This window comes from Rattus rattus, chromosome 7, assembly GCF_011064425.1.
Source record: "Rattus rattus isolate New Zealand chromosome 7, Rrattus_CSIRO_v1, whole genome shotgun sequence".
In the NCBI taxonomy this organism is placed as follows: Eukaryota; Metazoa; Chordata; class Mammalia; order Rodentia; family Muridae; genus Rattus; species Rattus rattus.
In genome coordinates this window covers 44,739,342-44,859,067 of record NC_046160.1, presented here as the reverse complement: position 1 = coordinate 44,859,067, position 119,726 = coordinate 44,739,342, and the positions used below count along the sequence as shown (strand labels likewise).

Here is a 119,726-nt window from a genome sequence, read left to right as displayed (position 1 = left end):
TAAAGCAGTGCTGGATGCACCAGGTAACTGTTGTGAAGCACCCCTAGTAAAAACAGTCCTTAGTTTTTAAAAATCTCATTTTCTCCTCACTTATGCTTATACTAGTTTTCAACCCTCATTGTCTCATTTGTTTTCAGACATCAGAATTACAGGATTACAATAAAAGTGCCACAGTTGAGGTATCACACACGGGCAGGATCTTCCTATAGGAGAGGCAAACTTCCTAAGATGTTATGTGTCCTAAGCATATCTTGTTTCCATTCTAAGTAGTAGGCACTGTCCATCCTGTTGCATTTAAAGTTATATTCTTTTGCTGCCTTAAAAATTCTTAGTTTGCCTTCCTTCATATTTAAAAGCCATGCCCCCTTTTACTTCTAAAACCTTAATTTTTTTTAAATCATAGAAAAAAAAATAGATAAAAAGTTAAGGTCCCCACCCCCAGCTATCATGGTGGTCAGTTTCTCCTGATGAGTAGTTAACATTTAGCTTTAGTTATGACTCTTTAACAACTAAATAGGCTTCGTTGTGGAGGGTGGTTCTGATGTTTTGATTGGGAATATTCCTGTGAATGCTGACGGTCCTGTTTCCAAGTTGGTTCTTGATAGGTCAATAAAGATGGCAGTGGCCAGTGGCTGGGAGGAAGAGGCGGGGCTTCCAGGTTCCCGCAGGCAGGCTACGAGATACAGGAGGAAGAAAGGGTATTTGCCATGCTTCAAAGGGAGAGAGTCTAACCAGTTTTTCCAATTTTCCTACCTCTCCCTACCCTGTTAGAGAATTCCTCATTGCCCCTATTCAACAAGAAGAAGCCATGGAGAATCGTTGGTCCAATTCCCTAGGTTTGGGTGTCTGGTAATGGTTATTTTAAAAATTTTAGATAAGTTGTTATTTTAAAGGGTAATTTGGAAATGGTCATAATTTTGAACAGGGAGAGAATAGATGAGATAGATTACTAAATTTTATTCTTGAACAAAACACGTTGTAGCCCTACTCTTACATTGATAAAAAAAATCTTTATAATTGATAAAAAATTAAAGTTATAATTTCTTAAAATTGGTACAGGAACTATATATTGTTATAGAATTAAGCTTTTCATTAGTATAAATCTGTATGTTGATACAAAATTTAAAATTAATATTGTTACTCTTGCAACTCATTTAAGAATACTAGGCTTTGATTCAGTCCGTAGTTGCTTTACAAACTGCTTAAGATGATTAACACAAGGGCCAGATAACAAACTCATGGTTATGTTAGACTTGATTTAATTATAATAAAGTGTTTTCAGGCTAGTCAATAGAAATGGCCAAGAGTAATCAAGGTTTAACAGTTCAGAGATACTTTACTTAGTCTTCAAAAACACCAGAAATCCACAGAATGTGACATTTAATGTTCTTTTGATCATGAGACATGTCTGGTCCTGACAACTTCCCTGTTTCTCTTCAAAGAAGAATTGAGCATCTTTGCCTCCAGGCAAGGTTGCTGATTGTGGCAAGGTAGCCAATGGACAGAAGTTGCTTATATCATCTATAGACAATATACTGTCCAAAAAGGTCAAACAGGTGGGATAGTTGACGACTAAGCTCTGCCAAGACAGGGTAAGCTAGTACTATGTATTTCCTGCTTCACGAAAGGTCTGCCATGAAATGGTTCTGGGCCAGAAGGCTGAAGGCAGATGCTCCAATGTTATAAGGAATTAGGAGTAGTCCAGGTAGTCAGCTATCTCTACTTGAGATAGTTACATAGTTTTGGAAGCTATGTTTGATTCTTCCTATATACTCAGGCAGTATTTAATTCTCAGATTTCTGACGGGATTGAGAGTAGTTATAGTCATAATCAAACTCAAGTTGTTTAACATTGACAGGTTATAGATTGGAAGACATGGTTTTCAGATGGCGTTACAGGCAAAAAACTAAACATAATTCAGGGATAGAATTATAACTCTAAGGAATGATGATACTTTATCTAATTGACAAAAAGGACGGACTAGATATTAATTGTTTATCATACTTCATAATTTACATGATTGTTATGATTTTGTTCAATTTATGTCTGAGAAGAGTTTTAATTGGACAGAAAAGGTGAGGTATTGGCATTCGTTCTGATGCTATGATCGGGAATCTGCCTGTGGACATTGAGGAACCTGTTCCCCAATTGGTTCTTGATTGATCAATAAAGATGCCAGTGGCCAATGGCTAGGCAGAAGAGGTGGGTAGGAAAGCTAGGAAACACAGGAGGATGTAAAGTATTTGCCATGCTTTGGAGGGAGAGAGAGAGCCATCAGCCATGCGAGATCTTGGGTGGAGTGGCCATTGGCTGCTTCCCTAATTGGGCCTTGAGTAGCTGGCAGGAGATTAGAACACAACTAAGCTGAGGGCAGATTTAAGGTGCTGAGTAAGGAGAAGGTAACTGGGCAACTAAAATTGAGGGCAGATTTAATGTTAAGCAAGGAGTAAAGAGAAGGGCACACTAGCTGTGGGAGGCTTAGAAGAGCTCAGCCACTGAGCTGTAAGGCCGGTTAAAAATCAACTAATGTGTACGTGTCTTTCATCTATGAATCCAAGGAACCAGGGCTATGGCTGGTAGCATAGGCTGCCCAGAGCTTAAAGCAAGGTAGTAGAGACTGCATACAACACTCCATGACAGAAAACACACTAATCCCTGCTAAATGTATTTCATAAGCTATATTCACTAACTTTATACTTACCTATTGTGGTACATGAAGGTTCATTTATTGAAATATTTACTCACTAGACAGTATTAAGCTCATGAGTTGCACAGACTTCAGAGTCTACCAAGCATAAGTATTAAATTATGTACCAGGTCAGATGTGTGTCAGAATCCTGTGGGAAAACCAGTTAGCATACCTGGGTAGGTTGTAACTTACAGTAATGGCATTCAAAGAACAGCATTTGAGTTAAGATTTTAAGTAGGTGGAAGTCATGCTGAATGGGAGCAGAGTTTTTACAAACTGCACTGTCAAGTAAAGGACTTCATGTGGGATTTTGCTTGGCTTATTTTAGTAATAGATGAGAGAATGAATGAAGATGAGGTTCAGGGCAGGATAGACTCAGAACATTTGGCTAGCATTCACAAACTCATACTGTTTGGCCTCCAAGACTTGACAAGAAATTCAAAAAAGTTAATAGCAATAAGGACCTTATACAAGTGACAAGAAAAGCCCTTGTGGCCTTCCAGATAGAGGAGGATGAAATGACCTGCCTTTTGTGAAAGGATTCGTTATTCTGGCTGTATGGTAAAAAAGACTAGTGAAGCAAAGATTGGAGCAGAAACCAGCCGGTGTTTTAGTAATTTTACTAGTGATGGTGGTAGCATTGCAGGTATTACCTGGGTAACAGGAGGACTGTTTATGTGTGTACGTGTGTGTGTGTGTGTGTGTGTGTGTGTGTGTGTGTGTGTGTGTGTACAAAGAAATAAATACCCATAGTGTTAGATGTGGGTACATAAAGAGTTTATAAAGTAGATATGGCCCGTTGTATTTAGCGACTTACCTTCTAAATCTTTGATTTTTAAGTATTTGTTTTCAATACTCAATGGTCTTAAAAGTATTCCACCCTTAGAAATGAATGACCAGGAATGGAGAGATGGCTCAGTTAAAAGATCATGGGCCGCTCTTCCAGATAACTCAGGTCTGGTTCCATAACCCCATTCCCAAGGGGTCTGATGCCCTCTTCTGGCCTCCGTGTGCACCAGGTGCACAGATAGACATGCAGCCAAAACACTCATGTGTGTAAATATTTTTAAAAAACAAATTACCAGATTATAAACACAAAATTACAAAACAACATAATTTCACACTGGCTTTGCAGGCTGTGTTTAGTTGTGTATAGTGCTTAATTAGTAACCGTGCTTAATTAGTAACCATGGAGCAAACGTCATGTACCCATACTATTTCTGAGTTAGGGCCTACCTGTAGTCAGTTTTCAGACATTTTAATTTCTTTGGTGGGGTAATGTTTCCCAAAAATGTAAAGTGTATAGACTGTTAGATTGTCTGGTGATTTTTGCAACTGTATTGCTTGCCCTCTTGGACTGCAGTTTGCTTTCCTAAATGTGAAGCTCAGCTGTGGTGAGAGGAGGGTAGCACACCCATGCACTCCCAGTACTTGGGATATGGGGCAAGAAAATCAAGAGATGGAGGTCATCCTCAGCCACACAGTTCCAGGTCAGCCGAGAATGCAAGAATCCTCATCTCAGAAACCTGCAAGTAAATAAACAGAACAGGGCTGGAGCTCAGCCCCTGGCCCCAAGGATCTTCACTGTATAAGGTTATTTTGAGAATTAAAGGATTCAATGTCATATAGGTTCTAGTCAGGATTTCCTGGCAGATTTTTGTTTTGTTTTCTCTGGAGCTTGAAGAATAGAGTCTTCATTCACAGAGGAGAAAAGATGAAAAATCAAATGTGCAGGGAAGTTTCAACTTGATGAAATCCATGGAGATGCTAAAAAGGGAGTTCTCCCTTTCTCTGTTCGTGCTTTGTAGAGTCAGGCTCCAGCTCAAAATGTTTGTAAACGAAACGATATGCTGTCAGGAACACTGTTTACCAAAGCTAATTGTCAGGGGTGAGAGAGCTGTGCTAATTTCAGTGTTGGCTCTGAAGCAGACAAGTGGAGGAACAGGTGAATTTCTATACCTCAAAGGATTCCTGCCTTAGAGGAGAGAAGGAACAATTAACAATGAGTTCTGTGGGACAGTTGAGATGGTGAGGTTAGCTGTGTTATGATACAGGCACCAGGACTGGGCAACTCTATCTGCCCCTTGTGATTTCTGTGGCAGGAATACAGGGGGCGCCATTGCCTGGATGATAGTACTGTTTGATAGGAATTTGAAGCTTTTGTACAACTCCACTTAAATCAGCTCCTAGGAAAGCAAATGCTTTTATCCTGAAGTTGACAGGCACACGCATCCTAAACTAGTGTCTGTGTCCCATAAGGTGATCATGCCTCTAAAGCCTAACCCAAGAGGTACTATTTCTCTTGTTTCTTTGGGAAAGTCACTATTTAAATAACTTTATTTGGCATTTCTGTACTTTGACTTATGTCCAACAGACAAGCCTTCCTGGACCATCCCAGGAGAGGATGGACCCGTACTTTGACAATAAGTGTTCAGAGGCCAGTCTAGAACAACGGCACAGCTCTCTCATTCAGAGTACCTTGGTGTTTAATTGAGGGCCCTGAGTTGTGTGGTGCTGAGGTTTAATTTCCAAGTGTCACTAATATTAGTAAGTATAGATTTGCCATATGAACGAGTCCCTCTAATGGACCCAAGGAAGCTAGATTTCACTCTCCAGAAAAAAAGTCAATGACTCTTCCTGCCCTGTGAGCTACATACATCATGGCTTTTCCTACCACTCCTCTCCCAGTGAGACCAGGGAGCAATGGCCATCCGCTCACCTCTCTTTCCTCTTATCTTCTTGCTTTGTCATTTTATAGCCCCCCATTGGCTTATATTGTTTTCATACCAGGAAGGGAAGTAAGGAATTGCCCTTAAGCCATTATATAGTACTGTCACAGTGGCATTAGGGTCAGTGTTTCTCAATCTCGATGGGTGGAAGCCTTAGGAACCAGAGCGATAATCATAAAATCTGTTCAAAGAAGTCCTGGAAGTTCTGCAGGTTTCTCAGAGCAGCGTAGTCACAGCACTCAAAAAGGGATCCACGGCAAGCATGTTTCAGAAAACTAACAAATTTAATAAAATAGCACACACCCGTACAGCTTAATTGTTTAAAATAGAGATATATTAGCATGACCTGTATAAATTAGAGTCAAAGCAGTGGTGTAAATACACCATAAAACATTGAGCATGAAGATAATGACTTGGATAGGAATCTGTCAGTGCTACAAAAAATACATATAAACACAATACTTTTCTACCTTTGACAGTCTACAAGGTAGAAAATTAGGAATATGTACATAATTTCATAACTAGATATGTGAAAAATATACCATACTAGAACAATCTCGTTCCAAAGTTTGAAACATAATTCTGTCAAATAAAAATACCATTCATACAATGTATGAACTTAGCAATAGCTTCCTAGGTATAAAGTTGTTTTGGTTATGACAGAGGAGGATCCTTCCGAATTGTATCTTGATTAGAATTTCGTTTCCACTGGTACCTGGAAGAAAGCAAAGTGATCGCTTTAGACAGTTCGTTACTCGCCTTTCAGGGATTCTTTCCTAGGACCTGGAGCTTGGCGCTTTTGCCTGCACATCTGCACATGAGTCATGCTGGCACCTGTGGGGGTCGGAATAGGACCTCGGATCCTCTAGGACTTGAGTTGCAGATTGTTGTGAGCTGCCAGGACAGTGCTGGGAATTGAACCCTGGTCGTCTGGAAGAGCAACCAGTGCTCTTACTGAGCCATCTTTTCGGCTTAAAGAATCTTCAGTGGCCTTCCACTGCTGCTCGGTTAGCACAGATCCATGTGCTAACTTAATTTGTATGCGTTCCAAAGGCCTGTTTGTAGCTTAAGCAATGTAACGATGCACTATACTACAGCACTGTTTCTTACATTCGTTTTGAGTCACCTTTGTATGTCAGCCAGACATCTTGTATTTATTTATTTATTCATGTATTTATTTATTCACTCACTCATTTATGTGATGGGGAAAGAGGCATGCTGTGGTGTACACATGGAGGTCAGTAGACAACTTGAAAGGGTTACTTCTCTTCTCCCACCATGTGGGTTCCGGCGATCGAACTTACATCACCAGGCTTGACAGCAAGCCGCCAAGCTGTCTCTCCACCTTCACATTCTCTTCTTAACCCCACAGCGGGAGGCCTACAACAACTGTTGTTTTTATTTTCCTCTAAGGAAATCCAGTAGCTGGTGCTAAATTTTTGTTTTTCCAATATGGGAAGCCACGGTATATATCATGATACTTCCTCCATTCTGATGCTACAGCATTTAAACACTTCTTAGGCCTTATCCCTTAGTACTTGGTGACAGCTCTAGAGTTGAACTCTGTGTGTGTGTGTGTGTGTGTGTGTGTGCGTGTGTATCTGAATGGAGGTGGTATCAGTCTTGCTGTCCTCTCAGGTCTCTAACCAGTGCTCTTCCAATCCACCTTTGCCATTGAACCACCCTTTGGTGCAAGGTTAACTGACTCTAGGCCTTGATTTTCATCTACTCTGAATTCCTGCTGGCTGTTATGCCTTTCCTCATTTAAGGGATACCACGGGCCACCTCCTGTACTTGATGATAGTCATTAGCTTCCCCTCGAGCAGTCTTTAACTAAAGGATGGACTGTATACTGCAGTGAGGCAGGACATAGGGTCTGTCTTCAGTTCCTACTTCCAGTTCTGTCACCGCCACTCTGTGTGATCTGACACAAATTCATTAAGTTCTCTGAGCCTGATTAACCACATCCTGATTTGAAATAGCAGATACTACCTTCTTATGTCATCCTAAGGGTTTAAAATAATTTAATGAACCTACCATGTTTGGGCCTACAAAAGAAATCACTTTCCATACTACAGACATCGCCTTAAAAGACTGATTGTTTTAGAAACGAATGTTCTGGAATGATTTGGAATTCTCCAGTTAAATAATTGGCAATCCATTCTAGTGAGAAAGGAAAGGAGTTTACCTTCCATGTCGAGCTAGCTTAGCCTCTGTTCTAGGGACTCCGTGCATCTGTATATCAGAGGGTGCCTACTATTTCCCAGCCTCACTAATTTGCTAATCTGCTGGTGGACAGATGGACAAGATGGTTCCCCTGCCTTGTGGGCCAGAACGTTAGAATAAGACCATGTTTGAAAGTTCTATTTCAACTTTGAAAACTGAAGTGAGTGAATGCTCAAGGGGACACTAATTCGTTATTTTCTACTTTCCTTTTTTCTCCTCTGAGTTTGTTTCATCAAACTTTCCCATGAAATTAGGAAGCATTCCTTCAGTTCCCAAGGATGTGACACAGAGGCTCAAATAGGCACTTGTTTTTCTACAGATGATGGCAGAAAACTTACTACTTAAAATTGTGTTGTATGCATGTCTGCATATACATGCGTGCACAACATTGTGTGCATGTGATTTCTGGTCAACATCAATGAAAGTCAGCTCCTTCCTTCCATCATGAGGAGTTTGGGGAATGAGCTTTTGATGATCAGGTTTGGAAAGAAGCACCTTTACCTGATGAACTAGCTATCTCCAAGCATGTACACACACACACACACACACACACACACACACACACACATTCTCCATGATGTTTAGAAGAAGATAAATCTGGAGACTCATACCTGACATTCCCGATTACGTAATCCTCCATTTGTATTTATGGTAAAGTCAAATTTCCTTTCTTTTTCCTGAGAAGCAGAGTGGAAATAGTGATCAGGGCTCAATGTTCAAATTTAGAGGGAAAAACTTGAGTGTATATAATTGGCTACAGCTGTGAATGTCATTAAAGCATCTGTACCTGGCTGGAATTGAACTTTGAAGTGCTGTAGTCCTTCTTCATCCAAATATGCAAAATAGCATCATGGATTGTTAAGAAAAATATTGAGTCTGTGACTTCGTCATCAAAGAATTCACACCGAGCAAGTTTGTCAATGAAATCATCTGGAGAAAAAAAAGACACTGTATAATTTAGAAAAGACACGTGTTTCCTCATGAGACCGCTTATTTGAAAGCCTGTTTGTAGGTGTTTGGTTGACTGTTGGACACTTATGAACCTTTCACACATTTAATGCCCTCATGTGGAAGAGAGGAGGTTCCTGAGAAAACCTCAAGTGGTTCCTAGAAGAAACTTTTATTTAGGCAGGAGTCCACTGAGTTTGCTTCCTTAATGACTGTGAGGCATGTGGCTATTATTAAAATCTTTCGTTCTTCCTAATAGAAAACACTGCTCTAGGCCTGTATGCAGTGTACTGCAGTGTCTGCTGTCAGATCTATTATTAACCAGGGACTTAACTGTAGCCCATTTTCTCAGGCTGCTGGGTTTCTAAATCATCTTAACTTCTCACATTACTTTTCCCATTGTCTTTGAGAAATCACACACAGGCAGGCACTGGCCAACATTTGTGTGCATAGATCATTCAACCAAATATGACCTTATGTCTACTATGTGCAAAGCTCTAGCTAAGGAATAGAAAGGAAAAGAACATTTATACATAACTACTACTGACAGGAAGAGTAAAACAGTGTGGGCAAGGAACAGCCTAGTTTTCCCCCTTTCGTTGTTTTCTTCATTTTAAATGTGACAGCCAGCACACAGTAGGTCCTCACATTGTCTTGGTAAGTTAGTGAACGTATAAGATATGGAAATTCTGACAGCAGGTGAAGACTGTTTCTTCCCAGTGTATGTCAGGAAAAACTACAGAGTAGAAGCATTTTATCGCTCTTGGGCTTTAGAGAGAGAGGAAGAAAAAGAAGGGAAGGGGATGGGGGAGGGTGTGGAAGTTCACAGGGAGCTTTCAACAGACAGGTGACCCAGAAAGAGCATGGGGGGCAGGGAGGAAGGTGACATCAGACTGAAAGACATATCGGGTGGCAGAGGGAGATGGGTATGATCATCTGCAGTTGTAGGGATGGAATGAGGTCCTCCAGTAAATTACAGGTTACGGGGACCAGTGGAGTAGTTATAATAATAAGCAGGTAATTATATGCCCGGAAAGTTGTCAGTTTCTGTGACCTGCATGCCACCCTCCCTAAAATACTCTGTGTTGAAATGCTGTCAAGGTTGACCCCCATGCCTCAATGTTCCCACTCAGCTGTCACAGTCCTGGACTTAGTTTTCTATGATATATGGCTTTCCCGTGCAGCTAAGCTCCATAAAGTCAGGAACTTGTGTCCTTGCCTGAAATAGTTTTTGATGTGTAGAAGGTACTCGGTGAGTCTTCACTGAACTAAATGCATTTCCTAAGAACTCGGCAAGAGACTGGGACCAAGAAGACAAGATCAGTACGGCCAGTCTATACATGGGTGTCAGCTATGAGTTGGGTTGGAGATAGAGTCTGGGGATTCATTAACCCATGGATACATTCGACATGATTATGGCGAGATTAGCTAGGAAGAGTTCATGAAATCGATTTGGTAGATTTTAAGATTGAAGTGGGGGTGGGGGAAGCTGAAAGCCATGCCTGGGAGAGCTGCCAATCAAAGAAACTGTCACTATGAGGAGAGGGGGAGACAGCAAAAGAGCAGGCTCAGAAGTCAAGTAGGGAGAGTTTTAAGGCCAAGCACTCAAGTGAAGCCTCAGATAGAGAGACCTTAAGAGCAGGCCTTTAGTCTTGATAAATTGGCCATCACCCTTGGATACCTTTGGCAAGAAAGGCCTTACAGCAGTGAGAAGCCAAGGCAAGGTTGTTAAGGCTGAAGAATGCTAGTGGAACAAGAGACTGCAAACAATGTTTCCAGCAATCTTAGAGTGAAAAGTCGCTCATTCTTTATAGCTATGAAATTAGGGCCCAAACCATAAAATTAATTTAATTTAATCACTTGTTAACATAACAGCAAAATGTAAGCCTGTGGTTTCTATAGGGATTTTTTATTTGGCTCAACTAGAAATTCAGTTCCCTTCTTTGGGATCACGTGGCATACTTATTCTTTGGACGGACTGTCTAGATTGGCTGTGAGCCTGAGAGGACCATCTGAATGTTAAAAACAGCTAACGGAACCTGGGCTGGGGCTGTCACATGAGGCCCTGGCTCCATCTCCAGCACTGACTGGAAAGAAAACGTTGTTACACCTTTAACCAGGCAAGACGGCACATGCCTGCAATACCAGTGCTTGGCAGGCTGAGGCCAACCTGAGCTACACAGCAAGATACTGTCCTAAAATAATAAGCAAACAAACAAACAATGAACTTACCATCGGTTCCCACAATATATACGTCCACCTTGATCCTAATAAACTCTTGTAAAATCTGTTAGAACAGAAGACACATTCACTTTAGAGTAGGGTTTTCGCTTGTCACAAACATAGACTACCACAGTAGCTTATGAGTGATTCTTTTCTGAAGCACTTGATTATTTGAAACAGTTAATAAGAACACGCTAAAGCTAAAAACAAGACTACACCATAAAAATAGACCCCTGAAGGGGAACACCCCCATAATAAGTTAAATATTCTTGATAAAAGGATAAAAAACTGTTCTTTCCCAAACTCACAAGATCACCCCTGATTATACTTCAACATGGCAGTATGTTGTGTGGAAATGGCTAGAACTTTTCCACTTTCTTGAAATATCCTATGTTTTTTCAAGACAGGGTTTCTTTGTGTAGCAGGGCCCTGGGTGTCTTGGAACTCACATTGTTAACCAGGCTGGTCTCCAGTGCACAGAGACTCACCTGCCTCTGTCTCCAGAGCGCCAGGAATAAAGGTGTGCACCACCTTGCCTGGCTAGAACTTTCTATCCATATAAGAACAACACACAGACTAGTCCATGTGTTATCTATTGTTCCTGTTCGCAGCAGCCGGATGCACCCAGTACCAAGGAGGAAAGACTCAGGTTCCTGTTGTCCAAGCAAAAGTCAAACCTCCAGTGATGAGGTAAGGTGACAAACAGTAAGAAAGGTAGCTCTCAGTCATGACCAGGCATGAATAGGGCATGGAGACCATCATCACCATCAGAAAACACCTCTCCAGGCACTAAAAACTAGTCAGAGTCCATGCTCTTTCTTTTCTACTGCTAAAATTTTTTCAAATGTGTGCATGGTTTTCTTTTTCTTGAGCTAAAATAAAAAACAAAAAAGAGAGAAGAAGCAAGCAGTTGTGTGATGTAAGTTGGAAAGCCAGGCATGGAGGCTCACATCCCTGCGCTCTGGAAGCAGAGGCAGGAGGATTAGGAGTTCAAGGCTAGCCTAGGCTATTCAAGTTCAGTACATCCTGTGCTTCATGAGACCCTGACTCTAAAAGAAAAGCAAGACAAAACAAAACCAGAAAAATCCCAAACAAACCCAGAAACAAACCTACCAAAAAAAAAACAAAAAACAAAAAAAAAAAACAAAAAAAAAAAAAACCAAAAAACAAAAAAAAAACAAAAACAAAAACAAAAACAAAAACCCCTCAAAAACCAAAAACCAAAACCAAATAGAAAAAAAGTTAAAAAGCAAACTAAATTGGTTCCGGTTTTTTTGTGTTCAGTTTATCCATACTCAATGGAGCTCAGCTCAGCTTTACTGAGACGGGTATCCATGAAAACCCAAGAGAAGCAGAGGGCAGGGTAGGAGTTCTTAAATTCCTGTTGAGCCTTCTTACTTCTGGTGTAAATTAGTTGTAGAAGTGAGAGGACACAATGAAAAGGCAGCAGCCACACTTGTCGTTTTAGACCTATTTTTAAGGCACGTGATCTCCACATACTTTCATGTGGCTATGTAGTGTAATTTAATACATCACACTGAATAGCCAAGTGCCTTTCATCAGCTGGGAGAAGACGTCCCAGGCTGCTTGGCTTTCAGGATGTGTAAACGCAATGCCCATACTTTCTGAGAATACTCACGATGCCCGGTTTGAAAAGGACGCGACTGTGTTGAGCCTGAGGCATTTTAAGTGTGGATTCAGCCACATTCTGATTTTGTGTGGTTCTATCCAACACTCCCCACCCCTGTCTGCGTCTCACAAGCTTAACTGAGTCTAAAACTCTAAGAAGTCTGTATTGCTCAGGCTGGGGAGGTAGCTCAGCGGGTAAAGTGCTTGTCAGGTAAGTATGGGGATGTCTGCTTGATCCCCAGAACCCACATAAAAAGTCAGGCTGGGTGGTAGCATGGGTCTCTAGCTCCAGCCCACGCATGCATGGGTGTAAGGGTGTGTGTGTGTGTGTGTGTGTGTGTGTGTCTGTGTGTGTGTGTGTGTGTGTGTGTGTGTGTGTGTGTGTGTGTGTGTGTGTCTGTGTGTGTGTGTGTATGTCTGTGTCTGTGTGTGTATGTCTGTGTGTGTCTGTGTTGTGTGTGTGTCTGTGTGTGTATGTCTGTGTGTGTATGTCTGTGTGTGTGTGTGTGTGTGTGTGTGTGTGTGTGTGTTTGAGACACAGAGGTAGCTGACTCTCCATAGCTCATGGGCCCTAATCAATGAGCTCTAGGTTCAGTGAGAGACCCAGTCAAAACAAAGAAAGCATCAGAAGAAGATACTCAGTGTTGATATCTGGCTGTGTGTGTGGTGGGGGGGGCTGTATGAGGTGTGCATGGTAGGGGTAGTGTTTATGGGCTGTGCATGTGTGTATGATACACATTTGTGTGTGTGTGATGTGTGTGTTTTCTTCCATACATACAATTTGCCATTAGCAACTGATTCATTGATTCCACCAAGGAGACACAAATTACCGTTCTGAGGCCCCTCATTGAGGAGATGTCAAGGAAGGATACTGCTGAAAAATCGAGGATGAGGCTGTGGAGGCTGATTTTGGGGATGGTGATGTTGAGGGGGAGATCGGCGTTCCAGTCTATTTCAAAGGGCAGGTCCGTGGTATTGATCGGCTGATCCAGTTCTTCTATCTGGTTGTTGTCCAATTCTTCATCAGAGTCTTTGAAGCCATCAGAGGTGCATATAAATCCTTTCTGCAGGAGAGAGGTAATAACAGATATCATGATTCTGACTGTGAAAATGTGTGTTGTCATAGAGACGCAGAGTTCCTGTAGCTTGGATTCGAACTTTGGACAGCAACAGGATTTGAAGTGCTTTGCTTCGGATACTCTTCCCAGGACAAAAAAAAAAAAAAAAGTTAAAGTCGATCCTCAAAGATGCCATTCAAAATATGACATTAGGGCTAGCAAGATGGCTCAGCAGGTAAGGGGGCTTGCCACAAGGCCTTATGACCCAAGTTCACTCTCTGCGGCTCACGTGGTAGAAAGAAGGAGAGAACCAACTCCTAAAAGTTGTACTTTGATTTCCATATGTATACACACACGTGCACATGCCCGAACACATGTGAACAAACACGTAAGTAGATTTTATAAATATGACATCAATTAACACATGGACTATCTTTATCTAGCATTTCATTTAAAGTAATGGAACTGTACTGGCTGGTATTGTGTGTCAACTTGACACAAGCTGGAGTTATCACAGAGAAAGGAGCCTCAGTTGAGGAAATGCCTCCATGAGACCCAGCTGTAAGGCATTTTCTCAATTAGTGAGCAAGGGGGGAGGGCTCATTGTGAGTGGTGCCATCCCTGGGCAGGTGGTCCTGGGTTCTATAGGAAAGCAAACTGAGCAAGGCAGGGGGAGCAATCCAGTAAGCAGCATCCCTCCATGGCCTCTGCATCAGTTCCTGCCTCCAGATTCCTGCCCTGACTTCCTTTATTGATGAACAGCAACATAGAAGTGTAAGAAGAATAAAACCTTTTCCTCCCCAACTTGCTTCTAGATCATGATGTTTTGTGCAGTAATAGAAACCCTGACTAAGACAGGAACCAAGGTTTTTGAATTAAGTTTTACTAAATGTTTTTATCCAAAACACATGGAAACGTGGGCAGGAAACTCACAGGTGTCACTTGTATCAGTCCTTGCTTCTGCAGTTTTCGGATTTTCTTCAAAGCTTTATTGCGCTTGCGTAGAATTCGAAGTGGGTTAAAGCCAACCTGAAAATCCAATAGCTTTGTTAGAGGGGAGCTGAGCATCCAGATACTTACAGAATGTGATGATAATGACTAGCTGGGGGACTGAGGGCTCAGGACACAGGAATAATAGAGATAAAACATTTAAAAACAATACCAGCAACAATACTGAGTCAGGGCTTAGCCTGCATGCAATTACCAAAGTTTAAGGATATTCATAGAGTCTAATTTAACCACAAATGACCATCTATAAATAGATTTAAATTTTATTTGTATCTGTGTTTCGACCCACAAAAGCTCCTAAGGGGATTTGATTTTATTAATTTTCTTTTGTTCCATTTTTTAATTGGATAGTTTATGTATTTATATTTCAAATGTCATTCCCTTTCCTGGTTTCCCCCTCTCCCATTTTCCCTCCCCCTGCTTCTATGAGGATGTTCCCCCTCCCACCCACCCACTCCCACCTCAACATCCTACATTGGAGAAGTAAGCCTTCACAGGACCGTTCCTTCTATTGATGCCAGACAATTCCAGCTTCTGCTACATATACAACTGGAGGTATGGGTCACTCCATGTGTACTCTTTTTTTTAAAGATTTATTTATTTATTATATATAAGTACACTGTAGCTGTCTTCAGACACACCAGAAGAGGGCATCAGATCCCATTACAGATGATTGTGAGCAACCATGTGGTTGCTGGGATTTGAGCTCAGCACTCTGGAAGAGCAGCCAGAGCTCTTAACCACTGAGCTATCACTCCAGATCCTAGTTTTTGCTTCTTAACCTTCAATGATTGATCCTTGCCTTCTTTACCCCAATTCGGAAGCACTCGTTGTCACTGATCCATTTATAGCTGCTATCCTGACTGACTCTGGTGATGTGGTCAAACATTAAATGGTTTACTCTTGTTTCTGATGCTGCTACTTCCAAGAACATGTACTAAACCCAGTTAACTAATGCCCGAGTAAATGTTTTTACTTTACAGCAGAATCTAACATATTAATGGATCCTTTTAAGATAGTTTTACCTACTCTAGGGCATGCAGGCTAAACATTGACACAGCTCAGATTCAACATCCAAGAAGTCAGTGAACTTCATGCTAAAGAGGAAACATTTCATTCCCAGACACTCAATTTTTTTTTCTGAAACTTACAGCGTCAATAAGTTTCTGCTTAAAGAAACCAATGTTTGCGAAGTAGATTGGAGACGGACATCTGAAAATTTTCACTCCTTCTGGCTCATAAACCTATAAGACAGAGAAGACGGAAAGATGAGTCTCGCTGCCTTCCTCTGACACCTCTTTAGCAAGTCAAAGACAACAATAGGTCTTTCTTACGTCAGCATAATTTTTTTTATTCTTGTAGATGTTGCTCCTTCCAACATTAGCCAGTGTGCTGCATTTTGGACTGTGGGGGAGAAAACACTGCCCAGTCAGGAAATCATTCTTGCATTTGTTAAGCCCAGCACTGATTTCCCCGTACCCCCAACCCCACCCCTCGCTTACAAAACCTGGCTTGCTTTTCAAAGTTGAAAGGTGGGGGAGTCTTCATCTCATTAGAGGATATGAAGGGCAAACACCTTATCTCTGTGTCCCAGGGCTTTGTACACAGTGACTCCTCCTTACTACACCACAGCCTTGTACAGGTAACCGATAAGGCCATAGCAGTTGAATGCTAAATATAACTGTCATTTGTTAAGGTACGGTCCAAATGTACTCGGACAAGGACGTGGGTTAAAAATAACTTGCCCATGTGACCTTCAGTTTATCTCCGTATCTGATGGATCTTGGCTAAGGACTCCAACTTAGTAAGAACCCAAGGTATGAAAGAGGGACAGAACAAGACCCGTTTCTACACCAGTACGTTCCATTAGTCAAAGAATAACCTTAACTGTGGTAGCAACCTCCGTTGTAGAACCCCTGAATTCCCATTTCTCTTGCAACCACACCATGTATGCCAGCTGGGCTGAGTGACCACATGGTGGTGATATTACCTGACAAATACTTGAAAATCACAAAGGTACTTGAACTGGATGGCTTTAAGAATCAAGAACTACAAGGCTTTATAGAAATTTTTAACCTGGGGTCTTTGAGAAGTTCATAGGTTCAGCACTTTGCTGAAGAGGAAGAGGGAGCCCCCCTCCCCACCAACTACTTAAAAGTCCATCTTCTAGGTGACTCATTCTCCTGTGTAAGGAGTCTAAGGCAATGACATTAAGCCTGCTTAGGATAGAATCACATCCTGCTCATTGGTGAGCAAAGTAGACTTAGAGATGTTTGCTTTGCCTTTGAACCTATATCAGAGCAGGAGGCAGACCAGCAGCAGGTGTCTTCCTTGGACTGGAATGTAATGGTGGAGCATTCTGTTGTCCTTCAAGCCTTTAGATGGGGTGACTTTGAGGGATGGTACATTCATTGGCCAGTCTTTAAAAAAAATTTTTTTTGGATTTACTTATGTTTATATATGTGTATGAGTGTTTCACCTGCATGAATATATGTGTGCTACACACATACCTGTTGCCCAAGGAGGTTAGAAGTTGGCATTGGTTCACCTGGAACTAGAGTTGCACAAGGGCGCTGGGAATCGAGCTAGGTCCACTGCTAGAGTAACAAGTACTCTTCACCACTGAGCCATCCCTCTACCTCATGGTCTTGATAGGTACATATACTATCAAACACACTTCATTTTTCATAGCCACTGGCATTTGTTTCGCTTTTCTAATTGGGTGGGTCAAAGTCTGCGACGTTGTGGTTGTGTGCAGAGCGCACAGTGAACACTTACAATTGGGTCCTGAACACAATAGTTAGGAGCTGGAATGCCACACTTGCTGCCAGGCCTAATCCGAGCCCAAGGACGATGGCAAAGATGAAGGTCATGATCCAAATTAACTGTAAGAAGAGAAAACAGCAATGTACCAGAGTTTAAGGAAGTACAATGTAGGTCCAGAGCTAGAGAAAGCATGAATGTCTAGGGCCAAAGGCAGAGGTTGGAAGTTGTTATCTTGGGCGAGGGAACAAAGTACCTACAAAGACATGTCTCAAAAGGTCAGTTCATTTCTGCTGGCTCCGTGCTGGGCCACAGAAACTCAAGCAAATAGGGCTTGGATACAGCAATGGTAGAATACTGGCCTACATGGTAGACTCTTGGTTCAATCCTCAACGCAGCACTTCAAGGAAAACAAACAAGCAAGCAAAACCCAGCAGATTGACCGGGATAGCCTGTACTAATATTAGCTCTGTAGTATTGATTTAGTTAGTGGCCACCATCTTTATAAAACCTCGAGCATGCTAAAAGTGGGTTTAAAGAGTCACACACAGTGATGTATCAGGAACACGAGCCGGCTGAAGGCAGCTGACTGCTTTATGCTCTTGTGTACCACAGGGTATGCCAACAGGAGATTTTATACTCAGACTTTGACCCTAATTATAAAGTCTGCTTTGCAGGCAGGTTAAGAGCAAGTAGGTGCTTTCACAAAGGAACAGGTGTTTCCAGAAGGAATGTTCAGAATTTACACCCTCTGCTGGTTCTCTGGAAACAAACACATCATTTAACAAAGAGCGGAAACCACATATACCCCAAAATTCAGAGCACTTCTGTGGTATTCAGCATAACCTACAAGGTCTATAACGACTGATGGAAAGAAGGCCTTCACCAGTGTTTTTTGCAGCACTTTCTGCTTTCAAGAACCCATTCATTTAAGTATGTATTTTTATTTTTCATGCTCGTATGCGCTTATGTATGGGTAGGTGTGTGTGTGTGTGTGTGTGTGTGTGTGTGTGTGTGTGTGTGTGTGTGTGCACATGCATGTGCACACCTGTCTATCAGGCTGCCGATGGACACCAGAAGAGCCTAATTCCCTAAGTCTGAGGTACCGAAGGTTGTGAACCACCCAACATGGGTGCTGGGAAGTGAACTCAGTGCTCTTAACCACTGAGCCATCTCTCTCCAGCCTTTTTTACTATTTTGGAAATAGGAGCTCATTACAAACTCAGCTCATTATAAAGTTCAGCTCAGGCTGACCTCAAACTCCTCTTGCCTCAGTCTCCAGAGTGCTGAGACCATAGGCATGCGCCCCTATCGCTCTTAACTGAAACTTCCAGGTAATGATCGGCAGCTTATGTAATGTCAAGACAGGAAATAGACGTAAGGTTGTTGCAAGCAGAGAAGTAGAAGCGAGGTTTCACAGCCATCACAATATACATCTCGCATCAGCGTTAAACAACCGTTCTGATTTTTCATTTCCTCGAAGACGATGGTGTCTACTTACACAGTCGTATTTATCCTTTTTCCACAACCTGCCTATCTCGGCAAACTGCATCAGCATTCCCTTCAAGTTTCCAAGCGCCAGAGCTGCCAGGACAGACTGTGGAAGACAAACAACAGATGTACTTAAGTTAATCAAAGAAGACAAATGGAAGCAAAGGTGAAGGCCACAGATAAGTCCCTTAGCGGGCCTCAACGCGTATCAAAGGACACACCCTTTTCCTGTGTGCAATGCCCGATAGGCCAGGGTTGGGATGGATGTGTTTTCCTGCAGGAGGCTGTTCTATCCCAGCAGCTCTCTGTGCCTGTGCCGTGGATGAGCTGATAACACTTATGGTAGTCTATATCCTGGGATAAAGAGAGGCCTATCTTAAGACCTACGTGTAAGCCCTCGAACAAGTTGTCCCCAAGTAAAGCTAGTTCAACCTGTCCATTTAAACAAAGGCATGGGGGTTGCCCTTTGCAAAAAAAAAATCTTGGAGCCCTTGAGGTCTTAAATCAGCCCCAGAGCTTTGCTGATGATGACTGCCGAGCTGTTTTCTTAGGGATCAGATCAAGGAATTGATTAGCGAAGGCCCAAGGCAGGCTCTGAGAGCATTCAGTCTATATCCGCTCTGTTCCTGGGGCACACTATGGTAAATCTGTATGGGAAGGGCTTAACAGTTGGCCACTGAATGAGTAGATGAGCCAGGGAATTGTATTTCCCAATCTAGGAGTGATCACCCACAGCACGGCCTCTTAAAAACGTCCCCACACTGGCACAGGGGGGGGGTGGATCCCAACCTTCTGGCATGTTTGCTCGCCATTTCTGGTGTTTCCCATGCTGCAGTTAGTCTTATGAAAGCTGTTCCAGTGAACAGAAAACAGGCGAAATAGTGACGATCATATAGGTCAAGAACAATGGCAAGAACCTTTCCTATGTACACGTCAACTGGTTCCGTCCACTCTGAGCGCAGTGTGCGATTTGTGTGCTGAAGACTTCCACACCAAGAAAGCATGGCGACCGAAGGCAACCAAAGAGGGATCTCATTTTCATGTCTTGAACACTGCTTAACTGGCCCAGATATTTTTTAATCTTTATAGTTAACTTTTTTATATTAATATCTACTTGACTGGTGTGATTCACTGTGAGAGTAGAGGTTGCATTTAAGAGAAACACAGTCTTAAGTCACGTTAAAATGGGGGCTGGAGATATGCCTCAGTGGTTAAGAGGCTCTTCCAGAGGACCTGGGTTCGATTTCCAGCACCTACAGAGTGGCTCACTACCATCTCCAGGGGGATCTGGTGCCTTCTTCTGGCCTCCACAGGCATTGCATGTGGTACACAGACATACGCAGGCAAAACTACCCATCCACGTAAAATAAAAAGTAAAAAAAATAAAGAGACAAAGAATGTACAAATGAATGCCATGTAAAAAAGGGATAGAATAGAATAGAATAGAATAGAATAGAATAGAATAGAATAGAATAGAATAACAGAATAAAATTGGTAATGTACCTAAAAGTACTTTTCTATTGTCAATGTCCTGGTTTTGTTACTGTACTGAGTGAGATACAGGTTGTCACCTCTGAGGTAGCTGGGGAAGGTATTCAGAGCTATACAATAGGCTACTACACCACATATGAGTTTAGAAAATACTAAGCTGTCTGGCTAGAGACACTGTACTTTTATTAGGCATTTCCCCCCAGCATTATTCTGCGGGGAAAACAATCTGTAGCAATTTACAATGAAAGACATATGTAGCAGGATACACACAGAACACAGAGAAACCATAGGCAAGGTGTGTGTGTGTGTGTGTGTGTGTGTGTGTGTGTGTGTGTGTGTTGGGGCGTGATTTTAGAATCTGTGGACACTTGGGAAACTTCAAATACTCAGTACTCGCTGACTGTTACTGACTGTTTTGATGTCTTAGGATGAAAAGAAGCAGAGTTATGACTCAGGCAACATGAAGACATCCCACTTTTGTAGAGGGCTTACCCCTGGATTCTCTATAGAGGTCGCTTTGATTAGCATGGAGAGAGAGAGAGAGAGAGAGAGAGAGAGAGAGAGAGAGAGAGAGAGAGAGAGAGAGAGAGAGATATGAGTGACAATGGTTAAACTATACACTTAATTTTTTTCTTTAGTGGTGATATGCTGACCTCTGTCATGGCATTTGTTTTGAAGCTAAGGATTCTGGGGTGTGGAACCCATGGCTTTGGCAGCTAGTGCTCTGTGATACTTGGAGACACAGTCAGCCAATTATGGTTCTTAGAAGTGACCACACCAGGAGTCCTCCTCCCACCTCAGAGTGAGTACACATGTCAGCTATCAATCAACATGGAAGAAGGACCCAGATCGCAAATGATAGATAGATAGTGGTGGGCTGGATCATATCTCTATGTCCCTTGCAGTCAGAAGTATAATGGGATGTTCGGATAATATTAATTATCAATGCAATTAAGTACTCCATGTGCCTTACATCATTTATCGTCACAGCTACTCTGTATGGCTAGTACTTCTTCCTTCCTGTTTTATGTGTGGAGGACTTAAGGTTCGGAGAGGTTGAAGCATTGATGTCAAGTCACACAGATAAAATCGGTAGAGACAGTTGTAGGGCTCTTGACCCATTTGTGTACTGCTTTGAAGTCCTATGAGTACCCTAGAGAGCGAAGTTCTTGTCTTTACTATCGTGTGCCTTTATAGAGGCTCAGTGATTTCCAGGACACTGGGGCTGTTTACAATTATTAAAGGAAACCCAAACAGTTACAGACAGGGAGCTCGAGGGCAAGAGTTCTGTATCTGGCTGTTTACTCCCCTCCTACAAGCCGACAGTGTTGGTTTTGGAATCAAACCAAACTCCTTGGAGCTCAGGGCGTGCTCCCAAGAACAGGTGTGGCGCTGGTAGCACCACTCTCTGCGTTAGATAGAGGCTTGACCTAACCCTTTAAGAAAATCCTCACTTCGGTCAATCTAGGTTGAAGCTACAATGCCAGGGCCCCTCCCTGCTTGAGCATTAATTATGTAGAGTAGATAAAGCAGTTCGGGCATCTACATTCCTGACATTCATAAAAGGCTGCCAGGAGAGGGGAAATCTTCTTGGTCCATACAATATTGACTAAGGAGGGCATCTGAGAGCTTGTTGAGAACTCATTTCCCCCAGCCTTCGGAACTTGAGAGATTTAACGCCGCGAGAAGAGAGATGCTATCCCCTTGGGGAAGATGATTACCTTTTGTAGAGGCTGCAGGAGAAATCCGATGGCAACTATGACTATCAGCACAATGACAGCCGAGAGCAGCCCCGCGACCTGCAAGAAGGAAACAATTCCTATGATGGCTGGTGCTTTCAGCCTGGCTCGGGCTCCTCAGTCGTCAGCACTGTGCTGGCCTTGCGGCAGAGACGCTCGAATACCTACCTGTGTTTTGCCTCCCGTGCTCTCCTGAACCCCTGATCTGGAAAGGGCTGTGCTCCCTGCAAATCCTTTGAAAGCTCCAGTGAATATGTTGCTCACTCCCAAGGCAATTAACTCCTGCGGGAGACAAGGGAGGAAGCTGTGCCTGGAACGGTCTCTTTCAGAAGAAGATTATGTGCGCGGAATACCTAATTCGGCCCAGTTAGGCTTACCTGGTTGCCATCAATGGGATAATCGTATTTGAGGGAATACACGCTAGCAACTGAAAAGGCCACAGCAAAGCCGACAATCGCGATGCCAAAGCAGTCTCCTATGGTGTCTTGGAAAACTTCCACACTGGGGGTAATAGGGGGTTGAAACCTGAAATTGAAAGCAAGCAAAGCTATATGCCACCAACTTGTTCACAAACTTAGGATTATTATTTTATTATTGGGCAACTGGATTGTGTCCTTTTTTTTTTTTAAGTATGGCCTAAGGACTTGATTCTATTGGCGATTCCCCTCTTACTGTCATGAAGTAATGCCCCCTGTATCAATAACCGTTATAATACACCCTAGCTGGAATGGTAAGATAGAGTCGATCTTGCCAGCCCACTGGAAGTGTCATGTGTACTCATATCACCCTTCAGGCAAGCATCTTAGGTTCCAGCCATTGTTATGATGGGTTTCACAGCTTTTACTCTCAGTGCCCTCAATAATTATCCATGACGGAAGGCTCTCGGAGCAAATACAACTCTGGAATAAGAAAGTAAAATCTTCTCATTGACAACTAACTTTTCACTGAAAACACTGATAAGCAGGCTTTGGGCTTTGCCCTGTGCTCTGAAGAACTGCTAGGGTCAACCAGGACCAGAGGAGAGCAGGTTTTAGCATAAGGTGATAAGGGTTTTAGAGATAATGCGCCTCACAGGGGATACTTCGACGTTTATGCTTATAAGCTCAAGAAGTGAGCATATTTGCTAGTTGTATTATAAAAGCTGTCTGTCTCAAACAGCGTCAAGCGACTAAATGTTCAGATCCCGTCAGCATCCGCTTCAGACCTGGTGTTTACTGGAAGTGTGCAATTGGATCCAGTCAACTGTGTCTGAATTGTTGTTTTATCTTTTATGTCTTTGATAATAAATGCCCAGCTGTGCTTTTGGAAAGTGTACTTATTAGTCCATGCAAACTAGAAAGGCGGATTGCAAGTTTGTTTTCAAAAAATGAACCTAACAGCAGAGATACAATTAAAGATTGTATTTTATATCAAAACAACTAGGCACCTATTGTTAGGATAATTTTGCTTTTGCTTTGTCTTCTGAGCATTATAATGTGGTACGACAGAGTTAACTGGCCAAAGACTTCGTTCTTTCCCTGAGCCTGACTTCTCACTTGTCAAATGAGACAATAATACTGTTCTCTTGTCTTCGTAATTATATGGGAAGGCCAGCTAGAATAGTGAGTGTGAACACTGTACATCATGAAATACAGCATGCCTGCTGATTAAGCCTGCAAGACGCCCCTGGAATCTAACACAGCCTCCTCCGTATTGTTCCTTCCCTTGGGCCATGTTATTTACACAGATTTAATGTGCACATGTCATTCCATAACAGTACCTTCCAGTGTGTTATATGCACTGGTAGCAAACTAGCAAGAATTAATAATCATTACCCCGAGTAATAAGTCTATTTGCAGACAACAAACATTTAAAATGCTCACTTGATCACTTAGGGAAAAAATGGAATGATTTAAGACACAGCACATGCCTTGTATCTCCTTTAGGTGCTAAGCCAGCAAGTGGTGATGTTTGGGTTTGAAATAGAAGTTGGGCACGTAACATGCCACATACGGAGACTCATGTACCCTTTCCGGGATCTTTACCAGTTTTCGCTCCTCCCCTATATAACCAAGTGCGTGGAGGTGCAGTTTAGTGAACTTGCCCAAGGACAGGAGGGGATTCTGAAGTCAAGCAACTTCAGGTGCTCAGGAGCTGGGGCACCGAGTACTGTACTTGGCCATGCTGCCTCTCTGGGGAACTCATGGTTAATAAACGAGCTATACCCTTCCCCGCCCCACACACCTGGTGGGGTTAGAGCATGGATGTTTGATATGTTTACTAAACAAGGATTATCCCTCAGCGATCTGAGGTTTATCATTTATTTTCAAAACCTTTCTCCTCTGACAAGATTCTCTTTGATGTCTGCATTTGTTTACATTTCTTGGGGTTTCTGTCTCTAAGACACTGAAGTGACGTACAGTCAATCACTTGAAAATTGCAGGCGAGAAAGAAGAAAGCCAGAGATAGCCTTTCCCAGCCTCGTTCCTCACAGCTTCTTAAAACTGAAAAATGACTGTTTTGATTAAGTGGAACACATGAAGAAATACACATATATGTGTATATTTATATAAATATGTGTGGCTTTAAAAGCCACACATATATTAGCTCTTAAAGGAATTCAGCTACATTAAGAGAGATGCAGATATAGTGACTATGTTTATATAATTTCTCTAAGTATTGAATACGTGTTAAGCCTAGAGAAGGGAAAATCGTCTTTTATTTATTTTAAGAGGAAAGCAGCTTTTTGTGGGAAGGACGTTGAAGCCACCAGTGCTCCCTGTGGTTTGAGGTGGGACAGAGAACACAGCATGAAGCAAGGCTCTCATGTTAGCCGGCCGAACGCACGGAAGAAGCGTTCCGATTCGGCACCCAGCCCTCTAGCTTTGCTCTGAGTGTGATCTGGAGAGAGGGAGAGTGTGCTGTCTGGACTCCTCAGCTGCTGTGCCTTCTGTGTGTCTCTTGGATGTTTGGAACATGGCTCTGGTGACCTCAAACGAAGCACTGCATGTTGTTTATGGTCATTTACTGATCAGGAAATCTGGTTTCAGAAGATGTCTCTTTATAAGGAAGAAATAATTTCTTTTGAATTTTTACTATTTTCCTAATTTTCATTTATTTTTTAAAGGTGTGTGCGTGTGTGTGTGTATGTGTGGTATGTGGTGTGGTGTATGTGTGAGTGCATGTATGTGTGTGTATGTATGAGTGCATGTGTGTGGGGGGTGAGTGTGTGTGTATGTGTGTGGTGTGTGTGTGAGTGAGGGGGTGTGCACATATGAGTGCATGTGTGTGTGCATGTGTGAGCACATGTGTGTATGTGTGTATGAGTGGTGCATGTGTGTGTATGTGAAAGCATGTGTGTGTGAGTGCATGTGTGTGTGTGGTGTGTGTGTGTGAGTGCATGTGTGTGTGTGGTGTGTGTTTGTGTGTGTGGTGTGTGTGGTTGGTGTGTGTGTGGGTGTGTGTGTGTGTGTTTGTGTGTGTGAGTGTGTGTGGGGGGTGGTGTGTGTGTGTGGGGTGGTGTGGGTGTGTGTGGTGTTGGTGTGTGTGTGTGTGGGGTGTGGTGTGTGGGGTGTGGTGTGTGGTGTGTGGTGTGTGGTGTGTGGTGTGGTGTGTGTGGTGTTGTGTGAGTGTGTGGTGTGTGTGTGAGTGTGGGTGTGTGTGTGGGTGTGTGTGTGTGTGTGTGTGTGTGTGTGTGTGTGGTGTGTGTGTGTGTGTGTGTGTGTGTGTGTGTGTGTATGTGTGTGTGTGTGTGTGTGTGTGTGTGTATGTGTGTGTGTGAGTGTGTGAGTGTGTGTACCATCTGAATGCAGATGTCGCTGAGGTCATAGGAGGAAGTCACCCTGGGAGTGGAATTATAGGTGGTTCTGAGCTGTCATGTGGGTGTTGAGAACTGAATTCAGTTCTCTGCAAAGGCAGCAGAGATTTTCACTGCTGAGCCTTCTCTCCAGTCCCAGTTTTCACTGTTCGGAGTCCTCGGTTGCCTGCTTTGTGAGTTTTTCTATAATGAGACTCTAAGTGCCAGGGGTTCAGGCACTCCTTATGATTGTTTGCTGAGAGAGAGGATACAAGGATTTTTCAAGGGGCTTGTGTGGTTCTGGTAACCACAGGCACTTCTTCCCTGAGTGCTCAAAGATGCCAGCATTGACGATATACTTACCCAAGACTCATGTTCCCAACCACGGCCACGCCAAACCTCTGTTCAAAGTTACAGCCATAGGATATGCCTGTTGCAATTACAGTCTGCAGAATTCCAAATTGCCCAGATTAGAATGTGAGGTGCAACTAAGAATGATATAAAACCAAAAACAAAACAAACAAAACAAACAAAATAATAATAGCAACAACAACAAAAAATCCAAACCATTGCCCCAAACCCAAACCCACTAGCTGCCAAACCTAGCTATCTGAATTTGAACACTGAGATCCATTCAGTGGAAGGAGAGAATCAATTCCTGAAAGCTTCTGTCACAATCCCAAATAAATAGATAAATGTAATGAAAAGGTAAAGAATAGCCCAACGTGAGACCCATCCCATGAGCAAGCTCCAATCCCTGACACTCTTAGTGACACTCTGCTATGCTTGCAGACAGGAGCCTTGCCTCACTGCCCTCTGAGAGGCTCCACCAAGCAGCTGACTGAAAGAGATGCAGAGACCCACAGCCAAACATTAAATGGAGCTTGGGGACTCTTATGGAAGAGTTGGAGGAAGCATCGAGGGCACTGAAGGGGATAGAGACTCCACAGGAAGAACAACAGAGTCAACTAACCTGGACCCTTTGGAGCTCTCAGAGACTGAGCCACCAATCAAAAGCATACACAGGCTGAACAGAGGCACATGGGTAGCAGATGGGCGGCTCAGTCTCCATGTGGGTCCGACAATCGGAGTGAGGGCTGTCTCTAAAGCTATTGCCTGTCTGTGGAAACCGTTCCCCACTGGGTTGCCTTGTCTGGCCTCAGGGAGAGAAGATGTGCCTAATCCTACAGAGACTTGATCCACCCTGAGGGGGAGGAGGGATACCTAGGGAGCTCCCACCCTCTCAGAAGAGAAGGGGATGGGGGATGAGGACTCTGTGAGGAGGGATGGGGCAGGACAGCAATTGGGATGTAAAAATCAATCAATTAATGGGAAAAAGGTAAAAAACTAATAATAACTACTACCCTAGACCTACTTACATTTTAAGAAGCCCCAGGACAATTCTGGTTTGCACAAGCATCACAGCTCAAGCTTAAAGAGTCTTTTTCCTTTTTTTTTTTTTAATATAGCTTGGCCGTGGAGGTCTTGCTATTCCCACTTCTGAAAGAATAAACCCAGATAGCAGGGAAGGTAAATCCTGATGAAGGGAAAATCCCGTACTAAATGTTAAACTCAGAAACTGGAGCTAGTGCTCGCCTCACAGCAACCTGGCGTACGGACGACCTTCTCTCCTTGAAACCCTAGATCATGAGTGAAATTCTTCTGATGACAATCATTACCATGATGAGTTCGATGGGGATGGGCACCGGAAGCTTGCTCTTGTAGCGCTGGTTGATTTCCTTAACAACAAACACGACCACGAGAATAATCACAGATGTCACCAGGTCTGCGATGTTCGTCTTCTGAATTTGTGAGAAGACTGACTCCAGGACCTACCGTCAGAAACACAGGGGCCCCAAAGTACAATGTGCATTTGTAATTCAGACGCACTTCTCCAAACAGATTAAAATGGGCAAAAAAAGACTGGCACATCGCCACAGCCTTTGTGTGCTCAGCTGCTGTCAACCATGAGCCCCGAAACTGCGAGGGGTTGTCATGAGGTACAATGGGGGTAAATTAGCATAACCAAGATCACTGCTTAGGGGATGCGTTGGTCTTTACCTTTGGCTGGTATCAAATTTTGTTGGGTGTTTTTTATGGTTTTACAGCAGATTCCCCTCTGCTCTTCAGTCTCATTAACTTCTTGTTTTGCAGTGCTAGAGCCTAAACTAAAATCTAAGGTCTCACCCACACTAGGCAATAGCACTGTTTTTTATCTCATACGATTTGCCACTGTTCTGTCCAAGGAAACCATTTCTGTTTTCTGAGTGTGTGTGTGTGTGTGTGTGTGTGTGTGTGTGTGTGTGTGTGTGTGCATGTGTGTGTGCATGTGTGTGTGTGTGTGTGTGTGTGTGTGTGTGTGTGTGTGTGTGTGTGTGTGTGTGTGTGTGTGTGTGTGTGTTTAAAGGACTCCTTTCATAAGACAGTCTTCTTGCTTTGGGTCACATGGAAAATGCCTACACTGTGCAGAGTCTACTTCCTGAAGGAAGTTGGGTTGTACACCCATAGGTCCAAGACAGCACAAGCAGATGCAAACTGGGTTTCATGCATACCCCAGTTCTGGAATACTTGTGTGGGAGTGAGAGTGTTTGGAGCAGGTGCTGTCGAGAACCCTGAAGACTGTCCCAAACAAAATGGAGTCTCACATGCTAAATACTACACTACTGAGCTGCCAGTTTAAGGGAGCAGACTGTCTTCTTTCACCACAACACAAGGAGAGCACAGTCTAACAGCCTAAGAAGGTAGCTGTGCCTGCTTTGATCCATACTGGGATGGAGTTTGGGAAGGGAGAGTAGCTGGAAGTGACCTATCGCAAATCAACCAGGTTTCTGTTTTGTTCTATCTGATTCCCACCTTTTCAAGCTCATTAGTCTGCTATTTCTCAGTGGGGTTTGAGACCAAATAAGACCATTTTTTGAGGGTAACAGAGAGAGGTGTCAGTGTCCAAAGTTCTGGTTAATATCTCAAAACTAAAAAGTTTATCAAAAGGGACAAATTATGTTCAAAACTGTTTCCGTATACATTTTAAACCTTTCTTCCATACACGGTTCCTTAATTTACGTTCAACTGTACTGCAGTGAAGACATGGAACAAGGAACTTCATATATTTGTGTGTGTATGATGGAGACAGACAGACAGAAAGAGAGACAGAGACAGAGAGAGACAGAGACAGAGAGAGACAGAGACAGAGAGAGACAGAGACAGAGAGAGACAGAGAGAGACAGAGAGAGACAGAGACAGAGAGAGACAGAGAGAGACAGAGACAGAGAGACAGAGAGACAGAGACAGAGAGAGACAGAGAAAGAGACAGAAAGAGAGCAGGCTGGCTTTGAACTTGCAGAGATCCACCTGCTTCTGTCTCCCAAGTGCTGGAATTAAGGACCACCATGCCTGGCTTTCTGCATTTTTCAAACGTCAGGAATACTTACTTTGAATATAGAGAATGGGTCGCTGTGTGCTGGGACCGTCAGCTGTAGCATGAATTTCAGTTGAGAAACCAGAACATGAATGGCAGCAGCCGTGGTGAAGCCGCTGATTAGGGACTCGGATAGGTATATCACCACAAAGCCTACCTGCAGAACCCCCAGGAGCAACTGGGGAGAGAAGGACAAAGCCTGTTAGTAGTGACCACGAACACAAGCAAGCCAAAGGCTTACACCTGCCGTAGCACTTCAAAAATGCAATGCTCAGTCGTCTGCCATGGCTGGAGAAGTATCAGATCCATCAAGCACCTTCTTCCTTCCTCTTAGTGGTTAGGTGCTGTATCTTTACAAGACTCACCACGAGCCCTTTGGAGTAAAATCTTGCCTAGCACCAGCCTTCATAAATTTGTTGTCGTGGCATGCATGGGTGAGTGCCCATTCATATCTCAAACGAGTTGCTTAAGTTGCTTATGAAACATGTGACCTGGACTGGCTGTTGGTTCAGAGGGTTAAAGTACTTTCTGCTATGCCAAATGACCTGAATTTAATCTCTGGGGCCCACATGGTGGAAGGAGATAATCAAGTTCTCCTATGGACCCGCCTCCCCCCCCCCACCTGTAAATACATAAATGTAAAAAGTAAATACATAACTGCATTCTGCATGTTAAAAGAGTGAGGTTTTAGCCAGGGAACAAAGGTGCTCACTGTCCCCACAGCATTACTGTTTACAGAGAGTGTGTCAAGTGGACTCTGCTTCTCTCAGACACTTGATGGAGCTTCCACACTCAGAAGTGTGTGGGAGGCAAATGAACGCAAAGTTTGTGAATACACCGCACACACACGGCCGCAACACAACCGACGTTTCCTTCCTTTTAGAAATGGTTTTAAGCTGTGATATCATTGGAACCTTAAGTAACATCTTGGAAACCCATAATGTTTTCACGGTCTATGATGGCGTTGGCCCTGAAGCTTGGGAATGAAGGTGCAGACTCACCGTAATCTTTTCCAGGTTTTTTCCCAAGCCTTTTATATAGGTAGTTAAAAAGACAAAGCACCAATTTCCTCCCAACTAAATTATAGCAGTAACTGAGGCATTAGAAAGAAAAACTTCCAAAATTAATATCTATATCTATGTATCTATCTGTCTGTCTGTCTGTCTATCTGTCTGTCTGTCTATCTATCCTGTCTGTCTATCTATCTATCTATCCATCCATCCATCTATCTATCTATCTATCTATCTATCTATCTATCTATCTATCTATCTATCTATCATTATGATTAAATATAGTACTGAGTCCAAGATAATTTTATTGAATTAAGCGTTTTATTCCTTACCATGTACGCCTTTTAAAAAAGTATCCTCACCACTTTTATTTTTATGTAGATAGTGTTTATCTGTTTAGATTATGTTTAGCATGTGGTTGTGGTTAATGACTCAAATACTTGGCAAGTCTGGGAGGATGTGTGAGGAGTTAAGAGCGGGGAGGGAAAGGGAGAAAATAAGATCAAGATACATTATATAAAATTCTCAAAGAGTAAATAAGATTATTTTAAAATACTTCCTATGGTCCACACAATGGAGGCAGACAAAACAAAAATTGAGGAGGATTCACAGGAGGACGAAGAGACAGAAAGATAGGTACCAGTCAAGACAAATTACACTAAATGGGGCTCACCTGAATGATTCCAGAAAGAACAGTCACTGATGCGGCCACCATTACCTTCTCCTCTATCATCGAATCATTTTCTGCCGAGCTTGAAGACAATGCTGGAGAAGTATCGGAGCCCGAGGCCACTCTTGTAACTACAACTCCCACCATCATGCTCAGAACTGGAAACGGACCTAGTTAACCAAAGGTAAATGATGGTCAGGATGTGCCTCCCTACGCCTGAGTTGCGGCTCAATCACAAAATTGCATAAAACAGGCTACTGTGTACAACCAGCCCTACCCCTAATTCCTACAGGAAATTCAAACAGGAAATTTGGGAGTCTTCCAAATGATGCCCAATCTGGAATTTACAGTGGTTTTCTAATACAATTTAGGAAGAGTGAGCAGAACCAGCCCGTATCAATACAGTGATTGACTTACCCACAGATATGTGTCTAGATGTACCCAGGAAGAAGTAGGTGATAACTGGGAAAAAGGCTGCATACAACCCATAGGCAGGAGGGATGTTGACCAGCAGAGCAAATGCTAAACCTGGAAAGACAACAGCCCAGTCATCAGGTTTCATCGGGTCCTCCTAGTATTTTAGATTTTAGGTTGGGTGTTTTGAAGTAAGTCACCACAGTAACTCAAAATGTGTTCCAAACTAACATTGTCAGAAGAACTCACGAGTATGAATCTGCAATCTTGGGTCAGGCAACAGTCTCTCAGAAAGGATGTGTGTAGCACAAGCAAGCAAAGAGTTGAGAATAAAAATGCTCGGGTGGACGTGTGGATCAATGAACGAGCATCTGCCTAACACGTAGATGCTCTGTTTAATCCCAGCACTGGAAAAAAACAAAAAGGATGCTATCCCCAAAGGATTAAGGATTAAGATCACTTGCGTAGCATGCAGGATGCCTTAGTCTGATTCCTCGGTATTGCAAAAGAAGAGTGTTTGCGGACCTGGCTGAGGCTGAATGGTAGTATATCTGCCATGGCTTACTCTGCTCTCCCCTAATCCCATTGAAGACTCAGGAAGTGACCATAATGGGTCTCCTTTTAGACTGGGCCTGGAGGCACATGCTTGTAATCTCAGCACTTGGGGCACGGAGGGAGGAAGAGCAGAAGTTTGAAGCTAACCTAGGCTACATGAGACTTTCTCTAGTTTCAAAAACAAGTGAAGGAACAATACAGAGAATGAAAAAAAGAAAGCTGTTGGCAAATATGTATCAGATAAAGGTTCAGTGTCAGAAACACATAAATAACCCTTGCAACTCTGTAATAAAAGACAGGACCTCCTAGCCCAGGGTGGCCTCAAACATGCTACACAGCCACACTTATGACACTCCCGCCTCCACCTCCTAGATGCTGGGATTACGGGCATGAACCACCACACCTGATTACTATTGTGCTGGCAATGGAACCCCGGGCTTTGAGCATGCTGGGCAATCACTCTACCAACTAAGCACGTCTCAGCCCTTCTCCTCTATCACTGAATCATTTTCTACTGAGCTGGAGGACCCAAAATTTTAAAATTTTATCTCCAGCAAGGAGAACTAGGGGTCTAGTTCAGTCATATAGTTCTTGATTGGTTTGGGTCAGGCCCTGGACTTGATCTCCAGCACCAAACAGAAAGCAAATGAAGTAAATGATGAAGGATTTGAAGACTTATTTTTCCAAAGGCATGCACAGGAGTAACAAGCACAAGAAAAGAGAAGATACTTAGTAAACATCATTGGTTATTAAAGAGATACAAACCAAAGCCAGGATGTGATTCTGCTGCTTCTCACCCATCAGGATAGCAAAGATAAAAAGAGAGAGAGAGAGTAAGCAGGAAGCTTTGGAAGATCTGAAGCCACATGTGCTGGTGGGAGGGTTGGAAGTGACACAGTTGTGCACCTCTACAGATGACTAAACCCTTCCACCACAGGACCAGCACTTAGACTCCTGGGGATAGATTCAGACCATTGAAACATCTTTTTCACAGAAAGAGTTGCATACGATGGGCACAAATGTTCACAGATCGTTCGTTCATCATCCCTCTGAGTAGAAATGACTCAAAGGTTCAACCAAGTGTGGTATAAACCATGCCACAGAATGCTGTCCTTGCTATAATATGAGTAAGCTGTGGTACTAAGAGGTAAGAATCAGATGCAAAGTGCAACAGACAATTCCATCTGCACGAAATATCCAGAATAGGAAAAATCTATAGATTTATGATTAAGGTGATGAGTGGAGGAAGGAGTAGGAAGGGCCTACATCAAATAAAAAAGGCTTTGGTTTGTGCACTTGTGAAGAGAAGGTAGTGGTAAATAAGCTAGAATTGGTGATCTTAGATGCACAACCTCTATGAATAACCCCCAGAGTTACACATACCAAAAGGGTGGCTGGCGTATAATGTGTCGGTAGAATGCAAACCTAGTAGGTGTGAAGCCTTGCTCTAGCACACACACACACACACACACACACACACACATCATGAGAGTGAATTTTATGATATGCAAATTATATCTTCAAAATAGAAGAAAAAATAACAGAGGAGACAAAGGAAGACCAAGTTACCTTGCAGCACAGCCACCAGCCCAGTGCTGATGCCAGAGACGATGTCACTGAGAAGCCACTCCTTTATCTTGTATGCTGGCAACCAAGATGCTATGGGGAACAAAGACAGGGCAATTTTCTTGGCCTTTTGTGAGGAGCAGCTGAAAACATTGAAAGCCACAGGTCAGTGAATTAATAATGATTTTAAGTCCGGCTCCTGAGAGAAAGTTGGTAACGATGACATCATCTTAAAGACAAAAGTGGTGACTTCACTCCCACTCACAATCGCCTCTCTGCCCCTGCCAAAAGCTTTCTGGTCACTACCAAAGAAACTTTTCTCCTTTTAAAGGAAAATGCCAGCTTTTCTTCAGCTATAAAGAACTTGTGTGCCAGGCTGAGTTGAATTGTGCAGCATTTCGACTGGGAATTTGCCTGTCTCCATCTGTTAGTCTCTGACTTGGAAGCTGTGTTTCTGCCGCTTGCTGAGAGGGTGTGTTCCCTTGCCTTTCCACCTCAGACAGCGGGGTAAGAGGTTTGGAAAGCAAGGATGGCAGATTCCTGAAGCTATGGACTTGAGCCAGAAAGGAAAACTTGAAAGCTAGAAAATTTAGAAGAAACTGCCTTGTTCCTTCCTCGTTCCAGTACTTCAGGAGTCTCTTACCTACAACACCCTTTGAGATGATCCAGGAATGTCTTGTGATGTCCGTACGTCTTCTTAAACTCCTCTCCGAAAGCCTTTGTGGAATACACCGGTCTGGCCACCACATACTGATTCCCTATGGCTTCGATCATTTTGCCTTCCCTGGTGACAGTGGCAAATGGGAAGACCTTTGAAACTATGTGGTGAGCGCTTCTTTCTGGCTGTTAGCAGGTTAAAATGCCTGAAACCAAACAGAGCTTGCTTCTTAAATAACTCAGATAATGTGATGCAATTTACAGATGAGTGAGCTCCGAACTGAATGTTACCACCTTTCGAGATCAAAAGAGGGCAGGATTAAGGGACCTGGGTCACTTTTTTTTTTCCACAGCAATACCACTTTTCACTTCAACAAGCAGACACAACTCCTTTGGGTTAACTAAACAATGATTTCTTGTTTTTGTTTTTATTTTTATTTTGGAGACAGGGTCTCACTATGTAGCCCTGGCTGGCTTGGAACTTGGTATGCAGACCAGGCTCACCTGGAACTCACAGAGATCCACCCATTTCTGACTTCCAAATGCTGAGTTAAAGTGTAGAGCCGAAAAGCAATGAATCGACTTGGTTTACTTACTAAACAGTTCTTGAGAGTTTATCGCCAACTGTTTTTTTCTACAGATATTTCCAAAGATTTGCTACTGGAACAGTGGGGCGGATCGAAGCCTAATCATTTCCCTTTGACTCTAATCAAGTTTCTTCTAGTCTATTCATCAGAGCTTTGTTTTTATTAAATAAGACCTCAAAATGTTTTTAATTTGTGAAAACCAAATATATTGTCCATTTATACTCCTGTGGTTCCTGGGAGTCAAAGGAAACTATATAGAGACAAAGTATAACTTTGTTTACTTCGTGAATGACAAGTTTCTTTCCAAGGAAAGACTGTGGGTGGCTGACTTAGCCTGTTTGAGCCTCTGTTATACATTGGGAGATGATATCCATGTTTCACCGTGGCTGTGAGGACTGAGAATGTTCAAAAGTTTCAAAACTTCCACTAATGTATATGACGCGCTCCAGATGTTAACCAAACGGTGGTTATTATGTAACAGTTTACATTTTCTGAGGCTGGATTATAGCTCAGTACACTTGCATCTATGAGGCCAGAGGATCAATCCTATGAACTATAGAATAAATAACTGTGTAGAACATTCAATCAAAGGTAAAATAATATAAAATAATATTTTCTATATAAGGTAACATTTCTCAACTTGTGGTTCATGACCCCTTTGGCAAACCTCTATCTCCAAAAACCATTTACATGCAATTTATAACTAGAAATATCCAGAATAGAAAAATCTATAGACTTATCATTAAGGTGATGAGTGGTTGGGGGGTCAACACATGAGGAACTGTACTAAAGGGTTGCAGCATTAAGAAGGTTGAAAACCAGTGATATAAGGTATCTAGATTTTTCTAGTTCATGTCTCTATTTTGTTTCTTTTATAGAAGAAGATCAATTTATAAAGCATTTTATATATGCATTTATATGCATTATTAGTTTAGTACTCACAGTTAAGGCATTAACTATTAGTATCCTCATCCTACAGATGAGAAAAATAATCATGTACTAATACAATCTAAGTGTCTTTTCTTCATACAGCTAACCATGCCAAAACGGGACCTCCATTCTCAGACCTTTCTGTTTATTCAATGCATTGTCCAATATGAACAAGACTGCAGAACATTCTGCTGGTCTTTCCCCTTCTAATCTTGGTTCTGCACATCCACCCAGGAGGCCCAGTTTTGGTCTCTGACTTAAATCACAGTGATTAACAATTTTCTTATGCTAGATTGTATCGTGTCACATTGTGCTCTCTCCTACCACAGAGTCTATCCTGCATGTTTGTAACCTTCACGTTGTAACGGGAATAGAGACTGACTTCAATTCCTGGCCTCACCGGACCTCTCTTTGATCACCTACTGTCCTTTTCCCTGACAGTTTCCTAACATGTCTAACTTTCCCTGTGAATTAGCCTCTAAGAGTGCGTGCTTCTTCCTCCGCCTATTGAATCTTGAACATCACTGTGACGTTTAGACTTCTTTCTGAATCTCCCTGTCAGCCTGTTGTCCTTTGTCTTTGTCCGGTCTTTCACCTTCCCTTCTCACTTCCTACCTCACTGGCTGTATAGTACTTCACATCCAAGCTTGCTCTTCCAGCAGACTTGGCTTAGATAGCATGGTATTTGTTTGAGTTTTGTCTCTTGGCCAGTTGCCCACACTGCGGCTGGGACATTAGCCCTTAAACTCAGTCAGTGACTTCTGGTGCCGTGAATGTCTGGCAGAGCTGTCTAGAGTGAGGACTCCAAAGCAGTCAACCTTAGGATGAGGACTCGAGATGGTACTTCGGTAGTATGAGGCCATGAATGCACAGGAAGAACATTCCAGTTTGGCTGCTTTGCTCACATTTTCTACTGAGGTGTTCACAGACACTAAGTTTGCTTTTCCCCCCTATTTTCTTCTTAAAAAATTTTTTTGACAGTGCATCTTTTATTCTTCTGGCATTTATATTTTTTTTCTGCAAAACCAGGATTTTATTTACTCATTCATTCATTCAGATTTTGTCAGTGCCAACGATAGCAGGAATAACTTCTTTTTTTTTTTTTTTTTTTTTTTTTTCTCCCCCCCCCCCCCCGGAGCTGAGGACCGAACCCAGGGCCTTGTGCTTCCTAAGCAAGGAATAACTTCTTGCCTACCCCACTCCTGAGGTTACCACAACTGGCTCTTGAATGCCCCGCCTACTTGCATCTAGCCCCGCCTACTTGCATCTAGCCCCGCCTGCTTGCAGCTAGATGGAGAACCTGACATCTGGCCATCTCTTGCTGCACAGTGTAGCCAGCTTCCTCCTCACACAGCACATGGTGGCAGGGGTGTGCACAGACACAAGACTCAAGGGAGTGTAAGAAAGTGTCTGGACCCATGAGAGTTTGAGAACCAGCTTCTTTCCGCACTGCTCTCCTGAAAGAACGCTGCTGTCTCACACCCAACAGGTAACAAACGCCATGAGCCCCAAGCCAATCACCCAGCTGCAGCCTGGCTGAGCAGCTGAGCAGGCTCCAGACAGTCCTGGGTGCGTGCCGTTCATCCTGCCTACGCTTGTTGGGAGCAAATGACTTTCGTTAAGAACTCAAGTGATTTCCAGAATGGTTGTACCAGTCTGCAATCCCACCAACAATGGAGGAGTGTTCCTCTTTCTCCACATCCTCGCCAGCATCTGCTGTCACCCGAGTTTTTGATCTTAACCTTTCTCACTGGTGTGAGGTGAAATCTCAGGGTTGTTTTGATTTGCATTTCCCTTATGACTAAAGACGTTGAACATTTCTTTAGGTGCTTCTCAGCCATTTGGCATTCCTCAGCTGTGAATTCTTTGTTTAGCTCTGAACCCCATTTTTAATAGGGTTATTTGTCTCCCTGCGGTCTAACTTCTTGAGTTCTTTGTATATTTTGGATATAAGCCCTCTATCAGTTGTAGGATTGGTAAAGATCTTTTCCCAGTCTGATGGTTTGTCATTTTGTCCTAACCACAGTGTCCTTTGCCTTACAGAAGCTTTCAGTCTAGAGGTTCCTCAGAAAATTGGACATTGAACTACCTGAGGACCCAGCTATACCTCTCTTGGACATATACCCAAAAGATGCCCCAACATATAACAAAGACACGTGCTCCACTATGTTCATAGCAGCCTTATTTATAATAGCCAGAAGCTAGAAAGAACCCAGATGCCCTTCAACAGATGAATGGATACAGAAAATGTGGTACATCTACACAATGGAATATTACTCAGCTATCAAAAACAATGACTTTATGAAATTCATAGGCAAATGGATGGAACTGGAAAATATCATCCTGAGTGAGGTAACCCAATCACAGAAAAACACACATGGTATGCACTCATTGATAAGTGGATATTAGCCCAAATGTTCGAATTACCCTAGATGCACACACAGAACACATGAAACTCAAGAAGGATGACCAAAATGGGAATGCTTCACTCCTTCTTTAAAAGTGGAACAAGAATACCCTTGGGAGGAAATAGGGAGGCAAAGTTTAGAACAGAGGCAGAAGGAACACCCATTCATAGCCTGCCCCACATGTGCCCCATACATATACAGCCACCAAACTAGATAAGATGGATGAAGCAAAGAAGTGCAGGCTGACAGGAACCAGATGTAGATCTCTCCTGAGAGACACAGCCAGAATACAGCAAATACATAGGTGAATGCCATCATTAAACCACTGAACTGAGAACAGGACCCCCGTTGAAGGAATCTTAGAAAGGACTGAAAAAGCTTGAAGGGGCTTGAGACCCCATATGAACAACAATGCCAACCAACCAGAGCTTCCAGGGACTAAGCCACTACCCAAAGACTATACATGGACTGACCCTGGGCTCCAACCTCATAGATAGCAATGAATATCCTAGTAAGATCACCAGTGGAAGGGGAAGCCCTTGGTCCTGCCAAGACTGAACCCCCAGTGACCGTGATTGTTTGGGGGAGGGTGGTAATGGGGGTAGGATGGGGAGGGGAACACCCATAGAGAAAGGGAGGGCGAGGGGTTGGGGAAGGGGAATAACAATTGAAATGTAAATAAGAGTCTATGGTATGGCCATACCACCCTGAACGTGCCGGATCTCGGCTGATCTCGGAAATGTAAATAAGAAATACTCAAGTTAATAAAGATGAAAAAAAAAACTCAAGTGATTTTATTAATTTGTTTTTCACTCACATGGCTCATTTTTCTTTACACAAATCCTTGGGGGAAAATTATGTTTGGTTCCTGGAATCTGCAATCCCATTTCAAACATCACATCAACATTAGCGGATCTCCATCCTTTCTTTTACCGTTGTGATTTGATTCCCTTTGGCTCCTTAAAATGTCAATGTCTTTAGGTAAAAGGGATTCATTCTTGGAGCAGTTAGCTCCCAGTAATCTTGGAACTTTGAGCTTTATTTGTAAATGTTTCCATTTTTATTTACTTTCCCAATCTGTATACTTTAAAATTTAATTGACCTTTCTGGTATCTATTGATGCGCATAGACACACATGTACATATATGTAGATTTACATGCCATGGTGCCAAATCACACACATTTATCATTCTCTGCTTTAAAAAAATATATATATTTTTAGCAGAAATTTAATCCTACAGTTAACTTCTGACATCCAGTTTCTCACCTGAGCTATTCTTACGTATTAGTAATGTTTTGACAACTCCAGGAATTGGCGTTATGCAGTCCTTACATCCCCTCTGAGTTCCACCTGATTATGACTACTTCCATCTCTAGTCACCTGGGAGCCTCCACTGTGTCTGCCCCACTCTGCAGAGGGGCTCCTTTATGACTCTAACCTTCTCAACTCAGCCGTTATCTAGTTCTGGCTTCAGAGCTCTAGCCTTCCTTCTGGGAAGCAACTCATTTGAACCAGAGTTCTACCAGCAATGCTAGCAACCGAGTCTAATTGAACCAGGAGGAAGGAGTTTTTCTTCTTACACTAGGGAACTCCCAGGGATAACATCTCTCAAAGCTCCTCAAGCTAGGGAGGGGAGGAGGAGTCGTCTCTAAAAGGGTCCACTTTGCCAGGCATAAAACACTGTTCCTCTCACGGATCTCAAAACACCCCTGTGCCAGTCAGCAGAGAACCAGAGGTAAGCCCGTTCTATGTCATGAATTAGTCTTTACAACAGAGCATTACACAGCGTTTGGGGATGTGTAATTGGGAAGTGAGTAAGGGAAGAGGAGCAAGGAGGACACGCGCTCTAGTGAGTACCACCACCAAGGAGGAGCCCAACCAGCGGCTAGACAGCGTTCATAATCACGGGTGCAAAAAGGCTCTTATTCTGGTCAGAGTAAAGCTGGATGGAGTCAGGGAGTGCCAATGTCAGCATCTGAGAGGCCGAGTGCTGATCACGAGGAGCTGGGAGGGAACAGAGGAAGGTTTCACGGAGATGTTAGAAAAAGAAGTCGGAAGGGACCAGTCCGGAGTTGACAACACTTTCCCTGTAAAGGCCACAGTTCTCTTGGATTTCATTTGCTTTTGAAGCACAGCAGGACAATTAATCTATGCCATGGACACACAGCCGAGCTATTCCTTTGAAAGACATAAATGCATGACCACTATTATGTAAAACATGGAAAATGTTTGTTTTTTCCCTGCCCTTCTGTGATGATTGCCTTGAAGGCCATTGGCATCCCACAGACACTCCCAAGACTGTTTAGAAGCCAGAATCATTTCATGCAGGCAGGGTTGATAGTCAGGACTAGAGTAGAGGAAGAGAGGGTGTGGAGACAGTTTCTCCAGGCGTCCAAAACAAGACAACTAAAGGACGTGCTTTGGGTTTTTTGTTTGTTTGTTTGTTTGTTTTGTTTTGTTTTCTGCTGTGGTCATTGTCTCAGTCAGTGACCTCTAGAGTCACAGAACTTATGGAATGTCTCTCTACATTGAGGGAGTCTATTGTGCTGATTTATAGTCTGTGTAGTCCAACTAACCCAACAATGGTCAGCTGTGAATGGGAAGTCCAAGAACCTAGTAGTTTCTCAGTCCCACAAGGCTAGTTGTTCCAGCTGCCCTTCTGTAGAAGCAGTTCCAACAGATGTGCTGGCAAGTCAGTGCAAGCAGGTGAAGAAGAGCGAATCTTCCTTCTTCCAGTGTCCTTATGTAGGCCTCCAGCAGATGGCATGGTCCAGTTTAAAGGTGTGTACCACGACTGGATCTGGGACTTCCTTTGTCCCAGGCTGACTTTGAACTCAGAGGTCTCCTTGCCTCAGCCTCAAGGATTAAAGGCTTGTACTACTTTGCCTGGGCCTTAGCTTTTCATGCCTACTATGCCAAGATCCAGGTTAGAAACTTATGTACTCCAGCCTCAAGATCTGGATCACAGGTGAGCCCGCCAATTCTGGATTGTAGGCAAGTTGACAACCAGGGAGAGCCATTACAGTCATGTTTATGTGGCTAACTCACATGTCTCAGTTCAGTGTTCATAGTGGTTAGAGCGTGAATAATGTATGTCTTCCATTGTTAGTTTAATAGGCCTGTTTATATATTGTGGTCTTCAGACATCTTTGTGAAGCTCAGCTCTGTTTTAGCTTGATTTTAGTTTAGACTCTGAGCTGTCTGTTTTTTCCATCAACTCCATCATTATATTCTCCATATAATGCAGGACAGGAGGAGTCAAGTCTAATTTAGGAAGTACACAGAAAAGAGTGAAACTCGTGCCAGTCGTGTGGTACACACTACTAATGCTATCGCTTTGGCGGTATAGGAAAGAGATCAGGAGTTGAGGCCAGCTTGTCTCAAACAGCACAGAGCGAGAATTTGGCAGGTAAGCATGCCTGGCTTCGTGTCTTTGCTGTTGGTGAGCTGGGTTTGCTATGGCAAATGATCCAGGCCTTGGTTTTCTTAATTTTAGAAATAAGAAGCTATTGATCTTTCTGATAGGGCTGTTCTCTGAAACTGGCTAAAGCACAGAGACTTATAAGCCTTGACTTCTTACGTAACAACTCCAAGACTGAGTTTCCTATAGACAACAGACCCAAACTGCAACTGTGTCTATGCAACAAAACAAAGACCTATTGAATACATAGTGTGGTGGCTTGAAAGAAAATCCTCCCCCCACCCCAACACACACACACACAAATACACACACACACACACACACACACACACACACACACACACGAGGCTCAAAGGGAATAGCACTGCTAGGAGGTGTGCCCTTATTGGAAGAGGTTCCACATTGTTAGGGGCTGGGGGTGGGATTTGAAGTTTTAGAAGCTCAAGCCAGGCCCAATGTCTCTGTGTCTTCCTGCTGCCTGCTGACCCAGACGTCAAACTCTCAACTCCTTCTTCAACACCATGTCTGCCTGCGTGCCACCATAACCATAATGGACTGACCCGTAAGTCACCACCAATGACATGACTTGCTGTAGTCATGGCGTCTCAAGACACACAGTAATGCTATCAACTTTCCTGACTCTCAGGTTTCTCTCAGCTTATCTCCAAAAACGTAGCCGTTTGCCACTCTTACCGAGGTTTGAACCCTGTTTTTGAGGAATCTACCAATCTCAACTTCTTAGCATGGCCTGGGAGACCCTTAATATTTGGGCTCTTACTTTCCATACGAACTATTTTCTCCTGCTTTGTCACAAGTACAGTGGTAAGTTCCTAAAACACCGTGGAATTTAGCACCCTATGTCTTTATCCACATTGTTTTCTTTATTTGTGGTATTTTCCAACACCCACTAAATTCCTATTCATCCTTAAAAATATTCAGCTGGCCCCACTATTAATTCCTTTCTTCATTCCTTCAACAGGCATTGATTGACCTGTATAGTCTGTTAGGAACTCAGTAATGTATGATTAAAAAATATGTTTAAAGCTTTCTGGACTCTCTCAGCTGGAGTTAGCCATTTCCTTCTTGAAAGCACCCAAGACATAGTTCTACTCGGCATCACAGTGCATTACCATTATTTGGGTCTGGTTTCTCCCCAACAAGACTGAGTTTCCTAAGAGCAAAGTTCAAATCTTAGGGTTTTTTTTTCCTGTCTTGTTTTGTTTTCCTTTTGCAAAAGTCCTGTAATGTAGTAAGAATGCAAGAAGATTTTTTTTGAAATGAAGTAAAACATGAACAAAATATTTTGCACACATGATGTAGCCCGAACACTCAACTTCCCATATATAAAATGTTTGGGACAGTTAATACATTGGAAGGATGATTGTGAATATGGGTAGGGGCTGAGGAACATTTCATGCAGACCTGTGTCATGAGTTAGACCTCAGAAACGTCACCCTGTTCCTTGCAAGGGATGATGGGAAAGAAGCATGGACTCAGCAGAGAGGATCAGTAAGGATTTGGGATGGGAGTGGGGTTCTCACACTGTTGCTGGGAATGTAAATCGAATTGATACAGCAATTATGGAAATCAGTATTGAGGTTTTTTTTTAAACAACTAAACATACAGCTAGCATATCATCTATCTAAACCACTCCTAGGTTTATACATTAATGAATCTAAGTCAGCACACAACAAAAACACCTGCACACCTATGTTTATTACAGTGCCATTTCGATAGCCAAGTTAAGTACCAGTCTAGGTGTCCAACAGTAGATGAACAGATAATGACAGTGGGACAGATAATGCAAGTTTGAGCTTTATCCAGCCATAAGGAAGAAGAAAATGATGCAGTTTGCAGGAAAATGCTCGACACCAGAGGTCATCAGCCAACTAAGGCAGACTCAGAAGGACGGCTCTGCCTGCATTTGTGCTGCCTTAAATGAAAGTGGAGGAGGCTGTGTGGGAAGAAGGGGGGAGTAGGGGGAGGTGGGCAACAGAGTGATGGGGGTGAGTGTGAGAGAAATGCATGGTATACATGTATGACAGTGTTGTGATAAAGGCCATGAATGCTGTACAATGCATACGTGCCTGAGAGCAGGTGGGCAGAAATATCACAAAACCGCAGAGCAGATTTGGCTGGTCAGAAGGAGGACTCATCAGAGACACACTGAGAGATGCTCTAACAAGGGTCAGACCAGTAGGTTCAGAGGTCAGCGAAGAAAACTCCTAGCCATTCCCATAAGGCCTTGTGGTTTTCTGAGCACTTCTATTTCCTACATGCAGACAAGGTGGGTATCATTACTGCCAATTCACGTGCACAAACTGAGAGACAATAAATGGCTGTCCTGAATCTTCTATCAAGTGACAGAGCCAGGGACAAAATAGGCCAGGTTTCATGATGATGACAGACTCACGGTGCTGCATGTTTTCTTCGTGTGTTAATGTGGGAGCATGCCAAACCGTGCTCTGGAGAGAGAAGATACAACCCAAGGGGCTCCAGGAGAGCACCCCTGTACTTGAGTGGAGAGCCCCTGCTCTCAATGTCACGCACACAAAATTGAATCAGGATAGCCTGAGACTCCACCTGGTTTTTTCGAATCTTTGGGCCCTAACAGAATGAAGCCAAGACAGGAGGAAGCTCTCCTTTTTCTCTCTGAAGAAACACGACCTTTATTGTGGAGAAATGCTAGACTGCGTTGATACTAATTTAGTCTAGTAACTTGAAAATGTCCATTATTGCCAAACCTGGTGGCACATGTCTTTAATCAGCAGCACTTGGGAGGCAGAGGCAGGCAGATGTCTCTGTGAATTCCAGACCAACCTGGTCTACAGAGTGAGTTCCAGGACATCCAGGGCTACATAGTGAGACGCTGTCTCAACAACACAACAACAACCGAAACAACAAAATAAACATTATTAATCGGTATGTGGTGCTTACTCCTGTAATCCCAGCACTGACTTCCAGGGGAAGGATGGTGGCCATGAACTTGTGGCCAGCTTAGGCTGTATCATGAGTTCCAGGCCAGCCTGGGTTTTGAGGAAGAGCTTGTCTCAAACAAAACAAAACAAAACAAAACAAAACAAAACAAAACAAAACAAAAAAAACAAAAGAAAAAACCAGATGATCATGACAACAACCCAATCCCATTCGTGAACTGTTTTCTGTGGTGGAATAACAAGCTATTTAATAAGTGTTTATGGGTTTGTCCCCTACACTACTTCTCCAGATGACTAATTTACTTTGGAAAAAACACAATTTCTAATGATCTAATAGATTGATTATTTATACATTTAAAATCATTATAAAGCTGGGCACAGTGGCTCATGCCTGCAATCCCAACACCCAGAAAGTTAAAGCAGGACGGTATCTGTGAATTCAAGACCAGCCCAGTAAGTTTGAGATCAGTCTGGGTTACATGGTGAGACCCTATCGCAAACAAACCAGTCAGCCAACAGGAACATTGTAAAATAAAATTTTCTGGCACTTAAAAAAAATAAAATTAAGTCTAGTTAACATGGATCAATGATAGTGCAGGTATCCTGGGTACGACAAGGGTAGCATAGGTACCTTGTGCGATCTTATATTAACGGTGGCATCAGGTACTTAACTGCTGTCAGTGGCTGTTTCTCCCACCCACACCCACCCCGTCTGTCTCCTGTAACTCTCTATGCTTGTGGCTGTTACTTTTTCTCCTTTTCTCTGTTCCTGTTGGACTTTGTCGGCTGTCTGGAAGATAAAGCCCTCATGTCTGGGACAGGTGGCCTCTCTAAATCCCTTCACACAGGTGAGTCCACCTGCTGCTGACACCTTTTCCTAGAAGCTCACTGTGTTTGCTAACCTTTCAGAGCAGATAATCTACTTGGAACCCAGTTTAGGTGGAGAATTAGGGGAATTATTTGAACAATTAAGGTAAAGCCCATTTCTATCTTTCAAAAGCCTATTTAAGTCTTAACAATGCACACAACCGTTTACTTGATAACTTAAAGCTCCTCGAATACTGAATTTACATTGCAAGAGTTCCAGATACATGTTTAGCCCATTAGTGAAATCTCTCAAAATATTCATGCTTATAAACTCAAGATTATAGCAGTAACTTCTAAATAAGCCATGATAAGCAAAAATAATTTTGATACATAGCAAATCAGTTTGAATACAATGATTGTTAAATTTACTTCCTACCTGGATATACTTCAGTGTGGACCTTCAGCAACAGTGGGGAGTGTTTGAGATAAAGAAGTCCTGTTCTGGGAGACAGTATAGACCCATCTGCTTGGGTCTATAGATTCTGCGTGCATCCATATGTATTGCGGATGTCCTTATATAGGTTATGTAAAGTGGTGGGCAAATTACCTTTCTGTCAGCTTTAATAACTAACTTTCATTAACTTTTACAACAATGGAAAGACTCCAATATGGTCTTGACCTTTGAGTCTCTGATCAGCAGAAGTGATGATGACTATAGCTTCTTCAACTTCCTGTTGAGATTGAACCACCCACCTCACCTGTGCGTGTGTGTGTGTGTGTGTGTGTGTGTATGTGTGTGAGTGTGTGTGTGTGTGTGGTGTGGCAGAGAGATTTCATTGGTTTGCAGAGATTTGCACAACCGTGTTTTAAAAAAAATCTTCTAATGTTATCTCTCTGACTTTTCACCTACCAGCTTAGATGGGAGTTCAGAGGTGTTTTCTTGGCTGGATGACTCCGCAGAACTTAGTAGCTGCAAAAGACTTGTGTACAAGTTAACTCCTGGTACGATAAAGGATAGGAACGCTCTCTCAACTCCAGGTAACAGTCTGACTTCTGGGTTCACCTCATCCCCTCCACCCCACCCCCGAGGCTAAGAGCAGTAATCCCAATGTTTTTTAAAGTCAATAAATATTTCGGCTCTCTTCTTGTTTAACCTCTTACTTAGCCTTTGACCTTGCTGCTGCACTCTTCCCAGTCTCCTCTTGTTAAAGGGGTCACATGTATTTCTATCCGACTTCATTTCCACCTTACATTGCCAGCTACCCTGTTCCTTCTTCACCACTCCCAAGGTTCTGCCCTGGGCTCTGTTCCCTTTCGCTCCCTTTTCCATAAATAAAACTTCATGGTCCCCAGTGGTCCTCGGATTTCTAACTCCAGCCAGACTTGCTCAGGATCTCTGCAGGACCACTCAGATGGCATCTAGTGGTCCCCCAAGTCTGAGCCTTTGATTTTCCCTCTCAAATCTGCTTCAACTATTTTCCATTTCAGAAAAAGCACTCCCCTCTGCTCATGTCAGAAACTCTGGGGCCATTTCTTTTTGCAGACTGTCTCTCCACCTCTGACCTGCTCAAAACAAAGCCACCATTTCACCCCCATCACCACCTATCTGTCAACATGTTTTTTTGTTTTGTTTTGTTTTGTTTTTGTTTTTGTTTTTTTTCTCGGAGCTGGGGACTGAACCCAGGGCTACCATTGAGCTAAATCCCCAACCCCTGTCAACATGTTTTGCAAGAGCCCCTTTCTGCCTCTCCTGATTCCTTTTTTAGCCCTCCCTCTCTCTTTCCTAACCATCTAGTAGTCAGAATGAGCTTCTCATACTAGCCTCTTAACGGAGCTAATGATCATATTGAGGGTTACAGACCTTCAAAGTCAGGGTTGGATGGTTCGGCAGTTAAGAGCACTTGTTCTTCAGAAGGTCTTGACTTCAATTCCCATCACTGCAACCATCTATAACAGGATCTGATGCCCTCTTCTGGTGTGTCTGAAGTGTACTCATATAAATAAATAAACCTTAAAAAACAAAGACCTCCAAAGTCTTGCACAGTATCCTGCTCAGGTCCCCACCTCACCAGGATCTCTTCCACATTGCCACAGTGGCCTACGCTAGTCCCCTGAATTTGCAGCTCCCTTTCTGACACCACTCCTTCCTTTCTGTCTGCCTCATTGTCTGACTTTCCACTTCTTCAGAGAGAACCTGTTTGCCTTCTGGATTTTAACAAGGCCTTGGTGGCTTTCTCTTCTAGTCTCTTTAAAAAAGAAAAGCATCGTAACTTATATATCCACACTTATATACTTGTATGAAATCTGACTCCATCAGAATGACAGCCTGAAGCATCGAAGCGTCTTGACCTTTATTTTGGGTACTGCTGCATCTCCAGCACCCGTGACAACTGGCTTGCAGAATAACCGATGGCTACTGAATGAATTACTGATACACACAGGTCTAAAAGAATAGGTTGCTGAAGTTTTTATAAGTTAATCTAACCCATGTTTAAAATCTCATGTCTCATACATGTACTTATCAAGAAACTGAATTAGCTACAATATCATTTATCTCTTTTTTTTTTTTTATTATTAACTTGAGTATTTCTTATATACATTTTAATGTTATTCCTTTCCGGTTTCCGGGCAAACATCCCCCCCCTCCCTTCTTATGGGTGTTCCCCCAACCCCCCCCATTGCTGCCCTCTCCCCAACAGTCTAGTTCACTAGGGGTTCAGTCTTAGCAGGACCCAGGGCTTCCCTTCCACTGGTGCTCTTACTAGGATATTCATCATTTATCTCTTTATTTTACTTCATTTTACCTTTGAGATCAAGTCTCACTGTGTAACTAACTCTGACTTGCCTGGACCTGGCTCTGTAGACCAGGCTAGCTTCAACTTCACAAACGCCAGCCCAGGCAGACCTCTCAATCAACATAGATGGAGAGACCAAAATATTCCAGGACACACTGCATTGTGTGTGATTCTTGTGAGGATTAGATGAGATACAACGCAGTGTTTTAATTCATATTCCAGTTACAAATGAGTCTATTGAGATTTGATGTAACTGTCGGAGTCAGTTAAAGTCAGATGTCTTAGCTCTGTCATTTCTTTAACAATGATATAAAACCACTTTTGGTTACGTTAACAAATGTATGGCTCATTTGTTTAAAGCAGTGTGCCTTGATCTAATGCATATTTAGGTTTGGGTGCAGAAAGAACTGGAAAATGTTTTACCTAAAAATAGAATTTCAGAACTATCCAACTGTAATGATTTATTTTAGAACAAATCACAGAGTTTGTGGCTGGTGAATGTGAACTGAGCAAAGATAAGCAAATGGCATTTTTATTTACTCATGATGACCAACTAGAGAGTTTAATGGAAAGATTCTATTGAGACTTGTAACAAAAGCTACAAAGATCAGTGCGGCTAAGCCTTAGCTGTAGACACAAATCTGTGGAGGAAATTACAGACTATCTTTAAGGTTAAACAAATTTGAGGAAAACTATAAAGCTGTGTATTTTCATGGAGGTGAAGGCTCAATATCATAAAACTGTTTATTTAAATTAGAAGCTGTTGTAATAATAATCATTATTGTTACTATAATATTAATATTATTGAAATAATATAATAATAATAATCTTTTTAAAGCCTACAAACTGGATAAACAGCTCCAAAACTTATATGGTAACACAAAAGGCCAAGAGCAGCCAAGACAAGTTTCAAGTAGAAAAAAAAAATTGAGAGACTTAGTTTGCATGTTATTCATTTTTTTAAATATTTATTTATTTATTATATAAGCACACTGTAGCTGTTTTCAAACACACCAGAAGAGGGAATCAGATCTCATTACAGATGGTAGTGAGCCACCATGTGGTTGCTGAGATTTGAACTCTGGAAGAGCAGTCAGTGCTCTTATCCACTGAGCCATCTCTCCAGCCCATGTTATTCTTTTTTTATTGCTAACTGATGGTAGGAGGGGGCTTAGCCTACTGTGGGTGCTGTTGTCTCTGGAAAGGCAGTTGTGGGCTTGTAAGAAAAGTAGCTGGTCTTGAGCCCAGAGGCAGAGCAGTAAGGAAGATTTCTCCATGGGCTCTGCCTCAGTTCAGGCCTCCAGGCTCCTGCTCTAAGCTGAAATATTGCCCTTCCCAAATCAAAAGTAGAATAAAGTACATTTAAAAAATAATATTAAAAATCTGTAATAATCAGTGCTGTATTTGTTATGTGGAAGATAATTAAGCTAATGGGAGCTGACTGGAAGTCTTAGAAACACACATTGAAACTGTTTACCATAGAGGTTATATGATTGTAAACAAAGGTATACATTGAAACTGTTACCATAGAGGTTATATGATTGTAAACAAAGGTTCTGAGACAATGTTTATCCACATGGAAAAAGTCCAGGTTAGATCTCCTGCTACTCAGGAACTAGAAGCTTGAGGATGGTGGGTTTGAAGCCCACCAGAGCTATATAGCATGACCCTGTGCCGAAATTGTTTTTCTTTTTAGATCTCAATTTTGCATCATACCTACAAAAATTAAGATAACTGAAAATCCAAATATAAAAAGTAGAAAAATTAACCTTTAGAGGGGGAAATAATATACCATTATAATCTCAATCTAAAAGTATTTTTAAAGCAACTTAGAAAAATATGCATAGTTCTCTCTTTTTATTTTATTTTTTGGTTTTTTTTGAGACAGTTTCTTTCTTTCTTTCCTTCTTTCTTTCTTTCCTTCTTCTTCCTTCCTTCCTTTCTTTCTCTCTTTCTCTCTTTCTTCCTTCCTTTCTTTCTTTCTTTCTTTCTTCCTTTCTTTCTTTCTTTCTTTTTTTCTTTCTTTCTTTCTTTCTTTCTTTCTTTCTTTCTTTCTTTCTTTCTTTCTTTCTTCTTTGCTTTTACAGACAGGGTTTCTCTGAATATTCATGGCTACCCTGGAACTTGCTCTGGGAACCAGGCTGACCTTGAACTGAAAGATCCACTGGCCTCTGCCTCCAGGGTTATGGGATTAAAGGTGTGAGCCACCACCACCCAGCTAAAATATGAATATCTTAAAGGAAAAAATGGCTAAATACAACATCATTAAGATTTAATCATGAAAGACAGTATAGTAAAAGTAAAGAGAGGTTCCAGACCTGAGAAGCAATTGACTCTACTTGAATCTTTAAATTTTTTATTCTTCTTATTATTATTCTTATTATATCATTATTATTATTATTTTATATGTGTGAGGGTATTTGTCTGCATATGTCTATGCACCACATGTGTGCTTGGTGCTACTGAGCCCAAAAGAGAATGGAAGATCCCCTGTCACTGAAATTACAGATAGTTATGAGCTACCTTGTAGGCTCTAGGCATCAAATGCAGGTTCCATGCAGGAGTAACAGGTGCTCCTAACCACGGAGCCCTCTCTGCAGCTCCTCCAACTGAATCTTAAAAAGGATTTCTACCAATAGAGAAGAAGAAGCCTTCAAAGTCAGGAAGACAAAAGGCAGAACTCACAGAAACTACAGAATGCCAGTGAACATGTAAGAGCACTCTCGGTTGTTCTGAAAACCAAGGAAATAAAAATTAAAACCACAATGGAAACCATTTTATACCCAGCAGCAATGACAGTGGAGCTTTGTCTGTATTTAAGTAGGGCATGTAGAAAAAGAAAAGCCACAATTTCTAATACACAATTTGCTTATGGGGCCTTTAAATAGATGCTTGCAAATCTTTGAAGAGTTTTAAACTTAATATTTGTTTTGTGGTATATTTGCTTTTGCTGGTCAGACATGTGAGCAAAATGCTTGTCTAGGGTGTATCTCCAACCAGAACACGTGCATAGAGGCCCTGCTTTCAAGTCCTCAAGACCAAATAAAATAGCAAAGCAAACAAAATCAAAACCAAAACCCAAATGGCTGACACTGTTGCCATGGGTGTGAAGTTATAACAGTTCTCTCGCTGCTGTGTGAGCATAAACACAGCCATCATTCCCAGAACAGTTCCAAACGTCTTCTCAGGCTGAAGATTTGCATCTCTAAGACTTAGGGAACTCCATTTTCAAGTGTATATTCTTCCCACTACATGTGTTTCAGAGTGTACATAGCCATAATAGCAGAAGAGCAACAAAGGAAATAACCTAGACATCATAAATCGTACAACAAACAAAGAAACCATGCTTCTAAGAAAAAGAACAAAACAAAGCACTTTGTTCCTAAGATGGCATTCTGTATAATGATTGTTGGGGACTGCTGGGGATGGGGAAGTGATATTGTTGGTTCATAGATACAATCTTCACGTTATCAAATGAGTATGTCTTGAGGCTCTAACATACAGTATTACAGTTAGTATTAATAATAACATACTTAAAATTTGGCAAGACAGTAGTAGATCTTGAATATTCTCTCTCTCTCTCTCACACACACACACACACACACACACACACACACACACACACACACACACACACACACACACACGGGGTGGGGGGAGGGCAGGGGGACAGAGACAGAGAGAAACAGACAGAGACATGGCAGAGGACTAGGGAAGCCGGACACAGGGATACATGCCTGTCATACCGGCACGTGGGAGGCTTAGGCAGGAGGATTGAGAATTCAAGGAGAACAATCTGCACTACATAATAAGAAACTTTCAGAGAGACAGAAACAGAGGGGGCATAGCAAATAAAAAAAAGCTTATGAGGTATGTAACAAATATATATGAATGATGAGAATATAAAAAGAAACAGGATGTGATGATTATTATTATGGGGATTAATAGGACAGGAAGCAGGCTTTCTTCTTCCAAACAAGGACTACCTGAAGTCCTTCAAGGTCTCCAGCATGTTTTTCAGGGATGTGTTTCCGTCTAGAACAAGATGTAACTTATAAGCAGTAAAACATGCTGGTTTTGAATATACATTTTAATTGTCTTTAACAAATAAATGATCATACCCACACTCATTAATTTTTAATTGATTCTATGGCAAATGGCTAAACACTTGATCTGAAACAACACAGATTTATAACCTACTGAAGATCTGTTTAAAAGAGTTGAGGTGTATTGTACATTAATTTTCTAGGCCTACAAGTACAAAGTACTATGAACACATCTGTAAAACTAACAACAGCAAAAAGATATTTCCCCTTACTTCTAGAGCCATGTTGCAGTGAGACCTTGGCCAGGATACTCCCCTGCCTTCTCCTACCTTCCACTGATGGCTTTCGTCTCTTGTACCCTTGTCTGGAAGCATCCCTGCGGCCTCGGCCTGTCTTCATCATATGTCCTTCTCGCTGTGTCTCTCCATGTTTTCCCTCTATAAGAAAGGCATTAGTCACTTTGAATCAAAATCCCATTCTACTCTGATAGGAGTTTGTCTTGATTACGTCTGCAATGGACCCATTTCCAAACAAGGGCTACCTGAAGTCCTGCAAGGTTCCCAGCATCTTTTTCAGAGCTGCATTTCAATCCACAACAAGATGGAACTCACAAGCAGTAAATCATGCTGCTTTGGGGTACACAATTAAATGGGCCTTAACAGATGACCATGCCCACACGAGTTAGTTTTGAATTGATCCTATGGCAAATGACTGCACATTTGATCTGAAACAACACAGATTTATAACCTCATACTTCTAAAGGTCAGAAGTCTTCCATGAGTCCTACTAGACTAGTGTCAGTGTCCCACAAGGCCATGGTCCTTGCTGGAGTCTAGAGGGGACTCTCACCTTGTCTTTTCTGATCTAAAGTTCACTTGCTTTCCTTGGCTCATGACTTTCCCATTTTCAAAGCTGGCAGCATTGAGGTCTCTCTGCTCTCTTCTGATGTCAATTGCTTCTGCCTGTAGTTGTAGCAATCAATCTCTCTCTCTCTCTCTCTCTCTCTCTCTCTCTCTCTCTCTCTCTCTCTCTCTCAGATAATTTCCCAATCTTGAGTTTTTACCCTTAATCACATCCAAAAAGTTCTTCTTGCCATTTAAAGTATAACATTCCCAGGTTTGCGCCTTAGCACATGGTCAACCTCAGAAGTCATTATTCTGCCAAGCACCTTGGGGACAATCCACCCCATCAAGGTGGAGAACATTTCCATCCCACCAGGGAACCAGATCATGTCCTCTCCCGGCCAATCCCAGTTAACTCCCAGAAGTTACATAAGTTGCATAAGCAAGACTGGAATCCATTCTGATTTCCTCATGAGTTTGATGAGTTTGACTCATTCTTGATCTTCACATAAACGGGAGATACAGCATGTTCTCTTGTGTTATCTTGTGTTGGTCACACAGCTTAATATTTTTGTAGCTCATCTATATAATTGCCCACTTCTTTTTATTGTTGTGAAGTATTCCGTTGTATAAACATGATGCGTTTTGCTCATAATTCTCTTGCTGATGAGTCTGTGGACTGTTCCTAGCTTGAGACGTGATAAACATTTTTATACAATGTTTTGTGAACAAGTGTTTAATTCCTCTGAAGTACTGTAAAATTTTCTAGGCTAGGAGACAGAAATATGTGTAACTGTATAACACTGTGGAGTAGTTTTGGAAAAGTAGGTTATTGATTATGACTGTCATCATTATTGCTGGAAAATCTCACCTGTTCCTTATCTTGCTAGCAGTTGGTAGTATCAGTTTTCAGAATTATGATGATGTTTGTTTCTTTAAAAAAGAAACAAATAGGGGTTGGGGATTTAGCTCAGTGGTAGAGCACTTGCCTAGGAGGCGAAAGGCCCTGGTTTCGTTCCCCACCTCCGAAAAAAAGACCCAAAAAAAAAAAAAAAAAAAAGAAACAAATAATTTGAAGCCACCTTAAACTAATAACAGTTCATCTTTACTGGTGATGTCCCCAAATATCTTATAGTAAATATTCTCTCCTGTCAAATTTTATCCTTGGAATTGCATGACACCTTGAATAGCCCTCTTGGCTTCCTGCCATTCTCTTTCTTGAAGATGGGGTGTGTGTGTGTGTGTGTGTGTGTGTGTGTGTGTGTGTGTGTGTGTGTTTGTCTGGTATGTGTGTGTGTGTGTGTGTGTGTGTTTGTCTGGTATGTATGTGTGTGTATGTGTTTGTCTGGTATGTATGTGTGTGTGTGTGTGTGTGTGTGTTTGTCTGGTATGCATGTGTGTGTGTGTGTGTGTGTGTGTGTGTTTGTCTGGTATGCATGTGTGTGTGTGTGTTGTGTGTGTGTGTGTTTGTCTGGTATGAGTGTATGTATGTGTGTGTGCTTGCTCATATCAAAAAGAGAAGTTAACATCACGACGTCTTCCTCAGTCATTCCTCTGTCTGACTTTTTAGACAGGTTTCTCAATGAACCCAGAGCTTACCATTGTGAACTGGCAGTGAAGCCTCTGGGTTCTGCCTGTCTTCATCTGCCTTCCATCTCCCACCAACCTATAGTGCTGGGCACACAGACATGTGCTCCATGGCTGGCTTTTAAGTAAGTGCTGGCCAACCTCGAGTCCTCAGGCTTGTGCCAAGTCTATCCCAGCACAGGGTTGGGCATACAGCCAATGCTCAAACTGATCTCTCTTTTAATAGAAAAACCCCACTCTCAAGGTTGTGCTGAAATCTTAATTCTATTCCATTACAAATTTGGATCGAGATAAAATCATTTTTTTTATTTTGTTCTTTACTAATGATGGGAAAGATTTGCTTAATTTAACAAGGTAACTGGTGTGTTCACAAGTCATCAAGTTTTCTATCCAGCGGGCTGTTCAGAATGATACCCTGGACTTAGAGCACTGCTGAGAAGAAAGCATTTATATCTAGTAACAAGGCATCCTCCTACTGTCTTACCCTGAAAGGCCAGCTTCCCACTTACATTGACTCCCCCTCAGAACAGGAACTTCTGGATAAAGTTTTCAGAGCTTGAGTTCCAGCTCTGCAGTCTGAAACCTTTGTGTATGATCCCCTGAGTAAGTGCAGCTACCAACCATGTAAAATAGCGTCTCTTCACAGCAAATGGCACCTCAGAAGATGGCAGCTGCAAACAATGCAGACATCAACAGATCCCAGTGAGCCCAGCCCTAACAGATACACAGACATCAGAGCTCCTATGGTTCAGGGAGCATTGTCAAAAAGGGGATGGGGAGATTGTAAGAGCTAGAACACCAGGAGGTCTGCCATGAGGCTGCTTCTCCTAGAAACAGCTGCTTAAGCAACACTGGAACAATGGTCATGCTAATTTCAAAGGAGAAAATGTTTCCCAGGGTCCTACTGCTTAAACAAAGAACCACAGGTAACTACTGAATTAGTTTCCCCTAGGGATGAGTTCCTCCATTAGCTGTCCAATGTTGAGTGGCCAGCCTTGAAGCTCTATACACACAGACAGCAAGAATGAACTCAGCAAATTGTATATATATAAAAGAAAAATGATGTAATTCTATTAGTCTATTAAAATTCAATTAAAAATATATCTTAAAAGGTGTCCAGAATTTAAATTCAGTTTAAATGTAACTGGGTTCCTAAGGGATTGGTGGTCAGAATCCAGGGGTCCTATTGTATTTTGACAAAAATAAACCTGAAGGACTGGGAGATGGCTCAGCAGGTAAGAACACTGGCTGCTGTTTCTGGAGACTGGAGTTTATTGACTCAGCATTCACACGGCAGCTCACGACCATCTGTAACTCCAGTCCTAGGGGTTCTGATGCTCTTTTCTGGCTTCCACAGGTACTATGCACAAATGTGGTACACAGACATACATGAAGGTGGAACACCCACAAATATAGAAAAAAGTAAAACAATAATGTAAAAGTTGTTTAAGAAAGGGCATGTGAGTTGGAAAGCATGACTATTTCAGAGGGAGCATTTCATAGTTTCTAGCAGATTCTCAAAGGTACAGAAATGTGAGAAGTTATATAGCAGAGTTCACAGTGTTAGAATTGTGATGCCATCAGTTATGAGAATTTCTGTAAAAAACAAGAGTAGAGCCATTTAAAGTAACTGACTTGACAGATCCCTGCTGTACCTGCATTGACTAAATTTCTATGGTGTAGAGAATAGATCAAAACATTTACTGGCTTAATGCAGATATATTTCTAGATATATTGTGAAACGGGCAGGAATTGAACTGGAAAGCAAGTCCTTTGACCTTAGAAACTAACAATAGAGCTCAATTCCTTCACATTTCACATCATACAGGCTGCCCATCTCTGCCCATACAAATTGTCCTCTCTCAATTTTTTTGTAATGCTTAGAAATTAGACAGTTTTTCTTATGGTCTTCCTAAGGACTAGTCTCTAAAGAAGTCAAAGCTATCAAACAAAATAATTCCTCAAATAAAATAATTCCTCAACTTAATATAAATGTTTGCTAACCTCTTTTAGTATTAAGATAAATCTAGAGACAACAGATGGTAACTCATATTCAGAATGTCAAAGGAAAGAGTCAAGGTAGCCAGTGGCCAACCAGAAACAAACTTTCTTAGTGTTGCAATTTGGTCAAAATCAAGACCTGAGAATTATGGAAATCAAAGCTCAGTCTTGTAGAATATGCTTTTAATAATGTCTTTCCATTGGAGGAGTATAGATTAGGGAAGCGGCCATCCTGGGATATTTGTGTTGGGCGCTGGGCAGCTGAGGGGGGAGGATTGCTATGACCTGAAGCTTTTGCAGGAAGTACTCATTGTTCGGGCTTGACAAGTCACCTGGGACTCATGACTCCCATTTCGTGCATGCCATACTTTCTTTATTGCTTCTTATTTCGATTCGTTTTATTATGTGCAGAAGTATAGGACGTCTTATAGCAGTGCTGGAATGAAGGATTAAATTTTATAAGTTTCAGTACGACACGATGACTTTCTACCCTCATCACGGCAGACTTCCCTCCCACTGCTACAGCCCTCGTTTTAAAGGGAGGCAGGCTATAAAAGAATGGGTGTGCAGGGTGGGTGTGGGAAGGCTGGATCCGTCATTTGGAAACTACTGTACACTTTATTGAAGACATCATTTAAACTTTTGGAAGTGGTCCAGCTTCATCTTTGGAAAGAATTAAAGAGCTGGCAGGATCTTACGTAAGTCCAGTGTGGTAGGATTTTCCACCAAATGACCAAGGTTTCTAACATTGTTCAGTTGTCCATGAGCTCCAACCTCCAAAGGTGAATGAATTCTTTTCATGTCTCTGTCAAATCCAGTGACTCTCTGTGGCTATTTTCCTAAGTCTTGACACCATCTCCTTGATTCCTCCTTTCCTTCTCAGTCTTAGATTTTCTTCGATCTCCCTGTCTCCTATCGGTCTCCCTTCAGCTGGTTTACATCTCGGCCTTCTCTCTTCTAATTCTGCACCCATTCATTTACACAATTTCAATCTCGTGTTCACAATTCTGAAGACAGAACTACAGCCTTCCTAAGGACTAGTCTCTAATGAAGTCAAAGCCATCAAACAAAATAATTCCTCAACTTAATATAAATGTTTGTTAACCCTGGGCACTCAAATGATCGCTCTCTATTGGCCTCTTACAAGAATGCATCTCTTGCTAAGTGACCCTGAAGCAACGGAAAAGAGTGGCAGAACATTATCCCTGTGCCAATCTGACCAGAAGTAAAGCTTTACTTCTGACCATGCATGTCTTCCTTTCTTAGTAATACTATGGATTACTAAGAAATATTTTCCAATTACTTGGAAATATTTATCAATATTTTTAGAACAATTATTTTTTAAAAATTGAAAAATAGAATTTGACTTGGCAGTTATATGTCTAAGAAATTACCTCGTTATATATGTTCATAAATAGCAGTATTTCCTAGTTGTGAACCGTGATTGTGGATAAACAACAGTCTAGCCTGAACCATCTTGAATATAGCTTCCAGGATAGGACTGCTTAAACACACAAAGTGCATCCACACGGTGCCACACAACTATAAGTTTATGTCCTGGTTCCCCTGATTCCTCCCACCTCACTCTCCTGATGGGTGGCTCATGGGCTGTCATTAGCTCTAAGTTCTTTTGGTTTTTGGCTTTTTGTCAATCCTGTCTCTCTTCTTCAGTGTCTGTTAGCTTTTCCCCTCAGCACAGCTTTCTAGTCTTGACCCATTGTTTGCAATTACAGACGCTGAGCTCGTAACCACCCTTTATTTCCTCACACCTAAGGTGAGAGCAACAACCCTGACAAGGAGCAGACACACCTGTTTTTAAATTCAATTAAGTAGGAAAATTTGGTTTCTAGCGCATAGAATGTGTTCAATAAATGATTGTTTTTGCTTTCTCTGTGGGCTTCATCCTCTAACCCATACTGCATACTGATACCAAGGTGATTTTCTACACTTGATCTTAGCCAAAAGGCTGAGAAGCGATCCAAGGTGATTTTCTAAAAATATTGTTTTCATTCTTAAACCCTTTTGTCAACTCCCTTTGTCTTATGAGCATACTTTGGGATCACAGACTGGACACACAGCATCAGGACAGCTGGACAGCTGTTGAGGCTCCAGGATAAGTCTAGAAGGAAGACTTTCAGCTGCTCTCACCGCAGAGCACAGTTAGGAGCCAGGTTAGTTAAAGCCATTCATTCCACCCTTCAGATGCTCAGGAGATGGCTATTTCTTCCATAAGAGCAGAACCCATGGGTAAGCAGCCAGATCGCACTCCTCCATCTGCACTCATGATCTCCCACTCATTGCCTCTTCCATGTCAGTTTCACTGTCTTTTCTACTTTTTATTTATGGACCTAAGTCAGCCATGTGTCTCCTGTCCTTTTCATGTCCATTCATGAAATGGATTTTTTTTTTTTGATGCAAAAAAAATCTAATTTGCTTGCTAATAAAGATTAGCACAGTGGAAATATTTAGAGGCTAAAAAGGAAGGTCCGTTTTCACCATGGCAACTCTACTTGTCAGCCAAGTTTAAGCAAGAACCTGTAAACATTGGTTGCTACAATATACTTAGATGAGGAGAGCTGCAGCCATCTTTTGTGTATCTTTAAAGCAGCCATCTTTTTCTTTTAAATAGTTTTGGTGGGTTAGGGACAGACTCAAATCCTTATAGGCACTTTTGTTTCTATTGCTGAAGTGGAACTAGAAGCAAAGAGCGGCTGAGCAAAGCAGACAAGTTCCCAGATGAGATTGTCAGAGTTAGTCAAAGTTTAAAACAAGAGGCCTTACCTCTCAAGTCAGTCCTTTAGACTCTTGGGTTCCCCACCCCACTATCAATGGACCACTTCCTTGTGCTCCCGATTTGTGTATGAGGCTGAACCATGTGCTTAACTTGTCTCCACAACCTGACCGCTCAGGGCTTCTTTTTCTTCCATATCTAAGTTATTTCCAGGAGCTGCTGTACCTCCTGAGCCCTTTTATAGCCATCTCTCAGGTTAGCTGCTCTCCCTCCAGAGCCTCGGTGCTAGTCTTGTCAACCATCCTCCTTAGGTTGTCTTACCCAACTACACTGCTTCCGTATTGGATGGATTTGGCATTTGACGCGTGTGTACATTGCAAAGATGTCATCTGATAAGTGGGCAGTGTACACTGATTGAGTGGAAGAACGTGGTCCTTTTTTTAAAAAAATAAGTATGGGATGTAACATTTGGTTAGAAACATGACCTTGATGTTGTAGCATTGTCCCCAGGAGAAGATCAGACCTGATTTGTAGTCTTTTGACTTATTATACCCTCTGTGTAACACAACTCATTACAAGTTTAAGGATGGCTTGTTGGGGGTTACAATTATAATTGCTAAATCTTTTGTTGAATTCAGTAGGAAGTAAGTAAGGAGACAAGTTGTTCCAACTTTAATGTATTCTTTAAGATGCAGTTAAAAATTTAGGAGCATGGGGAAATGATGAGCAGGAGGGGAAATAACTCCTTTTGTTGAAAAGAGAGCTTTCTTGACAAAGTGTAATGCTGATCAAAAACCTGATTTTTATTCCAGTGCTGAGCCCATATCTGCTAGGCAAGCATTTCACCACTGACCTGCACCTGCCAGCCCAGGAAGCAGGGCTTACTCTGGACTGTAGAGCTCTATTTTTAGAAATAGGAAATGGGAGTCCCATTGGACTCTCTCTTTTCTCATATTAAAGCATTTTTCCTGTAGAATCTTTCTGACCCATGCTAATCCAGCACAGCAGCTAGTCAACATTCAGAAGAAACACCATTGTGAACTTCATATTCCCTTCACACAAATACCAATTGGCTTAGCAATTTCTTTTCTAAATTCATGACTAACTCCAAATTTTATCTTAACACCTCTTTGACTATTCAAAGAAGCCTAAAAAGCTCCCCGAACAAATTCAGTCATGTCAATTTGTCCTTTCACTCTCCGAAACAGAATGTCACAGAGAAAATCTCAAATATGTAGGTCTCTTTTTTTTTTTTCTTTCAGAAATGTGGTGTGTAGCACCAAGTGGATCCAGGGATGAGAGGATCTCTGGTTCATAATGAAGATGTCAGCACCAGTTACACAGTTCTCTTTCCTTTTGAGGGGCAGGAGGGAGCATGTGTGTGTTGAGCATGTGGGTATGTGTGCTTGAACATGTGTGAGCACACAAGTCTGTGTGTGTGCTGGGACTCCCGTGTGCATGTGTATGTGGAGGTCTGAAGTGTATCTCAGATGTCTTCTTTGATCACGCCCGGAGCTCTGGAGTTTGTCAAGTCTGGCGAACCTAGTTACTCAGCTTGAAAGGGAAATCCCCTGTTTACTTCCCTGGTGCAGGGATTTCATGTGGCCTGCCACCCTGTGCCTTATCCACTGAGCCATTGCCCAGCAAAACAAACAAACTACTCCCACCCCCCAAAACCAACCAAACAACTAAACCAAACAGCAACGACAATAGCAACCATCATCCCTTTTCTGACTTGAATTAATTTTCTAAAACGTTCCTTCACTTCAACGTTTCCAAATTCCTATAATTCTGTATTTTGTTTCTACTTATTTTATGGTTATATGATGAAAATGTCATTTTAAGGTTCAAATAGATTAGATAAGTGATGTTTAGCTACATTCTTGTTTTTATAAAGAAAAATTAGTAATAAATAATTTTCTTCCACAGAAACCATGCCTGGAGAGATGGCTCAGGAGAGCTTGTACCAAGTTTAGGTTTGATTCTTGGGACCTAAGTGGCAGAATTAGAGAAGTTGTCTTCTGACCTGCGTGTTTCTACAGCAGGTCTCATGACTGGTCATCATAAATATATGTAATCATTTTTAATAAAAAAAAATGCACGTCCTGTAGGGCACTGGAAAATGGCCTTCTTCTCTTTTTCCCTTCTGATGAGTTGTCAGGAGGTAGGGGGAAGCTATTCTAGGTCATAGGTTTACAGGCAAACACTGTCAAATTAAGAACACAGAATAAAGGGGCCAGCATCCCTGAACCCGGTTTGGAAACTCTGTGCCATTCCAATAACATATCCTTGGTTTCATATTGAATCATTCCATGGTAACTGTCTGTTTATAATCTTACTGGCTGCTCAAATAAGAAATTAGACTCATTAATCCACGATGTTCAAGGCATTTCAAAGAAACATGGTTGAATTTTCAGCAAGTGAAGAGCTTGAGTCAGATTAATTACCATGTTTTCCCCAAGAGTGCTGAGTGGTTCCAGTGTCCAGCCATGTGCCTAGCTGTACCTGCAGTGTGTGTGAACTTACAAGACTTTATGTTTCCTCTTTGTGATTGGAAAAATAGTGAAGAAAATGAAGCAGATAACTTTGAGTACAAATAATTGAAACTCTAAGTCACATAGAGTGGCTCTGAGAAACTCAAAGACAGACTTCAGAGAAGGCTTGGCCTTGGAGTTCTTTGAGAATGCCTTGGTTCCCCTGTTCTAGGTTTAAATTACCAGCTCTCATTTGCTTTATAAACAGTGAGATAGAGACTAATAATTGAATATAGTAGAAATCTTAGCTTGAACCATGGTTGGCCAGTAAAAAAGTTACTATTTCAGGGTCTCTTGATGTCGCATGTCCAGAAGGCACATGAAAGGGAGGGAGAAGGATCTTCTTCCTACCATTTTCCCCTTTTTATTTTTTTAGATAGATAGAACTGTGATATGATAATGAGTAACCTTGAGCCACACAGATGGCGATGACTTTAAAAACGAAGTCATCCGAATCTGAAAGACTAAGGCAGAACATGAAGAAGGCACTCTGGGTCCTGAGTCTATAGAACTTCCATAGCAGCCTTGAGGGATTTGTGTTGTAAATAAGAAATACTCGTTTTACGTAAGCCAATTTACTTTTGTTCTCTGTAGATCAGTAATTATGACCTCTGAGGTCCTGAAGATTCTTTTGCGTCTTGGAAGCCCAGATGTGGATGTGTGTATGTGTGTGTGTTGTATGTATATGTGCATGTAGGCATGTGTATACTTGTGTGTGTTGTATGTATGTGCATATGTAGGCATGTGTATACATGTGTATATGTGTGTATATGTTATATGTATGTGTGTATGTAGGCATGTGGTAGACACATGTGTGTTGTATGTATGTATATAGGTGTGTGTGTGTGTGTGTGTGTGTGTGAGTGAGTGAGTGAATGTCAACTGTCTTCCTCAAGTACTCTCCATCTATTGTTTGAGACAGAGTCTCCTATTCAACTCATCATTTCAGCTGGGCTGGTGAGCCAATGAGCTCTTGGAGTCTGACTATATATAATTCCCCTGCTACCTCCTCCCCTCTTCCCCAGCTGGACTTATAAATGTTTGCCGCCATGCCTAGCTTTTACATGGGTATTAGGGATGTGAGCTCAAGTCTCCATGCTTGTGTGGCGGGCTTGGTATTGATAATGCTATGGTAATTTGAATATCGGCCCCAGAAGATAGTCATATCTGATTTCCTGGAACTAGTAAATATGTCACTTTATGTGGCAAAAGGGACTTTGCAAGTATGAGTAAGTTGAGATGGGCAGAGTGGCTTCTGTGAGCTGTTCCCATAAAACCACAGTGTCTTTATAAAAGACAGACTGTGGAGTAAGGGAAGAAGTCATGATGGTATTATATCCCAGGCTTTGAAGATGGAGGAGGGGCCACGGCCCAGCCAAGTGGGCAGCTGAAAGAGAGAAGGAGTTGGAGTTTGTCCTAGCGCCTCCAGAAGGAACTCTGCCTCCCGACGCCTTGACTTTAGCTTGCTTTTGGACTTCTGACCTCTGGTAGTATAAGATAATAAATTTATATTGTTTTAAGCCACTCACTTTGTGCAACTTTGCAATAACCACAATAGGATGCCAGTTAAATATGTAACTGTTTGTCCTCTAAACTCCGACATTGTTTCTAGGCATACAGTGGAGTTTTCCAAAGGGCATATATATATGGCATCTTGTAGCATTAGACCGACTGCATCAGATATGAGGAGCTAGTTGTCTTCCATTAAAACCAGGTATTAAAGGGACTTACAAAAATATAAAATAGCCCCGTCTTCATGACTTTCAAAAATTTAATTTTCACAATTTAAAATGAGGCTGCTTGTGTTATTCTACAAGAGGTTCATTATTTTTTCTTCAGATAAATTAACAATGTAAAGGGTCTCATTATTAGCTTAGGATGCAGGAAACACCATAACTCTGAAGCCGAGAAGTGAAGGATCTTTGGGGTCATCGATAATTTCTGGAGGAATTAAAATTATCCTCTGACAGAAAATTTGAGAATGGCTGATTTGGCTTAAATGACATAGTAGGAAAAACTGGTAACGGCAATTTTAGGTCACAGTTATATTTACCACATCATCCAAAAAGAGGCTTTCCTCAGAAACATCAAGTAGCAGCACCAGCTTTGACTGTGACTGAACCCCTTTAAGATCTGTGTCTAATACAGATTAGCCAGGCATTCTCATCAGACTGACACTGAAAACTTAGTCATCAAACCCATGAGTAGACCCTCAGTTTTTTTTAGACCTGAGTTTTCTGCAATTCACAGTGGAGAACCAACTCAAGAAAGTTGTCCTTTGACCTCCACAAGCATGCCCAACATGTGCGTGTCAGCACTCTCACACATTGTATATGTGTGCACATGGCAATAGTAAAACAGAACACTGGTTCTGGGGTCAGACCAATTTAACCCCATCGTGCTCAGATGCTGCCTAAACACTTTCGCTGAGAATGAAGTTTTTCTCTTGAATTTTCACAGGGTACTTTTAGTTTCTTTAAAGAATCAAATTCAAGCCGGTGAATTTTAAACTGCTTCTTTGGAGACGGTCGGGTTTGTCATATTTGTTGGTACCTTTCCTCCAATTGGTACTGTGCTTTAAAGAACCTGGGTGGGGGTGCATCATGTGAGTATCGGGATGTTCTCAAGAGCTGTACTCCGTACTCTGGACTAGCGACTGCCAAGAGCACCAGGCCAATCCCTGGTGCTGTGCTGCTGTCTGTAACTGAGCTAGGGAGTGCTCTCCTCCTTCAAGTTGGTCGCCCTAGGTCTGTCTTTTTCTTCTACCCTTAAATGTTCCCTGGTGTTAATGGGGCAGGAAGACGCCTTGCGCATGAGCGCCTTTGGCAAGTTCTAAGCTAGACTCTACTCTCTTCCTCATGCCCTCAGAACCATGAGGAACTGAAGTCCCTTAGGGAACTAAAAAAGAGCATCTTTCTTCCTGCCCCGCGTGTTCCTTTCTGAGTTTACTTCAACGTGGCTGCCTCCATGTTGGAATAGAACAGTCCACCCTGGAGGTTCTTCTCAAGTCTTCAACAGAAGCGGAGTTACATCTCCTCAAAGTGAGCTTTCCATCACCTTCTCTAATCTCCCCCCTCACGGACTTTGGCAGTGAGGGAAGATTAGGGGTTCATCCCACCCTGCCTATCAAATTCTGTCTGCCTTTCCACAGGGATTCTCCTCGATTATCCAGACAGCTCCTTCAGGAAAGTTCCCAAGCAAGTCATCCAGAAATAGTTCTTGAAGACACAAGGTGGACTTAGAAAAACCTCTTCTCTGTTGACAAACTTGTATTTCAAGCCAATTTTCTTACAAACGAATTGAAAAATCTACTTTTAGATTTTGAAGGTGAAAATAAACTCTTCTCACCCGTTTCCACCATCATAATGTTAAACTTTACTTCTTCCCTGGTTCATCCAAGTCCTCAGCCTACAACATGGAAACACATACATGCAAAAACAGAGGCACACTCGTGAGTTTAATAAGGTTACCTACAACATGAACATAACCTAGACCAGTTGGTGTCCCCAGCAGATGTAACTTCTCTAAGCTTTAGTACTTTCATTTATTACACAGAAAAAGCACACTATGTAACTTATAGACTTAAGGGTGCTGTAAGGGTACTAAAAGCTAATTATGTAAACAGAGCGCAGCTCTCAGTCAATGGTGGGTGTTCCATGGATATGATTATTATTTTATTAGCTTGAATTTTATCACAGGCCTGCCAGTCCCATTTGTGTCTCATCCAATTTAACACTTGTGATTTAAACACATAAGCTAATAACTCCACGTACTGTATTCTGAGAAATCAGATATTCAGTCTGTGTTGGAGAATGAATTGAACCAAGTTGGTTCTGTGAACAAAAATCCCACAGTGATTTTTCTGAATCTCTTCATCAGCATTTTGCTCCCTAACAAGTTTCTTCTGACTTTCCACGGCTGTGTAGAATAAGATGCTGAAACTGGCCAAGGTCTCCTTCATCAGGTAGAGCTGATCACCCTTCTCTTTGGAGAAGATATATTGAAAGGGAAGGATATAGAAGAAGGGAGAGAAGGGAGGGGGAAGGAAAGGAGAGGGAGGAACCAAGGGATGGTTCATTGTGAGCCCAGCTCAGCTGCCAAGCATGACCCTTATGAAGGAACGTGTTTCTACCCACAACACGACGGGAGTTTCATTGCTCTGACTCTTCAATGGGAATTCAGATTTTTACACGGTTTAGCTGATAGCTTTCTCAAATGTCCCTCAAACTTGTCTGTAACCAGCTTTACGATTCCGTAACTAACATAGGCATGTGCTTTGGGTATCCAAATGTATGTATATCAGTCTATAGTCACTTACTTACTTATAGTAAGTCGGCTATAGTAAGGGCTCACTTTGTTTTTCTGTATTGGGCTAGATAAGGGTTTTTGGACATTGTGACACCATCTAGTCCCTTTTGCAGCTCCTCAGGCCTGCTATTATAGTCGAAGGCAGCAGCAGAAGTCAGGTCCTGGGCAGGCCTGGGATCCAGAGAAACCGTTTATGAGCACTAACATTGGAATGTCACCTGCCCCCAAATTCCCAGAACCGTCACACTCCTTTGATCATGATGGGACAGTTCCAAAGAACAGTGGTTATTCTCTGGGAAGAGATCTCAGAAGTGGTCGCTTAAGAGTCTTTGGGTCACAAGCATCAAATCATATTCTTCTCATCACTTTGCCTCAGTGATCTGTTAAAGGGGTCTAAATCTCCCAATACCCTGAGTAATAGTTACCTAAAGTTACTCTGACCAACGCTTGTTGAATGCACATTAGCTGCACTCTATTCAGAGCCTGTTTGAATGACGACTTTAGTTCCTTGGGAAGGGTTTATTTTATACCTAGATTTTTAATACAATTTTAATTTCAAGCAATTTTATGCTTATAGAAAATTATAATTTTTAAACAGAGACTTCCCATATAACTCTCCTAGTGATAGCATCTTAAATAAGTCCAGTTACTTTGGATAATGAGTAAAGATACATTATTGTTAGCCGGAGTTCATATTCTCTTCAGATTTTCTAGTTTTATCGAACATACTTTTTCTGTCCCAGGGTCCCATCTAGGATCCCACATTACATTCAGTTGTCACATTTTTATGGGATCTTCTTGGCCATTACCACTTCTAAGACTTTTCTCTTTTTCAAGAGTTAGTCAGTGTTCTCCAGAGAAGCAAAACCAGTAGAAGAATCTATCTATCTATCTATCTATCTATCTATCTATCTATCTATCTATCTATCTATCTATCATTTATCTATCCATCTATCCAGCATCTATCTATCTATCTATCTATCTATCTATCTATCTATCTATCTATCTATCTATCTATGTCTATTTCTTTTAAGGCAGTTACTGGTATGATTTGGGCCTAGGCTGGAATAGTTAGGAGGAAGCTGCTGCCGCCATAAGCCTTGTGTTTGACTCATCCTGACAGGGAAGGCCTGCGTAGCTGATGATGTAACCCTATTATTCAGTCACAGCTCTTTCAGAGGCAGTAATTTTGCTGGGGAAAGCCTCAGCTTCTACTTTTACACTTTCGATTGGTTGCATGAGGTCCCACCCACATATGTTTCCTTTAGGAAACCTATCGTAGATGCTAACTACATCTACCAAGCACCTTCACAGCAACACAGTGTGAGTGTTTGGTTAAACAGCTGGACATTGTAGCCTTGTTGTTTTCAGTCAGTGCAATGAAGGGTTGGTGGAAATGAGCTCCATGAGGTAATGAAACTATTATCTTAGCCAAACCCCTGAAATAGCCAGAGGTTATTCACCTCGGCCGGTGATGAGTATTCTACTGGACTATCCAGTTAGCCTCATGATTACTATTTTCTATTTTTAAAGAAGACAGTATCAGCCTTAAGAGCTGCACAAGTTAAACAAGAGTTTATATTTACTCTTTGCCCAGCTTCCCCTCTGCGTAGCATTGCCAATGGCCAAAGGACTGTCACCCAATTAAAGTTACATTGTCAAGCTCAGATTTTACCTGCTTTTCTACTGCTGTCTTTTACTGTCCCGGGATCTAGTTAGGATGACAAGCTTAGTTCTCAGGTTTCCTTAGACTCATTCGGACTGTGACAGTTTCTCCCACCTGTGACTTTTGAAGAGTTCTGCTTGGTCGCTTTCAGTTTGGTTTGTCTTATGTTTTGGTTTTTGTTTGTGGGTTTTGTTTTGTTTTTGTTTGTTTATTCTTTTATTTTTTTATTTACTTATTTTTTCCGGAGCTGAGGACCGAACCCAGGGCCTTGTGCTTGGTAGGCAAGTGCTCTACCACTGAGCTAAATCCCCAACCCCTATTCTTTTATTTTTTGAGGCTTAGGCCGAGATGATGCATTATGGGAGATAATATCACAGAGGTGAAGATTCTTCTCAGTGCAGTGTGTTGGGGTCCACAGTGTAGGTATGTCTTACTATTGGTAATTTTATCCTCACTATTGAGGATGGTAGCTACCAGGTTTCTCCTTTAGATAATTATGCTCCAGTACTAAATCCTTGCCACTCTGCAAAAAATGATGTGAGCCTGTGCTAATATTGTGTTTCTTAAACTTCTACCAAGTAAGCTATCAATGGCTATTCCCTACAACAGCTCTTTTTGGAGTTGCACAAGTGATAATCTATTTCCCTCATTCTTTCTACAGTTGTTGACTGGAATTCTTATGTAAAAACGAGATCGTCCTCTGTCTGTTTACCCAATCATATTTTCATATCATCGTTGACTCATGTTTTCACTTTATTCTTTAGGCTGTATACTGATAATACTTCAAATGTATATTTTTAAAAGTTTGGTGGCAGTTTTAAAGGAATCCTTAAGATAAAAACCCTTGTGCCTGTAATTTCAGCACCTGAGAAGGGAAGGATCACCGTGCGTCTGCAGCCATCAGCCATCTTAGACAACACAGTGAGATCCAGTCTCAAAACAGATAAATAAGTGAGAAAAACGGGCGTGGCAGCATCAGCTCTCCAAGAGAATTTAAAATTTCAGAATCATCGCAACTACATGAGTTTAAGGCCAGCCTGGGCCATGCAACTCTGTCTTACCCACCTCCCTCCCACCAAAACAATAAAAAGAGAAAAGATACTTTAGTCTCTTTCCTTACTATATCCTTTAGTTTTCTCTTAAATAGCCAAAGTAAAATCGATAGACCTTGAAAGTCGGCAAATGTGTAGCACGAAGTGATATGAGGAACTGTATCTAGAACAACACCACACACTTCCAGTCCAGACCAGGGAGAGCCTGAGCAAGAAATTCGCCTTTTCTGCTCCGATTTCTCTCTTGTGAAAATGAGCTTGGAGACTTGCATGCCATAGCCACCCCCAAAGGATATTTCAAGGACAAGAGGAAGTATTGGGTGTAGAATATTTAGTGTGGCGCTGGATTATATGCACTTGACATCTTGGCTCCCATTATTAAGAAGAAATAGTTCACATGACTAGCTCTATCTCTTGTGGCTGAACCAGAAATAATGAATTAAGAGGTTCCTGGCAAGCGTGTCTCAGGGTGCACCCACACCTTGCTTCTGTTCCATCACCTCCCTATGTGCTCAGTAAATAATAAGTTATTCTTAAATTTTTGCTGAGGTAGGTCTGACTTTGACGATCAAGAAAATTATTGTAATTAGAGTCAAGTAAGCAGCCATCTTCAGAGCCCAGTCCTCTTCCCATCCAGTACTCTCCCTCTGGGCTCCTCAACCCCATACAAAGTGAAGCTTTGACACACTTGGTAATGGGGCCAGGCACATTGCTCCTCCCTGCCAGCCCATTGCCTGTTCGTTTGGGATATTATACCTTATTTTTTTTTGTCCAATCAATACATATTTATATGTACATACTTCCATATTTTGTTCTTTATTCTCCTCTAAGATCATTCACAAGTCATTTTGTGATGTCTCTGTCTCTCTCTGTAGAAGTAGAAATTTGAGAACCCAAAACAAAGCCTTTTATAAAGATCCTTTTGTTTACGTTGAAACACAGCATTTTTCTGAGCCTTACGCCTCATCGTGAAATCTTGGAAAAGCCAGCTTATATATACACATGTGCAACAAGGAAGGAGGGAGCTGGCAGTACTGTCTCTTTGATCTGATCTACCCAAAACTCTACTTAATTGACGTTTAAAACATTCAGGTGAAGGGGGGCAGGGGACCAGCAGGAGGAGCCAAGAGTGAGGAGAGGACGGTGGGGAAGGGAAGGTAGAGGATCAAGAATAAAGTATTTATGATAATGTCATAGCAATGCAACTCAGAATTTCAGATGCTAACTTAATATACTAGTATAACAAAACATTCAGATGAATCTCAGTCTTCCCGAGGGTCCCCAACAGCTGGAGCGGGGGCTGTCCCTAAATCCGTTTCCGCCTTGTCTGGCCTCAGCATGACAGGACGCACCTAGCCCTGCTGAGGCTTGATGTACTAGGGTGGGGGGAATAAAGGTGGGGGACCCTCTCAGAGGGTCAGGAGGAGGGGTGCAGCGATCGGGATGTAAAGTGAATGCATTAATTAATTTATATATTAATTAAGAAATTTTAAAAAAGTTCAGACCAACAAACCTAGCAAAACTGTAACCATTTCCATTGTAACTCAGTGACATCCAACACATTCATAGCATTGCACACCCATCATTTACATCTCATCCCCAAACATTTTCACCGCACTCAAAGGACAGCCTCCATCCGATTACTTTCCATTTCTCCTTCCATAACTCCTACCTACATGAATTTGATGTCTGCTTCGATGACCTCATCTACTCAGGGTGTTTCTTTTGCTGGAATGATGGAATGTGTCCTCTTCATCTGGCTTCTTTCATGTTTAGCAGGGTGTTAAGGTTCATCCATGTTATAGCAGGGATCAGAAGTTCATTCCTTTTCTGGTCTGAATAATACTGTGTTGTGTATATTTCATAATCGGTTAATGATGGCTATTTGGGTGTTTATACTTTTTGATCACTGTGGGCAACACTACCACGGATATTTTTTGTCAGTATTTTTTGTTAACTTATTTATATAATTCCTATGTGGCTTATATATCAAGGCCTAGAATGGCTTTATTTTATAATTCTATTTAACTTTTCTAGAAACTGCTAATTTTTTTTAATATAGTGACAAGACCATTTTTCAATTCTATCAGCATCGCATAAAGGTTCCAATTTCTCTACATCATGCCAACGTTTACTATTTTGGACTTCAGGAAAATTAATTGCAACAGTCCTGGTTTGTGTGAAGTAGTTTGTCATTGAGAGTCTGATCTGATGTTGAGCGGTTTTCTTTCCTTTTACTGATTTTCCATGGAGTCCAGGCTGACCTCAAACTCACAAGCGTCTGGCTCAGCTTCCCTACCTGCAGGGCTGCAGACTTGCCACCACGCCGGCCTCACGTCCTTCCTTCCTTTTTATTTGTGTATCTTCTTTGGAAAAAACCTATTCAAGCCCTTTGTCCCTTTGCTATTTTCATTACGTTTTCACTTTTTGTTCCTAAATTAGAAGACCTTTGGTTGTTGGTGTTTAGCATTTAGTATTATATAATAGGGGTTTGGACTGGACTGACAGTGACAAGATAGGGAAAGCCTCGTTGACTTCAGAAACGGGACTCAATGAAATAGATAAGCTTCATATGCTAATGTAGAGACTCTTCTTTTAAAGGTTAAATCCTCGCGTCCATCCACACTGTCTGGTCGTTTTCTAGTTGTTCAAACCAGGTTTGTTTCAAAGCTTCATCTTGCCTCATCTGAAGCTATGACACCCTTGCCAAATGTCAGACAACCATCTCTGTATATTCCCTCATATCTATCTATATATATGATATATAAATAGATATAGATAGATACATTTTCTCTTAGTCTGTAGTTTGAAGATATCCAGCTTATCTATGTTTCTTCTGTTGCTTAGCCCTTTGGTTTCATACCTAAAATCCAATTGTCAAATCCAAGGTCCCAGGGCTTTAACTCTATGCTTCATTCTAAGATTGTATGCTTTTTGCTATCCGTTCCATTCTGAGTGAATTTTTGTATACGGATCTAAAGTAGAGGACTTCTTTCATTCTCTTGCCAATCATTTTCTAGTTGTTCAAACCAGGTTTATTTCAAAGTTGCGTTTTGCCTCATCTGAAGCTATGACACCCTTGCCAAATGTCAGATAACCATCTATGTATATTCCCTTGACCTTTGTATTTTCTCTACTCCAACTCGACAGTGTGGATAGACACGAGGATTTAACCTTTAAAACAACAGTCTCTACATTAGCATATGAAGCTTATCTATTTTATTGAGTCACGTTTCTGGTCAACACTGTTTTCCCTATCTTGTCACTACCAGTTCAGCCCAAACCCCTATTAACTCTCATCTGGATTCCTGCTGTGGCCATTCTTCAAAAAACAGTCAGAGCAGTCTTCCAAAATTAACACTACAGTCATATGAATACCCATTCCTGCCATTTGAACCACAAATTCAATACCTTCAACATGAAGAGAAAGCCTTTATTCTGTGCCCAGTGCCACCACTCCTATCCCCTTTAGATCCCTTACCCTCAAGCCTCGCTGGCCTTCTTGCTGTCTCTTGAACTCACCAAGCTCTTTAATTCACTAAAGCTGATGCATACATAGTTCCCTCCTCCTGGGACGATTGCATCTTGACCCTTCTGTTCTTGAATCATAATATTACTCCGCAAAGAGGCCTTCCTTGACCTGCCCTCTTTTAGTCTCTCTCCAGGGTCTTTGCAGTCTTATTTCCTCATGCTTATCATGAGCTGTGGTCATGTATTTGTGTATGTGTACCACCATTAAATGACATGACTGTTTCTGTGCTGTTGTACTTCCTGTCCCAAGTGCATTATCCAGTAGGTAAATAACGATCTATAAATTCTTCAAATGAATAACGTTTGATGAATGCTTATTGTCTTGCCACTATCTTCCAGACAAGAGAGTTTAGACACACACACACACACACACACACACACACACACACACACACAAAACTTTAGTTTATTTATTCCTCAGTACTCCATTCAGCATCTTTTGCGTGACTATTACTGTAAATTCTGGGACTTAAAATCAATAGAACATAATCCCTGTCATTGAGGGGGTCCCAAATGGGAGACTATAGGGCATAGAATGGTGGCTCCTAAAGTATCAGATCCTGATCCTCCCTTAGGACCCGTGTCACCATTCTTTGGAAAGAAAGTTTTTACAAATGTGATAGAGGATCTTGAGATGAGAAGGGGGATCATATTATTTTATCCAGGTGGGCCCTAAATGCTATCTCATGCATCCAGGAAATGAGGCAGAGGAATATTTTACAGATGCAACACACACACACACACACACACACACACACACACACACACACACACACAGTGTGATGCAAGTAGATTACAGGGATGTGCCCACAAAGGAAAGCATGAAGACTAGAAGCTGGGGGAGTCAGGGAACGGCCTTTTGGCATGTCTGGAGAGAATAAGACCATGTCACCATTTTGAAATTTGCCCAGTGAGCCTGATTCCACAGTTACTGCCTCCAGAATTGCAAGAAAATAGAGTTCTGTTGTCGTAAGCCACCCAGTGTATTGTAACTTATTACAGTGGCCACAGGAAACCAATGTGACAGTGGGAGAAGTGACTAAATCTTTGCAAAACACCATCCCTGGGCAGAAGAACCACAATGGCAGAGGAAGCACTCACTGGGAGGAGTTTGAGATGATGTCTCAGGGCAGGGACACTGAACTGAACTTGGAAACATAAACAATCATCTTTCAGACAACATTGGAGGCCACACATATGGAGATCGTTCTCACAAGGCAACAACAAAGGGGAAGGCCTGGGGAAGCAGTTCTAGGAATGGACAGCTGGGAAGTCACGTAGGTGGTGAGGAGTGGGAGAAACTATGGAAGTTGAGAATCAAATCCTGACCAGACTGTGAAAGGCCTTGGATGTCATGGTGATGTGCTCTGCCTTTGTTCTCTAAGTAATAAGACATTCGTGGAAATAAAGGGATGATTGATTTGTAGAAAGTGAATTTCTTCAACAGCCCAAATAGGGACGTGAAGCTCAGCTCTACCAGGAACTGAGTCTCTAACAGACCCAAGGGTCTCAGTGATTATATGGGAATATGAACAGGAAGCCGATGCATCCTCAGCCTGGATCCTTATCACAAGGCTGTGGCACTAACCTAGTCAGAGATGCCACTGAGGTGGCAATCGGAAGAACAGAAGAAGGGTACTAATTGGAAGACATTGTCTTGGGACACAAAGGAGGACTTTGAAACGCTGTCTCCTACATGGGCTATAGAAGAGGGGATTTAAACATATAGAGATTGAAGAAAAAAAATAAAAAATAAAAATAAAAAAATAAACATATAGAGATCGAAAGATACCATGAGTAAAATTTTTGGAGCTGAGAGGTCAAATCATTTACTTCTTGTTGGAGTAAAGATGTACACGGGACAGACAAGTTTTGCTTTGGGAAAGATGATATCTGCTGAAAGTGGAAAACGTCAGCAAGAGATGGAATTGGAGGCATAAGGGATAGAAGATTATACCTTGGGCACCCCCAGATCTTGGGAAGAAGGTTTACAGACAGCATAAAGTCTCCAAACATTATAGAGCCAAGAGTGTTCTGGAGTCTTACGTGCTGATGACTTTTATAACACTCCTTTATTTGAAAGACTTCCGATCTCTTGGGAATCAGAATTGTCCCCAGACCAACAAATTGGAGACTCTGTTGGCAGCCTTTGTTTCTATGCCCTCTGGCTTCCTGAAGTCCCACCTCAGGATCCAGCCATGCAATTGGTTAACCTGAATAACCACGTCAATAACCAAACCCTTGATCAAATCATGAAACAATTAATCCAGTGAGAACTTAATGATCTGATCAATTGGTTGACCTTAATGAAAACCAAATGTCCCTTTATCTAACAGTTGGACTAATTCATCATCATTTTGTGAGATAACCGTTCTCCAGTCATGATCCGGATCCCAATCAGATTGGCAATTACGGGGAAGCTGTAGACGTCTGCTTAAATTAATGAGCATCATATCTCATTAACCTCTTGAGCCTTTGTTATGTTCTTAGTGTTACTGACAGGCTCGAGGCATGAGCAAGGTAAGTGGGACAAAGGAACAAGGACAAGGAGCAAAAGTAAGAAAAAGAAGAAAAAAGAGAAACAGGTGAGGGAAAGGACAAAGGTGAAGTCAAGGAAAAGAGAAAAGAAAAGAGGAGAAGGAAGAATTTGTTCCTAAAGGCAGGATAAATATAGTCTGTCAATCACAAAAGGAAGGTATGGAGAAGTATATCTGGAGACAAGTTATGTGAATGTCAGGTAAACCTGGGCTTTAAGCCTTCAGTCTGCTCATCCTAGGTGTGCAACCTTGAACAACGTAATGTCTGAGCTTCTTTGCTTCTTTCTGAGAAGTAGCAGGCAGAGGTAGCAATCTACGTTCCTAGAGCTGTGTTTGAATACTGGGTTTGCCGTGTAACAGCAGCACCGCCTCCAGCAAGTCATGCAACCTCTCTCTGACCTGGTTTCTTCATGTTTTTAAATGAGCAAAACAATACAATGTCCTATATCAGTTGTCCTGGTCAAGGAGTTGGTTCTTGAGAAGAGGTTGGGCCATTGTGCTTAATAACTAACGTTAGCTATTAGCTATAAGGTTGGAACAATTAACTTGAAAAATATTTGCAGAAGCTCCTTGCACAATGCCCGGCTTAGAAAACACACACATAGCTGGCGGCTCTCCTCCAAGCTCATCAGGTGGAGGTAATAGTAGAATGAGAGGCCTTTATCGACTTCTTCCTTCTGTAGGCAACTGAAAGCTTGCTGGAGCCAATTCTGATCCCCTGATGTGGCCTCAGTTCATTTGGCTCTTGCCGAGCTAATGGGCTGACGTTCTTTTCCAAGGCATTTTGAAGAGAATTTACAAATGATTCGCTGAATCTACAATTAAGTACACAATAGTTTCAAAAGCTCCCCACTCTCTGGAGGTTAAGTTTTCTTCATGCTATATAGCATGAGGCCTGAAACAGTCCTCCAAAGAGAGAGGCCTAAATAGGTAGAGATGAAAGTCACTGCTGGTAGAACCTGGTGGGGAAATCCCTGCACCATTCATCTTCATTTCTGCATGTGATTCCAGCAGAGCATAAAAAATTAACATGAAGCAAGTCAGGTGTGGTGTATGCGTGTAATCCCAGCACTTGGGAGATGGAGGTGAGAGACTCACACAGTGAGTTCAAGGTGAACCTGAACAGCATAGTGAGACCTACTTTAAAAAAGAACGTTCTGGGAAACATATGCTAAGTGTCTGGAATACCTTAGGCTTGACCTTATGCAAGAGTGAAGGAAGATTTTTAGCTCCTTTCCTAAGCACACATTTATAAGACACATGTACACATATTATACATATACATATAAATATACATATACATATACATATGTGTATATATACCTTTCCACAACTCATTAGTTCATTAGTTGCATGAAACCATCTGAATTCCTGGGGTTGAAAAATGGAGCCATATCAACCAAAAAGAAAAAAATGGGGGGTAGGTTTAATCCTCTGAAGATATATCAATGAGCAAATATTAAAAGTCTCTGTCTATGTGTGCATTTACTCCCATAACAGGGTAGCAGTAAGATCCTCCCTCCTCTTTGTCCAGGCACAGATCTTTTTTTTTTTGGTTCTGTAAGTTAGGGTTTTTCTTTGTAGCCTTGGCTGTCTAGGAGGTAGCTCTATAGACCAGGCTGGCCTCGAACACACAAAGATCATGTGCATCTGCCTCCAGAGTGCTGGGATTAAAGGCGTGTGCCACCATGGCCCAACCATTGCTCTTCTTTTCAGTAGCGTAGGGTGAAAGCCAAATACAAGAAGACAATGGAGAAACTCTTCTGCTCACCTGCAGCATTGTTCAGGAGAGACGTCTTTCCCCAGTGCACAGGAGTGATGAATAACACAACGGTGTGTGGATCATGTGGTCTTGACTGGGGCGCCATTATCCTTGTTTACCAAGTGCTGGGTTATCCTCTGTCCTCTGTTGTCAAGGTCACTTGGCACAATCGGTTGACTTAAAACAGCCATTGAAACTTTCTCTCCAAGTATCTGTCTCTTCCACCTAACATGTGTATGCATGTATCTTGCAGAACATTTTCCAGGCCAGGGAGGAAATGTAAACTTGCTCAGCTCAAACTAGAGTGCAGCCATGGTGAAACTGCTAGGCAGCTCCTCCTATCTGTCTGCCACATTCTGGTCTATGAAGATCCTCACCTGGGGAGGATCACCTCTTCTCCTTCAAAGCTCCCTCTGCTTCTTATCTGGGTGTGTCTTTTACCAGGTCCCCAAAATTCAGGATGGGAGCAAAGGCTCAAAGGGGCCTTCTGACCTCACCTCTGGAGATAAGATATAGACAGTAAAGGAGCATGGAATTTGTTGGGGATGTGGGAGACTAGGGGAGCAGAATGGGAGTGATTCAGGTGTCAGACAATGATGCCAGAGCAGATTTTATTTGCAAGAGAGAGATTGCTGACACTTTGGAGTCAGCAGTGCAGTTTTATTCCAAATAGGTTTGAATTGTTTTTTTAATCATTTATTTACTTATTTACATGAGTACATTGTCACTGTCTTCAGACACACCAGAAGAGGGCATCAGATCTCATTACAGATGGTTGTGAGCCACCATGTGGTTGCTGGGAATTGAACTCAGGACCTTCAGAAGAGCAGTCAGTACTCTTAACCACTGAGCCATCTCTCTAGCCCCTAAATTGTTTTTCATTGGAATCGAATTGATACTTCTGGCGCGTTGGCTAGGAAGCCAGATCCCACTATGAGGTCTCAAAGAACAGTTTGAGCTTGATGTCAGGTATTGGGGTTGTCAGGTATCTGTATTGTCTCTATCTGTGTTGTCTGTCTTGCTTTGGTTTGCTCAAGAGTCTGTAAGGCTTAGAGAGACTCTGGTCTGGTTTTGTCTAGAAGGAGTCAGGAGGAACCTGTTGGACTCGATAACAGCATAAGCTGGCGGGTCACCTGATTACTGGTTTCTGTGCCCATGAGAGGGGCAAGCTGTCTGTGCGTTGTCTTTCTTTTCATTTTGGACTTCAGTATTGGCAGGAGCCAATTGAATCTTGCTCTGCACCCGTGGCAGGGGTGAGCTATCTGTATGTTGATTGTCTTTCTCTGTGTTCTTGGACTTGGACTTCGACTGACACTATTTTGGGGCATGGGACAGACTAAATCTGCCCCCGTTAAACGTCCTAGTTAACCACTGGAGGGAAGTTGGGGAAAGAGGAGAAAACTTGCCAGGAGTAGTAAAGAAGGGCAGGTTAGTTACTCTCTGCTCCTCTGAATGACCCACCTTCGGAATATGGTGGCTACCCGTAGGGACCTCCAACTTGCAGGTGATCAAAGCAGTAGAAAAGAAGTCTTTAGACCAGGATCCATATGCACCCAGACCAAGTGCCCTATATAGTTATCTGGAAGGATCTATTGGAGGACCAGCCCCACCCTTGGACAAAAGCATTTTTATCTCCAAGACTCTCACAGGTCCTGGCCATGAAGGAGAAGAACCCTGTAGAGACTAATGAGTCTATAAAGAACATCCTCCAGAACCCTTCCACAGTGGATCTGATACTGATGGATCCTCTACTCACTTACCTCCCTACCATGGCCCCAGTTCCCACTGCCCCTCCACAAGGATCTCCCTTGAGCCCTCATCCACCATCCCTTTACCCCCTCCCCACTTCCTCCAGCCCCAGCAAGGAGGGAGGGTACGGAGGGACCCTCAGAACCGGGACCAGCCATAGGGACCCAGAGCAAAGAGCCACTTCATCCAATACAACAGTGGTCATCCCTCTCTGAGCCTACAGGCCCATAGACGAGAATGGCAATCAGGTCATATAATATTGGCCTTTCTTTTTGGCCAACTTGTACAACTGGAAGGCTCAACACTCTCCTTTTTAGATAACACCATGGGCTGATTAATCTCAGACTGTTTTAGTTACTCATCAGCCCACCTGGGACGATATCCCACAACTCATGGGAATGTTCTTCATAACTGAAGATCAAGAGAAGATAATGCAGGAAGCTAGAGAGAATGTCCCCTCAGACACTGGGGCACCATCAATTGACCAGGCTGTCATCAACAGCAGACTTTCCCTGACTAGACCTGACTGGGACTACTAATACAGCAGGAGGTAAGGAGCACCTGAAGGTCTACCACCATAGTCCGTTGGCAGGTCTCAAGGGGGTCTCAGGAAGACCAAGGTATGTGAGGTTAAGCAGGGACTAGACGAGTCGCCTTCAGCCTTTCTAGAGTGACTCATGGAGGCCAATATACACACTCTGACCCCAGCAGCGAGAAGCACAAAGCTACTGTGACGTTGGCTTTTATAGACCAGGCTAGTAGAGATATCAGGAGAAATCTTCAGAGGCCAGAGGGACTACAGGATAAGTCATTGAGGGGTTTAGTGCAGGTTACTGAGAAAGTCTACCATAGTAAGGAGACAAAGAAGGAACGGAGAAGGAGAGTTTCCCAACAAATGAAAGCTGAGAGCAGGAGATCCCAGGCCTTGGGGAAAGCACCCCCAAATGTGAAAGTGTTAGCCCTGGGGGAAGGCAGCAACTAGGAGGACAGAGTTCAGATCCACTCCCCGAGCCCAGGGTAACCTTGAAAGTGAAAGGAAACCCACCCAATTCTTGGTGAATACTGGGGCCCAACACTCAGTCCTCCAAGCTGATGGGCCAGTCTCCAGAAAAAAAATGTGTGGGTCCAAGAGACCACTGGGACTAAACAATATTCATAGACTACCGAAAGAACTGTAGACCTGGGCGTGGGCTGGTTATTCCACTCATTCATGGTCATCCCTGATTGCCCCATCCCTTGCTCAGGAGAGATTTGTTCTCCAAAATGGGGGCTCAGATCTACTTCCTTCCCAAGGGTCCTCAATTCAGGGGACCTGCTGAAGAACCTGTCCAGGTCCTTACTATTAGGCTGGAAGACAAATACAAATTTTTTGAGACCAATACCCAAAAGACAGAGGATATTGTTTGATGGCTGGAAAAGTTTCTTCTTGCTTGGGCTGAAATGGCTGGGCTAAGCCATGCATATCTGGAGCTTAAGACCCAGGCTGATCCTGTCTCAGGGGAGGCATGAGAAGGAATCAGGCCACACATCTCTTGGCTTCTCCAGCTTGGGGTGTTGCTTACTGCCATTTGGCCTTGGAACACACCACTCCTGCCAGTTAAGAAGTAGGGCACTAATAATTATCACCCAGTCCAAGACTTAGGAGAGATAAATCGTGGTAGAGTGGCTGACTTCCACCCTACTGTGCCTAACCCCTACACTCTGAGTTCTTCGCCACCTTCCGGAATTTGGTTTTAGACTTGAAAGGTGCTTTCTTCTGCCTGACCTTGGCACCCCAAAGTCAAAAATACTTCACCTTTGAATGGAAAGACCCAGAGGATGAGACCACCTCTCAGCTGACATGGACCAGATTCTCACCTAGTTGGGCTCAATCTGACCACCTTGCTGCCCGACCTGACCTGGAGCCACCACAGCATGAGTGTCAAATACTGGCAAAAGCCCATAGGTGGAGGAGAGACTTCTCCAGCCAACCCCTGCTGTGAACCGAGGCTGCCTGATTTACAGACAGGAGCAGCTTTCTTCATGAAGGTCAGAGATGAGTGGCTGCTGCCATGGTGGACAACACAAATGTCATCTGGACTGGCTGAACCTCTGCCCCCCTCCCCTGGCACATTGACATAGATGCCTTTGCCACAGCCCATGTCCAAGAGAGAGAGAGAAAAAATCTTGGATCTCTTGGATGCCCTGATGAAGCTAGCAATTGTGAGTATCATTCATTGCCCAGGACATCAGAAGGGAAGAGACTCAGTGGCCCAGGACAATAACCAGGTAGATCAGGTGGCTTGAGAAGTGGCTTTGCAGGAACCTATCTCAGTTATGGGCCTGCAAGAGATACCGCTGGGAATTGGGATTGGACTAAGAGATGGCCTCACTTAGAATATGCAACAGAAGGAAAGGCCCAAATTGCTTAGAAGAGGAAGGACAATGGCACACTCAAGAGGGGAAAACTATACTCCCCAGAGAACAAACAAAAGACTTACTTGGTCAAATGCACAAATGGACTCATTTAGGGGATAAGAAGCTCATCCAAGCAGTTAAGGTATATGAAATAGACCTTAGGTTTTTAGCTGAAGAGACAGTAGTATAGTGTAAGGTATGTCAGCAAGTAAATACTTATGCAACCAAGAGCAAACAGGCCAAGAGACCTAGGAGAGAATGACCTGGGGTATATTGGGAGGTTGATTTCACAGAAGTCGGGAAAATATAGTTAAAAATACCTCCTAGTGTTTGTAGATACTTTCTCTAGATGGGTTGAGGTTTTCCCCACCAAGCAGGAAACAACTACTGTGGTAGACAAAAAGATATTACAAGAAAATTTCCTGAGGTTCGGAGTATCCAATGACAACGGCCCTGCTTTTGTTTCTAAGGTAAGTCAGGGATTGGCAAAGATATTGGGGACTAATATTGGGGACTATTGGAAGTTCCATTGTACATACTGTCCCCAAAGCTCAGGGCAGGTAAAGAGAATGAACAGAAACCTAAAATAGACCTTAATAAAATTGACCTTGGAGACTGCTGCTGACTGGGTGGTGCTCCTCCCTCTTGGCCCTATTCTGGGCATGGAACACCCCCTACCATTTTAACCTGACCCCTTTTGAGATCCATGTGAAACCTGCAGATGCCCCACTCCCTGGGGACTCCTGTTGTCCCCATGTGCTGGTCCATCAAACCTGGACTGTGGTTTCTACTGGAACTGGAGATGAGGTTGCCTCCCTGACAGCCTCCAAACCCCTCATATGTTTACCCTTGATAGAAGAAACCAGGCAGAAGTTCACCGATGTGCAGGTCCAGACCAGTTTTATTGTGCTGCCTGGGGATGAGAGACTACAGGAGACTCATCTACTGAAACCCTCCTCCTCTTGGGACTTGATCACGGTAAAAAAAAAATTACTCTATTGAGGGGCCCTATCAGGGGAACCGAGGGTATTGATACCTTCTGTGCAAATGCCACCTATAAACCAACAATCAGATTCACACAGAAAGGCAAAGAACCAATGAGATGGCTAAAGAGAAAAACTTGGGGACTCAGGTTGTACAAATTGTGGTATGATGGCCAAGGTGAGAGAAGGGCTAGTCAGATGGAAGAGAGAGGACAGTCAGGGCTGGTTCGAAGTTTGGTTTAACTTGTCCCCTTGGCTAACCATCCTCAAATCCACCTTGTTAGGACCCCCAATTGTTCTGCCATTGTTGACCTTTGGACCGTGCATATTGAACAAGTTTATAGCCTTCATAAAAAAAAGAATAGGTGCAGTACAGCTGATGGTCCTGCGCCAACAATATGAGACCCTGAGGACAGGACCTGAAGAATATGAGTTAGTCACCAGAGGCCCCTGAGCATAGCTCCAAGATTGGAGCTCATACAAGAAAAAGGGGGGGAATAAAGGACTCTAGTTCTTACTGAAGTGTAAGAACTCTTAAGAAGCTTGGCCTGGTAGAAAATAGGTCGGTTATGGGGTTCCTGTGAAGGACCCTAGGGGCTTTCGCCAGCCTTACATCCACCGCCTCAGGTCAAGATTAGTCCAAGTACCAGCTTCCCACTTTGGGTCAAGGCTAGGCCAAGTTCCATTCTCCACCCACAGTTCTTGGGAGGAGCAGGGACATTCTTGAAAAAAAAATCACAGAATGTACTGACCCTCTGGTCCCAGATAGAGTTTGAATGCATGTCATGATCTGCCCATGCTTGCTAACCAATAGATTCAAAGGTCAATATGCTTAGCCAATAAGTTTGAACTGTAGCCTTCCTGATATAATCTGTACCCCTAAAAAGTATAAAAACTGCTTGTTATAGCCATTTGGGGTCACCTTCTAGTCAATCGCCACGAGGAGCTGATTAAGGGTTGACCTCGACAGCCGGAAAAATAAATCTCTTGCATTTGCATCAATCGAGTTCCATTCTCGTGTCTCACTTGCAGGGTCTTCCAGTAGTTAAGACTCACTTCGAGTGTAAGCACTTCCATTTATACATAAAAATGTCCCCTTGCTGGGTACAGCGATACACACCTTTAATTCCAGCACTTGAGAGGCAGAGGCAGGTGGATCTCTGTGAGTTCCAGGACAGTCTAGTCTACATAGTGAGTTCCAACACAGCAAGAGCTACATAAAGAGATCCTGTCTCAAAAAACAAACAACAAAACCCCCAAACCTACTGCGTGTTCTGAGGAGATGTCTCAGTGTGCAAAGTGCTTACTGGGCAAGCACAAGAACTAGAAATTGGATCCCTAGAAACCAGGTGAAAAGCCAGCTCAGTGGCAAACACCTGAAACACTAGTGCCTGGGCGGTTGGAGATGGAGACAGATAGAGCCCTTATTGGAAGAAGTGGAAACAGCCTGATCCCTGGAACATATGGAGAACAAATCTATGAGCCCCTCAAATAAAAAAGAGGAGAGTCAGAGGGAGTCAACTGCTGTCAACTTCTGGTTTCCATATGTAAACATTCGTGAACATGTGCACCAGTGTATAACACGTTCATATACACATATCTTGTATATCTACTAACTTTGTGCATCCCATATTCCTTCTTGGTCTTCGCCAGATTAGGAAATGTTATTTGTAGGAGAAAGAGTGGTGTTGCCAGGAAGAAAGTGGGTAGAAAGGAGACACCTCTGTCTTACAGGGTTCTCTGATGCCCAACGGGCCAGGAAGGAGGAAGTTGTGATGGAAGCTTGGGGGCTGAGGGTGGGGTTTTGAAGAGTCTGCTTCCTTCCGTGGCCCTTCAGACATGGTTATTCCACTCTTCCTCACTGGCCTCATCTCAAAAACCTTCTGACAGACTAAATCTCACTCTGAAGCCCTGTACCCATCTGTCCTTCCTGGCCACATTATCTCTCAATTTTAACTTTCTTTCTTCTGTTTGTCAGTTTTAAGTACCTTGTACCTCTTATTCCTCATCACTTAACGCAACTTCAGTTTATCTTCAAGAAGATATTTAAAATTTTAACTGAAATGATTGCATACATATCCTTAGAGCCCAGTGTGATATTTTGTTATGTATGTAATGTGCAGCAGTGATTGTTATCTGCTTTACCACAAATATTTATCACTTCTCTGTGTTAGTAGCATACAGAACTCTCTCTCTCTCTCCTAGTTATTTGAAATATACAATAAATTCTTGGGATTTGCTTATTTCCACTGAACATATATACATACATATTTTTATATCGAGATTTTATATCTCAAGATTATGCCCATACACTTACATTTTATACACACACACACACAGAGAGAGAGAGAGAGAGAGAGAGAGAGAGAGAGAGAGAGAGAGAGAGAGAGATGCATAGAGATATTTACAGAAAGACTAGAAGGTTGTTTGCAATTTGAAAAATAGTCTAGTATAGTCACAGGAACCCATAGTCTCAGCCCCTGGGAAGGAAGAGGTGGCTAGCTTTAAAGATGTTGGCAGTAATTGTCCTGTGGAACATTAATAAAGGTCCATGATATACTTTCCAGACCCACATCAGGCACAATCCTCAAGAAACATGAACTGGTCTAAGACAAGAAAGCATAAGCCAACCTCAAAGCCCACACTCCATAAAGCTTCTGCGGGATCTCTGACAGCCAGGTACTATGGCATGCATGATTCAACATGCACTCCTACTGCAACCACACACTACTCCTCCCATATAAACCAACTACAAACCTTGGCATAACACAGGAGAAAGCTGAGTTTGCCATGACACAAAGGAAAGGAATGTAGAACCTAGCCAGTACACTTCACTTCACACTGTATTGTTGGACATATAGGGACAGTAGTGATTGGTTTCCTCAGGGTTGGAGACAATTCTCCCATCAATGTTGAGACAACACCATGAGTTTATTAAGGGTGGGGAAGAGCTTCCTCTCCTAGGTGCCCTATGCAGCTTGACTCTGCAACAGGACAATAAAGGGCTGTAACTTATTCGATGCGACCATCTGAAAGGGTGTGTCTACAGATGCAATCAGGTAGCTGAGTATAACCATCTATTTGTGGAGTGTCAGGCACATAGTAGGAGAGCAGGACATCAGCTCATGTGCCACGTGCAGTCAGTAAATTCTCTTGAGCACACAATTATTTTTCTCTGGGTCATTCTGAAGGTTAGCGAATTTCAAAAGGAACACTATTCCCTAAACAGCAAATTGGCACACCTATACTTGGGCTGAAATTCTCTTTTTTGTGCTTTATTGGAAACTGCTCTTTCAGGATAAAGCCAGTGATTTTTCTTTTTCCTCTTTTATTTACTGTTATAATTCCATGGTTTAGACCAGTGCCAGACACATAGTAGCTGATCGATTGGTATTAGATAAATACCAATAGTCTCCCTTAACCCTCTTTTTTAAAAACCCAGGCATACTGACATATTAGTTATAATTACTTGGTCAGATTTCTGCCACTGAACCCCCCCCCAAAAAAATAAGGAAATCAGAATGGAATGAGAGGGTTTTCTCACTTTGCTAAGGCGCTAGCATGATCAGAGAATGCCCTACCAACTGCTCACGCTAGCACACTCAGATTATGTCCTATCGACTGCCCACTGTACAGTGAAGTGCTACCATGGTCAGAGAACGTCCTGCCACCTGCACACTTTACAGTGATGTCACTGAGGCTCTGAGGATTGAGCAGCTCGCCTGACACCACAGAATAGTGAGTCCTGATACCCGAGACAGTGTCTTTCTATTTACCTAGTACCTAGCTTGGTTTGTGCTGAGAATTTTAGAAGAATGCCCAGTGAGTTCACTATTCAAGAACTGTAAGGGGCCAATAAACTCTAGGATGCTCTGAAACCCGTGGGCCATGTGCTACTATCTGTCAACAGAAGCTGAGAATCAAATGTACTGTCTAGAAAAGACCTGAGACTTCAGGATTATTGTCATTACACTCTGAGTTCTTCACCACCTTCCGGAATTTGGTTTTAGACTTGAAAGGTGCTTTCTTCTGCCTGACCTTGGCACCCCAAAGTCAAAAATACTTCACCTTTGAATGGGAAGACCCAAAGGGTGGGACCACCTGTCAGCTGACATGGACCAGATTCTCACCTAGTTGGGCTCAATTTGACCACCTTGCTGCCTGACCTGACCTGGAGCCACCACAGCATGAGTGTCAAATACTGGCAAAAGCCCATAGATGGAGGAGAGACCTCTTCACCAACCCCTGCTGTGAACCAAGGTTGCCTGATTTACAGACAGGAGCAGCTTTCTTCATGAAGGTCAGAGATGAGTGGCTGCTGCCATGGTGGACAAAACAAATGTCATCTGGGCTGGCTGAACCTCTACCCCCCTTCCCCAGCACATTGGCATAGATGCCTTTGCCACAGCCCATGTCCAAGAGAGAGAAAAAAAATCTTGGATCTCTTGGATGCCCTGATGAAGCAAGCAACTGTGAGTATTATTCATTGCCCAGGACATCAGAAGGGAAGAGACATTAACTTACTATTAAGCAGTTGCTACACTGAATTATGTAAATTTACCTAATACCAATCGATCAGCTACTATGTGTCAGGCACTGGTCTAAACCATGGAATTATAACAGTAAATAAAAGAGGAAAAAGAAAAAATCTCTGTTGTCCTTGAGTTTAGAGTCTAGTGAGGGGGAGTCATCCAATTAAGAAGTAAATTGCTCTCCCAGGGTGGCAGATGGAGACAAATGCTATGTGTAAATCAGGAGAGAAGGAGGCAGAAACCAGGCCCGGGAGGATGATTCTATGGGTGCTTGCTGGGTGGTCAGGGTTGAAACTAGTAACATAGTATCCCTGGAAACAAGTCTTGAGATAGGTGCTTTCAGTAAGCCATGGGGCTAGTGCAGGGGATGAATGTTCCAGGTACAAGGACCCCATTATTACAGATGGATAGCCTATGGACTAGAGGATTCTTGGCTAGAAACACTCAGTTAGATTATCCCTACGACATAACATTTTACCTTTAGTAAAAGGGATAAATCTAGTTAATATATGAATCTACAATTTTAACATTTAGTCCGCCATTACCAGGAAAGAAATCGATAATTGAGTCTTGGACTATGGCTTAAGCAGAAAATCATTTTTAATCACATTTTCATTAGGAAAAGGTTTAACTTACTAATTAATAATTTACTGGCTATGAGGCATTGCATCATACACGGACCAAAACCAATTCCTTTCTGTTTTCGAGGTGTTTGTGTTCATTCTGCGGGATTACACGGGGCAAAGGTATTGTGGAGGAGCGCAGGGTGCCATTATGTTCCAGAGCACAACGGATATGACTTGGTTCCACCCATCCCTATGGAGTTCAGCCCAGCTCTTTCGATTCAGAGGACTGTATCTGAGTGCCTTCTGTTTTATACCGCTTGGGTTTGGCAGAATTCAGCCTCAGGCAAAATATCACTGTGTCTCTGTGACTGGGTGATAAATAACTTCTGCTTATCAAGATAATCGAAATACTGGGGACAATCAAACAGCTCTGATTTAACCCTTTAATGTACAACAAAGCCCCTAGTCTCCTTACTTCTACAGATGCTTAGTGAACACCTAGTCTCCCTCTGGGTATTGGGGATGCCATGGTGAATGGGATAAAATTGGTACCGGCTGCTGCAGTGTTTCTCCCACCACAAAAGTGCAGGTAACAAGCAGGTCTGTCAGACGTATGATGAAACATTCCAGGTCAGTATTAGCAAAGCAAATGGCCAGGGCAGACAGGCAGAGAGCAATGGGCCCTTCATAGAGCTGGGGAGTCAGGGAGCATCTCTTATGGGATGCAACTTTAAGCCAAGGCATTCCACGCTGCCCAGGCAGAAGAGCACGCCCTGTGACGGTGGGTCTCATGTGATGTGCTACTGTGTGTAGAGTCTCAGGAGGGCCACGAGGGTGGTCTCTGTTCAGTCAAAACAGCAAGGGTGGGTAGTGTCCTTTGGTCATCTGATAAGATGGAGCCAAATTGTCTGCAGGAGCCAAGGGTATTTTTCCTTTATCCTTTGAGGGGAGGATAGCCCTTAGTTTGAATTAGATGAGTTGGGAGTAATTACATGCAATAAAGTTCGTGACTCGTGTAGAATCCTGAGATTTAACGTGGACAGTTGTGTAGCGGCCACCACAACCAAGACAAGAATGATCCTGGGATCCCTGACTCTTCCCCTTCCCCACGCTGCTGGGAACGCGTTTGTTTTCTGGCCCTGCAGTGGTTGTTGCTTACAAGAACCTTACGTAATGAAGTCATATACTACATAATGCTATTTGCGTTTGTGGTTCGTTTAAGACAGATTCTTACTATGTAACTAGGTAGGCCTTAAACTCACAGTCCTTTTGCCTCAGCCCTCCAAGTGCTAAAATTATAGCTATGCCTCACCACACCCAGCTACATAATGCTTTTGCGGTATCTGGGCTGTTCTGTTTTCCCCCCACAGAGCACAGTGTATTAGAGGTTCATGTATACTGTGTGTATCAGTAGATTACTTCTTTTATTACTGGGTAGTATTCCACTGTGTATCTATGTCACAGCTTGTACCAGTCCCAGCTGAATTCCATGGTATTGTTTATGGGCTTTGATGAATATAGCTCTTGTCAATGTTGCCATGAATGGTGTGTGTGTGTGTGTGTGTGTGTGTGTGTGTGTGTGTGTGTGTGTGAATATAGTGTGTATTTATACATGTATATATAGTGAGCATGTATGTATGTAAGCACATGTGTGTATGTCTCTCTCTCTCACTTTGTGTGTATGTGTGTGTGAATATAGTGTGTATACATGTGTATATAGTGATCATGTATGTATGTAAGCACATGTGTGTGTATGTCTCTCTCTTTCTCTCTCACTCTCTGTGTGTGTGAATATAGTGTGTAGTTATACATGTGTATATTGTGAGCATGTATGTATGTAAGCACATGTGTGTGTCTCTCTCTCTTTCTCTCTCACTCTGTGTGTGTGAATATAGTGTGTAGTCATACATGTGTATATTGTGAGCATGTATGTATGTAAGCGCATGTGTGTGTATGTCTCTCTCTCACTCTGTGTGTGTGAATATAGTGTGTATACATGTGTATATAGTGATCATGTATGTATGTAAGCACATGTGTGTGTATCTCTCTCTCTCTCTCTCTGTGTGTGTGTGTGTGTGTGTGTGTGTGTGTGTTCTCCAGAATATACATTTTCTTTTGGTAGGCTAAATACTTAGAAATGGGATTGCCGATCCTATGGCATTATATATTTAACTTTGTAAGAAAATGTCAAACTATCTTCAATAACACTACATATCATTTACAGTCCCACTGTCAATGCATGAAAATTCCAATTAGCAATTAGCATAAATACAAGGTATTTCGCTTCCTTTTCTCCTCCATATTGATTTACCGTTTATAACAGTCACTTATGAATGGGATCCTTTGCTGTCTAGATGTGGGTAGTGAATATGATACTGAGAATCACAGTAGGAGGAACTGTAACTGGACCACAACTTGAGAACAAGCGGGGGGGGGGATACAAAATCTTCTGCTTCTCCCTTGGGCCAGCCCCAGACAAGGCTTGGCCAGGTTGTGATCTCGCTGGTGCTAGCGTCTGTTCTGATGTCTTCTATGGTGAGCAGAAAGAGCTACAGGGTGTGCACAGATGATTGGGAGTCAGAGAGAAGGAACACGGGTTTCACTCCTGCCAACTCTGACAGGGTCCTGGGGTGGGGTTGGGTTTGGTCACCTTTCAAATGCTCTTCTGGAGAATCGGTTCAGGGTTCAGTGAGCAGGACTTGCAGTGATTGCTCCAGGCCTGAGGGCTGCAGTGGGAAGCGTGTGTTGCTCCCCTAGCTCGTTCTCTGTCTCCGACGTGCAGGTTACACAAACTCAGCTGCTGAGAGCAGAATGCATTGGTGGTCTGACAATTTTTGCATGTCTGAAGGCTGACAGACCTGGCTGCACTAGAACAGACCGGCTGGGGCTGGAAGAGCTGTGCTCCTTCTTGGAGTCTCAGAGCATTTTTTTCCTGCCCTTTCCAGCTTCTAGAGTCCCTACATTTCTTGGTTTGTGGCCCCTTTCGTCTTCATAGCCAGCCACAGTAGGGCGTGTCTTTGCTTGGTATATCTTTCTGACCCACTTTTTCCCCCCTGTCTTCAATGTGTTCTTTTTTAAAAAAGATTTATTATATATGAGTACACTGTAGCTGTCTTCAGACACACCAGAAGAGGGCATCAGATCCCATTACAGATGGTTGTGAGCCACCATGTGGTTGCTGGGATTTGAACTCAGGACCTCTGGGAGAGCAGTCAGTGCTCTTAACCACTGAGCCATCTTTCCAGCCCTTCAATTTATTCTTAAAGATTAATTTAACTGGGCCCTTTTATACAACTCCAGATAATCTCACTTCAATCTGTAAAGTTACAAATAAACGCACACAGAAACACACACACTCACACATACACACTCACATACACTCACATATACACACTTATATCTATGTGGTAATCACACACACACTCATACATCTCATACATACACACCCACGCATACTCACATATATACCCCTATATCTATCTATGTGTTAATCACACACACACACATACACACACACACACATTCACACATACACACTCACACACACTCACATACACACCCCTATATCTATCTATGTGATAATCAAAAGACAATAATGGAAGGCAGGCATGGTGGTGTACAGCTGTAATTCCAGCACAGAGGCAGGAAGGTTGTAGGCTCAGGCAGGAGGCCGGCCTGAGCTACATGGTAAGACAAGAGGTGAGGGAAAGTGGTGGTACCATACCTATAATTAGTCTTTTGCTCAACGACTTTTACTAGAAAATGTTCAAATAAGGAAAATTTATTATCTTTCCCATCTAACCCAATCATAGAAACACTTGACATATTCACTAAAAAATAATGCTTGAGAGACAAAGTAATCAGTCACTTAAACTATGCAAACTTAATTTGTTCCCTTACCTCTTTCCAGAAACAAAGGTCGTGAGGTATCCTGTCATGCCTCAGGCTGAGACATACTTATTCTCTTGTCGGTAGCATTTCTGCACACACCTCCCTCCCTACACACCGCTCTCTCTACATACTATCCTGGGTTATGTTTTTAACAGTGTGAAAAAAATTGTGGGACATTGCATTGGTGTTATGTGTGAGAAGTCCTGGCCAGCCACAGTTAGAGAATGTCAATCCCTAGCTGCCCAAACTGGAGAAGACTCCCCACAGTCGGAGCGTGAGCAACACTTGCTAACATCAGACAATATGTTAGGTTGCCTCTCGCCCTGACCTGTTAGCCAAGCAGGAGCTGATTTTCTAGATCATCACAGTAACTGCTCACAGACAAATAAGAGAGGAAGAGAAGTGAGGTGCTGGCTCTGGGAAGGGCAGGCAGGCACCCACAAACTCACGGAGTAATCTCACATCTGAGCAAAACCATCGGAAACCTGCATTTTTTTTCCTCTTGGGCCATTTCTATAGGCCGAAGAGTAATATCGAAGGTTTTGATACCTGACCCTTCCTCTAGTCTGTACCTGGATTAATTTTTCTAAGAATGCCGATGATTTTTCCCCGATGCCTTGCGCACTTGAATTTGCATCCCAGCTGGTTAGAGAGGAGTTGTTTTCTGTAGTTAAACGACTGAGGGAAAATTCCAAGTGAAATGAATATTATCAGAAATACATGTTGCTCCTCACTCACCCGCACACTGCTTGGACCTGGGTGGCATGTCAGATCCATCTTCAATCCTAGGACGCCTGTGGACTATAACCATCTGTCTTCTATAACCCTTCACATTGCATCGCTGTAGAGAAATACAGCTTTTTCTGCTTCCATGTAAGGCTAAACCTGGGCTGACTTGATACACATGCTTCTCACTCACAGGTCAACGAGACTGTCAGGTCTTCCGCAGATAGATAGTCCCCCAACCTGGGGTCCATCTGTGGGCTGTGAGGACCCATGCTTGGCGAAACGTTGCCCTGGCGGATGTGACCATGCTATTATTGAAGGCATCACCGAGCAAGGAAAGATGCTGGACTAAAGACAGAGAGTTCAGTTGGCTCCCAGTCTCTCCTCCCTGAGATTTCTGCCCTAAACTTATCCCAGAATAGAGCCTTATTCTGGCTGATGACTAAGAAGATGTCCTCATGTGGAAGGACATTACCATCGGAAATCATCCCCCAAGGAACTGGAATATGTAACTTTGTCACCTTTCAGTCACTTCCCTCCAACTTCTCCCTGACCTCTCCCGTGTGGGCAGGGCAGTGGAACAGGTGTGGATCCGATGGACTTTGGCGTGGGTGAGGTTTATGCTCAGAGATTCAGTTATTACTCATTTAACTGATGGTAAACTGGAACTAAGGCTCAAAAGACTGGGAGGGGGAAGATGTTGAGGAAGAGTTTAAGGATGCACCTTCGAGATAACAGAGACGCAGCCCTGAGTCTGTGCCCTCGACTTTAAATACGTTCTACTTACAGTTTCGGGATCATTAGTGAATTTGTACATCTGTTCCTCCAACTGACGCTTTGGGGTACCAACTTAGTAAGGTCAGATCAAGGATGGAATTTCCCTGGAAGCTTACACGGTCGGGACAGGTGGAGGATAAATAGGTAAAGTGATACAGGCGGAAGAAGGAGAAACTTCAGCTGACTTCTGAGTGTCAAGAAGAAACCAAACATGCTAAGTGACAGCTAAGAGAATTCTAGAGACAGGAAAGAACAAATACAAACAAACCAACAAATAGAAAACTCAGTTTACAGAAAAAAGTCAGGGGAAAAAAACACGCCAGTGAATAAGAACCTTTACTCCAGAAATTCAACTCTATTTTCTTTCTAATTGGGATAAAAGTACATTCCCTGGTTCTGAGTGCCCTTGCAGAGACAGGAAGTACATCTCCACTGTCATGAAGACTGCCCATAACATTTTCATCGTGGCCAGCACAAACCACGGAACAATGCCTCTCATCCAGCCCATCCTCGCCATCAGCTGCTGATAACTGCCGTTTGATTTTGTGATTCCGGAAGTCAGACCACTCTCACGAGGCGGAACCATACCTTACTTTTTTATTTAGCATGGTGTTTTACAGGCCTACCAGTGTTGTTTACTATACCAACCCCCAAATAGGCACTGTTTCCACCTCCCAGTGTGGATATTATAGGCATGGGCTCCCACACCCAGCAATTAACCTGGGTGCTTAGGATATGAATTCCGGTCCCTATGCTTGTCCACCTTACTGAATGAGCCATCAGTCCAGCCCCATATAAACATTTTTTTTTAAAAAAATATTTCACAATATGAACAGACGTTCAGGGACTACCTCATCTCTAAATGGCGTCAGTGCATATCGCTCAGGCTCCGCCAGAATGTTCCAAAGTAAAAGGAGGGCTCTTATGCCGATGGGGCAGAAAAAGAAAGGAAAAAGAAAAACGGAGGTTGGGGTAGGGAAACTCTGGTCACGTGGCTGTGCCATTGTCTACTAAACTGGCTGTATAAACACGCCAATCAGATGAGTCCTCCCAAGGTCATTGCCCTGTGTGTTGACAGGACAGAGATTACCATAATCCCACTCTGTCCTCCGCCCGAAGGAGAAAAGGCACAGGTTGCAATGCACGTGTCAACCCACGCTTGTGGTTGGCTCTTCAAGCTGCCTGTCAACGGAATTTTAAGTGCCCCTCTAGACTTTTCCCGTGAATGTGGTTATTAATATAGGACCCAGGTGATTCGTTGACGTTGCATTGTGAAAGCTCGGCCAGATTCATTGCCTGGCTCGTCCAAGAGGTGAAGACACAAGAACTCTACTCACTGTCTTCAAAACCTTTAAAATTCATAGAGCGTTAACCCTGGGAGAAAGACGTAGTAACGCAGCTACCCAGAGTACTTTCATCGTAAGCTTCTGTGAGATCTCACAAATGAATTCATTTCCAAGAGTCTTTTTCAACCCCAACCCAACCCCTTGCTGCCCAGAGCTGATAACAATCTGCCATAGGCTATTGCAACCGTCAGCAAATGTGTCAACAGGCCTGGTGGGCGGAGACGGCGGGGGTCCACTGAAGTGTGTCATCCGGTTGCCTGTTCCTAGCCCCGTGCTTATCAACCCTGCACCTGCAGACATCAGCTCCTCTTGAGGTATGGATACGGGAACAATTTTACAGTGAACGCCGTAGCGGTTTGATCTGTGGGCAGGTACAGTGGGAAATTCGGGGGACTGGAGTAGAGATGGAGGGACACGCTGCTCTCAGTCTGAATTATTTAGTTCTTTCTTCCCAACCTCCATAAGGGCAAGGATGTCCTACCTCCTTTGTCCTTTCTCACCTGTGCCACAGGTAGCAGCATTCGTGGCTGTGGCTGCTCCAGGCACCTGACCAATGGTGCTTTCTTTTTTTTTTTTTTTTTTTTTTCGCGTGATCTAGTCTCAGGGTTTCTTGGAACCAAAGAGCTAGAGAACGTAACATGGCAGAAAACGTCCTTGCTATTTCTAAAGACTCCATCAGACTACCAGCTCAGCATGAACCAGATGGGTACCATACCTTCACAGGGCTTCATGACACCCACCAGAACATCATATACTGCACTCTCTTCTCCTATGGGTTTGGATTCTAAAAGTATATCTACTTTTAAGAGTTTGTCTCTGTGATGCTCATACAACCGTGAGGATAAGATCCTAGCTGAGAGTTTACTCGTGTCGGAACAAATACAATTTCAGCCCTCCTGGCTGGTTTCAGCCCTCCTGGCTGAATTCGGTGTTTCTTGCTGGTTCGTTCCCACATGTCTGTGTCTTTATTTTCCTCAGATACAAGACTTTATAGCCTAGGATTGACTTTGTAATAGCTGCAGGGCAGGAAAGATGGCTCTGACTGAAAACACAGAAAGGTAGAGTGGGAAATGAAGCTCGCCAAGGTGAAGCCCAAGTCACCTCAACACCTCATCCCAGCACCGGAGAGAAGGTAGTCTCTGGTAATACATTTCGGAAATCTGATCCTGTCAGTGCCTGTCTTTCTGCCATTTGCCTTCCTGTTCTACCTGAAGCAAAAGACTCGTAAGTCTCTGCCTTCTTTCTACGAGACAGGATATGCCTCCCTTACCTTGTAAGCCTTGCTAGGGGCCTGCACTGTTCTGTACAGACGTTGAAGAGATCTAGTCCTCCATTTGCCAGCTAAGATGTGGGCAGGATCTAAGCCTGAGCCTTTAGCTTCACAAGCTTGGGTACTGGATTGGGAAGTACTGATACCAAGAAGCAGCCCAGAGAAACGTTCTTTTTGGTCATGGCAGGGAAGGGAGAGAAGCAGTCTATGACGTCACATCATCATCAGCATCCTCACAACCTGGTAATGTCTTCTTTGATGGAGCTCGGCAGCTTTCCCAGAAATGCTATGGCTGCTTACCATACTCTCCACACGAGTCTGTTGCTCATGTTTGCAAGACTATAGCTGGTAGACATGGCCGATTTCTGTTTGTTCTTCACATCTCCTCTTATTACCTGCAGAAGCAGCACCACCCACATCCCTGCTCACCCCTAGCTAGTGCTACTGTCCTGGATTCCCTCAGAAGTCCCATCTGACTTGGCCCAGCACTGACGAGACTCTTGTGAGTCACAGCTCACTCACTCATTCCCTGAGGCTGTTGAGGACAGAGAGGGAAACACTAGTAGCAACAAACAATACCAACACTAGAGTAATAGTGCTAATAAAAATGACGTTGGTTAGCGCCAACTGTGTGCCGGGAGTTGCCTTATGTTATTTCAACCGGCATAAAGAAAATAAGCAAATGAATACATTAATAAAAACATGTGTGTGTAGAGAGCTCACTAAAGTCATCAACTCTTCTTCAGGTTGGACACTCTGGTGGTGGTCCTGAGAATAATTTTGAATGGTGTAGCATGAGTAAAAATGGGTACTTTCTCACTTTATTAATTGATTCTTCCCACAGTTCAGTTGTAGAACCCTTGCCTGTCAGGCACAAGGCCCCAGATTTCAGGTTTGGCAACACACACACGCATGCATACACACACACACACACACACACACACACACATGTATGCACACACGCACACATACACACCCCACATACAATGCATACACACATATACACATGTACACATACACACACACATACACAACCCCACACACAGAGACACACAGAAATACTGACACACACAAATAACACACACACACAGACACACACACTATTCTTCTCCTCCTTTTCCTGATCTTCTCCATTTTCTCTTTTTCTTCTATTTTCCTCTTCTCTGTCTTTCTTTCCTTTCCCATCCTCCCTCCTCTCCCTGCCTCCTGTTCCACTATTATACCAAATATATTCTTTTAGAAGAGTGATGAATAGCTACAGAATTAGTGCTAGTAACTTCCAACTTAATGGGGTTCCTTCCAAAGGAGCCCATTAAGGTGTGCAGCATACTCAGAAGGGACCAAGGCTGTGCTGTGAATAGGCTCACAGTAGCCTACATTTATTTTATGGGTCGGGCACAAGGGTTAGGGACTGTCCTTGTCTAGACAGCTTGGGAAGCTACCTGGTTCTCTCTCCATTCTTCCCTGGCTGTTCATTTGCTTTCTTCTCTGGGAAGTATTTTCTGGTCTCCTAGTGTACAAAGGGACCTCTGGAGCATGACCGATCACATCCCCGGGGTAAATTCATGGAAAGAAGCAGCGGCTTCTCCTAGCCACCATTCTGCTCTCCTTCTCTCCTCTCTTGCCTGCTGGCTGAGTGAACACAAATATGACACATAGCAAACCCTGACTTGTGTTCAGAGCCAACCCTTTCCAGCAGTGTGTATGACGTTCCTACAGAGGTGAAGGCAAGGTGGGTCAGAGAGAATGCTATCTTAAAAATAAAGTAAGAAGGGCCACACGTGTAACTCAGTTGGTTGAGTGCACGCTTAGCATCCACAATGCCCAAGGTGTAGCTCCCAGCACTGCATAAATTGTCATGGTGCTGTGCGTTTTGCAATCTCACTACTCAGGAGCTCTCAGAAACTCAAGGCTCTCCTTGACTCTAGTAGAAGTTCCGGGCTAGCTGAGGCTGGAGGTGTGCCATCTCAAAGCAAATCAAAGCAAAATCAAGGAAAGCTACAGTAAATTGAAGGAGAGCTCCAGGTGTAGCTCAGGGATAGCACACCTGCTAGGCACAGACACAGCTCTGATTTGATCTTCAGTGCTAGGAAACAAACCAACCGAAGAAAACAGTGAAACCGAAGTGTAAACAGGAAGTGAGGTAGAGTGGCGGTGAGAAAGCAGAGAACTTGGAAATCAGCTGTTCTTCAGGTCTGACCTGTTGGTGGTACGGAGAAGGCAGGGGTGTGTGTGTGTGAGTGAAGACCGGTTAGCTGTTTTGAAACAAGCAAGGTTCTGAACGACTAGAAGAACACTTCATTAAGACGCTGTCCCTCAGGTCCTCAGAACAGACCCGTATTTACAAGGGAGGCAGGACTGGCTGGAAGAGCAGCTGTCAGATGATCAAAATGATAATCTCAGAGCTCGGCGCCAGGGATCTTTCCTGTGAACCTTAACGTCCCAGCAGACGGGAGCATGTCTGGGAGGAAAAACTCAAGGCCAAAGGGAAGCAGGGATTTACAATAGTTTGCTCTGGTGAGACGCTCATCGTAGTTTGTGAATTGATTGTATAATGCTTCCCGTCTCTAGGAGAAAGGTTCAGAAGAGGAGCATGGTGCAACTACGACCAGGAGTTCACACGGCGACGAGCCCTTTTCTGTCCTTTTATTATTAACAACATTCGAGCTCATTGTGTTACTTGAGAGCGTGTGTGTGTGTGTGTGTGTGTGCAGCACAAAGTAGAGGCAAGGTGAACCACAAGCCTAGGTTGGCTAATGGTTCAGGATGTGCCCTAAGGCAGTGGCCCTGGGTCCCATCCTCAAGTTCACCTGCACAGTGCAGATTTGGCCCCGACCTAGTTTGTGTTTTATAGAGAGTTTTGAACTTTTCTGTTTTCCTTGGACTCACTAAAATTGGTAACATGAACTCCTTTTTTAAAAAATGAATTCTAAAGTTCCTTTATTTGAGCATGGTTTTTGTTCTTATGGTATCACATTTGAAAGTATTACATTTGAAAGAATTACATTTGAGCATTTCTTACTATCTGAGCTGCTACCGTTCTGGTCAAGTCACTATAGCTGTACACTAACTGCAGAGGAGGGTTCTAGACATGTCTTTCTGTTTCCATTATTTTTGTGCCTCACTGTGTAGCCCAGGCTGGACTTGAATTCTCCATTCTCTACAGTGCTGAGATTTCAGGCAAGCAGGAATCATCAGGTCATTCTTTCCTACCTTGAATTGCTTTTGTTGTCTCTTCTTCCTCCTCCTCCTCCTCCTCCTCCTCCACCTCCTCCTTTTTTCTTCCTCCTTTTTTAGGTAGGGTCTGTATCCCAGACTGGCATCGGTCTATAGCTGAGGATGACTCTGAATTTCTGATCCTCCTAACTCCACCTCCTGGGTCCTAGGATTGTAGACATCGGCCACAGTGCTGGATTTTGTGCTAGAGTTTTGAGCCCAGGACTTCAAGCATGCCAGGCAAGCTCTCTACTAAGTGAACTACTTACCCAGCTCCCTCCGCCTGTGTCTTTAGCCACCTCCCTGTGTCTCACACAGTCAGTCTATCCACCAGATAGCACAGACACTTTTATAAGGCAAAGGTTGGATTATATAACTTTCTGATCTAAAGCCCTCAAGGTTTCCCCCTTATAAACAGCTATAGAACTCATTCTCCGGCTCTGGCTTATCAAACCTACCTTACTGGGCTCCTTGTCTGGACCTTCTGAATGACTTGCTTCTGGTGGAAGGCGCTCCAGTTCCTTTAGCCCTCTCCCTGTCTCTTACACACACTAATCTTGGCTCCTGTTGGCCTTGGTACTCACTGTTCCTTCTTCTGTTGTCTTTTTGCCCAGATCTTGGCATACTTGGTTTTACCCATCATCTGGGTTTCAACCTCATCTCTTCTTGGGAGAGCCCTTTAACAAGCCATTCTAGCTAAGCCAGTTCCCTTAGCCCCCTCTACTCGATTCCATCTATTATAGCTGTCCCACACTTAGCAGTTCTTGGAATTAAACTGGAAAACATCTATGTGCTGGTACCGCTCCATCTGCTCCTCCCCAACCCCTGCACCATGATATCTACTCATTAAAGGCTGGACTCAGGTTCTTCTAATTACTGCTGTAACCTCAGTACCTGGGACAGTGTCAAGCCTAATAAATAGTTATTGACTAACTGACAACAAATTTAGCACTCAGTAAAACTGGTGTGATTGATGAATTAATGATTGTGGAAACCTACGAAGGACTCTCAGTTGCATTGTGCTGAGTAAAGGCCACAGAGTGTAAAATTCCACTTGTGTGGTGTTCTGGGATAGGCAAAATTACCAGGACTCACCACGCGGTCGTTACCAGGCTGGCTGGGCTAACTATAAAGGGGTAAAGGAATAGCAAGAGAGAGCTCTCTGGTGACAGAGCTACGCCTTAGGTTCACTTTGTTTAGGATTTCTGTATAAAGGATTGAACCCAGGCCATGTGCTAAGCAAGCATTCCACAGTATCCTCAACGCTATACTTCATTTTGATGGCTATTTCCTGACTGTATATGAAAAAGAAAATCAAAGGAATCACTCATTAAATGGTATAAAATTTTGTGTATAAATTGTTTCTCATCAACCCGATTTGATTTGTCTATCAAAGACTTTCACTGCCCATGGAATAGGCACCCAGGGGTTTATAGAAAAGGTTTCGTATTGCACCAAGGGTGATCAGCTGCACTTACGCGCTTTCTGAGGATGGGAGCTATGGGCGCTGCGGGATTGGCACTGGGGAGCTGTGGGGAAGGACTGGCCCTGGTTGGGATTTTGGTGTTAACACTTACCATGTTGCTAAGCTGTAAACAAGCAAAACCAGCTCTGGTGATCCTGTTTACCTCTTGACTACTCCCAAGTCCTCAAGAGAAGAATGCCATTCCTCTTCACAGCGAAACACCCCAACAGCCGTGTGATCCGGGAGACAAAGCCAAGGGACGCTAGAAGGTCGGCCGCCCAGACCTCCACATGTCCACTGTGCTGTGAGATCTCATAGACCATCTCTGACTCTCAGCCCCCTCCCCCGTACTTAGTACCCACAGTTCAGACTATAAGAACTTAGCCAAGTAACTGTGTATGGTGTCTGAAACATAAATGTTGTTTTATAAATATCATCTCCATTTTTTTGCTTTCATTCTGCTATGTGCTTCTGAAACTTGTACCTGTGTGTACTTAAATTCAGGTAAAGGCTCAGCTTCATGCTGGAAATCAAGGTCGGAATATCAGCCTTTTTTTTTTGTCTTTTTTTCTTCTGTTTTTGTTTATTTGGTTGGTTGACTGGTTTTGTTGTTGCTGCTGTTGTTGTTTGCTTTTGTTTTTGTTTTGAGACCAAATCTCACATAACTCAAACTGGCTCTGGACTTGACATGTGGCTAAGGATGCTGTTGAACTCCTGATCTCAACCTTCGAGCGCTTGGATTATGGGTATACGCTGCTGTCTCTGGCTCAACGGTCCGGTCTGTTCCATCTCAGAAGTATATCCTACCCATTCCTGCTGTGTTTGCATAAATCTCCCAGGGACCACTCACCCTCCTTTCAGCCCATCTCTCTGAGTCTATAATATCATAATGGCAAAGTGTGACAACCTTGGAGCCAAGTCTTCTGCATCTCGGCTTTGATTTTTATTAGCTATACAACTCCACAGGGTTGCCTAATGTCTGTGTGCTTACTTCCTTGTGGGTAAAGCAGGAGTGATAAGAGCTCCTGCCTAGAGAGTTGCTGCAAAGATTAAATGATTTATTATACACGGACACTCCGAACAATGGCAAGGTCATGGCAAGCATTAGCCAATGTGTGTTTGCTAAAGAGACCCAGTGCTTGGCGCCTACGAGAATGCTTTCTAAAATCTTTTTTTTCTTTTTTTCTTTTTTTTTTTTTTTTTCGGAGCTGGGGACCGAACCCAGGGCCTTGTGTTTGCTAGGCAAGCGCTCTATCGCTGAGCTAAATCCCCAACCCCGCTTTCTAAAATTTAAACACGAACTTTTAGCACAGGGAAGATAAACCCTCTGGTCTCACCTCCTCTCCTGTCTTCAGGCTTCTTTGTCTAACTGCCTGGCCCAAGCTACTGTTGGGTGATACTCCGCGTACCTGATTATTCGAAGTCTTTAACTGTACCAGATCACTGTGTTGTGACGACGGTCTTCTACACTAGTCTGTGAATTCTTAGAAACAGATAATTACTGGACCCATGTATGACTGGTATCTGTCTAGAAAAGGGGGTTACTGACCATTTGCTGATTAAACTCAGTGCTAAATTATTGATATCATCTACTGAGTGAAATAGAACTTGTTTGTTTTCCTTGATATCAGAGATTTTGGTAAAAAAAAGAAAAAAAGAAAGAAAGAAAAGAAAAGAAAAAAAACAAACCCAGGCATAAGTTACCCCTGCAGCAGCTTTTGCGTTGGAATCAAAAGAGCACAGGTAGTGTGCAACCTGCCAGCCCCATGCAGGGATGGAGAACATGGGGTTGTTTTATACAAGCTGATTTAAGATCTCAGTTTGGTACCTGAAAGCGAGCAGTTTCAGGATGTTATTTGGCACATTCTGAAGTGCAGAAATTGTTATTGGTTGAAAATCTGCGTTAAATTCCTAGTAAACGTTATACCTTGAAAGTTTACGTGAGAACCTTATATTTTGGAAAAAAAATAATAAGAGCTGAGTATTGTGGTTTACCCACAATCCCGGAAGTTGGGAGATTGAGCAAGGAAGATTGCCTCAAGTCTCAGGTCAGTCTGGCTTATACAGTAAAAACACAAACAACCACAGAACAGTAAAACAGAAACGAAAAGGGCCCAAGCGATCGCCTAGGTCTGGCTATTTTCCTATCTTACAGAAGTCAGACAAGCCAGTGTTTTACTGAGAGCCCTCTGAGCTCATTCTCAGCTGGAGGTCAGAACTCAGCATCATTGAGAGGGCACTGGCCTTTAGAACTCTAATCAGAAGTGTGTGTGTGTGTGTGTGTGTGTGTGTGTGTGTGTGTGTGCGTTTGTATATGTGTAGTGAGAATTTTGATTTCTTTTAAAACATAGAAATGTTATGTGAATTATGTTTATGTTTTAATCCCAGGTATGGAATGTGGGCTGCCTCAGACTGTCCACAGTAGCTGACTATGATCTGTTTTGTGATTCTGCCAGATGATGACAGTTTACATTTGGAATTCCGGGGACTCTCGAGAGGGTATAAAAATGTCAGAGCCCTGGTAGCTGCTGCTGGTCCCTGCTGCCTCCTGCTGACGCATTCACCAGTTGCTGATTGTAGGTTGCTGGTGGCTGGGTGAGCTATCCTGACAGGGATTGCACTTGCCCCAAGGAACTTGATGCCCCTAATCAACAGGAAGAAGGCTGAAGAGATCTATGTCCCCTTTCCCCTCTAACCCTCTTTCTTGCCTACCTAGTATTGGGGTGTTGGAAGGGATTGGGGTGGAGAAGGACCCAATAAAGAACCCAATAAAGTTTTGTGTGTGTGTGTGTGTGTGTGTGTGTGTGTGTGTGTGTGTGTGCGCTCGCGCCTAATGGAAAAGAGGTATCATGATAATTCCCAGATGTCAGTTGCTTAACACAGCACTTTGGTTGTTTGTAGTAATTATAGCAGATTTTCAAAACTGTCTATGTCCAGGTACTTAGTGAAGCAAGTCACATTGTCATTTATTCCGTGTGTGTAAACACGTTGAGATTCTGTGGTGAGGAGGGAGGAGGGAGGCCCTTTCCGGTTAGGTGTGGCAAGGATAATTCAAAAGTTCTGTCAAGTAACTTAAACTAGCAAGAAGCAAGAGAAATTTGGCTGCTTCTCTTCTATTTTGTGCCATTAGGATTGAAAAAAACCATCTGTCGGGTGTCCATTCTTTTTTTTTTTTTTTTTTTTTTTTTATTAACTTGAGTATTTCTTATATACATTTCGAGTGTTATTCCTTTCCCAGTTGTTTCGGCAAACATCCCCTCTCCCCCCTTCTCTATGGGTGTTCCTCCCATCCTCCCCACATTACCGCCCTCCCCCCAACAATCACGTTCACTGGGGGTTGAGTCTTAGCAGGACCCAGGGCTTCCCTTCCACTGGTGATCTTACTAGGATATTCATTGCTACCTATGAGGTCAGAGTCCAGGGTCAGTCCATGTATAGTCTTTAGGTAGTGGCTTAGTCCCTGGAAGCTCTGGTTGCTTGGCATTGTTGTTCATATGGGGTCTCGAAAGCCCCTTCAAGCTCTTCCAGTTCTTTCTCTGATTCCTTCAACGGGGTCCTATTCTCAATTCAGTGGTCGGGTGTCCATTCTTAATGCTCCGATTCTAGCAGGTCCAGGACAAAGCACACAAGATCTAGTCACTAGCTGGGATCAGGATTCCTGGATCTTGGAAGGCATCCACCAGTAAAGGCAAAACCGGAAACAGAGCATGGCCCACCAGATGGAGAAACAGCCTCAAACGACCTTCACTTTCTCCAACAACACAGAATTTTGCATCCACCGACAACAAAATAATTCTGTATGCAGGATATTCAATGGACAGCAAGAAAAGGAGAGTCGCTCATAGGGTTCTAAAGGATTAGGTGACACTCCAATAACCTGTATGCAAAATGTATAATTAACGCTCACTCCAGTAGTGTGTATTGGACAGTATGTCAATCCATAGTTGAAGTAGAAAACTGCCCTTTGCAAGGGGCTAGGCATACAGAGTGGACCTGGAGGAGCCCGGAGTCCATGAGGTACTTTTTTTTTTTAACCATGAATGCATCCGCTTATTTACTAAGTGAAATATACTAACATGGCTTGGTTCTGGGTTAGAATGAGGTAATGTACGTGAAAGGGCTTCGGGAACTGAAAGGTATTGCCCTAACAGTAATCCATTAATTATTATTTTAATTGCCCGTGAGAGAACAGCGCCCAAGAAAATTAGCCTTGCTTCGCAAGAATAGAGATCTGTAACCTGTCAACCTCCAAAAAAATGCAGAGGTGGCTCTCAAAGGGATTTACATTTGGGAACAAACCAAGGGTACTATCTAACTTGGGACACAAGCACGGGTTGGGTGAGAAAGGCTGGGGTTTTATTGGGGAAAGAGAGAAGCTACAGAAGGTGCTGGGGAAGGCAACTCATTGGTCTTTAGTATACGCAAGAGCAGAGCAGAACAGCTCTGATTGGCCAGCGGCTGCAGTTACTAGGGAAACTCGTCCTAAGATCATGGCAGCCTATTTCATGAGGCTGTGCAGACAGTGCCTCAGCGGCTGTTCTTATGTAAGTGACTAGATGCCTTTGCATGATTTACGTGGTAAACTGTAGTTGGAAAAAAATCTCTTGTCACAGTTACTGATTTTCAGCAAAATTCTAAGAGCTGCTGTCAGAGGCTTACAAAGGTGACGCTTTAAACTTGACAACTTTCATAACCCACAGGGAATAATAGTTCTAATCTAAAAAAAAGAGCCAAAAACCAAGTGGATATATATTATGATATAAATTTGCTCAGGTGAAGTATTCTTTGCCTATAGCGCTGTGTTGTACTGACTGGAATCCTGGCTGGGAGGAGTCTCGTGGGGCCAAAGCCAGCCTAGACTACACACTGATATCCTATCTCAAAAGCAGAGGCGCAGGAGGAGGAAACATTTCTTAACTTTCAAACTCTTTCATTCTGCTTTGTCTTTGCCAAGATGTGGCTGTAAACAGTCTCTTAAACACATCGACTATATAATATGGGGGGTGTGTGTGTCTCTCTCTGTCTCTGTCTCTGTCTCTTTCTCTGTGTGTGTGTGTGTCTCTGTCTCTGTATCTCTCTGTCTCTCTGTCTCTCTGTCTCTCTCTCTGTGTGTATGTGTCTCTCTGTCTCTGTATCTCTGTATCTCTGTCTCTCTGTCTCTGTCTCTGTCTCTGTCTTTCTCTCTCTCTCTCTCTCTCTCTCTCTCTCTCTCTGTGTGTGTGTGTGTGTGTGTGTGTGTGTGTGTGTAGACCTACTAACATTTTCTGGTCAGTAGGTGTTTCTGGGTGCTTGTAAGCTGGTAACTAGCAGTGCCAGGAAAAGGTAAGACCTGTACAAAGCAACCTGGTGTTCCTAGCAACCTGGAGGGATGCCCCGTGGTTGCTGCTCCGTCCATCTCCCCTCCAATCCGCATGCCCTTCAGTCCAACTCCTGTTATAGAACCAATCACGAACTCCCCACTGAGTCACCTGACACTCTCACTTCCTCCTCCTGAATGAGAGTGGCTCTGGGATGAGCAGGCTCGCCAAGGTCTTCTAAGGGCAGTGAAGGTATCCATGACTGCGAAGTCTCCTGAAGCAGGAGTCACACCCTACCCTTGCAGCCAAGATCACAGTGCTCCTTGTAGATGGAAGGTGGTTTCTACAAGGCTTCCTTGAACTGTTCAAAGCCTGGCTGTCATAACGAGACTCCAGCTTGTCACCTAAACAAGGGCGGATCAGCCGCCAGTTCTGAGGCTGGGTGCAAAGGAAAGGTCTGACAACTGTCAGTCCAACCGTCGAATCTGTCCAGCCCACCCACAACTTAGTTTATTTGGAGGAAAAAAATAAATATTATATGCTATTTACAATAACTCTGTCATTAACGATCTGCAACAAACATAACATTAACATTACCAATCGTGCTACATCGTCAGCCCCAATATCCTAGGGAAACTTGGGTCCCTCTTACCTGTCTCCCTTTTAAAAGACAAAAGTCTAACACCAGTTTCCAGGTTATTCCCCAACAAATCTACACCCCCAGGTAATAAACCTACCTACCCCTGGCACTTCACTTTCTTACAACCACCAATCAGTGAAACAACAGAATTAAAATGTATGGTTTTGCTACCAGCACCAGGCAATTATGTTGAAGGCCATAATGGCCCCCAATCAGATGTGTATCGGGCTAGATAACCCCTTCCTGCCTCTATAAATACTTGCCTAAAACTGGGCTCAGGGCCCCCTCCTGTTCTCCTGCATCAGAGACAGTGCTATGGCCCAAGCTCTAGCTTAAATAAAGAGACCCTAATATGATTACATCAGAATTGGCTCCTTGGTGGTCTTTTGGGGTTCATGGATGTTTTCTGACACAAAGAGTACCACTGCATTGTATTATTGTGATCGTGAGATTTAATCTTAGGATGGGCATATCATTTATACCCCAAGTTGCATTCATTTTTCTTACTTAAACGTAAGCACAATTTACTTACTGGATTCAGCAAACATGATTTTTCTTTATAAATATTTTTACTTATCATTTTTAGGTTAAATTTAACAATTATTTAAATTCTTTGCCTACAATTTTAATTTCCTCACCTGTAACTTTTAATTTTTTTTTCAAACTTTGTTTTTAATGATGTTTCTTAAATGCTTTGACCACACCCTTGTAGCCCATCACCCACCAGAGGTAGTAGAAAAGAAAGGATACAGAAGAATTTTTGTTTTGAAAGGTTCTTTGGAGCAACTCCTGTCTGTATGGTTTGGAAATCAGCAGTTTAGTTCACAAGTTAGTGGGTAGTGGCAGCTTGATCCACTCGAAAATGCTTCACGGATACACCAGCAGTCCAGTTTGGTAGAGTCAGTATAGCAAACATGAATCAGCAGTGGTGGCACAACCTAGCAGAGACAGCCAGGTCTCAGCCTGGGCTCAAGTGAGCAGGAGGAACCAACAGGATCACCAGAAGTTCTGGTTGTGCCTCTCTCAGGAAGTCAAAGATCAGCGAAGATGAGAGACCAACAAGCATTGCACAGCTAGCCATACCAGCAAGCCAAGCTCTCTTTGTGACTCTGTGGAGTCCTGTTTATACTCCTCAAACATCACATGTCCTCCACATGCCTTGCCTCAGCACATGCATCCAATCAGTGGCAAGAAACTGCAGCATGCCGCCAGAAGTTTTTGGGTGCATTTCTTTCTATGGAGTCCTGACAAATGCAGCTCAACTACACAGTGTAAGGTGGACCAATACATGTGTGCTGTTAGCAAAGAGCCCTTCATCACATGTCCTTTCTCGGTGCTTGCTTTAGCAGAATATCTCTCCTGTGTCTGCTTCAGCAAAACGATCCTTCACGAGTCTGCCTTAGCCTGTCACACTTGTGTCCACTTTAACGAAATGTCCCTTCACGTGTTTGTCCCAGCAAAACACCATCCAACTGACTTTCCAAAGAGCCCTTAAGTTCACTTACCCTTGTTCTCTAATAAACTTTTTCCTTCATTTGATTATCCATAACTTTAAGAATTTTTATTTACATTTTTATTATATATATACACTGTGCATGGGACCACATTACAGAAGAACATGCAGACTTTAATAAGATATTAAGGGAGCGGTTCCTGAATTCTGGTTTACTGCAGCTATATCAAATTTGCAGATTTTCAGGGACAGAGCCAGGGATGGGGCTGACTGAAGACAACTGCATCATGAGATCTGGCCAGGGCCAGATTTCCCAAGGACAGTGACTCTCAGTGGGAACAAGATTACTTAGCTCTGGCTGACTGCTGCTGTTGAAAACACAGTTTTAAAAGAATTTTTTTAGAAGACTTTTGGCAAAGCAACTGTATGGACTGGGACTGACCCAGTGGCAGTCAGTTTGTTTCCTGTATCCTGAGCCCAGCCCATGTTGGACTTTTCTTTAGGCAAAACTCATAAATTTCTAATTTGTTTTGAATACTCCTCAGTCAAGATTGTTTCACAAGAAGAAGAAGAAAAAGAATCCAGTAATTACACTTCTTTTAAACACTGTTGTGATTGCTCATAACCGTTTGTGTGTTTAGGTGTGTAAAGGGAGAGTAACAAGAATCCTTTGGGGGTTAGAGTTTATTGATCCTATTTTAAGAACATATGAACTCTTCAGTAAACACTGAACTATGTTATGATCTGTCTTAGGTAACTTATAATCTGTGACCTTTTCCTGGCTCGTGAGTTCTCTTTCTCCAGTTAAAGAGAAGGCAAGGGGAGACAGAAAGAGGTAAATCATCCACACCTCTTCCAGTTGGAGCAGTTTTGAGTTAATCTGATTGAATTTGTTTTTTGTTATGTTTTGTTTTGTTTTGTTTTAAACCAAAGAGAAGGAAATATGGGAAGGGGGAGTGAGAAGGAGGTGGGGAGGGAGGGAGAGGGAGAAAGAAAGGGAGAAAGAGAGTGAGAGAATTTATTTTATTGTGTATATATGTGTATGGTATCATATGAAGACATGATATGTGTGATCAGAGAACAATTTTGTGAAGTCCGTTTTCTCCAACACTTTACGTGGCTTGGAGGGACGGAACTTTGGGCACAGCCAGCACCACAGGAGCCTTTGCCTTCTGAGCCACTGAGCCCCGTTACTCAGTATTTATCAGGTAGTCTGGGTCCAGCAGACAAGATCCTGGCTTTCTGAGGATAAGCAGAAGCTTTCTAACTTGATAAAGTAAAAGAATAAAAACAAATCAGTGAGGTAATTATAGGAGGAGATGACTGACTTGGAAGACGGAATTGATAAAACACTGGAGGGTTGGATGTGGTAGCACACGCCTGTAATCATAGGCTCAGGAAGCAGAAGCAGGTGCACCTCGGTGAGTGTGAAGCCAGCTCCGTCTACAATGAGACTCCTAAGCCAACCAAATTACATAGAGAGACCCTGTCTCAAAAGTAAAGCAAGGGAGACATAACAACAGAATCAGAGGAGAAATTCAAAAAATCATCAGATCCTATTACAACAAAACTTGAAAATCTGGAGGAAATGGACAATTTCCTAGACAGATACCAGGTACTAAAGTTAAATCAGAAACAGATAAACCATTTAAACAGCGCCAAAACTCCTAAAGAAATAGAAGCAGTCATTAAAAGTCTCCCAACCAAAAAAAGAGCCCAGGTCCAAACGGGTTTAGTGCAGAATTCTATCAGACCTTCATAGAAGACCTCATACCAATATTATCCAAACTATTCCACAAAATTGAAACAGAGAGAGCTACCGAATTCCTTCTATGAAGCCACAATTACTCTTATACCTAAACCACACAAAGACCAACAAAGAAAGAGAACTTCAGACCAATTTCCCTTATGAATATTGACGTAAAAATGCTCAATAAAATTCTTGCAAATCAAATCCAAGAACACATCAAAACAATCATTCACCATGATCAAGTAGGCTTCATCCCAGGGATGCATGGATGGTTCAATATATGGAAAACCATCAACGTAATCCACTGTATAAACAAACTGAAAGATAAAAACCACATGATCATCTCATTAGATGCTGAGAAAGCATTTGACAAAATTCAATACCCCTTCATGATAAAAGTCCTGGAAAGAACAGGAATTCAAGGCCCATACCTAAACATAGTAAAAGCCATATACAGCAAACAAGTAGCTAACATTAAACTAAGTGGAGAGAAACTTGAAGCAATCCCACTAAAATCCTGGACTAGACAATGCTGTCTATTTTCTCCCTACTTATTCAATATAGTTCTTGAAGTGCTAGCCAGAGCAATCAGACAACAAAAGGAGATCAAGGGGATACGGATTGGAAAAGAAGAAGTCATAATATCACTATTTGCAGATGATATGATAGTATATTTAAATGATCCCAAAAGTTCCACCAGAGAACTACTAAACCTGATAAACACCTTCAGCAAAGTGGCTGGGTATAAAATTAACTCAAGTAAATCAGTAGCCTTCCTCAACACAAAAGAGAAACAAGCCGAGAAAGAAATTAGGGAAATGACACCCTTCATAATAGACCCAAATAATATAAAGTACATCGGTGTGACTTTAACCAAGCAAGTAAAAGATTTGTACAATAAGAACTTCAAGACTCTGAAGAAAGAAATTGAAGAAGACCTTAGAAGATGGAAAGATCTCCCATGCTCATGGATTGGCAGGATTAATATAGTAAAAATGGCCATTTTACCAAAAGCAATATACAGATTCAATGTAATCCCCATCAAAATACCAATCCAATTCTTCAAAGAGTTAGACAGAACAATTTGCAAATTCATCTGGAATAACAAAAAACCCAGGATAGCTAAAACTATCCTCAACAATAAAAGGACTTCAGGGGAATCACTATCCCTGAACTCAAGCAGTATTACAGAGCAATAGTGATAAAAACTGCATGGTATTGGTACAGAGACAGACAGATAGAACAATGGAACAGAATTGAAGACACAGAAATGAACCCACACACCAATGGGCACTTGATTTTTGACAAAGGAGCCAAATCCATCAAATGGAAAAAAGATAGCATTTTCAGCAAATGGTGCTGGTTCAACTGGAGGTCAGCATGTAGAAGAATGCAGATCGATCCATGCTTATCACCCTGTACAAAGCTTAAGTCCAAGTGGATCAAGGACCTCCACATCAAACCAGATACACTCAAACTAATAGAAAAAAACTAGGAAGCATTTGAACACATGGGCACTGGAAAAATTTCCTGGAACAAAAACACCAATGGCTTATGCTCTAAGATCAAGAATCACAAATGGGATCTCATAAACTGCAAAGCTCAAAAAGGTAAAGGACACTGTGGTTAGGGACAAAACGGCAACCAACAGATTGGGAAAAGATCTTTACCAATCTTACAACAGATAGAGGCCTTATATCCAAATTATACAAAGAACTCAAGAAGTGGGACCTCAGGGAGACAAATAACCCTATTAAAAAATGGGGTTCAGAGCTAAACAAAGAATTCACAGCTGAGGAATGCCGAATGGCTGAGAAACACCTAAAGAAATGTTCAACATCTTTAGTCATAAGGGAAATGCAAATCAAAACAACCCTGAGATTTTACCTCACACCAGTGAGAATGGCTAAGATCAAAAACTCAGGTGACAGCAGATGCTGGCGAGGATGGGGAGAAAGAGGAACACTCCTCCATTGTTGGTGGGATTGCAGACTGGTACAACCATTCTGGAAATCAGTGAGGTTCCTCAGAAAATTGGACATTGAACTGCCTGAGGACCCAGCTATACCTCTCTTGGGCATATACCCAAAAGACACCCCAACATATAAAAAAAAGACACGTGCTCCACTATGTTCATAGCAGCCTTATTTATAATAGCCAGAAGCTGGAAAGAACCCAGATGCCCCTTCAACAGAGGAATGGATACAGAAAATGTGGTACATCTACACAATGGAATATTACTCAGCTATCAAAAAACAATGACTTTATGAAATTTGTAGGGCAAATGGTTGGAACTGGAAAATATCATCCTGAGTGAGGTAACCCAATCACAGAAAAAACACACATGGTATACACTCATTGATAAGTGGCTATTAGCCCAAATGCTTGAATTACCCTAGATGCCTAGAACAAATGAAACTCAAGACGGATGATCAAAATGTGAATGCTTCATTCCTTCTTTAAAAGGGGAACAAGAATACCCTTGGCAGGGAAGAGAGAGGCAAAGATTAAAACAGAGACTGAAGGAACACCCATTCAGAGCCTGCCCCACACGTGGCCCATACATATACAGCCATCCAATTAGACAAGATGGATGAAGCAAAGAAGTGCAGGCTGACAGGAGCCGGATGTAGATCGCTCCTGAGAGACACAGCCAGAATACAGCAAATACAGAGAATGCCAGCAGCAAACCACTGAACTGAGAATAGGACCCCCCATTGAAGGAATCAGAGAAAGAACTGGAAGAGCTTGAAGGGCTCGAGACCCCATATGTACAACAATGCCAAGCAACCAGAGCTTCCAGGGACTAAGCCACTACCTAAAGACTATACATGGACTGACCCTGGACTCTGACCTCATAGGTAGCAATGAATATCTTAGTAAGAGCACCAGTGGAAGGGGGAAGCCCTGGGTCCTGCTAAGACTGAACCCCAGTGAACTAGATTGTTGGGGGAGGCGGCAATGGGGGGGAGGATGGGGAGGGGAATACCCATTAAGAAGGGAGGGGGAGGATTAGGGGGGATGTTTGCCCGGAAACCGGAAAGGGAATAACACTTTGAAATGTATATAAGAAATACTCAAGTTAATAAAAAATAAAAAAAAAAAATAAAAGGGGAACAAGAATACCCTTGGGAGGAAATAGGGAGGCAAAGTTTAGAACAGAGGCAGAAGGAACACCCATTCAGAGCCTGCCCCACATGTGGCCCATACATATACAGCCACCAAACTAGATAAGATGGATGAAGCAAAGAAGTGCAGGCTGACAGGAACTGGATGTAGATCTCTCCTGAGAGATACAGCCAAAATAAAGCAAATACATAGGCGAATGCCAGCAGTAATACACTGAACTGAGAATAGGACCCCTGTTGATGGAATCAGAGAAAGAACTGGAAGAGCTTGAAGGAGCTTGAGACCCCTTATGAACAACAATGCCAAGCAACCAGAGCTTCCAGGGACTAAGCCACTACCCAAAGACTATACATGGACTGACCCTGGGCTCCAACTGCATAGGTAGCAATGAATATCCTAGTAAGGGCACCAGTGGAAGGGGAAGCCCTTGGTCCTGCCAAGGCTGGACCCCCAGTGAACGGGTTTCTTGGGGAGAGGGCGATAATGGGAGGATGGGGAGAGGAACACCCATGTAGAAGGGGAGGGTGAGGGGTTAGGGGGATGTTGACCTGGAAACCGGGAAAGGGAATAACATTTGAAATGTAAATTAGAAATACCCAATTTAATAAAGATGGAAAAAAATCACTAAAAAAAAAAAGTAAAGCAAAACAAACACACAGATAAAATAGGGACACCCCTAGAGTCACCAAAGAAGGCCTCCAGAGAGATAACATTTGGCCTGAAATCCAAATAAGAATGAAGCAGGACCTCATTTGTTTGCCAACATAGTGTGTGTGTGTGTGTGTGTGTGTGTGTGTGTGTGTGTGTGTGTGTGTGTGTGTATGTGCATATGTATGTTTGTATGTGGGAATGAATGAAAAGATAGAGGATAGTGCTGGGGAAGGATCAGTGCCTCACACTTTAGGAAGGCACAGGCCTGAAGATCAGAGACAGATGGGATGAGCATGTAGCTTGAGCAGCACTGGGAAGTGCTACTGTTGGCCTGTATTCTCTGACAGGTGCTTTGAAACTGCAGTGCCCGCTTCTCCTGCTTCTCCTGCTCCATCTCTTAACAGCTGTGCAGCAGCCAAGTAAGGTGACTGCTTGGAAAGGGGTTACTGAAAGGTGTAGTCAAATGGTGGGTCCAAGCTGGGGGCCTAGGTCCTGCTGAGATTGCTTTCCAGATGTGCTCTCTCTCTCTCTCTCTCTCTCCCTCCTTCCCCTCCTCCCTTCCTCCTTTTCCTCCCTTCCCTCTCCCCCCCTCTCTTTCTCTTTCTGTCTCTGTCTCTCTGTCTCTGTCTCCCCCCCCCCGCGCGCGTGTGTGTGTGTGTGTGTGTGTGTGTGTGTGTGTGTGTTCTGCTCTGCTCTAGACAGCCTTTTCTTGCTATTCTAAATTCTCTGGTTGAGACAGCTCTCTCTGGTAGTAAAAATTCTAAAAGCTACCTGGATAGCTCATGGGTTTTCTGACCAAAATTAGAAAAGCTGCTATAAAAAAAAATTATTGGTTCTTCCGAGCAAGGTCGGATAATCCTGTTAAAAAAATTTCTAAAAGTAATTCTTGGGTTTTCTGATCAAAGTCAGAAAGCCAGAAAAAATTTCTAAAAGAGCTGTGCCCGCTCACTAAGTAATCCTTGCGATTTCTGACCTGTTTAAAGAAAATTCTAAAAGCGCTGTGTTTGCTCTTCATGGATTTTTTTTCCAACTAAAATCAGAAATCTTGTTAGAAAAATTTGAAGAGCTATTTTTGCTCTCCAGAGATCTCTAGACAGTTCAGCTCTCACTAGAGGAAATTCTGAAGAACTGCTATCACTTTCTGCTAGCTCATCTCATGCAGACAGACTGAACACCCATTCTTTTTTCTTTATATATCAATTCAGTTATTTATTCCAGGTTTCCTTTTGATTATCTCATGAATCAGCATCCCGTGACCCGTGACCCCAGCCTCTTAATTCTTAGGAGACAACAAGATCAGATTTTCTTTTAATATTAAAGATTTATTTATTTATTTTATGTATATGGGTACACTGTAGCTGTCTTCAGACACTGCAGAAGAGGGCACCAGATTCTATTACAGATGGTTATGAGGCACCATGTGGTTGCTGGGAATTGAACTCAGGACCTCTGGAAGAGCAGTCAGTGCTCTTAACCACTGAGCCATCTCTCTAGCCCCTCTTTTAATATTTAAAAGAATTTGGAGATCTGCCTGCCTCTGTTAAACACCGATGCTAAACTAGTTGGGTGGGACCCTGTCCTGAAATTACCACTTCTATCACACCCTGGCTTGGACTCTTATCCCAGGCTGACCTTGAACTCCAGAATCTGCCTGCTTTTGTATCTTTCCAACAAGCTAGCTCATTGTGTAGCTGCCTCTGTTCCTTTAGAGTAGTGAAGCCCCTTATACAATTTATATTGCATCCTTATCTTTTACATAGGTGAGAAAGTGCGTATTTTCGAACTCATGCCTTTAGAGTTCTTTTCCACGGCCTTAAGGGCTGTCCTGAAGGTCTCATCGTTCACCATTTTGCTGAGACATTAGCCACACCTTCGCCTCCTGGACTCCTGCAGTCTCTGATTATCATGGAGTCATTAATGCTAACAGGAAGAACACTCCTCTGAGGAAAGTGAACACAAGTACAAGGTTATACAAACAAGCCTCGTGCTCACAGCAGCCACTGACACCTGTGGAGGCCCACGCCTGCTTGTCCTACCCCAGGGGCAGGAACCATGTCATTCTGTCCCCACCAAGGCCACTTCAACTCCCTTGTCTATAAGGTGGAGAAATAATACTTACATAAGTAATACATACGAAAAAACAGCAACAGGCTTGTTCTGGGAGTTAAACAAGTCTCGATGTATCCACTTGAATCTGTGGTATATTTTGTGGGGCTTAGTGGTTTGGTAGGGGTTTGTGTATTTCTGATTATATATATGTATATATATATGACTTATATAATTTATATGCTATGATTATTGAAGTATATATTAATACTTATATATTAATATATTGACATGTTTAATGTTATATTTAAGTATAATTTATATAGTCTGTTCTTTGTGAATTGTCTACTTTATTGCCCACCCACCAACTTTGGCTCGTTTTACTTTAACTCTTTACTAAGTGCCCTTTGAATAGTGACAGTAAGCGTCTCCCACATATATTAGTAAATATATTCCTGGCTTTCATTTGCCTTTCGATGATGCTTACAGTATTTTTCCTACAAAGGAACCTTAAAGCTTGAGTTAATTTGGTTCTATTTGATGTCAATGGCTTACCCGCTTACTTAAGAAATGTTTTGCATATCTGTGACTATTTCTTCCAGTGTTTTTTTTAACTAAAGTTTTAAAGTTTTTCCAAATCACATTTTGAAAGAGTGTTTTTGTAAATCACCTTCATATCTCTTTCAATGCATAAATGTTTGTGTGTTCACAGGTTGATATAATGTCATGAAAACGAACTCTTTGCATGTCTGATGCTCTACGCCTTGATCTATTTTCCATTTATCAGCATGATCGATATCTTTCCATATACGTAAGTGCATATCTATTCCTTATAATGTCTGCATAATATATTTTGTCATAATTTGTAGACACTTAAGTCTACCTTTGCAATTTCAGCATGACATCATGTCTTTATAATTTTTTTTCACAGCAGAGAAAATATCTTGCTAGTGTAGATAAGGAGACATATAGTTGCTGATTAATTTACATGGTGGTGAAGATACTGATGTCAAACTGTTTTTTAAAAAGTTCACGGCATGGCTGGAGAGATGGCTCAGTGGTTAAGAGCACTGACTGCTCTTCCAAGAGGTCCTGAGTTCAAATCCCAGCAACCACATGGCGGCTCACAGCTATCTGTAATGGGATCTGATGCCCTCCTCTGGTGTGTCTGAAGACAGCTACAATGTACTTATATATAATAAAAAGGTCACAGCAATTATACCAATAGTGTGTGAGGATAGAGTAATGTGTTTTCTAGGGTTTTGGATCTTTGATGATCTTATATGAAACACGAACACTGTATCTCATCCACTTTTGTGACAGTTAGTGAGCTAGAATCTCTTCACACATAAGCTCACTGACTCTGGCAAAGAGGACTAGAGTTCTAGTTTGCTTTCTATTGCTTTAACAAACAGCACGACAAAAGGCCACTTGAGGGAGAAAGGACCCATTTCATCTTACAGACTCAACTCCCAGGTCACAGGCTATCACAGAAAAGTAAGGGCAAGAACTCAAGCGAGAAAGACCATGGAGGTGTGCCACACACTGACGTGCTCCTCGTGACCTACTCAGCCTTCTTTCTTATGCACCCCAGGACCACCTACCCAGAGATGGCACCGCCTGTAGTAGGCTGGGGAACACCCTGACCCTTGGTCAGTGGTACTTACTTCAAGATGCCCCCAGTGAGACACCAAGACGCAGATTGATGCAAAAGCAAGAGGCTTATTTTCTGTCACCATCAGGGTCAACCTTCAATTAGTCCCTCAAGACAAATGACTAGAAGGCAACCCCAAATGGCTATTATAAGCATTTTTTATACTTTTTAGGGGGCACAGGTTACATCAGCAAGGTTACAGTTCAAACTTATTGGCTAAGCATATTAACCGTTAAGTCTATTGGCTAGCAAGCATCAATCAGTACATTCTGAGAATTTTCTACTCAAGAATGTTCCTGTGGGTGGAGAATGGAACCTGGCCTAGCCTTGCCCTGAGGCAGGTGGTTGTAAGGCTGGCGAAAGCCCCTAAGGTCTTTCAGCTGGATCTTTCCACATCAACCATTTATTAAGAAAATGCCCACAGACTTGCCTACAGGCTCATCTGATGGATACCTTTTCTCAGTCCAAGTTCCCTCCTCCCATATAACCCTTGTGTCAAGTTGACAAAAAAAAAAAAAAACCCAACCAGCATAACCAGGATTAGACAAGCCCGCTAAAGTGGACTGACACCTGGAAGGCAGAATTAGGAACCAAAAGACAGTAGGTAGCTCCGGGACCCAGGGCCTCATGTATGGAACCTGTGATCACCTGAGAAAGAGGGCAAGTTTCGAGGCGGCAAAACACAAAGGACTGGCTGGCCTGGAGAAGTGTTGTGAGAAATGAGGGCAGTGGTTAAGGTGCGTCAGGAACAAGGGTAACCATTCTCACTGCTGAGCCTGGAGAGACTTGAGAAGAACTGGCCATCAATAGAAAATGGAGGAGGAAGATGAATGGCTGCATGGAGGAGGAGGAAGAGCTCTGCCCTGTGGCGGGCTTACGCTCCTGCACACAGACGCCCACAAAGCAATGCTCCTCAGGTGCTGCGTGACGTAGGAGACTGGTTTCTCGGCCCTGTTGGATATGTACTGGGCATCCAAACACGCTGCTGCTGTGCGTGGAGCTGCTCTGAGTGAAGCATGGCTGAACTCTCTGGGAGATCGCGAAGAGCTTCCACAGCAGATGAGGTGGAAACTGGTGTCCAGTTCTTGACTGATGAGCTCAAGAGCCCCAGGGCTTCATAAAGTCACATCGCGGGTAGGGACAAAATGACAGGAAAAACTTCGGGAGTGTCCTCATCCACTAAGAGAGTACAATAATGATGTCTGAGTCTCAAACCAGACACCTGCTCTCACTGTGTCAACTCTCCTAGTCTTTTCTTACGTCTAAGAATTCCAAGCCAGGAAACAGAACATTCTCAGTTTTTTCTTATTTACTCCCTAGTGACTCAAGCACTGACCTTTTCTTGCATATTGAAAGGATTGTACAGAGACTGATTTCGTTAGCGGAGTTCAAGCAGTCAACACTTTGTGCTCTAGATACTTCAAGAACCCCTCCTTCTAAGATAAGAGAAACTCTGAAAATTATTCCTCTCGAGTGAGAGAGATAAGGAAACACTCTTTCTTGCTGATTCCAAGCCAGAGAAACAGGCAGGGAGAACATTCCAGGGCTACCCAATACAATCGAGCAACCGCAGGATGCCCACTTCTTTCTTCCAGCAAACCTTGACTTCTGGTTCTTTTTTGTCACCAAATAGCATGCTAATGCATCCCTTGCTGCTTGGCTTTTATTCACTTGAACAATAATTTTCTTATTTATTTTGTGTGCTGCTCATGCCTATGTATGTGTTCATGTATGTGTGCATGCAGCTGCACATGCATGTATGTGTGGGTGTATATGGACGACGGAGGTTGGCAACAGATGTCTTCTTCAGTGGTACTCCACCGTACCTGAAGGGGAAGAGATGGGAGTCTCTCCCTGAACCTAGAACTCATTCGTTTTGCTCAGCTGGCAGGGCAGGGCAGGGAGCTGTGTATGCCTCCCTAGACAGGGATGGCAGGCGCTGCTGTGAGGTTTATTTACATGGACGGTGGAAAGCTAAACTGTGGTCCACATGCTTGTTTGGCAAGCCTTTCCCAGCCTTGCTGCCTCTCTTCTTGTTTTGTTTTGTTTATCCATGTTCCTCCAAAAGAAAGAGGACTCTCCATTTTTTTAATTGACTGTCCCTGGGGAAATATCAAACAGTGCAGGTCAAATAACCCCAAAGTAGGACAGGAGACCCAAGAAAAGGACAATCAGTCTTTCTGTGTGTTCTATAACAATCAGCATCCTGATATGCTTTTTATAGTGTGAAGGAGCAGTTCACTAGAGTGAAAAACAGAGAGACATTATCAGGTGTGTAGATGCTTCACCTGCCAATTAAAAAGCCTATGCCCTATTGCTTGGGATAGATATAGATATATGAATATATATATTCATTCCAGTGAAAACCTTAAATTGTATCAATATACATTATGTACCAATGTAGGAAAACAGAAAGTCAATATTCATATTAAAATGTGAAGATCTCTACCAATGTAAGATTGTGGCTATAAATGATAAAATATTTTTTTGTGAACGACAAACATTGCACTTTAATTTAAAAGAAAACAATCTGAAATTCATTCATCCAAATACATTCAGTGACAGTGAGAAAGTATATCCAAACCTCCAAGGCTTCGGGAAGCTAGACATCTCCAGGTATCTCTAACTGTGGTCTGTCTCTGGCTACAGGGACGCTAAGCTACTGAAAAAAGAGAGTTGCTGCTTGGCCAGTAGACTGCTTTTGAGATTCTGTATCAAAACTAGTTAGTTCTCGATTTCCCTTTTTTTTTAATTGGATATTTTTAAATTTACATTTCAAATGTTATCCCCTTTCCCAGTTTCCCGTCCATAAACCCCCTATCCCACCCCCTTCCCCCTGCTTCTATGAGGGTGTTCCCCCACCTACCTACCCAACCCTTCCTACCTCCCCACCCTGACAGTCCCCTACACAGGGGGGTTGGGGGATTCTAGCCTTGGCAGGACCAAGGGCTTTACCTCCCATTGGTGCCCAACAAGGCCATACTCTGCTACATATGTAGCTGGAGTTATGGGTCAGTCCATGTATAATCTTTGGGTAGTGGCTTAGTCCCTGGGAGCTCTGGTTGGTTGGCATTGTTGATCTTATGGGGTTACAAGTCACTCAGTTCCTTCAATTCTTTCTCAAATTTCTCCAATGGGGATCCCATTCTCAGTTCAATGGTTGGCTGCTAGCATTTGCCTCTGTATTTGTCAGGCTCTGTCAGAGCCTCTCAGGAGACAGATATATTAGGCTCCTGTCAGCCTGCACTTCTTGGCATCAACAATATCATCTGGGTTTGGTGGCTGTATGTATTTGGGCTGGATCCCCAGGTTGGGTAGGCTCTGAATGGCCATTCCTTCAGTCTCTGCTCCAAACTTTGTCTCCATATCTCCTCCTATGAATTGTTTTGTTAGCCCTTTTAAGAAGGACTGAAGCATCCATACTTTGGTTGTCCTTCTTCTTGAGCTTCATGTGGTCTGTGGACTGTATCTTGGGTAATCTGTGCTTTTGAGCTGATATCCACTTATCAGTGAGTGCATATGATGTATGTTTTTTGTGACTGGGTTACCTCACTCAGCATGATATTTTCTAGTTCCATCCATTTGCCTACGAATTTCATAAAGTCATTGTTTTTAATAGCTGAATCATACTGCATTGTGTAGGTGTACCA

General features: G+C 42.8%; 1 protein-coding gene and 1 long non-coding RNA gene across 10 annotated transcripts; one reads left to right on the top strand and one right to left on the bottom strand.

The window, feature by feature from the left end:
• Nucleotides 1-5,681: 5,681 nt before the first annotated feature.
• On the bottom strand, nt 5,682-45,705 carry Slc26a3 (solute carrier family 26 member 3). 9 transcript variants are annotated; one of them, XM_032907594.1, is made up of 22 exons: nt 45,583-45,705; nt 44,362-44,454; nt 34,043-34,183; nt 33,403-33,542; nt 31,282-31,392; nt 30,868-31,034; nt 29,198-29,362; nt 27,449-27,601; nt 26,133-26,215; nt 22,372-22,519; nt 22,163-22,276; nt 21,977-22,054; nt 18,775-18,870; nt 17,289-17,395; nt 15,845-15,914; nt 15,662-15,754; nt 14,436-14,531; nt 13,275-13,508; nt 10,825-10,879; nt 8,432-8,574; nt 8,256-8,321; nt 5,682-6,133 (listed from the first exon to the last, which is right to left on the bottom strand). In XM_032907594.1, exons 2-22 carry the CDS (start codon nt 44,412-44,414, stop codon nt 6,110-6,112), a joined length of 2,337 nt encoding a protein of 778 aa, XP_032763485.1. In that variant the 5' UTR covers nt 44,415-44,454; nt 45,583-45,705; the 3' UTR covers nt 5,682-6,109. The 9 variants fall into 9 exon arrangements, with proteins under 9 accessions (XP_032763485.1, XP_032763486.1, XP_032763490.1 ...); XM_032907595.1 differs by lacking the exon at nt 44,362-44,454 and having other exon boundaries at nt 34,043-34,262; XM_032907599.1 differs by lacking the exon at nt 44,362-44,454 and having other exon boundaries at nt 33,403-33,492; nt 34,043-34,262.
• Nucleotides 45,706-46,108: 403 nt separating this feature from the next.
• On the top strand, nt 46,109-63,207 carry LOC116905661. Its single transcript, XR_004388558.1, has 2 exons — nt 46,109-46,184; nt 63,026-63,207. It is a non-coding gene; the product is annotated as an uncharacterized LOC116905661 (long non-coding RNA).
• The last annotated feature ends 56,519 nt before the right edge of the window (nt 63,208-119,726 follow it).

Coding starts and splice junctions, on each gene's coding strand:
- Slc26a3 (XM_032907594.1), bottom strand. CDS start 44,414: ATGATACAGCCTAAGCTGGCCACAAGTTCATGGCCACCATCCTTCCCC. Junction 29,363..30,867: donor TTCTTTCTGGAATCATTCAG/GTGAGCCCCATT, acceptor TTCTCTCCCCAG/TTGCTCCTGGGGGTTCTGCA. Junction 22,277..22,371: donor ATCCCATTGATGGCAACCAG/GTAAGCCTAACT, acceptor TGTCTCCCGCAG/GAGTTAATTGCCTTGGGAGT.